This window comes from Rutidosis leptorrhynchoides, chromosome 11, assembly GCF_046630445.1.
Source record: "Rutidosis leptorrhynchoides isolate AG116_Rl617_1_P2 chromosome 11, CSIRO_AGI_Rlap_v1, whole genome shotgun sequence".
NCBI lineage: Eukaryota > Viridiplantae > Streptophyta > Magnoliopsida > Asterales > Asteraceae > Rutidosis > Rutidosis leptorrhynchoides.
Window position 1 is genome coordinate 201,079,063 of NC_092343.1, and position 144,179 is coordinate 201,223,241.

The 144,179-nt window shown below is 33.9% G+C and overlaps 2 protein-coding genes across 2 annotated transcripts; one reads left to right on the forward strand and one right to left on the reverse strand.

Moving 5' to 3' along the window:
* Window positions 1–4,141: 4,141 nt before the first annotated feature.
* On the forward strand, window positions 4,142–9,524 carry LOC139877624 (E3 ubiquitin-protein ligase BIG BROTHER-like). Its single transcript, XM_071865047.1, has 8 exons — window positions 4,142–4,228; window positions 5,203–5,384; window positions 6,032–6,260; window positions 7,314–7,351; window positions 7,487–7,531; window positions 8,407–8,534; window positions 9,086–9,194; window positions 9,276–9,524. The coding sequence occupies exons 2-8, from the start codon at window positions 5,229–5,231 to the stop codon at window positions 9,327–9,329; spliced, it is 759 nt and encodes a 252-aa protein (XP_071721148.1). The 5' UTR covers window positions 4,142–4,228; window positions 5,203–5,228; the 3' UTR covers window positions 9,330–9,524.
* Window positions 9,525–10,466: 942 nt separating this feature from the next.
* On the reverse strand, window positions 10,467–96,020 carry LOC139875354 (chalcone synthase-like). Its single transcript, XM_071862693.1, has 4 exons — window positions 95,871–96,020; window positions 95,514–95,810; window positions 95,284–95,388; window positions 10,467–11,344 (listed from the first exon to the last, which is right to left on the reverse strand). The coding sequence occupies exons 1-4, from the start codon at window positions 96,018–96,020 to the stop codon at window positions 10,685–10,687; spliced, it is 1,212 nt and encodes a 403-aa protein (XP_071718794.1). The 3' UTR covers window positions 10,467–10,684.
* Between the last annotated feature and the right edge of the window lie 48,159 nt (window positions 96,021–144,179).

Genomic DNA, 144,179 nt, shown 5'->3' on the forward strand with positions numbered 1-144,179 from the left:
CACTTGTGTCCATAACGTAAATCATAAAATGCATGTATTCTCATCCCTAAATATTTAGAGTTTAAAAATGGGACTATATACTCACTTCTGTCTTGAAGGTATTTAACTCGACTTGGTCTCCGATAGATATCACGAACCTAACCATATATATAATATATCAACATATTTTCTTTTCAAGTAATCGTTACACACACACACACACACACACACACACACACACACACACACACATATATATATATATATATATATATACTTTTAATACTTTTAATATTTTCTTAGTCCGTAGTTAGCAGTCCGATGTTAGTGGTCCACAATTAGTTGCTTAAATAAAATAAATAAAGACCCCATCGTATTCGTGTTGATCAGAATTAATCTTGACCCATGGTACCATGTTGTCAAATGACGTGTTGCGTACATAAAGTACCGTGTTATCAAATGACGTGTTGCGTACAATCATGAGGTCTTATGATTAATCTTCTCGTGTTGTTTACGGGTGGTCCTGAAATATATAAAATAAAATCATAAGTAAATATATATTAAATATTATGTTAATTAGCCAAGATATGATTAATCCGATTTTGTCATAATATGATATATTACAGGTCTTGAAGTATTTTTTTAAAAATCAAATTAGAAGGATCTATTTAGTTTGCGAACAAGTTTGAAATCACTCAAACTATGTTCTTGTTGTTAAAATTTTATAACACAAAATAAGATAGCTATATAAATATGAATCGAATAAGGTTATGAATAAGGTTACTACCTCAAGTTACTTGGACAAAGCTACTGGAAAAGGTAAGAAAAATCTTGGAATCAAAAGAGTGGTGGAGTGGGATTGAAAGATTAGAAGTAATCTCCTTGAAATCGGATGACTATATTGATACGTTCTTGAGTAGGTAAATGAAGAGAGATTAGGGAGTGAATTAACTTGAAAGAAAATTGGAAATGAAATTGTATGTGTGTGTGTGCAAAATAGCATGATTATAGGATGGATATATAGGAGATTTAGTTTGTTTTCTTGCACAAAAGTCACACATGAGGTTAAATGGCTGGTTCCCATATGTAACATCATGTCTAGTGGCTGATCATTGAAGTTTATTGTTGGTATATACCAATAGTAATACGTATAGAAGCTGGGTATGATACGGTTACATATACCCTAGATATACTTGTAGAAATTTTGAGGAATCGGAACGAGAATTCAAATATGGACGGGTTTATAACTGTAAAAGAGGCTCAAAACTTGGCTTTTATTTTTGGACCCCGCTTATCGGGGGCGCTGCCCCCGAACCCCCGTCATAATCAAGATAAGTTCAAACAAGTGTGCACTCCACACTTCCCCAAACTTGTTCGATATTTATCAAGATTATTTTGGTTACAAATTAATCGCATTACACTTAAATCATATTGGTGACATAGATCACCAACACATTATATATTGTAAGTATATATGTCAAAGAATGTTACATGTAGTTATCGTTTTGATAACTTAAGTTAGTGGTCTCAAAGTATACTTATAACTTATTGTTGTTAGTTCACAATGAAATGTTAAACCATCCTTAAATCATGTTAAATATGTATAGATATGTACATATACCTAATCGTATAATTATCGTGTGTTATATAGTTCGTGATATCATCGGTCAAATTGGACGGTCAAACGTTGTGTGAAACTCTTTTCAAAAACATAAGTCTCAACAGTTTGGATTGCTTATCATGTTGGTAAGGTTTATTTTATGTAAATATTAATCTCATAAGTATAAAATGATCGGAAAAATCCAGGTCGTTACAGTACCTACCCGTTAAATAAATTTCGTCCCGAAATTTTAAAGTTGTACCTATTTTGCGTTGTCCGGAAACAAATGTGGATACTTTTGTTTCATCTGATCCTCTCGTTCCCAAGTAAACTCGGGACCCCTTCGAGCATTCCAACGAACCTTAACGATTGGTATGTTGCTCTGCTTGAGCCGTTTAACTTCACGGTCCATGATTTCGACTTGTTCTTCTATGAATTGTAGTTTCTCATCGACTTGGATTTCTTCAAGAGGAATGGTGAGATCTTCCTTTGCAAGACATTTCTTGAGGTTTGAGACGTGAAATGAATTATGTACCCCGGTGAGTTGTTGTGGTAACTCGATTCGATAAGCTACCGGTCCGATGCGTTCGATGATCTTGAACGGGCCTACATACCTTGGGTTCAGTTTACCCCTTTTTCCAAAACGTATTACACCTTTCCAAGGTGACACCTTTAGCATAACCATGTCACCGATCTGAAACTCTAATGGTTTCCTTCGGACATCGGCGTAGCTCTTTTGGCGACTACGGGCTGTTTTCAATCTCTCCTTGATTTGCACTATCTTCTCAGTAGTTTCATGGATGATCTCGGGACCAGTTAATTGTCGATCTCCTACTTCATTCCAACAGATAGGGGATCTACACTTCCTTCCATACAGTGCTTCGAATGGTGCAGCTTTAATGCTCGCATGATAACTATTATTATACGAGAATTCTGCTAATGGTAGATATTTATCCCATCCATTTCCAAAATCGATCACACATGCCCTGAGCATGTCTTCAAGAGTCTGAATTGTTCTTTCACTCTGCCCATCAGTTTGTGGATGGTATGCGGTGCTCATATCCAAACGGGTTCCCAGGGCCTCCTGTAGTGATTGCCAAAACTTTGATGTAAATCTACTATCACGATCGGATATAATGGAAATAGGTATTCCATGCATTGAAACAATTTCCTTTATGTATAATCGTAATAGTTTCTCCATTCTATCCGTTTCCTTTATAGGCAAGAAATGTGCAGATTTGGTGAGACGATCAACTATTACCCAAATGGTGTCATAACCCTAGGCAGTCTTAGGTGCCGTGGTCAACTTCTTCTTGAGTAATTGAAATGCACTCTCCTGCTCAACGGTCCATTCGTACTTCTTCCCTTTTTGTGTTAACGCTGTCAATGGTTTAGCTATTCGGGAAAAATCTTGAATAAACCTTCTATAATAACCGGCTAAACCCAAAAATTGGCGTATCTGCGTTGGTGTCTTAGGAGTCTCCCATTTTTCAATGGCCTCAATTTTAGCTGGATCAACCTGAATTCCTTTACTACTAACAACGTGGCCAAGAAATTGCACTTCTTTCAACCAAAATGCACACTTAGAAAATTTGGCATATAACTGTTCTTTTCTTAACAATTCTAATACCAACCTTAAATGTTGTTCATGCTCTTGCTCACTCTTGGAATAGATAAGAATATCGTCAATGAAAAAAAATTTCCAAGCTGACCTGGCAGCTCGACCCCAGCCAGGGGCTCTGCCCCTTGGACCCCGCCAGGGGTTGCCACCCCTTGGACCCCGCTTATCGGGGGCGCTGCCCCCGAACCCCCGTCATAATCAAGATAAGTTCAAACAAGTGTGCACTCCATACTTCCCCAAACTTGTTCGATATTTATCAAGATTATTTTGGTTACAAATTAATCGCATTACACTTAAATCATATTGGTGACATAGATCACCAACACATTATATATTGTAAGTATATATGTCAAAGAATGTTACATATAGTTATCGTTTTGATAACTTAAGTTAGTGGTCTCAAAGTATACTTATAACTTATTGTTGTTAGTTCACAATGAAATGTTAAACCATCCTTAAATCATGTTAAATATGTATAGATATGTACATATACCTAATCGTATAATTATCGTGTGTTATATAGTTCGTGATATCATCGGTCAAATTGGACGGTCAAACGTTGTGTGAAACTCTTTTCAAAAACATAAGTCTCAACAGTTTGGATTGCTTATCATGTTGGTAAGGTTTATTTTATGTAAATATTAATCTCATAAGTATAAAACGATCGGAAAAATCCGGGTCGTTACAGTTTTAGAAAATCCCACTAACTTCATTCTCCACCAATCAGAAATCTTCTCTCTCCAGAATAACCTCTTCTCATTGGTTGAAAGTACAATATGGACACTTGTAATGAGACATCCCAAAATAGAAACATAGACACTTGTAGTGTGACATTATTTATTTATTTAAATATTAATTTATTTAGATTAATTTATTAACAAATTTAAAATTAATTAAAATTAAAGTAAATAATAAAACAGACACACACAGTGTGTGGAAGGAAAGAAGGAAGATCAACCAAAGAGTTTTCCCCCTTTTCCATATTTGTCCGTTTCATCTTTTTCCGGCCAAACAACCACCGCTACATTGTCCGTTTCCTCTCTCTCTATATCTATATATCTATATATCTATATATCTATATATATGTATGTATATGTATATGTGTATGTATATGTATAATGTGTAATTGTACACGTATCACCTGATTCGCTTGCAATCTTGTTGATTAATTATGTTATACTTGTAATGATCATTTTGCTTGTGAATATTTTTCATTTAGTTGTCTGATTCTGTTAATTCCTGTAAGAATTTTGTATTTTTTTTTTAATTTTTTTTTTTTTGTTGTTGTAGTAATTGACTTATTGGTGTAAATGTAGCTGTGTCTTGTTGAAATTGATATTAACTGCGTGTACTGTGTAATGCTTATTTCTAGCCCTAGCAACTCGTTGTTTAATTTTCGATTTAATTTCGTTTGGCTGTGCATGAACACAGTTTTAATTGTGGAATGCAGCAACTGCATTACTTATTTTATTTTTATTTTTGTTGAAGAAAATGAAAATTAGGCAAGTTGTTGTGGTTGTGGTTGTGGTTGTGTTAGGTTTAGCAACTTATTGGTTTGACTTTTTTAAGTTTTAGGGCTGCAGCTTAGTTTATTTGACATTTTGCTTTTAATTCCATCATTTAATGTTTAGTATAGGATATAGGCAGTAACCTTGTGCTTGATATCGGTTTATATGTAACAACTAATTAGGTACTATATATCATACGGATTTATTATCGGTTAAAATTGTGGTATGCTGTGCAATGCAATAAGTTCTTAGTTATCTTCTTTGGTTGAAGAAGATGATATAGTCAACTGTTTATGCTTGTGCATTTCTGCTAGTTTTCACTATGTCAAAGTTCAATTTTTATGCTTTTGTATTTGGAAAGTTCACTTATGTGTTAACTGGTTTTATCTCTATTAATTTAACAAACTTTGGCTATGGTGAACATAGTCCATTACTGGTGCATATGCTATTATCTGGTATTCTCAAAATGTTGATCCACGCAACTTCTTTTGCAGTTTGTTTGTTAAAGGTAATTAAAAGTATGGCCCACATGGATGGGAATGGGAGTCGGCAACTGGAAGTCCAATACATAAATACAGGATTCCCATACACAGTCACCGAGACCTTCATGGACTTCTTTGACGGAATTGCACATCAACCCGCACATTATGCTCATTCTGGTCTAATGCATGATCAGGTTTTTACATGATACATTAACTTTACATATAGACTATGCTGCATGACAACGTTCTTCGTTATGTTAAGTAGTATGATGTATTACAAGACAGTTCCTCCTTCCCTTCCAAAGTTTCAATTGGAAAAGATAAATCTTTTTTGTATTTTATTAATTAGTTAATTTAATTTATTTATTATTCTTACTACTGATATCATTTTGAGTTTTTACTATTGTAAGGTCTTCATGTGAAACAGATTGGTTAGTAAAGAATAAGAACATAAGGAAAGAATGTCAATGCATAATTAGCTATATATATTTAGACTTTGAGGTTATAAATTGAGAACTGCTTAAAGGAAGCTGATGGACTTTGGATTGGGTCACATATTAACAACCATCATACATTCATACTTGCTTTGTAGTTACATTTAAAACCAAACATAGAAACCAAACATGCAACTGGACCATTGTTTGATGTTTTTCCTAGCCATTTTCTCTTGTTTAAAAGAAGACTCTGCATCGGTATCTTAACTTGTGCATGAAAATGATAGCATCTCTAAATAGACATTTCTAGTTTTCCAGTGTTCTTAATATGAGATGAATATGTTTTATTGCAATTGTTTTGTATGTGTATGTAATATATTTATTATACTGTTTTCTGATACCTCCAGGCGAATTCATATTGGTCAATGCATATGAATTCATACAAATATGGAGTACCTGCCCATGGAAGTATACCGTATTATAACCCATATGAAGCTCACAATTATGTACCAAGAATGGATTTAAGTCGGAGTGCGTGGGAATATCCTGTAATGATGAACGTAACAGAACCCGCTTATACAGATGTACAGTCTGCTGAGAATTCTGTACCAAGCATGCAATCTATTCCAGAAGATTGTTAGTTCCTATTTTTATACTTCTAGTTGCTAAATTTAAATGTTGAAAATGTACACCCTGATAAATACTTGATGCACGAACATATTATGTTCATGTTAGAAGATGGGTACCCACTAAGTTGATGAAATCTATACGTCGAATGTCTCAGTGGATTTTCTTAATTTATGATGTTCTGATTGTTCTCAACTCTTTCCTTTAATTATTACAGTATAAATACTACTACTACTACTGCTGCTGCTGCTGCTGCTGCTGCTGCTGCTGCTGCTGCTGCTGCTGCTGCTGCTGCTGCTGCTGCTGCTGCTGCTGCTGCTGCTGCTGCTGCTGCTGCTGCTGCTGCTGCTGCTGCTGCTGCTGCTGCTGCTGCTGCTGCTGCTGCTGCTGCTGCTGCTGCTGCTGCTGCTGCTGCTGCTGCTGCTGCTGCTGCTGCTGCTGCTGCTGCTGCTGCTGCTGCTGCTGCTGCTGCTGCTGCTGCTGCTGCTGCTGCTGCTGCTGCTGCTGCTGCTGCTGCTGCTGCTGCTGCTGCTGCTGCTGCTGCTGCTGCTGCTGCTGCTGCTGCTGCTGCTGCTGCTGCTGCTGCTGCTGCTGCTGCTGCTGCTGCTGCTGCTGCTGCTGCTGCTGCTGCTGCTGCTGCTGCTGCTGCTGCTGCTGCTGCTGCTGCTGCTGCTGCTGCTGCTGCTGCTGCTGCTGCTGCTGCTGCTGCTGCTGCTGCTGCTGCTGCTGCTGCTGCTGCTGCTGCTGCTGCTGCTGCTGCTGCTGCTGCTGCTGCTGCTGCTGCTGCTGCTGCTGCTGCTGCTGCTGCTGCTGCTGCTGCTGCTGCTGCTGCTGCTGCTGCTATTATATTTTCCCAGTGTTGTAAAGGGGGTATGTCTCGTTCGGTTACACGTCTAAAGAGTCGGTCAACATGAAAAAGTCCGGTCAAGGTCGGGCTGAGTCGGGTCTGAGTTGGTCAAAGTTATGTTATTAATATTTTTATACTCAGATTTTGTGCCTTATACATATGTTTGAGATATTTATGTTTGATTTATTCTAACAGCATTTTTCAAAATGTTGCAGGCAGTAGTCCAAATGATGATAGTGCTTCGAGTTCTCAGGTATAAAATCTAAAACCAGGATTATTCGCTAATCTGAATTTTAATTCTAATAAATTAAATTACAGACCTTTACAGGCATATTATTTGCACTCATAGCATCAAATCAAATAGTAATATATATGTTGTGCGTTGCAGGTCATTTGGCAGGATGACATCGACCTAGACAATATGACGTATGAGGTGTGCTATTACTTTAAACTGATGGTTGTGCTAAATGTCCAATTCCGTTAAAGCTATATATATATTTCTTCATTACAAGTTCTATGCCTGGCAAACGGGTCGGGTCGGGTTGGTTCGAGACCCAAATGGGTTTGGGTCGAAACGGGTCAGAATTTAAATGGGTCAAACGGGTTGGGTTGGGACCTGGGTTGGGTTAGGTCTGAGTGGGTCGAGACCCAAACGGGTTGAGTTGGGTTGAGAACCATTTTGTTCAATAAAATTTAGTTTTAAATATTTTTTTTTATTAATTTTACTATTTATTTTTTTTAATTTTAATTTGAAAAATTACATCGTGCAACTAAAATTCAAAATTTTATAGCTCGATTTGTTGGACCCATATACAAGACCCGTTGGACCCGTCTCTATTTGTTGGACTTAATGGATTTGAACCCGATCGACCCATTTCTTATATTTCGTCTAAGACCCAATATGTTTTAATAAAAACTCATTGGACCAATTTTTAGGGATGTGAATCTCAAAAACTAGAAACTTTACAACTCGACCCGTTTGATCCATATGCAAGACGCATTGGACCCAAATTGAGTGCTTTGGGTTTGATTTGCCAGGTATAATTACAACCAACAGGTTCATCTGAAATAGTGTAGTGTGGCATTTTAAGTCAACAAGATAGTTAAAAATTTGCTAATTAGTATTTGATTTGGACACTGAATTATTCATAGTGATGTTTAATCAACAAGATAGTTAAAACTTTACCAAGAGATAACCCAAAAGGGTTTATAACTAGTTTTGGATAAATAGTATTATTTGCATGTTTGAGTATTGGATAGTAGTTCATAACGTCGTTGCAATGTTGTTTGACTTATTTAGTGGTGCAGGAATTACTTGATTTGGGGGAGGCAATTGGGACCGAGAGTCGAGGTCTTTCTCAAGACCTTATTGATTCGTTACCAACTACTAGATATAAGTCTGGCAGCTTTTTCTTGAGAAAAAAATCAGGCGAGAGGTAAGGCTCCTGTTAAAATACAACCGTCTTTGTTACATTCCTTTAAATGCTGAAGTTGCCAAGGTTGCAAAAATCGCTACTCCTGGACTACTCGGTCAGGACTTTTTAGGGAGTACCCGGCAACTTGAGGAATACTCGGATATTGACCAAGTTTGACTTTGACTAGTTTTGACTATTTTTTGAGTGACATCGAGTTTTGACTAATTTTCTGAGTAATCCCGAGGTTTTGGTCGACTTTGACCGAGTTTGACCAAGTTTGACTTTGACCAATTTTGACCGAGCTTTGACTGATTTTCCGAGTAATATCGAGTTTTGACTAATTTTCTGAGTAATCCCGAGGTTTTGGTTGAGTTTGACCGAGTATGACTGAGCACGCCCCGAGTTGCAAAAATCGAGTACTCGGCTACTCGCTGAGTAATTCCGAGTTCTGCAACATGGAAGTAGCTAAACACATATGTGAAGCCGACTCTTCATATCCAATTATCTTTTCAAGATATTGTCTTTTGAAGTTTTAAAACGCTTGCGTACTCTAAATATATTTTGAAAAGCAGGTGTGTGATATGCCAAATGAGATATAAGAGAGGGGACAAACAACTCAATTTGCCATGTAAGCATGTTTATCATACAGAGTGTGGCTCAAAATGGCTGAGCATCAACAAGGTATTAATTGCTTTGCTTCTTCATTAATATTGATATGTTTTATGTATGGTTATGTTATATTTTTAAACATTTTGGTGACAGACGTGTCCTATTTGCAATGTTGAAGTGCTCGGACAAGAGTCGGGTCAACAGTAAAACTCTTATCGAAATGGTGAAATATAAACCAAAGGAGTTTGTAGATCACTACTATATTGTATGCCCCAAATTTTCCCATCTTTTTTGAAATTATCTTTTACTTACATAGAGGTAGTTAGTTCACAACTTAAGTGTGTCCTGAATCATTTACATGTTTTATAGGACATGTTATTAGCTTTATAAAAGGTGAATAGGAATGACTCAGATTGATTAAAGCTGTCTTTTTATGTAAATTATCTAAGATCATCCAGTTAGATTACACCTATGTAGTGTGTTTCTCTTTGAGTTGGAATCGATTAACAATGTTTTTTTATACAACTTTAGTTGGGTCATATGCAAAGTCACTAGTGCACGATGGTGACCGGGTCATATACAAAATTAGGAGGATAATGGTGCTGGTTGTTATTATGATTTTGCATCGTGATGAAAACCTTTGTTTACCTAAGCATCCAACTGGTTTATTAGACTATTCAATAATTAGGGATGACGATGGATCGGATACGGATTGGGTGGTGCCGTATCCATATACATTTCAATTAAGTTTTTGTTCAAATATATTCGTATTCATATTCATATACATTTAATTTTAGTTCGTTCATATCTATATCCACTCGATTATTGGATTCTAAAAAAATGTTATAATATTTTATAATGGTATAAGGTTTTCCATGTTCGGGCTACTCGGGTAGACGAGTATTCTGACCATCCGATTCATTGATGAAACTTTCCATCAATGTCCATATTTATATCTTTAAGGTATCTATATTCATTTAGAGTTATCCATATCAATCACGAAGCGGTTAGATCACATGGATATCTCTTCAATATCATCAAGAACTAATACTCCGTAATACTTTATTAAAACATATAGAAACTTTATGAACGTGAATCGGAGTTGTTTTTAAAATGTACCACGAAGTTGTTTATTTAATCAAGGAATCCATTAATTTGTCCAAGACACCTACTATTATCTTCAATAATGCTGCTTTTGCCGAACTTGTGATAATGACTAACATATTTGGCAAAAATTTCACACAACTATCCTAGTTATTGAATCAAGATGATACCAAAACGCTTATGACAAAATTTAATACCAAAGAAACCCTTGATTGGGTATGAACAAACAAAATACGTAGAAAACAGATGAATGAATACTGAAATACAGTAATGAAAAGATTATACGTAGTAATAAAAACCGATTTTATTTAAACACTATTTACACAATAAACCCTAGACTTTCACTCTGCGTACTTTAGCCACACCACATGTATAACAACCACACCAAACTACCAAAGCTCACACTTATTTCCTGAACGAAACAACAACAATAACCACAATTGCTAACACAATCATAATTATACTGCACCATTTAACAAAATTGGTAGCGGCATAGTTGTTGGGAGACTATGAAGGACCATGGTCTCCAATGTGACACCAGGACCGAGCCCAATCAAAACACCCCAATCTAAACCTTCACCCGTGGTTGCATCGTTATCCTCCATAGACTTCTTCCTCATTTGGTCCATCATAAAGATCGGTGACACACCCCACATGTTCCCGTACTCGCTAAGAACATGTCTACTAACTCTCATCTTCTCCTTCTTTAAACCAAGCTCGGTCTGCACCTTGTCAAGTATCCTTGGACCCCCAGGGTGCATCGTCCAAAATATCGAGTTCCAATCCGTTATATTCAATGGCGAAAACGCATCTGTCAACGCCTTTTCTAAGTTAATTGCAATCAAATCCGGTAGCTTCTTATCGATATGAAATACTAAGCCACCCTCCTTCAACTGTCCCACAAGAACACCCTCGGAGTCCGGTAGGATCATCTGATTAGCTGAAGCAATTTGAAACAACGGCCTCTCAGTAGTTATATCGGGGTCTGAACCAACTATAACTGCGCCAGCACCATCCCCAAAAAGAACTTGACCGAGTAGGGAATCTAAGTCGCTATGGCTTGGGCCACGGAAGTAAATTTCCGAAATCTCACAACAAACCACAAGAACACGAGCACCCTAGCATGTAACCATGAATTCAGTTTTATAGTTGTTTTCGGTTTAGCTCATTAGTCGGCTTATAATTAGACACACACCACTACAAAAAAAAAAGAAAAATGTTTTTCATCTTTTTTATGCTCTCACTATTTTTGACACTTTAAAATGTGAATAACTTGATTTGACACATATAAGTGTCACAAAATTTTTGAGTTTTAAAAGCGTCAAAATTTTTGAGTTTTAAAAAACATGAACATATTCATTCCGGACACTTCGACAATCATGCAATTTTGAGATCACGCTAAGTTCATTAATCCTTGATTATTTCATCATTTATGATTGTGCGTTTTTATTAGGTTGTCAATTCATTACTCATAACTTTCTGTTATCTCTATCCATGTACTTCAATCAAATTGAACAGGATGGTTCTCATGGCATTTTGACTAACCCTGTCAGCCTTTGGCTTCTACCAATGTGTTGACAATCTTCTATCTAGTTGGTTCGGCAGATCTTAAAATATATTGGATTATCCGAATAGGGGCATTATTTACCGCGGGGATTGGTCTACAGTTAAAACAGACTTGCCTGATGACCAGTCATCACACAAAATAAATCTCAAGGCCCTTAACTTCTTTATGTTCAAGTTGACATGGAAAACGGAATCGAAAGATAAACTTTCATATATATATATATATATATATATATATATATATATATATATATATATATATATATGTATATATATATATATATATATATGTATATATATATATATATATATATATATATATATGTATATATATATATATATATGTATTTAGAGTATATTTAGGTAAGTATCTTCCTATAACGACCCTCATTTTTCCATTATATATTTTTCCTTATTAAATGCCCAACAATATAATTAAACTTAATGATTTAACTTTAATCGATAATTGTTAAGCGTTAAGAATTATAAAACGTAATAATTAACTTTGTACAATAAACGACAAGTTAATAAAAAGATAAAAATAGTGAGCTTATTAATTTTTGTGAACAAAATAAATAACCTTAAACCTTGTACACTTAAATAATTAAACTTGGGTAATTAAGGAATCATTTAAGCTAATCTAAAGTACAAGGACTAAATTGAAAAAGTTGCACCCTAATTCTCCTAAACCCTAGCCGATTTTTACAAGGAAAAAAGAGGGCAAATGCCCATGATACCCCTCAAATTTTTGGCCAAGTAACCCCCCATCACCTCCTCATTAATCTTGACTTGTTCCCTAAGTAATTCCTAATTAAACCCTAATTCTAGAATTCTCCAATCCCTCCTATAAATAGAGACCTAGGCTAACCCATTTTCTTGTACCAAATCATTCTCTCAATTCACTCTCAAATCTCTCTCTCTCCCTCTCCTAATTTTCGGCCAAAAACCGAAAATCACCACCACCACCATCAAAATCTTCATCATCATCTTCAAGATCTTCAAGTGATCTTCAAGTTTGTTCATCGTGTTCTTCGCGTTCTTGAAAGATCTTCAAGGTTTTCTTCGTTATTCAAGGGTTTTGATCTTCATCTTCAAGTCATCATCAACTTTTCTTGTTAATCTTCATCATTGTTCATCAAGGTAAAAACCCTAGATCCAAAACTTTTAAATCTTACTTTCAATTCATGTTTTCATAATTATATTCATGCATGATCTTAACATCTATATTATTTATGTGAAAAAAAAAATATGCATATACATATACGTACATACGGCTACATATAAAAAAAAAGTTTTGTTAGATCTTAAAAACCTTAAGGATTCACTAAGATTGTGTTAGGGTAGTTATATTTGGAAAGTAGATACACATTACATATATATGTATTTACTAATAAAAAAAATATATATATATATATATATATATATATACATATATATACACGACTATATATATATATATATAAATAAAAATACTATATATATATATATACATATACACGAAATATACACATATACATTGTAACACCCCGTTTTCCCCGTATATGATTTATAGGTGTATTGTGTATGTACGACAGGCGTATGAAGGGTTCGATACATGTTCGGGTGTTAAAGTCTTGTATGCGAGAAAATGAGTCAGGACACGTTGAGTGTCGCGGCGCGACAAAGGAGCCGCGGCGCGGCGTTTCAAATAAATCCAGATCAGAAGTTAGTTATAAAATGATCTCAGACTTAGTCAAATGTCGCGACGCGACATTTAAGGCCGCGGCGCGGCATACTGCACGAACTGGCACCAGATTCTTGTAATTTTAAATGAAGTTCAAGGGCATTTTGGTTTTTTCACGTTTGAGCCAGATTTGAGGCTTTAACCTCATCCACTCATTCATTTTCCTAATTTCATTTTCCTTTTCTTTTCATTTTTCTCTCAAAACTCAAACACCCATTTGATTTCAAGGAGATTTTTGGAAAGGAAGAAGCGGGATTTGATCTTTGGCGTAGTTGTAGAGACCCGTCCTAATCCATCCGGACGAAGTCCATATCGATTACAAATGATTCACAACAGTTGATTACATCGCGAGGTAATTGACCTCTATATGATAAATTTTACAAACATTGCATTCGTTTTTAAAAGACAAACTTTCGTTACATCGACAGTTGACAGGCATGTAAAGCATTTCATAATATATCCAAATATAATTGACTTAATAATAATCTTGATGAACTCAACGACTCGAATGCAACATCTTTTGAAATATGTCATGAATGACTCCAAGTAATATCTCTAATATGAGTAAATGCACAGCGGAAGATTTCTTTCGTACCTGAGAATAAACATGCTTTAAAGTGTCAACCAAAAGGTTGGTGAGTTCATTAGTTTATCATAAAGAATCATTTCATAATTTTAATAGACCACAAGATTTCATACTTCCATTTCTCATAATTATACGTCCCATGCATAGAGACAAAAATATCATTCATATGGATTGAACACCTGGTAACCGACATTAACAAGATGCATATATAAGAATATCCCCATCATTCCGGGATCCTCCATCGGACATGATATAAATTTCGAAGTACTAAAGCATCCGGTACTTTGGATGGGGCTTGTTGGGCCCGATAGATCTATCTTTAGAGTTCGCGTCAATTAGGGTTTCTGTTCCCTAATTCTTAGATTACCAGACTTAATAAAAAGGGCATATTCGATTTCGATCATTCAACCATATAATGTAGTTTCAATTACTTGTGTCTATTTCGTAAAACAGTTATAAAAACATCGCATGTATTCTCAGTCCCAAAAATATATATTGCAAAAGCATTTAAAAAGGGATTAATTAAACTCACACATATAATTATTGTAAAACAGTTAATAAAGCATTTGCATGTATTCTCAGTCCCAAAAATGTAAAGAGTAAAAGGGGAGTAAATGAAACTCACGCATATAAATATTGTAAAACAGTTAATAAAGCATTTGCATGTATTCTCAGCCCAAAAATGTAAATAGTAAAAGGGATTCAAATGAAACTCACCTAATGTATTTTGTAGTAAAAATACATATGACGACATTAAACAACTGAACAATGCAGGGTTGGCCTCGAATTCACGAACCTATATCATTTGTATAATCATTAATACCTATAATTGTAATCGAACCATTTCATATATTATAACTTTTATATTCTAGTTATATGATTTGTATATATATATATATATATATTTAAAAACAGTTAATATTTATATAGTTTTATATATATATTAAAATACGTAATTTGTTATACATGAATATTTATATGAAGATTGTTAATATAAATATTTTATATTTATAGGTAATATTATTTTTAAGTATATTTTTATAAACATGATAATATATAATATTAATATTAGTAAATAAAAGTTATATTTGATTATAATTATAATAATTTTCAATGTTAATAATAATTCCAATATTGGTAATAACCATGATAATAACAAGAATACTTGTAAAAATTAATTTTACTGTAAATGATGGTTATGATAATGATTTTAGTAACTACCTAATAATATTGATAACAATGAAAATTATAGTTTTAGTGATATCAAGATAATAATTTTATTAATTGTAATACTTTTTATCATTTTAAGAACTTAAGGGTGTTATATCTTTATTTACATATGTAAAGCTATTTTGTTTACAATGCGCACGATCATAGTTATATCCTAATCAAGGTCAATCTTATATTTATCTAAATACCTATCCTATTTCTGATCACAAGTATTTCCATATTTTCCAAGTTTAGTTCATAAACGTATAATACTTATTAATAATCCTAATTATAATTATACGATATATAAAAATAACAATCTTAATACTAATGATAATATCAACAATAATATTACTTAATAATAATGCTATTAATGGTAATGATATTAATATTAATAATACACTAACATTAACAATCATAATTGAAAATTTAATTTTTATAATAATAATAAGTAGTAACTAATACTTATATTTGTAATACTAATACTAATTATAATTATAATAATAACAATAATAACACTAATAAAAATAACACTAATAAAAATAACACTAATAATAATAATAATAATAATAATAATAATAATAATAATAATAATAATAATAATAATAATAATAATAATAAAAGAAATGGAGTTGGAATTAAAAGTGTATACCCTCTAAAAAATGCTCCAAGTGGGACTCGAACCCATGACCACCCGCAACCCCGCAACACTCATTAACCATTGAACCATGACTATTTTTCTGTTCTATAATCCTTTTGATAAGTTATAACCCGTATATGTTTTTGTATCTTCTTCCTCTTCACAATTTTTATTCGACCAAAAAACCATTCCAACCAAAAATATAACCGTGAATCTCAGTAGCAATTTAGGATTTGGACGTGAATCGCAATCCATTTGCTTTGAATACTTTTGAAAAAAAAATATATATATAAAAAAAAATCTGGACAGCCCACTGTTCGTCGCTGAAACTATATAAAAAAAAAAAAATTTATTTTTCAAACGGCAACTAATTTGATAAAGGTTATAACACGAATTTGTTTTCAAATCGTTTATAGAAACCAACGGATTCGTCAATTGATCCAAAACCATTAACTAGAATTCGAATTTTTATAAAGAACGATCCAGTTGACTTTTGAAACTCAAACTTTGACTCAAGAATTCAGACTCGATATTGAAAATTGGATAATGGAATTTTGCAGATAGTTCAAGTAGAACATTCCTAACAATTCTACATTTTTGGATTTTGAAATTAATATCGAATTTGGGTTTTTGCCAAAAAGTAGAAATAAGAGAACCGACGGGTTCAATAAAATAAAAAAAAATTCCTTTATCTAATTGTGATTGCTAAAGTCGACTGTTATAGCAATAATGTAGTTGACAGTGCTAATTAGAAGAAAACAAAATTTAAAAAGCAGAAGTTGAAGGATAACAACTTTGTACGAATTATTGAGTTATGAATTCATTTTTTAAAAAAAAAAAAATAATAACTAATAATATTGATAATATTAACAATAATAATAATAATAAATACTAACAATAATAATAACATAAATAATAATAATATTAATATTAATATCAAAGTAATACTAATTATATTATTAATAGATATAATAATAATACTAATAATAATATTAATGATAATGACAATAACTTGTATATTAATAATAATAAAAATAATAAATTTTAATAATAATGATTTTTAATGATAAATGGTAGTAATAATATCTAATAATATTACCAGTAATAATAAAGATGTAACAAACTTACATGTTTTGAATTTTTATATTTATATTTTATATATTATAATAATATTAATAGTACATATATTAATATTATTTTTTAATGATAATAGTGCAAGTAATAATAATATTATTAGTGTAACATTTATATTTTGATATATTAATATTACATGTTATGTATTATTTAATACCTATATAATAACATATATTTAATATGTATACATTTTATCGACATACATATAATAATATTTATGTTTATATATCATATACATATTCAAATAACTATATATAATTATGTTTTACATATCCAATTTTATTATTTAGATGAATGTATTAATTACATACATTAAAACAATTAAACTCAAAGTATAACCTTATTCATTTAATACTTTGTTATTTGTTGACAATTTATATATATATATATATATATATATATATATTCAATCTACGCTCTATAATTGAATAAACAGTTTTAAATAATAAGTTTTAAGCATTCTTTCTAAATTACATAGTAGTTCATTAATATATTTATAATATATAATTTATTTATGTGTATAGTTATTTATATATACATTTCTACTTACGATAAAATGGTTTGTGAATCGTCGGGAAAGGTTAAGGGTTAAATGATTTCATATACTAGTTCAAAAATTTTGAGACTCGTTCTAACAGACTATGCTTATCGTATCGGAAATATATAAAGTGTAAGTTTAAATTTGGTCGGAAATTCCCGGGTCATCACAGTACCTACCCGTTAAAGAAATTTCGTCCCGAAATTTGAGTGAGGTGGTCATGGCTAACAATAAAAATATTTTCATGATGAATATAAGTTGATAATTAGAGGTTTATCATCATTGAATAATAATGATGAAAGAATTCGATTATTCTAAGAATACGAATGAAGCTATCGCAAAATAGTGAATTGAAGAAAATAAGATCTTTCCTTAGCTTTTGACGTAAACAGGGTTGAATTCCGGAATTTATGGGATTTATAGAAAATCTTCGAAATCAAAAAGATTTGATTCTTCGGCGAATAAGGAAATTAAGATTTCTCGAATTAAATGCGGTGATCTGCTTTGATTACTCTGTCTGATATTTTCATTATAAATTAAATTCTTCCGTTCCATTATTCTCACCCTCCCTATACTTTCCTTCTTGTTTCATACATCTAAAAGATTCTGAAAATGTTTAATCCAGTTCTGATCCTTGTCCTCATCCTTATTATCGCAACAATCATTCTCCTTTTCCAACTTCCACCAGAGGAATCTGTTTTCTTCTACTTCGCCCTCGGGATTATAATGTTTTTAATTCTCCCGTGTCTTTATGTTGCGATAAACATTGATATACACGGTTTGTAATTTATGTGTTGTTATCGGCTTTATATTCTCCCTTATATTTTGGAGTTCTTTGCCTTTTTATTATCCTCCCGACCTCTAGTAAAGCGAGTAACGGTCCAGAATTCGTAAGTATGGAATTTCGGATAAACATCATGTTCTAAATAAGAAAGAATGTATTAGCACGATTTGATTTGTCAAATTACCAGAATCACTGAGAATAGAACTATCAAGAATATACTTTCTTGATATGTTCAGAAGTTAAGCAGAATGAAAGAGTTATGTAACATGGCACATGATGACGTTATAATCTGTGAATCATCATGTTCCATTTAGAAACTCGGCATGACTTACTGTAATATAATCACGTTGATCAAGTGTCATTATATTATACTAACTCATTCATCAGTTCCCAACATTACTTCAAAACATTCGTATTTTAAACTCGAAAGTTTACAGAATATAGAAACTAACAGTTTCTATATGATGTAACACTGATAGCACGAAGAGATTAATGATTTCAGATATGATTAGTTATGAAAAATATCTTCAGAAATATGGAGGATATTTATAATGAAAGATACGATGATATCTTGAAATTTCTAATATCGATGGATGATGAAGAAGATTTATCCGTAAGGGTTTAGATTCGGAAGCAAGGTATTCGCTAAAGATTTCATCAGAAATAGAATCATTTGGATTCTTTGAAGTCAAACTTATTCTTTGTGATTTGTCCACGGCTTTCTTCATAGTTTCGCATAATCTGCTTTTCGGTACTAAATTTTCTATTGAATGTTTCCAATATAATGATACACAGGAAGCACGAAGAGGTATATAATTTCGGACGAGAATATTTATGAAAATATCCTCAAAAATATCGAAGATATTGATGATGATATTTTGGAATTTCTAAGTTCGATGGTTGATGGAGAAAGATTTTTCCGCAAGATTTTAACATGACTTCGGAGCAAAATATTCTTTGAAGGTTTCATCAGATCTAGAATTACCTGGATTCTTTGAATGTATGGTATGGTCCTTGTATTTGTCCTCGGTCCCCTTCGTAGTTAGCTCAATCTATTTTCCAGTTCCAACTTTTCTGAGCTTTTCCAACATACCATTCTTTATCATCAAACTTTCGATAATTATGGTCGTTTACGGTTGTCTATGGTTTATGCTGCTTCATTCAGCTTTTTCAACATTCAGAGTATTGATTTTGTGACTGAGTGATTTTCAGAAATCCAGAAGGAGAGATCATAATTCTAAGAGATAAATGTCATACATATAACTGTTGATGTAGATATGCTGTGAGTTTTCAAAGTACTGATTGCTGATTCCCGGTAATTGGTATGGCAGTTCTCGTTACAAGATACAGATGAGTATATGATAGAGTTTCAATGAATAAATATAATGATTTGTCAGAGAGATTTAAGCCAAGAAGTAACGAGGTTGCTGGTAATATGGTGGAATATAAAAGAATTCTCCGGTATCAAAAGGGTAATTGTATATATCATGATTATAGTAAGGCTACTTCGAATGAAAGTCGAAGTTGACTTGCTGGAGCTGTGACAAAATTGGCTACCTTGAAAAGGGATCGCAAAGTTATTTTTGCTAATAAATGCCAAAGGATTTGACACGGCTATGTGTTAAACTTTTACCCAGTTGCCAAGAGTTTCTCAGGTGCATAACTATATGCATAAATCTTTCCTTCCGTAGATGAAGTGCGGTTGGTTCATCCTCTCGATTGAGGTGTTTTCAAGAATCATGAAAGGTTTGAACGTAGAATGTAATCGTGAAGATACAAATGAGATTTAAGACGAAGTCAAGTGGCAAACTTGAAGAATTATTTAGTTTCATATGTTATAGTCAATATTTTACTTCATTTTAATTGTCCAATGTTGATAATCCACAATTACTAGTCCACAGTTAGCATTTTAATAATTCATATATAATATTTGAATTAATTAATACGTGTCGTGACCCGTATACGTCTCAGACTCGATCACAACTCAAATTATATATATAATTGTAGAATCAACCTCAACCCTGTATAGAGAACTCGATCATTACTGCATATAGAGTGTCTATGGTGATTCCAAATAATATATATAGATGCGTCGATATGATATGTCAAAACCTTGTATACGTGTCCCGATATTTAAATTGCGTAAGATAAATAACAGAAATTAAATGACGATAAATAAAGTGCGTAAAGTAAATAACAGAAATTAAATGACGATAAATAAAATTGCGAGAATGTAAATTGCGATAAATAAATTGCGATAAATAAAATGTAATCAGTTAGCTAGGAACAGTTAGCGTGGATTCTTAACAATATTTCAATTAGTTAGTTCGTTTGTTTCTAACAAATTTTATTTTGTCCAATGTTTTCTTCATTTTGCCACTTGTTGGATTCTGATAGGTCAAAATCCAAATATGAAATTGAAGGAAAATGGTTATTCTGTTGTAAACAGATAAGTATATCTGTGGATGTATGTAGGATAGTAAATGATTGTTGAATCAGATTCGAAGAATGTACAGTATAACATGTTAATATGAAAGTTAAATATTTCCTTGGGTATTACCTACCCGTTAAAATATTTTCACCATTAACAGTTTGTACTAAAGAATTTTTAATTACAATCTTTATGAAAACATACTTAAATATATATTTTCTTCAGATGTAATTATAGATTTAATGAGTCGATATGATATTAAACTCATTTGATTTACCGTTTGAACAAGAATATATAATCTCTAAAACATTAGAGTTTACATAATCATTATATCGAACAAAGATAAATGAGATAGAACGATACGTAGAACTAAGATCATACTCAAAGTACAGATGATGATATTGAAGCATGGATTGTTGATGGTACTGGTGCTGTTATTGATGGTACTGTTGGTGCCGGTGATGTTACTGAAGCTGGTACATTTTGCACCATATTCTCCGAATTGATTATTCGACGCGAAGTTCGTTGACTTATTACTCCAGGATGATTGTCGGTCTGAACGAGCGGATGAATAAGGTTCAGAATTGTGGATAGAATATAATCTTGTCGAGTTACCCTGGAAATGAGACTGAAAATGGTGTCTCGAACAGGTTCGCCGGTAAACGCTTCAGGTTCATTGTCAAGAGGTGAATTCGGTTGATGGAAGGGATTGCCTTCTGCGCGTTTCCATTAATTAAGTCAACTACGAACCCATCAGATGAATTGATAATGGCTGATTGATTGATTCATGCCGATGACGCTGTTTTCGGAGCTTAGGTGAACATCTATGTCGGAATAGCTGTCGGAATAACTATTGGAATAGCTATCAGAATCTGAGGGACTCGAACTGGTTGCAGGATTCATCTCGTACGATCAGATGAAGTATTTTCGATAAGAAATAGATTATAGGATGTAGATTAGTACCCTGCAATAGATAATTTACATATGCATATATAATACTAAAATCCCATAAGTTACGGAGGAATCTACGGAAGTTTTCAGGCAAAGTTACAGTAACAGATACGCTAAGATATGAATTTTGTCTATACACTATTCATGCAGTCAATGCAGTAAAATGTGTCTAGACTAAGAATAATGAGTAGGTAATTTCCTAAGGATGATAATTAGATGTTTTCCGATAAAAATGATAAGCAAAACTTTTGACATGCAGACACGGTCGAAGTCCAGACTCACTAATGCATCCTAACGACTATCAGTTAGGCACGCTAATGCAAGACCTGGTTTGCTAAGACCACCGCTCTGATACCAACTGTAAAGACCCGTCCTAATCCATCCGGACGAAGTCCATATCGATTACAAATGATTCACAACAGTTGATTACATCGCGAGGTAATTGACCTCTATATGATAAATTTTACAAACATTGCATTCGTTTTTAAAAGACAAACTTTCGTTACATCGACAGTTGACAGGCATGTAAAGCATTTCATAATATATCCAAATATAATTGACTTAATAATAATCTTGATGAACTCAACGACTCGAATGCAACATCTTTTGAAATATGTCATGAATGACTCCAAGTAATATCTCTAATATGAGTAAATGCACAGCGGAAGATTTCTTTCGTACCTGAGAATAAACATGCTTTAAAGTGTCAACCAAAAGGTTGGTGAGTTCATTAGTTTATCATAAAGAATCATTTCATAATTTTAATAGACCACAAGATTTCATACTTCCATTTCTCATAATTATACGTCCCATGCATAGAGACAAAAATATCATTCATATGGATTGAACACCTGGTAACCGACATTAACAAGATGCATATATAAGAATATCCCCATCATTCCGGGATCCTCCATCGGACATGATATAAATTTCGAAGTACTAAAGCATCCGGTACTTTGGATGGGACTTGTTGGGCCCGATAGATCTATCTTTAGAGTTCGCGTCAATTAGGGTTTCTGTTCCCTAATTCTTAGATTACCAGACTTAATAAAAAGGGCATATTCGATTTCGATCATTCAACCATATAATGTAGTTTCAATTACTTGTGTCTATTTCGTAAAACAGTTATAAAAACATCGCATGTATTCTCAGTCCCAAAAATATATATTGCAAAAGCATTTAAAAAGGGATTAATTAAACTCACACATATAATTATTGTAAAACAGTTAATAAAGCATTTGCATGTATTCTCAGTCCCAAAAATGTAAAGAGTAAAAGGGGAGTAAATGAAACTCATGCATATAAATATTGTAAAACAGTTAATAAAGCATTTGCATGTATTCTCAGCCCTAAAATGTAAATAGTAAAAGGGATTCAAATGAAACTCACCTAATGTATTTTGTAGTAAAAATACATATGACGACATTAAACAACTGAACAATGCAGGGTTGGCCTCGAATTCACTAACCTATATCATTTGTATAATCATTAATACCTATAATTGTAATCGAACCATTTCATATATTATAACTTTTATATTCTAGTTATATGATTTGTATATATATATATATTTAAAAACAGTTAATATTTATATAGTTTTATATATATATTAAAATACGTAATTTGTTATACATGAATATTTATATGAAGATTGTTAATATAAATATTTTATATTTATAGGTAATATTATTTTTAAGTATATTTTTATAAACATGATAATATATAATATTAATATTAGTAAATAAAAGTTATATTTGATTATAATTATAATAATTTTCAATGTTAATAATAATTCCAATATTGGTAATAACCATGATAATAACAAGAAAACTTGTAAAAATTAATTTTACTGTAAATGATGGTTATGATAATGATTTTAGTAACTACCTAATAATATTGATAACAATGAAAATTATAGTTTTAGTGATATCAAGATAATAATTTTATTAATTGTAATACTTTTTATCATTTTAAGAACTTAAGGGTGTTATATCTTTATTTACATATGTAAAGCTATTTTGTTTACAATGCGCACGATCGTAGTTATATCCTAATCAAGGTCAATCTTATATTTATCTAAATACCTATCCTATTTCTGATCACAAGTATTTCCATATTTTCCAAGTTTAGTTCATAAACGTATAATACTTATTAATAATCCTAATTATAATTATACGATATATAAAAATAACAATCTTAATACTAATGATAATATCAACAATAATATTAATTAATAATAATGCTATTAATGGTAATGATATTAATATTAATAATACACTAACATTAACAATCATAATTAAAAATTTAATTTTTATAATAATAATAAGTAGTAACTAATACTTATATTTGTAATACTAATACTAATTATAATTATAATAATAACAATAATAACACTAATAAAAATAACACTAATAATAATAATAATAATAATAATAATAATAATAATAATAATAATAATAATAATAATAAAAGAAATGGAGTTGGAGTTAAAAGTGTATACCCTCTAAAAAATGCTCCAAGTGGGACTCGAACCCATGACCACCCGCAACCCCGCAACACTCATTAACCATTGAACCATGACTATTTTTCTGTTCTATAATCCTTTTGATAAGTTATAACCCGTATACGTTTTTGTATCTTCTTCCTCTTCACAATTTTTATTCGACCAAAAAACCATTCCAACCAAAAATATAACCGTGAATCTCAGTAGCAATTTAGGATTTGGACGTGAATCGCAATCCATTTGCTTTGAATACTTTTGAAAAAAAAAATATAAAAAAAAATCTGGACAGCCCACTGTTCGTCGCTGAAACTATATAAAAAAAAAATTTGATTTTTCAAACGGCAACTAATTTGATAAAGGTTATAACACGAATTTGTTTTCAAATCGTTTATAGAAACCAACGGATTCGTCAATTGATCCAAAACCATTAACTAGAATTCGAATTTTTATAAAGAACGATTCAGTTGACTTTTGAAACTCAAACTTTGACTCAAGAATTCAGACTCGATATTGAAAATTGGAAAATGGAATTTTGCAGATAGTTCAAGTAGAACATTCCTAACAATTCTACATTTTTGGATTTTGAAATTAATATCGAATTTGTGTTTTTGCCAAAAAGTAGAAATAAGAGAACCGACGGGTTCAAAAAAATAAAAAAAAAATTCCTTTCTCTAATTGTGATTGCTAAAGTCGACTGTTATAGCAATAATGTAGTTGACAGTGCTAATTAGAAGAAAACAAAATTTAAAAAGCAGAAGTTGAAGGATAACAACTTTGTACGAATTATTGAGTTATGAATTCTTTTTTTTTTTTTTAAAAATAATAACTAATAATATTGATAATATTAACAATAATAATAATAATAAATACTAACAATAATAATAACATAAATAATAATAATATTAATATTAATATCAAAGTAATACTAATTATATTATTAATAGATATAATAATAATACTAATAATAATATTAATGATAATGACAATAACTTGTATATTAATAATAATAAAAATAATAAATTTTAATAATAATGATTTTTAATGATAAATGGTAGTAATAATATCTAATAATATTACTAGTAATAATAAAGATGTAACAAACTTACATGTTTTAAATTTTTATATTTATATTTTATATATTATAATAATATTAATAGTACATATATTAATATTATTTTTTAATGATAATAGTGCAAGTAATAATAATATTATTAGTGTAACATTTATATTTTGATATATTAATATTACATGTTATGTATTATTTAATACCTATATAATAACATATATTTAATATGTATACATTTTATCGACATACATATAATAATATTTATGTTTATATATCATATACATATTCAAATAACTATATATAATTATGTTTTACATATCCAATTTTATTATTTAGATGAATGTATTAATTACATACATTAAAACAATTAAACTCAAAGTATAACCTTATTCATTTAATACTTTGTTATTTGTTGACAATTTATATATATATATATATATATATATATATATATATATATATATATATATATATATATATATATATATATATATATTCAATCTACGCTCTATAATTGAATAAACAGTTTTAAATAATAAGTTTTAAGCATTCTTTCTAAATTACATAGTAGTTCATTAATATATTTATAATATATAATTTATTTATGTGTATAGTTATTTATATATACATTTCTACTTACGATAAAATGGTTTGTGAATCGTTGGGAAAGGTTAAGGGTTAAATGATTTCATATACTAGTTCAAAAATTTTGAGACTCGTTCTAACAGACTATGCTTATCGTATCGGAAATATATAAAGTGTAAGTTTAAATTTGGTTGGAAATTCCCGGGTCATCACAGTAGTTGACTAGGTTGTTCTCCTCATTCTTGGCTACACGGTGATACTAATGGTAAGCTCTAATTCCGAATTTCATTTCCGTGTTCATCATTCAAATTTGGGGCTTTTGATGGTACGAGTCATAGGTGAAACCCATTTAGTTGTTAATTGGAGATTAACACCAATATTCGGGTTTATTGTTGTTAAAGGTGGGTTTTGGGTTGGTTAATGATTTAACCATGTTTAAGACTTGTAAATGGTGTACAATCACTAGCGTTAGTGATTATTGGTGTTTTGGAGACTTTTAGGGTTTTCGTGGTTGACTAATTTTGACTAGAGTCAAAATTAGGGTTTGTTGAGGATTATTGAAATGTCCCGTTCTTATTGATTAAAAACGTTCCATATTAATTGATTTCATTGCGAGGTTTTGACCTCTATATGAGACGTTTTTTTCAAAGACTGCATTCATTTTTAAAACAAACCATAACCTTTATTTCATAAATAAAGGTATAAAAAGCTTTACGTAGATTATCAAATAATGATAATCTAAAATATCCTGTTTACACACGGCCATTACATAATGGTTTACAATACAAATATGTTACATCGAAATCAGTTTCTTGAATGCAGTTTTTACACAATATCATACAAACATGGACTCCAAATCTTGTCCTTATTTTAGTATGCAACAGCGGAAGCTCTTAGTATTCACCTGAGAATAAACATGCTTTAAACGTCAACAAAAATATTGGTGAATTATAGGTTTAACCTATATATATTAAAATCGTAACAATAGACCACAAGATTTTATATTTCAATACACATCCCATACATAGAGATAAAAATCATTCATATGGTGAACACCTGGTAACCGATATTAACAAGATGCATATATAAGAATATCCCCATCATTCCGGGACACCCTTCGGATATGATATAAATTTCGAAGTACTAAAGCATCCGGTACTTTGGATGGGGTTTGTTAGGCCCAATAGATCTATCTTTAGGATTCGCGTCAATTAGGGTGTCTGTTTCCTAATTCTTAGATTACCAAACTTAATAAAAAGGGGCATATTCGATTTCGATAATTCAACCATAGAATGTAGTTTCACGTACTTGTATCTATTTTGCAAATCATTAATAAAACCTGCATGTATTCTCATCTCAAAAATATTAGATTTTAAAAGTGGGACTATAACTCACTTTCACGGATTTTTACTTCATCGGGAAGTAAGACTTGGCCACTGGATGATTCACGAACCTACGACAATATATACATATATATCAAAGTATGTTCAAAATATATTTACAATACTTTTAATACATTTTGATGTTTTAAGTTTATTAAGTCAGCTGTCCTCATTAGTAACCTACAACTAGTTGTCCACAGTTAGATGTACAGAAATAAATCGATAAATATTATCTTGAATCAATCCACGACCCAGTGTATACGTATCTCAGTATTGATCACAACTCAAACTATATACATATTTTGGAATCAACCTCAACCTGTATAGCTAACTCCAACATTCACATATAGAGTGTCTATGGTTGTTCCGCAATATATATATATACATATATATATATATATATGGGTCGACATGATAGGTCGAAACATTGTATACATGTCTATGGTATCTCAAGATTACATAATATACAATATAAGTTGATTAGGTTATGGTTGGAATAGATTTATTACTAACTTTCACGTAGGTAAAATGAGTAGTTTTTATCAATCTTGTTTTACTCTCCATTTCTTCGTTTCTAATCCGTTTTGAGTGATTCCAGTGGCCACGGTTTCTTATTGAACTTAACTTTATGAATCTAAATAGAAAAAAGTATAAGTTTATAGTCGGAAATACAAGTTACAAGTCATTTTTGAAAGAGGTAGTCATTTCCGTCGAAAGAACGACATCTTGATGACCATTTTGAAAAACATACTTTCACTTTGAGTTTAACCATGATTTTTGGATATAGTTTCATGTTCATAAGAAAAATCATTTTTCCAGAAGTATAGCTTTTAAATCAAATTTCTTCTTAGCTTTTAATTATCTCAACCAAAACAGCCTCCGGTTTTACTACGACGGCGTATATCCAGTTTTATGGTGTTTATCGTGTTTTTGGGTTTTAAATCATTAAGTTAGCATATAATATAGATATAGAACATGTGTTTAGTTGATTTTAAAAGTCTATTTAGAACGATTAACTTTATTTGCGAACAAGTTTAGATTTAACTAAACTATGTTCTAGTGATTACAAGTTTATAACGTTGAATAAGACAGCTTTTTATGTATGAATCGAATGATGTTATGAACATCATTACTACCTCAAGTTCCTTGGATAAACCTACTGGAAATGAGAAAAATGGATCTAGCTTCAAAGGATCCTTGGATGGCTTGAAAGTTCTTGAAGCAGAATCATGACACGAAAACAATTTCAAGTAAGATTTCCACTCGAAATAAGATTGTTATAGTTATAGAAATTGAATTAAAGTTTGAATATGATTATTACCTTGTATTAGAAAGATAACCTACTGTAAGTAACAAAGGTTTCTTAATCTTGGATGATTACTTGGAATGGATTTAGAAAACTTGGAAGTAAACTTGCAATTTTGTCGTTGGTATATGGATTAGATATAAAGGATATGTAATTTTGTTTTCATGTAAATAAGTCATGAATGATTACTCATATTTTTGTAATTTTATGAGATATTTCATGCTAGTTGCCAAATGATGGTTCCCACATGTGTTAGGTGACTCACATGGGCTGCTAAGAGCTGATCATTGGAGTGTATATACCAATAGTACATACATCTAAAAGCTGTGTATTGTACGAGTACGAATACGGGTGCATACGAGTAGATTTGTTGATGAAACTGAACGAGGATGTAATTGTAAGCATTTTTGTTAAGTAGAAGTATTTTGATAAGTGTCTTGAAGTCTTTCAAAAGTGTATGAATACATATTAAAATACTACATGTATATACATTTTAACTGAGTCGTTAAGTCATCGTTAGTCGTTACATGTAAATGTTGTTTTGAAACCTTTAGGTTAACGATCTTGTTAAATGTTGTTAACCCAATGTTTATAATATCAAATGAGATTTTAAATTATTATATTATCATGATATTATGATGTACGAATATCTCTTAATATGATCTATATACATTAAATGTCGTTACAACGATAATCGTTACATATATGTCTCGTTTCAAAATCATTAAGTTAGTAGTCTTATTTTTACATATGTAGTTCATTGTTAATACACTTAATGATATATTTACTTATCATTTAACATAATTAACCAAGTGTATCAATATCTTAATATGATTCATATGTACCTAGTAAGACGTTATAACGATAATCGTTATATATATCGTTTTCGAGTTTCTTAATTTAATAGTCTCATTTTTATGTATATAACTCATTTTTAAAATACCTATTGAGATACATACTTATAATAAAATCATGTTAACTATATATATAACCATATATATGTCATCGTATAGTTTTTACAAGTTTCAACGTTCGTGAATCACCGGTCAACTTGGGTGGTCATTTGTCTATATGAAACCTATTCCAATTAATCAAGTCTTAATGAGTTTGATTACTTAACATGTTGGAAACACCTAATCATGTAAATATCAATTTCATTTAATATATATAAACATGGAAAAGTTCGGGTCACTACAATTATGACCCGAATGTCGATTCGATGAGGTTTGTAAACTTAAAATGGATTAAGTTGAAGTATAAAACCGAGTTAAATATGTTTTGGTGTCAAAACTTGTAAATGATGGAATTTTGACCTTATGGGTCAAAATTAGGGTTTATGGGCGATTTTGAGAACGATAAGTGTTTAAAACTTGTGTTCGGGTTTAATTGGCATATTTGGACCATTTTCACTCGTGTTAGTGATTATTGGTTAGTTTGGGCGCGTTCGGTGTTTGGAAGTGCATTTGGGTCGAAATTGCACTAAGGGTAAATTGGATTGGTTTGTAAGTCAACCCTAATTGTGTATTGTTGTATTTATGATAATAGAATAGGTACTTTCCATTGACGAGTCGCGGATTACTTGGAAGCATTCATCAAGGTGACAAGGTGAGTGTTAATATCCGATATGCATATGTATGTGTAGGATGGGTGCGGGTCGGGTGAAGTGGTTCTCGGTTATAGAGCTCACTTCACATATAGGTGGAATTGATGGACTTGTGTACATGTCCAATTTGCACGGATGTGCATTTTGGTTGACCACCTTTGGCGAGGTGCACACTTCATGTGTACATTATCACATGGGCTTGTGAGTGGAATAATTATATACGTATGTATATGAGTTATTTATTTGTGGGGTATGGGTTGAAGTTCGATGTTGACGATACCATACCCTAGAGTATATTTGTGATGTTGATGAGGGTTTAAAGTTCGTTGTTGACGATACCTCATATGTATGGAATTAAAGTTCGATGTTGACGATGGCATACGATTATTGTAGTGACGTTGATGAGGGTTTAAAGTTCGTTGTTGACGATACCTCATATGTGGGTAAAGTTCGGTGTTGACGATACCACATTAATATAGGCGAATGGGATTTAAGTTCGATGTTGACGATACCATTCGTTGGGCTATCCATGAGATCTTGAGTACTATGGATGTTGTGAACATCGATGTTTGTCGTATTGTTGTATATATATATATATATATATATATATATATATATATATATATATATTAAAGTATTGTTGTGGTGTAGCTAAACCTTCAGGTGTAGCTTATTGGTGTTGTTCATATCGTCGTTGGTGAACTTATATTTTGTTGATGTATCTTTAGCTCGTTGCTTAGCGATCGTACGGTATGCTTAGTATTAGCTTGCCTTTAGGCTTGGATGCTCCGGTATGCGGTATTTGATATTTTGTGGCGTGTCCATTTTATGCATATATATGTATGTAGTATATTTCCACTCACTAAGCGTTAGCTTACCCTCTCGTTGTTGATATTTTTATAGGTTCGCATGCTTCGCGGCTCGGGTGAGCTTGGGGATTAGAGATCTTGGCTAGATTGCTTATAAGATCTTGCTTTTGTATTCGATTAGGATTTGGGTAGCGTAGTCCCAAATCACCATGCTCGGTTTTGTTGGAAACTAAACTAGTCAGGTCGTGTATGTCCGTTTGGACAATTAACTAATGTATTAAATGTTTTAAGGTTATTAAACCTTCTATTGTAATTAAAGATGTTTATGGAAACACAATTGGGACCTAAAGTGTTATTTAAAGCATATTAAAAGGAAAAAATTTTATGGGCCGGTTTTAATACGGGTTGGGTTGTTACATACATACCTAAATCCTAATTAAACCTAAACCCTAATTATTAAGCCCTAATTTGTTAAAACCTAATACATTAAATAAAACCCTAATCAGTACCTAATCATTACTTTACTAAACCCTAACCCTAATACTACTTTAATACTATTAAAACATTTATTACTTAAACCCTAATCATTAATTAATTAATAAACCCTAACTATTAATACTACTTAACTAATAAACCCTAATACTACATATACTATATTACTAATACTATTATATAACACTTATACACTTATATTATTACTAACACATATAATATACTACTACTTATATTATATTATACGATTACGTTAGTCATTCACGATAACGTGCGATTACTCGAATGTCAATGCTACTTAAGGCCTAGGGTGATCCTTGGTACCACTATGGGACGCTTGTGGATTACGAATGCCAAACTTAGATTTTGGTCAAGAAATCCTGGGCCAACCGGTAATATTTGGTCATTCTGGTGACTCGGCGGTGGAATAGATGTTTGGGTATGATGCACAATGTCAAACCCGACTATAGTAATCATACACTTAGTTATCTTCACACTTAATAGGTGGTAGACTTATTAAGGGAAACTCACTAGTGTTCTATACTAACTTACTAAAAGTGGAAACTACTAAAAGTGAAAAATTTCTAAAAATGGAAACTTACTATGAATGGAAACTTAATAAAACGGACTATACTTAAAACACTTGCATACTTAAACTTAAATTTGGGCAAAAACATTTAACTACTCTTAAATGTCATTAGGTTGACTTTCTGCTCACGTTCATCCAAACTTTCTATTCCGAGGAATAACTCTCTCTCCTACTTACTAAGGTGAACTCATAGCCCCACTCTTTATTGCTAGCAACTTATTTAACTTTTTGGGGTGAGACACATGCTACTTTTACTATTTACAATTTAGACACAAGTACCAACTGTTAAACTATGCTATACCCGGCTATGTCCGACTAAGTCCCTACAGTGATATTTTTAGTTGCTCGTTAAATGCATTCTTAATTATTGGGGGTAGGCCTATCGGGAGTAACGTCCCCGATACATTTGACCAAGTCATTGTATTACTTAATAATGAAATTAAACCAACAAGTATAGACACAACTTGTCTTTGGGGCAAACTTTGAACGTTTAGTCTAAATATCAAGAATTGCATAACTTTTTGATCCCTTCGAGATTAACTTTATAAACTAAATCTTGTGGTCTAAAACAACGGTCAAAGATTTTTGTTAAACCTATTAACTTCACTCAACCTTTTTGGTTGACACTTTAGCATGTTTGTATCAGGTGCTGATTGATCAAGCTTATTTACTTACTGCTTATGTGATGCTACTTGGACTTAGGATCAAGAGATTTTGCATTTATAATTCTTGCATTTGAAACAATTACTTTATTGTAATTCCCATTATTGTAACGACATTTCATTTTCCGCTGCGTACTCAATAAAATTTATTCTTATCATTTAGTATTGTTCTCGTATATTATAATATGTTGGTTTATTTGATATTAATGTCACATTCACCCAGCCCCTATTTGGGGGTGCGATAGATTGGTATCAGAGCATAACATGGCTGTTATAGAGAACCAGGATTGCATCTTTATGTGTGCCTTATTTGCTAGCTAGGGTGCCTTAGCAATCTAGGAAACTATAACCTTTCCTGCCTTAGACTTAAAGCACTTAGAATTGCCTTATAATCTTAACACTTATGCCTTATTAAACTTGACTCAAAGATTCTAATCAAAGTCTCTTTCCTAATGTTAGGATGTCAAGCTCAAGCGTTAATCAACCAAATAAAATGACTCTCTTCAAATCTTCTGAAGAAATGGCTCGCTTTAAACCTACCACTGAAGTAGGTGTTGGACACTCTTCAACTTTGAGATGAGTCCAAAGCCCACCTTATGGTCTTGGTGGTCCTCCCTCACCAAACTATAGTCCGAATACTATACCTAAGTCTCACGACTACTACCTAACCCCAAGAATTGAAGACAGGGGGAAGAGCCCTGCTGATTTTAAAGAAGATGGCCCGTCTAAGAAGAGAACCCGATCTCCTTCTTACGATAACCATGATGCCATGTGTGAAATCATGAATCTGCGAACAACTACCGAGAAGAACTTCGATGGTTTGCTTAGCCATGTTACAAGGATCGAGGATCGAATGGATGAAAAGGACCTAGTGATCAAGAAACTTTTGGAGGAGAATGCGGAGTTAAAGAAAGAGATAAAGTTGGTGAAGTATGAGGAAGAACGTAACACCAGTTGGGGAAAGCAATCACTTGCTCATCTCAAGGAGAATGTTGATTTCTGGTTGGATATGGAAAGAAATCGAGTCAACAAGCAGCTTGCTCTAAAGGGGTACGATAACAACGCAGTCAATAGCCGCGTTACTAACCTCTATGATAACCTCGAGTATCTCTATGAGAAGCAAAAGGCGAGAAACAAGAAAGTTGATGAGTTTATGAAGAAGGTTGAGGACGAGAAGAAGAAATATGAAGATTACTTCAATCTTAATATTTCCTAGATTATTTTTTCCAATTCCTTGTCAATGTAAAGGCTATGCCTTAAACTATTTCTATTTCCGAATCGTGTATTAAAAAGGCTTATTTAATGCCTCGTTCTAATAATATAAAGTGTTCTACTAATATCATGCGATATCAATGCTTTATTTTATTCATACTTATAATTGCCCAAACTTATAACTTGTCACCTTACCAAACTTATGTTCACTTCTATGTAGTGACATCATGGTTCGTCCAGCTGCACCTACTGTTAACAACATCGTATTGACCACCAAACAATTCCAACAGTTGCTTGCTGCCGCCCAAGGCAACGCTCAAGCTAATAATGTTAACACCCAACCGAAACCTTGTTCTTACAAGGACTTTACAAACTGCCATCCTCCTGCTTTCAAGGGAAATGAAGAGGCTGTCGAACTAGTTCGATGTTTCGAGAAGTTAGAGTCCATCTTCCGCATTTGCAACTGCGGGAATAACGATCGGGTCAAATATGCCACTAGCTTATTAGCTGGCAATGCTTTGACTTGGTGGACTGCTCATGCTAAGTCCGTGGGAATTGATAATGCTAATGCAATCCCATGGGACGAACTCAAAAGCATGATGGTTAATAAATTCTGTCCGAGAAGTCAAGTTTAAAAACTTGAAGCAGAGTTCTGGGAACTCAAGGTGAAGGGTACTGATATTGAAAGCTACACCAATCGTTTTCTCGAGCTTTCAACTTTGTGTCCCTAGATGTTTCCTACCGAAGCTAGCTCTCAAGAGGTATATTGAAGGTCTCCCTGAAGATGTTCAGGGGAATGTTATTGCTGCTGAGAAGGTTACTCTTGATGCTGTGATTCTCATGGCACAAAATCTGATGTTGGCCAAGAGAAGAAGGGAGTCGGCCAATAAGCAGGTTGACACTAAGAGCAATGAAGGTAAAAGGAAGTTTGAGCCATCTCAAGGTTCAACTCAGAATGTTAGTAAGAAGTCGGCGGATAGTACAAGGACGAATTATAAGGGTACCTATCCTTTTTGTATTCGTTGTGAAAGGCATCACTCAGGGTGGTGTACTGCTACTTGTTAGTTGTGTAAGAAAGTGAGACACGTTGCTAAGACATGTAAGACTCCTCCAAAGGATAAAGCTATTGTTCCTGCCAAAGCTCCTCCTACTTGTTACACTTGTGGAGAAAAGGGACACATTAGTCCAAATTGTCCTAAGAAGAAAGATAATCCCGCTACTAGAGCCGATACTACTGCTGCAAAGGGTCATGCGTTTGTTCTTACTACTGCTGAAGCCCGAGATGAAGATGAGGTCATCACGGGTACGTATCTTGTCAATAATTGTTACGCAACTATTTTATTTGATACGGGTTCCGACAAAAGTTACGTGTCTAGTGAATTTTGTACCCTGTTTACTGAAAAGCCTCAACCCTTAGAATCTAAACGATTAGTAGAAGTAGCCAATGGAAAGATCATGAAAGTCGATAAAATCTATAAAAACTGCAACCTAATCTTAGCCAACAAAGAATTTAAGATAGACCTTTTACCGATCGAGCTCGGAAGTTTTGATGTCGTAGTTGGAATGTATTGGTTACGTCCATTACATGCTGCAATCTTGTGTTTTGATAAAACCGTTAACATTCCGTTGGGAAATGGAGAGACTCTAGTCATTCAAGGTGACAAGAGTGGTTCTAATCTCAACATTATCTCCTGTATTAAAACCCGCAAATACCTTATGAAAGGTTATCCAACTATTCTAGCCCACGTTAAGATGATCGAATCGAAAGAAAAGTGTATTGAAGATGTACCAGTTGTTAAAGACTTTCCCGATGTGTTTTCCGAAGATCTTCCTGGTCTTCCACCTCCTCGACAAGTTGAATTTCAAATTGATTTAGCTCCCAGTGCTGCTCCTATTGCTAAAGCACCATACTGATTAGCACCTTTCGAAATGAAGGAACTTTCTAACAAACTCCAAGAATTATTGGATAAATGTTTCATTCGTCCAAGCTCGTCCCCATGGGGAACTCATATTCTATTCGTTAAGAAGAAGGACGGTACGTTAAGGATGTGCATTGATTATCGTGAACTCAACTAGCTTACTATCAAGAACCGTTATCTGTTGCCACGTATTGATGATCTATTCGACCAACTTCAAGGGTCAAGTATTTATTCAAAGATTGATTTGAGGTCTGGTTATCACCAACTCAAAGTCAAGGAATATGATATTCCTAAGACTGCTTTTCGTACACGTTATGGGCACTATGAATTTTGTGTTATGCCTTTTGGCTTAACTAACGCTCCTGCCATATTCATGGATCTTATGAATCGTGTTTGCAAGCCGTATCTTGAAAAATTTGTCATTGTGTTCATTGACGACATCTTGATCTACTCCAAGAGTGAGAAAGAACATGAGCAGCATTTGCGCTTGATTCTTGAGCTCTTAAGAAAGGAACAACTCTACGCTAAATTTTCTAAGTGCGAGTTTTGGCTCAAAACCATACAATTCCTTGGACATGTTGTTGATAGTAACGGAATACATGTCGATCCAGCTAAGATTACCGCTATTCAGAACTGGGAGATACCAAAGGCTACGAAGCATATTTGTCAATTTTTGGGACTTGGTGGTTATTATCTAAGGTTCATAAAAGATTTTTCTCTTCTTGCTAAACCCATTACAAAGTTAACTCACAAAGGGAAGAAGTTTGAGTGGTCCGAAGAACAGGAATCTGCTTTCAAGATTCTGAAGTAGAAATTGACCACAGCCCCGATTCTCTCTTTACCTGAAGGTACTGACGACTTTGTTGTTTACTGTGATGCCTCCAGGCAAGGCTTTGGTTGTGTTTTAATGCAACGTGAAAAGGTTATTGCCTGTGCATCTAGATAGTTGAAGAAACATGAGGAGAACTATACCACACATGACCTTGAGTTAGGGCCATGGTATTTGCATTAAAGATATGGAGACATTATCTATATGGTACTAAGTTTATGGTGTACACTGACCATAAAAGTCTTCGACACATCTTTGATAAAAAATAGCTGAATATGAGGCAAAGTCGATGGCTCGAGTTATTGAACGATTATCACTGTGAGCTAAAATATCATCCCGAAAGGCAAATGTGGTTGCCGATGCTCTTAGTCGAAAAGACGATGTTAAACGTGTTCGTGCTTTAAACCTGAAAATCAAATCGTATCTTATATCGCGAATCTGTGAAGCTCAATTGGAAGCTATTAAACCAATACTTATCGAAGGTGAAGGACCTATCGGTTTTGAGAACCAACTCCAAGTGAAAGCTAATGGTACACGGTACTTTGGCAACAGAATTTAGGTTCCTCGTTTCGGTAATCTCCGTGAACTAGTCTTGGATGAAGCACATAAGACTAGGTACTCTATTCATCCAGGATCCAGTAAGATGTATCACGATGTGAAGGAATTCTACTGGTGGCCTAACATGAAAGCTGACATTGCTACCTATGTTAGTAAGTGTCTCACTTGTTTGAAAGTCAAGGCTGAACATCAAAAGCCTTCTGGTCTGTTGACACAACCTGACATTCCGTAGTGGAAGTGGGAATGCATCACTATGGACTTCGTTACTAAGTTGCCTAAGACTTCAAACGGTAACGATACTATTTGGGTCATAGTTGATCGTCTTACTAAATCTGCACATTTCATACCGATCAAGGAAACTGATAAGATGGAGAAATTATCACAGATTTACATTAAAGAAATTGTCTCACGTCATGGAGTTCCTATCTCGATTATTTCTGATCGCGACGGTCGATTTGTTTCTAGATTCTGGAAGATATGCTACGTGGAAGATATGCTACGTGCTTGTTTAATCAATTTCGGTAAAGGATGGGATAAACATCTACCTTTAGTTGAATTTTCCTACAATAACAGTTATCACTCTAGCATTAAAGCTGTACCTTTTGAAGCTTTATAAGGCTGGAAATGTAGATCCCCTTTGTGTTGGGACGAACTCGAGGACAGACATTTAACTGGTTCTGAAATTATTCATGAAACTACTGAAAAAATCGTTCAGATTAAGCAATGATTAGAAACTGCCCGTAGCCGACAAAAGAGCTATGCCGATAAGAAGCGAAAGGATATAGAATTCCAAGTTGGAGATAAAGTCATATTGAAAGTATCCCCTTAGAAAGGTATCGTCTGTTTTGGTAAGCGAAGCAAACTCAGTCCACGATATGTTGGACCTTTCACAGTCACTCAAAGAGTCGGTCCCGTGGCGTACCGATTAGAACTACCAAATGAACTTAGCCAAGTACATGATGTGTTTCATGTCTCGAATCTTAAAAGGTGTCTTGCTGATGACACACTTGTTATTCCTTTGGACGATATCCGCATTGATGAACAAATGCACTTCGTTGAAGAACCAATAGAAATCATGGAAGGAGAGGTCAAACAAATGCGTAAAAGAAACATACCTATCGTTAAAGTCCGTTGGAATTCGAGTAGAGGCCCGAATATACCTGAGAATGCAAAGACCACATGATACAAAAATATCCCCATCTCTTCTCAACCGCTGATGCAAAAGAGGAATCTACCTAAAACTTCAGGACGACGTTTCTAATAACGGGGAGGTACTATAACGACCCTCATTTTTCCATTCTATATTTTTCCTTATTAAATGCCCAACAATATAATTAAACTTAATGATTTAACTTTAATCGATAATTGTTAAGCGTTAAGAATTATAAAACATAATAATTAACTTTGTACAATAAACGACAAGTTAATAAAAAGATAAAAATAGTGAGCTTATTAATTTTTGTGAACAAAATAAATAACCTTAAACCTTGTACATTTAAATAATTAAACTTGGGTAATTAAGGAACCATTTAAGCTAATCTAAAGTACAAGGACAAAAGTGAAAAAGTTGCACCCTAATTCTCCTAAACCCTAGCCGATTTTTGCAAGGAAAAAAAGAGGGCAAAATGCCCATAATACCCCTCAAATTTTCGGCCAAGTAACCCCCCATCACCTCCTCATTAATCTTGACTTGTTCCCTAAGTAATTCCTAATTAAACCCTAATTCTAGAATTCTCCAATCCCTCCAATAAATAGAGACCTAGGCTAACCCATTTTCTTGTACCAAATCATTCTCTCAATTCACTCTCAAATCTCTCTCTCCCTCTCCTAATTTTCGGCCAAAAATCGAAAATCACCACCACCACCATCTAAATCTTCATCATCATCTTCAAGATCTTCAAGTGATCTTCAAGTTTGTTCATCGTGTTCTTCGCGTTCTTGAAAGATCTTCAAGGTGTTCTTCGTTATTCAAGGGTTTTGATCTTCATCTTCAAGTCATCATCAACTTTTCTTTTTAATCTTGATCATTGTTCATCAAGGTAAAAACCCTAGATCCAAAACTTTTAAATCTTACTTTCAATTCATGTTTTCATAATTACATTCATGCATGATCTTAACATCTATATTGTTTATGTAAAAAAAAAAAATTATGCATATACATATACGCACATACGGCTACATATATAAAAAAAAAGTTCTGTTAGATCTTAAAAACCTTAAGGATTCACTAAGATTGTGTTAGGGTAGTTATATTTGAAAAGTAGATACACATTACATATATATGTATTTACTAATAAAAAAATATATATATACATATATATACACGACTATATATATATATATAAAAAAATAAAAATACTATATATATATATATACATATACACGAAATATACATATATACATACCTAAACCCTAATTAAACCTAAACCCTAATTATTAAGCCCTAATTTAATAAAACCCTAATACATTAAATAAAACCCTAATCATTACCTAATCATTACTTTACTAAACCCTAACCCTAATACTACTTTAATACTATTAAAACATTTATTACTTAAACCCTAATCATTAATTAATTAATAAACCCTAACTATTAATACTACTTAACTAATAAACCCTAATACTACATATACTATATTACTAATACTATTATGTAACACTTATACACTTATATTATTTCTAACACATATAATATACTACTACTTATATTATATTATACGATTACATTAGTCATTCACGATAACGTGCCATTACTCGAACGTCAATGCTACTTAAGGCCTATGGTGATCCTTGGTACCACTATGGGACGCTTGTGGATTACGAATGCCAAACTTAGATTTTGGTCAAGAAATCCTGGGCCAACCGGTAACATTTGGTCATTCTGGTGACTCGGCGGTGGAATAGATGTTTGGGTATGATGCACAATGTCAAACCCGACTATAGTAATCATACACTTAGTTATCTTCACACTTAATAGGTGGTAGACTTATTAAGGGCAACTCACTAGTGTTCGACACTAACTTACTAAAAGTGGAAACTACTAAAAGTGGAAACTTTCTAAAGACGGAAACTTACTATGAATGGAAACTTAATAAAACGAACTATACTTAAAACACTTGCATACTTAAACTTAAATTTGGGCAAAAACATTTAACTACTCTTAAATGTCATTAGGTTGACTTTCTGCTCACGTTCATCCAAACTTTCTATTCCGAGGAATAACTCTCTCTCCTACTTACTAAGGTGAACTCATAGCCCCACTCTTTATTGCTAGCAACTTATTTAACTTTTTGGGGTGAGATACATGCTACTTTTACTATTTACAATTTAGACACAAGTACCAACTGTTAAACTATGCTATACCCGGCTATGTCCGACTAAGTCCCTACAGTGATATTTTTAGTTGCTCGTTAAATGCATTCTTAATTATTGGGGGTAGACCTATCGGGAGTAACGACCCCGGTACATTTGACCAAGTCATTGTATTACTTGATAATGAAATTAAACCGACAAGTATAGACACAACTTGTCTTTGGGGCAAACTTTGAACGTTTAGTCTAAATATCACGAATTGGCATAACTTTTTGATCCCTGCGAGATCAACTTTATAAACTAAATCTTGTGGACTTTATAAACAACGGTCAAACATTTTTGTTAAACCTATTAACTTCACTCAACCTTTTTGGTTGACACTTTAGCATGTTTGTCTCAGGTGCTGATTGATCAAGCTTATTTACTTACTGCTTATGTGATGCTACTTGGACTTAGGATCAAGAGATATCGCATTTATTATTCTTGCATTTGAAACAATTACTTTATTGTAATTCCCATTATTGTAAGGACATTTCATTTTTCGCTGCGTACTCAATAAAGTTTATTCTTATCATTTAGTATTGTTCCCGTATATTATAATATGTTGGTTTATTTGATTTTAATGTCACATTCATTCAGGCCCTATTTGGGGGTGTGATACTTCCTAACTTACAGTCTTAAAAGGTATAACTCTAAATTGCAGACGACAAGAATCTTGATAGTTCAGTGTGAACGCCGTGATTAAACAATTCAAGCTGTGCGGGGGCGTCACACTAAGAATGATCTGATTTCTTTATGAGCTCTTCATGAATTAGCATTCCTCATTCTTTCAATTTTCAGGACTTTGCCATCTTGATACGCCAATTATCTTTGACTTTGATTTTCTTTTGATATTTCTTTTTCTGCATATCATTGTCTTTTGATATATTGATTTTGAACGCCATCATGAATGGATTTTCCATTTTTATGCATGAACTCATGTTTCTTTGTTGTGTGCTCAGATCACTCGAAGGTGTTCTCCCTTAAATGGTTGAAAAGTCCGCAATAAGGAATTATACTTTTTGACCTTAGGCGAGAAGGGACACTTACTTCGACATAAACTAATTTTCTCTGATATTTTCAGAGTTTAGTTTCGATTATTAAGTCTTAGGCCCGTGACAACGTGGTGTGCACCAGCCAAACAGATAATCCTCAACCTTAAATCCACCCCAACCTTTTCTAGTGATTATCAATTATGATAGGGGACACCCTCAACCGACTGTTGAGTTCCTCAACAATTATCATTAGATACAGTTTTGGAGATAATTAGGTGACTACCTTCAAACGCTACAGATCGTTCATGACTTCTGAATCTTAGATGATCGTTATTCTTAGTATAATTGTCTAATGCCAAGAATTCGTAAGTCACGTCTATCAGTACATCACACAACAGATAAACATAAACGTTCAAATCAGTCCTTACTAATCAAATATATCAATTCTCAGTACAGTTATTTCTTCATCTCCCACAAATTAATCAAAACAAGCTCATTTTCGGAATTTTCAACTTTTTAGGGTTTTCTGATGAGGCATTTTACACTTTTTAGGTATTTTCTGTTGAAACATATCCTCCCCCTAAAATACTAAGACATAATATCTTTTTGTCTTTTAGCATTTTAAACAAAAGAAACAGAAAATAGCTACAGACTAGCATGCAATCATGAAAGAAATCATGCAAGGAAATGCAGACAGAAAGCAAAAATATGCAGTACAGATAATAAGAAACTAAAATCTATATGGCATGCATCCTACATGCAAAGTCTAAAAGTTTGATTAAACCTCACAATAAACATCCGAAATTACTTTGTCTCGATCAATAATGCCATTCATCTCTAAAAGTAGCAAGAACCTAGGTTTATCAAAAGCCTTAGAAACAAGGTCAGCCCTCTGGTCCTTAGTACCTATTCTCTTAACCTCAATTATCTTTTTCTCATGGCAATCCCTAAGAAAATGATACTTAACACCTATGTGTTTAGTCTTAGAGTGTTGCACAGGATTCTTAGTAATTATAATAACAGAAGTATTATCAATATAAAGAGGAGAGAAAGAGATTCTTAATCCGTAATCGCGAAGTTGTTGTTGAATTCAAACAACTTGCGAACAGCAACTTGCAGCAGCAATATATTCAACTTCACACGTGGAAAGCGCAACTGCAGTTTGTTTCATGCATTGCCAGGTCACCAGCCTTTCACCTAGAAATTGACATCCTCCTGATGTAGATTTGTTGTTGATTTTGCAACATGCATAGTCTGAATCACTATATGCTACAAGATCAAACTTGTCTTCGTTCGAATACCAGATGCCGAGATTTGGAGAATGTAACAGATAATGTAGAATTCTTTTAGTAGTTGTAAGATGAACTGTATTCGGATTAACTTGATAACGAGCACACAGACATGTTGTAAACATAATATCCGGCCTAGATGCAGTGAGATACATGAGCGATCTGATGATTGCTCAATAGTATGTAGGATCAACAGGCTCCCCCTCACAGTCTAACGAAATACCATGATTCGCAGCTAGTGGGGTCGACACAGGACGTTCTTGAGTCATGCCGAAACGTTCGAGTATATCATTTACATACTTTGCTTGATGAAGAAAAATTCTATTATCAGTTTGTTCGACTTGCAAACTAAGAAAGTAGTGTAAGAGACCCAATTTGCTCATTTCGAATTCATCCTTCATCACCTGCTCAAACTCATCGACGAGTTCCTGCTTAGTAGCATGTCATCCACATAAATCTAAACTAAGAAAATATCATCATCTTTAACTTTCGTGAACAGAGTACAATCTACCGTGCCCATTTGATAACCTTTTTCAATCAGATAACTTGACAGACGTCCATACCAAGCAGGTGGGGCTTGATGTAAACCATATAGGGCTCTTCGTAAACGGTTAACTTTGTCAGGATGAAGATGATCTTCAAAATCCGGTGGTTGACTGACATATACTCTTTCATTAACTTGCCATAAAGAAATGCACTCTTGACATCCATTTGAAACACTTTAAACTTCATAAATGAAGCAAAAGTCAAGAAAATGCGAATAGCTTCCAATCTGGCAACAAGAGCAAAAACTTTATCATAATCGAATTCAGGATCTTGCTGATAACCTTTAGCGACTAATCTTGCTTTGTTACGGATAACATTGCCATCTTCGTCAAACTTGCACTTCCAAACCCATTTGAGATCAATTACTTTATATAATAACCCAAATTAAATATTAAATATGCATATTAAATTAAATAAATATTAAATATGTAAACAAATGATGTACTACCTAAAATTTAGTCTCTAAGTTAATTAGTACGGAGTATCATTAGTTAATTCAATTCTTATATTATAAGAACATAGTTATTAGTATGCATGTATGAACTACAAATAATAATAATAATTAATCATTATTTATTATCAATTAATATTATATAACAATAAATCCCGTATAAGCTTATCTTTTGCAAGTCAAAATGAAAACAAACATTTAACTAGAAAATTTGTTTGAGAAGTAGACGAAGTCAAGATACACGTTCAAATATTCTAGACTTCAATCCCTTTTTTATCGAAACCGTTGGTGTTTTTCTCGGCCAACTTTCATCTTATACAACTACATATTACAAATCCTAATTCATCACCAAGTCACACCAAAGAAAAGGAATCCAGTTATATAAATAAATAGTCGGGATACATATAGAGGTACGTGATGGAATTTAACAAGTATATAAAACATGTTCTTATAGTTTACATAATTGCAAAACCAATTTGAATAAGAGTTTTAGCAAGCGGAAGCATTATGTTAAGTTCATGTTTATATGTTTTGCCATTTAGTTAAATTCCATATTAATATCAAGTCTTGAATATATGCTTACATATAAGAACAAGTAGAGAAGATAGTAATATACCTCCTCAAGTGTATTTGAGGGTTGTTTTCAAAAGACAAGATGATGATGAATATGATGAATGAAAGCCTCTAACTTGAAGCCTCAAGTGTGTAATACCCACAAGCCTTTTGTGCACCAACACCACCTTTGTTTTTTTAGGATTTTAGGCACTTGAATGGACTAGATAAGCAAGCAAAAAAACCTCTCCTTGTGCTACAAACAGTTCGGCCAGCAGCTACACCAGAAGCAGAATTTTTTACTTGCAATTTTTGTGTATATCTTGTATCACTTGAGTCAAAGCCTTGGTTAACTAGTGAGCATGCACCTTGGCACTTGTGTGGTCATAAAAGTAACAAATTTAGGCATGGGATGGTCTCCTTGGGGCTGCAAAACCGTCCACCACCATACCCATATTATAATCACATTTTTTTTTTAAACTAGTAAAAAAGCCATGTAATTGTTAATGTTACTTGCATATTTTATAAACCCTTTTATAAAATATTACACATTATAATTATTTAAACCTATAAATAATTAAATATAAATTATCCAAATAATTTATCTCAAGTGATAATATTTTAGAAAACCGATTTTCTAAAGTTCAAGTGTCGCGTATTTATTTAACGATCCAATCGTTAAGATTAAGTACATATAAAGTGTCGGTAAGCTTGTTATTGGGTATGACCCGACTTGGATCATAACACATTAGCCACATTAATTTAATATGTCTCTCGGGCATACGAAATACCTTCAATCTCCCACGTGCACGAGAAACATAAGAAATTAATGCAAGTGACGGATACCACTTAACGACCGTCCATCACCTCCAATATGTTATGACTTTGTGTCATTCAATAACATCATCCTTTTGAGTTCCCATCTCAAATATGAATAGGTGAATCTTTCATTTATCCTTTCATCCTAGATGTCATGTGAAATCCAAGAGATACAGAGTGATCACTCTCTTATAGATTTAACTTTATCAGGCCTTAGACATCTGACTCTCAATGAATAAGAGGGACAAATTCCTTCTTGACTACATACGTCCTAAATATATACCTTGCATCATACCTGAGTTCTTTCTTATGAACTACCATATTTCAGAATAGCGAAGAAAAGAATCAAGGCACAATACTTGGTAAATATCCGAACCCAATATGTATCTCAGGTTAGAGGATACAATGATATTCGCCTTTACTCAAGATTACATGTGATCAACCACAAAGGCTTCATTAAGTAAATCTTGAGGGCGGGTCTTCCAATATTTGTATCCCACAAATATCTATGAACCTTGGTTGCAACCTTGCCCCACATTCATCCCGTGAATGTATACCAATCCAAGTTCATAATAGTCAAAACCTCACACTTGTTCCCACAAATGTGATCGACTATGGAATTTAGAATAATTACTTATTCATGGATAAAATATGTAAAATAGGAATATGACTCAAGATTAATAAATTAACACCATAATTTTATTAATGAGTTTGAACCACTTCATTCCGTAACAATACATGAAACAGATCACAACCAATCACTAAAATATCGAAGCCCTAATGCAGTAACATGCCCTTGATGTTTTGCACCATGCAAGAGCTTCGTGAGTGGATCCGTTATATTAAGATCTGTGTAAACTTTACGAATACATATCTTTCCCTTTTCAACTTCATCCCTTATGTAGTTGAATCTCCGCTCAATGTGATGGGTCTTTTGGTGAGCACGAGGTTCTTTGATTTGGGCAATTGCACCCTCGTTGTCACAAAAGATCTCAAGAGGGTCCTGAATGGAAGGGACCACTCCTAAGTCGTCAATGAATTTCTTCATCCATGCAGCTTCCTGAGCTGCCAATGAGGCGGCAATGTACTCTGACTCTGTAGTGGATAATGCAACAACATCCTGTTTTGAACTCTTCCAAGAGACCGCACCTCCATTTAACGTGAAGACATAACCGGATTGTGATCGAGAATCATCTCGATCAGTTTGGAAACTCGCTTCCACGTAACCTTTTACAGCGAGTTCCTCCTCACCAGACCCGTATATAAGAAACATATCCTTAGTCCTCCTAAGGTATTTCAATATACTTTTAACCGCAATCCAATGACTGTTTCCTGGGTTATTCTGGTATCTACTTGTCAAGCTAAGAGCGCATGACACATCCGGTCTAGTGCATATCATTGCATACATGATTGACCCAATAGCTGACGTATATGGGACTTTCTTCATTCTCTCTTGTTCATCTTTCGTGGTAGGGCACTGAGATGAACTGAGAAGCGTTCCTCTTTGAATAGGTACCAAACCTTTCTTAGAGTTGTCAATCTTGAACCTTTCCAAGATATTTTCAATGTATGCACTTTGATTCAAACCTATCAGTTTCTTGGATCTATCCCTGTAGATCCCAATCCCTAAAATGTATTGTGCTTCTCCAAGATCCTTAATGGAGAAGCATTTACTTAGCCAAGTTTTAACACCTTGCGTTGCCGGAATATCATTTCCAAATAACAATATATCATCCACATATAGTACAAGGAACATGATTGTGCTCCCACTAGCTTTCTTGTATACACAAGCTTCATCACCATTTTTAATGAAGCCGAATTTCTTGGCCTCCTCATTAAAACGATGATTCCACATTCTAGATGCTTGTTTCAATCCGTAGATTGACTTCTTTAAATTGCATACCTTTTTAGGATATTTCGGATCAACAAAACCTTCAGGCTGAACCATATAGACGTCTTCCTCAAGATGTCCATTTAGGAAAGCGGTCTTGATATCCATTTGCCATATTTCATAATCATAATGAGCAGCAATGGCAAGTAATATCCTAATAGACTTTAGCATTGCCACAGGCGAAAAGGTTTCATCATAGTCAACCCCTTGAGTTTGAGTGAAACCTCTTGCTACAAGTCTAGCTTTATATGTATCCAAGTTTCCATGTATGTCGGTTTTCATTTTGAAAAGCCATTTACAATCAACTAGCCTTGAGCCAGTAGGTTGTGCAACAAGTTCCCAAACTTGGTTGTCATACATGGATTGTATCTCAGCGTTCATGGCTTCCTGCCATTTATCTTTATCAATCCTTGATAAAGCATCTTGGTAGTTTGTTGGTTCATCCAAATTAACCACATAGCAACCATCCATGAGAAACCCATATCTCTCAGGAGGATTACTAATCCTACTAGATCTGTGAACGTCATGTATACTTTGATCATCCATTTGATCATTCCTAACATTTTCATGTTGAGTGCTAGTGTCAACCAATTGTATATCATCTACTTGATCTTGAACCTCTTCAAGATCTATCTTCCTTTCACTATTACCTTCCATTAGGAACTTAGTTTCAAGGAATTCAGCCTTTCGAGCAACAAATACATTTTGCTCGGTTGGATCATAGAAATAGTATCCCATATTATCCTTGGGATATCCTATGAAGATACACTTCGTGGATCGAGCATTCAACTTATTAGGGACGTAACGCTTAGGATAAGCTTTACATCCCCATACCTTTAAGTATGATAGAGATCGATGTTTTTCAAACCACGTCTCATGAGGAGTTCGTTCCACTTTCTTAGTTGGGGCCATATTTAAAATACGAGCCGTGGAGCATAGACAATAACCCCAAAATGATAGAGTTAACGAGCTTCTTGCCATCATAGATCGAACCATATCCATTAGGGTTCGGTTCCTCCTTTCGAAAACTCCATTTAGCTGGGGTGTTCCAGGAGGAGTGAGTTGCGAGATAATCCCACAACCTTTAAGATGATCTTGGAAAGCATCGCTTAGGTATTCACCTCCTCTATCGGTATGAAGTACCTTGATTGTCTTATTGAGTTGATTTTGTACTTCGTTTTGATACTCTTTGAATGCCTCAAAATTTTCGTCCTTATGTCTTAACAAGTAGACATATCTGAAATGACTGAAGTCATCAATGAAAGTAATGAAGTATCTTTCACCATTCCTAGTCATGGGCTTAAAGGGTCCACATACATCCGAATGTATTAATCCCAATAAGTCTTTAGCCCTTTTATAGGTCCCTTTGAAAGGTGCTTTAGTCATTTTGCCTTGCAAACAAGATTCACATACATCAAACGAGTCTAGTTCATTTGATTTCAAAAGTCCATTCTTTTGAAGTGTATGCATTCGGTTCTTGTTTATGTGACCAAGGCGACAATGCCATAAGTAGGAATCACTCAAATCCCTTTTGAGTTTCTTGGCGTTTGCATGGAACATTGAGCTATTGTATGATGTGTCATCATGAACCAATTCATAAATACCATTCAAAGGCGAAGCCTTAAAATAGAACACATTATCTAAAAAAACATGGATATCATCATTAATGAAATTAAGATTAAAACCACATTGTTTCAAACGGGATACAGAAATAATGTTTCGAGATAAATCGGGTGCATACAAAACATTTTTCAAAATAAACTCCAAACCACTTGGTAGCTTCAAAACAAAGTCTCCTTGAGCTGTCACTTGCACCCTTGATCCATTACCCATGAAGAGACTTGTTGTTCCAGCATCTTGATTACTTCTTTTGAATCCCTGCAAAGAATTGCAAATATGAGTTCCACATCCTATGTCTAATACCCATGTATTAGAAGAAGTAATACTAAGCTCAATGTATACCATATATACATTACCTGAGGTTTGCCATGCATCCCTCTTTTCTTTCAACTCCTTGAGGTAGATCGGGCAGTTGCGTTTCCAGTGACCCATTTCACCGCAACCAAAGCACGGATCTTCCTTGGAGTTAGCTTTACCGGCAACCTTTTGCTTCTTGTTATTGTTTTTTAGGGTAACCATCTTCCCCTTTCCTTTGCCCTTGCCTTGGATGGCGGGTCCTTTCCTCTTAGCCGTCTTTGGCTTAGAAGTGTTATTGTTTTCGGACCGACCTTCATTGATCATAAACATGGGTGAAGCCCTTTTACCCATGCTCGCTTCGGCCGTCTTAAGCATGACATGTAATTCGCCAATGCTCTTATCCCATCCATTCATGTTGTAATTCATTACAAATGTGTCAAACCTCTTTGACAAAGAATTAAGGATAAGGTCCGTTGCTAATTCATTAGACACGTTGCAGTTTAGATGGTTCGCTCGATCAATTAGGCTTTTCATCTTAAGGACATAAGATGAAACGGATTGGGAGTCGTCCATCCGACATGCATGAAGTGCTCGAACCGTTTTGAAGCGCTCGACACGAGCTTGTTGAAGGAACATCTCCTTCAATTGTGTGATCATGTCATATGTACTATGATGCTCGAAATCCTTTTGGAGTTCTGGTATCATAGTCCCAAGCATGAGGCAAGAAACTTGCACCGAATCGGTGCAATATTTCTCCCAATAAGACATGCCTTCCGTATCATCCTCGTCCGGTTGATCAGGAATGGGGTCTTCCAACACATACGCCCTATCCTCTAGTTTGAGGACAATTCTTAGATTGCGAAACCAATCCATGAAATTCTTATGGTTGAGTTTTTCCTTTTTGAGGATTGACCTCAACGATAGGTTGTTAAAGTTGATTGGTGCGTTTGGAATGTTGTTGTTACTGGTGGCCATCTACAAAATTTAACAAAATAGTTTAAGTATCAATTTTAATTTAACAATCAATACCCTTTAAATCCAATTGATATTTATTAAATTTTAGAATCCAATGGTAAACCAAATTTCGGTTAGGTGACCTTTATCCCGTCATTTGATTTAGCTAGGTAGTCATTATATGACAATTGCAATCCTTTTGCAACTTCTAAGTTATGAGATCATGCAATCCTTTTGCATGGCATATTTATCCCATCAGCGCCTATTTATTCCTCATGCTTCGGTGACCCTAAGTTCTTGATTCCCAAATCAAGTCGTCCTACTTGTGTAAACTTGTAAATTTAACATACAAGTGGTTAGGTGACCTTTATCCCACAAGTGTGCGAAATTCACCTTAATTATATTAGTTTGCTTATAACGGTTAGGTGACCTTTATCCCATCATGAGTTCCATAATATGCCTAAGTGTCACACAAAAGGATGGCGTTTAACTTGTTTGCCTTGTAAATAAGGGATTTTAAGTTTTCATTATTTCTAGTTTAAGAAAACTTTTTTACCATACATCAACATGCATTTAGTGTATGGTTTGTTTGAAAATCCATTTTTCATGTTATGTAATAAAGCCAATTACTTGATATAAACCATTTTATATGTGTTTCAATAACCAATTATTATGTGTTCTTAATAACCATTTATTAATGTCCTTTTTCCATAGCAATTTAACCATTTAAATTGTCGTTTTGCATGTTGTTAAAAACGTCTAATTTAACCAATTAAATTTTCATTTTGCTTGTTGTTAACTTGTGATATACTTGTTGCAACCAAACAAACAAACACAATAAACAACCATGCATGCAAAACAAATATGTTCACAATCAAGCCAATTTGGTAGACATTTGTTTAGCCGAAAACAAATGCCACCGGTTAAGGGGTTATAACACAAAGTAGGAGATTTTAAATCTCCCACTTAATCTTGCATTCAAATGCTTCTTCTTGTGTTCTTCAAGTCATCATCATCTTCATCATTTTTTACAAAATATGTCCTAATACATTTTTCTCAAAAAAATGAAATTACAACCTAATATATTTTACATATCAAATATAAAATAAATTACATAACCAAAATTAATATTACATACCAAATTGAATGAATATTACAACCATATTGAAAGATTAACAAATCAACCAAACATACATTCATTCAAATACAAGGTCATGGCTATGATTGTGAACAATAACATACAACATAATATGACCAAATGGCAAGTTCCAAACCCATTTGGAACCTCCCAAAATTCGGCCAAACCCTCATGCCTACCCAAATCCATTAATTTTTGCATTTTACTTTCATGCATGTTAGTAGAATGCAAAGTTGATGGGTTTTAAAGACCATATATAAGAAGCATATTTCATAGACTTCGGCTCTAGATACCATTGATGGATTTTAACAAGTACATAAAACATGTTCTTATAGTTTACATAATTGCAAAACCAATTTGAATAAGAGTTTTAGCAAGCGGAAGCATTATGTTAAGTTCATGTTTATATGTTTATCCATTTAGTTATATTCCATGTTAATATCAAGTCTTGAATATATGCTTACATATAAGAACAAGTAGAGAAGATAGTAATATACCTCCTCAAGTGTATTTGAGGGTTGTTTTCAAAAGACAAGATGTGATGACCTGGATTTTTCCGACTACTTGATTATACTATTTATATGATTTAATAATTTTGACATGATAAGCAATGAATTTTAATAAGTCTTGAACCTCCGGAAAGAATTTTATATAAGCAGTTGACCACCCTTTTATTCCTACGATTCACGAACGTCATAACTTGTATTAATTATATATATGTGTATATATACATATATTTAACTTGAAAATATGATAATTAAATATCTCATTAAGTATATTAACAAAGTATTATATATATATTTTTATACTACTAATTTAAAGAGTTTTTGAACAATATATATGTTACTATTTAAACGACGTAATTAACTTAAATTAAAATGTATTTACATACAATGTATTACGAGTGTAAATACATCCTTACAAGTATTGAATACACTTTATAATATACCAATACATATAAAGGATAGCTATACTCGTATTTCCGTTCAATTTCCTCAAGAATTCTACTCGCATTCATACGGTATTTTTACCCGTATTATACACAGCTTCTAGAAGTATTTACTATAGGTATATACCAATAGAAATCAGAAATTATTTGTGTAATATGTCATCCATGACCTAATCAATTTAATATGTCATCCATGACTTAATACATTTTAACTTATCTTAGATATTTTCAGTAAAAACCAAATTTTCAAGCCTATAAATAAGCACCATTTCTAACTCATTTTTACACACACTTGCAAAAACTCTCTCAAGTTTTGTTCTACTACTTCTTTCCAGCAACTTTACATTCTAAACTTGAGGTAAAAACTCTACTTCAACTCTTGTTCAATTCATATGTTTATAGCTATCTATATAAGAGTTTATAAACTAGAACATAGTTTAGTTGATTCTAAACTTGTTTGAAAAACTAATTTAATCTTTCTAAATTAACTCTAATAACACTTATTTATATGTATTATGATGTTATATTAAGTTAATATAAGAACTTATAACTTGTACAAATGAAGAACACCTTGAAACTTAACGTATATCCTTTAATCTCCATTCGGTAAAAAGCGGGCTGTTTTGGATTGGGAATTAAAAACCTATCTTAGACTTTGAGTTCGAGGCTAAGACATTGGAAATATGTTAATATATGTAAATAAGACTTCCAGTATTTTTTTTATGATTTTAGACAAAGTGGAAGTATTTTATCAAAAATCATATATTGGGTGGATACCGGGATTTTTCCAAATCTGTCCACCAACACAAAAAGAGGGTAAATCTCTAAAAATTACTACTTGCGATGAACTTTTCGAATTGGTTTTGAAAAATTTACTTCTTAAGGAATCCATAGCAATTTGATTCACTTTAAACGGAGTTGTAATGAATATTTGGCGAGCAAAACAAAAACTGCTAAAATTAACGTTGTATGGACGAAATTTATATTATAAAAACTATATTAACCATATCCTTGTTAAATTTTCCTATATCCTATACATATTTGTACATGTTATCATTAGTATAACAAAATATTATAATCTTGGTACGTTCCATGACAATACGTGCACAATACGTTTTGATAAATTCTAAGACAATACGTACACAATACGTCTTAGTTAATTCTAAGACAATAACTATACAATACGTCTCTGGATTGATGCAATACAATATGTTCACAATACGCCGTGGGGTAATTCTAAGATTATATATATATACCGATTAATGGACTTTTCGAACTATTTTGGACTACCAACATAAAATGTTAAAAATTATTATATAAGTATTCTATGAACTTGTTTTTTTTTTCTTTTTCCATATGTCGTATTATTATCTGAATCATTATTATTATTATAGGTTCGTGAATCCAAGGACGACGGCCATATTTTTAATAAGTTAAAAACTTATTATTAATATACTTTTACTACTGTGAGTATATAGTCCCATTTTTAAACTCTACAAATATTTTGGGATGATAATACATGCATTTTATGTTTTACGCCATGGACACAAGTACTTAAAATATATTCTACGTTGAGTTGTACCACCTTGCATATCTTCCCTAATAGCTTGGTAACTATTATTTACATGTTGTAAGAACATGTAAGCGCGAATCCTATTGATAGATCTATCGGGTTTGACAACCCCAACTGGGCTAGTCGCTCTAGTATCATAAACGGTTGCATAGTACTTCATTTTTACTACACTTGGTACAGTGTAGGGAGATCTCATAATAAAGGGAATATGCCACATTAATGGTTAAGTATGGTTACCGAAGCGCTCAACAACTTATAGAATATCTTTATTGAAATGTTTGTAACTATGAAATCTTGTGGTCTATATTTATATCGATGCTAGCTTTAAACCTATATATCTCACCAACCTTTGTGTTGACTGTTTAAGCATGTTTATTCTTAGGTCCTTAAGAAATTCTTCCGCTGTCGCATTATCTGAGCAAGCTTTGCATGGAGTCTCATACTTTTGTTTAAAAGAGGGTTGCATTCAATAAAACTTTGGTCATGTATTATATTCGACTGTTATGTCACCTTTGTAATATTTAAAAATCGATGTATCATGGGGATTATTTTGTAAATAATCGCCCATTTGTTTAAAACTCGTATTATGTATAATAATGGTGTGCTTTTTATGAAACGAATACAATATTTTCTAAAACATATCATATAGAGGTCAATTACCTCGCTATGGGACCAATGAATAACGTAATGCGTTTATAGTAATATGGACGGGTCATTTCAGTTGGTATCAGAGCAGAGGTCTTAGTGAACCAGAAATTGTATTAGTGTGTCTGACCGGTATTTGTTATGATGCATTAGTGAGTCTGGACTTTGACCGAACTTGTTTTTGAAAACCATTGCTTATCATTTTTGGTTGGAAATTAAATACTATAACATGTAAATATTATGTGGTATATTACTAATGTGGTAGTTAATGTGTGATAGATGTCTACTTCTAGCACCAACCTCATTATCACATTCATCGACTCCGAAGAGGAATCTCCAGCAAAAGTTCCAATCATTGACTTATCTGATAACCACGATGACTCGAAGAAAGATGTATCAATCATCTATATAACTGATGACGATGATGACCTAGAGTGGGATGCATTTTGGGAAGATTCACAAATTCCAGAAGAACCATAAGTGAAAGAACCTGAAAATGATCCGGAGGCGGAGGAGGAAGTCAAAGAAATTTCTAAACAAGATTGGAATAACGCAACAAGGGATGTTCAACTTCCTATTGTAGTAGGGCTTGAGAACCGACACCTTTTACCACCAAACCACCCTTACCATATAAATCTCCCTGATAATCCCACCAAGATACCAAGTACCTCCAACCCACGACCAACAACAAAATACACTGTGCGTGTATCCCTCATTCCACCTAAACAAATTGGTTCAGCAACAACTAAAAGACCCCGTCGTTTTTGAATCACCTCCCACTATGATAACATTTCACGCCATGTATAATATTATGTAGTGTGCTTTATTTTATCCTACATATATATTATGTAAAAGAAACCTATGTGAAATACTGGTATTGTATTGTTATATCATGAATAAGCGTGAAATGATTATGTGATTTTACTTTAAATTTTTCATAATAGAATTTTATCTAGATTGTAGTAGTTAATTTTTGTACTAAGCTATTAAGTATGTGTAGTGACCCGAACTTTTCCATGTTTATATATATTAATTGAGATTGATATTTACATGATTAAATGTTTCCAACATGTTAAGCAATCAAACTTGTTAAGACTTGATTAATTGAAATATGTTTCATATAGACAATTGACCACCCAAGTTGACCGGTGATTCACGAACGTTAAAACTTGTAAAAACTATATGATGACATATATATGGATATATATATATATATAGTTAACATGATACTATGATAAGTAAACATATCATTAAGTATATTAACAATGAACTACATATGTAAAAACAAGACTACTAACTTAATGATTTTTAAACGAGACATATATGTAACGATTATCGTTGTAAAGACGTTTAATGTATATATATCATATTAAGAGATATTCATACATGATAATATCATGATAATATAATAATTTAAAATCTCATTTGATATTATAAACATTGGGTTAACAACATTTAACAAGATCGTTAACCTAAAGGTTTCAAAACAACACTTACATGTAACGACTAACGATGACTTAACGAATCAGTTAAAATGTATATACATGTAGTGTTTTAATATGTATTTATACACTTTTGGAAGACTTCAATACACTTATCAAAATACTTCTACTTAACAAAAATGCTTACAATTACATCCTCGTTCAGTTTCATCAACAATTCTACTCGTATGCACCCGTATTCGTACTCGTACAATACACAGCTTTTAGATGTATGTACTATTGGTATATACACTCCAATGATCAGCTCTTAGCAGCCCATGTGAGTCACCTAACACATGTGGGAACCATCATTTGGCAACTAGCATGAAATATCTCATAAAATTACAAAAATATGAGTAATCATTCATGACTTATTTACATGAAAACAAAATTACATATCCTTTATATCTAATCCATACACCAACGACCAAAAACACCTACAAACACTTTCATTCTTCAATTTTCTTCATCTAATTGATCTCTCTCAAGTTCTATCTTCAAGTTCTAAGTGTTCTTCATAAATTCTACAAGTTCTAGTTATATAAAATCAAGAATACTTTCAAGTTCATAACATCATTCGATTCATACATATAAAGCTATCTTATTCGAAGGTTTAAACTTGTAATCACTAGAACATAGTTTAGTTAATTCTAAACTTGTTCGCAAACAAAAGTTAATCCTTCTAACTTGACTTTTAAAATCAACTAAACACATGTTCTATATCTATATGATATGCTAACTTAATGATTTAAAACCTGGAAATACGAAAAACACCGTAAAACCGGATTTACGCCGTCGTAGTAACACCGCGAGCTGTTTTGGGTTAGTTAATTAAAAACTATGATAAACTTTGATTTAAAAGTTGTTATTCTGAGAAAATGATTGTTATTATGAACATGAAACTATATCCAAAAATTATGGTTAAACTCAAAGTGGAAGTATGTTTTCTAAAATGGTCATCTAGACGTCGTTCTTTCGACTGAAATGACTACCTTTACAAAAACGACTTGTAACTTATTTTTATGACTATAAACCTATACTTTTTCTGTTTAGATTCATAAAATAGAGTTCAATATGAAACCATAGCAATTTGATTCACTCAAAACGGATTTAAAATGAAGAAGTTATGGGTAAAACAAGATTGGATAATTTTTCTCATTTTAGCTACGTGAAAATTGGTAACAAATCTATTCCAACCATAACTTAATCAACTTGTATTGTATATTATGTAATCTTGAGATACCATAGACACGTATACAATGTTTCGACCTATCATGTCGACACATCTATATATGTTTCGGAACAACCATAGACACTCTATATGTGAATGTTGGAGTTAGCTATACAGGGTTGAGGTTGATTCCAAAATATATATAGTTTGAGTTGTGATCAATACTGAGATGCGTATACACTGGGTCGTGGATTGATTCAAGATAATATGTATCGATTTATTTCTGTACATCTAACTGTGGACAACTAGTTGTAGGTTACTAACGAGGACAGCTGACTTAATAAACTTAAAACATCAAAATATATTAAAAGTGTTGTAAATATATTTTGAACATACTTTGATATATATGTATATATTGTTATAGGTTCGTGAATCAACCAGTGGCCAAGTCTTACTTCCCGACGAAGTAAAAATCTGTGAAAGTGAGTTATAGTCCCACTTTTAAAATCTAATATTTTTGGGATGAGAATACATGCAGGTTTTATAAACGATTTATAAAATAGACATAAGTACGTGAAACTACATTCTATGGTTGAATTATCGAAATCGAATATGCCCCTTTTTATTAAGTCTGGTAATCTAAGAATTAGGGAACAGACACCCTAATTGACGCGAATCCTAAAGATAGATCTATTGGGCCTAACAAACCCCATCCAAAGTACCGGATGCTTTAGTACTTCGAAATTTATATCATATCCGAAGGGTGTCCCGGAATGATGGGGATATTCTTATATATGCATCTTGTTAATGTCGGTTACCAGGTGTTCACCATATGAATGATTTTTATCTCTATGTATGGGATGTATATTGAAATATGAAATCTTGTGGTCTATTATTATGATTTGATATATATAGGTTAAACCTATAACTCACCAACATTTTTGTTGACGTTTTAAGCATGTTTATTCTCAGGTGATTATTAAGAGCTTCTGCTGTCGCATACTTAAATAAGGACGAGATTTGGAGTCCATGCTTGTATGATATTGTGTAAAAACTGCCTTCAAGAAACTTATTTTGTTGTAACATATTTATATTGTTAACCATTATGTAATGGTCATGTGTAAATAGGTTATTTTAGATTATCATTATTTGATAATCTACGTAAAGCTTTTTAAACCTTTATTGATGAAATAAAGGTTATGGTTTGTTTTAAAAATGAATGCAGTCTTTGAAAAACGTCTCATATAGAGGTCAAAACCTCGCAACGAAATCAATTAATATGGAACGTTTTTAATCAATAAGAACGGGACATTTCAGTTGGTATCAGAGCGTTGGTCTTAGAGAACCAGAATTTTGCATTAGTGTGTCTTATCGAGTTTGTTAGGATGCATTAGTGAGTCTGGACTTCGACCGTGTTTACTTGAAAAATGATTGCTTAACAAATTTTGTTGGAAACTATATATTTTTAACATGTGAATATTATGTGATATATTAATCTCTTAACGCGTTTGATATTATGTGATAGATGTCTACCTCTAGAACAAGTCCCATTGACTCACCTAATAATAATGAAGAGTCAAATGTAAATTGGAATGATTCGTGGACTGATTCACAAGTTCCCGAAGAGGAACCGGAAGAAGAGTCGGAACCGGAAGAAGAATCGGAACCGGAAGAAGAATCGGAACCGGGTGAAGAAATAAAACTGGTGGGGGAAATAATAAAACGGTTAAGTAAAAGAAAATCCTAAACCAACTGACCAAGGTTAATTATGGTCAATGGTGTTTCCTCCAAGGAAGCAAAATATTGGGAGGATTACCAATTCTCCGATGAATCGGATTCCGACGAGAATTCCGATGATGTTATAGAAATTACCCCAACTGAATTTAAAAAGGCAAAAGAAAATAATAAGGGAAAGGGCATAAAAATAGAGAAATCTAATTCCAACCCCGATGAACTTTATATGTATCGTCAACCCCCGAAGTCCTTAAGTTGTAACAATGACCCGGGAACCTCTAAACCACCAGGTTTTTCTAAACCAATGTGGAAAATTACGGCTCGTATTAGGGGAACATCATATATCCCTAGAAACCTGGCAAAACGAACCAAAACCGAAGAAGAAGAAACGAGCGAGTCGGAATAAGATAGTTGTATTCGTGTGGTGTAATATATGTAATATAGTGTGCTTATGCTTTATGATATATGTAAAAATTGCTTGTATTAATAAGTATTTTTTTTATGAATCTAACTCTTGTCTATTTTACAGTTTAAAAACACAAAATGGATAGACAACCCAATATTTAAGAGACCTACCCGGAGACATGATTGATGAAATCTTGTCTAGAGTCGGTCAGAATTCCTCGGCACAACTATTTAAGGCGAGATCAGTTTGTAAGACATTCGAAGAACGTTCCAAGAATGTCTTGGTTTATAAGAGACTTTCTTTTGAAAGATGGGGGATATCACATTGGGAAACCCATAAGTTACGATGTGTTTACTTTGACGCATATATTGCGGGGAACCCAAATGCTATTTTACGCAACGGGTTAAGAAATTATTTTGACTCAATATATCCGAATATTGGACTTCGTGATTTAGAAAAAGCGGCTAACATGCAACATAAAGAAGCATGTTATGCTTACGGATTAGTAATGTTCGCTTCTCACCAATGTGAGAACAAGAACATCGGGCTACAACTATTAAACAAAACGTTTCCACAAGTGACGGAGTCGGTAATTGGGGTAAGAAATGAGGTTTTTAGATTATTACGGGACTGTTGGACATTACGTAACCCTCGTCCCCTTGACGACGTTACAACACGCTGTCTTATCAATGGCCATAACGGTTATGTTCCACAAGACCAAGGATGGGAAGTAGTCCTAGTAAAACCAGAATGCATGACTTGTTTCTGGACGTATGAATTACGTGTCTTTATTGCCTTTGCTGAACGACTTGTGTACTAGCTAGAATTATCTTCACAACTATCTTGTATCAAAGTTATTGTGTGCTATATTTCATGCTTTATGTAAAATAAGCGGTATTGTAAGATTGTAAAATATTGTATAAAAGTTTGAACGCGAAATATTATTATAATCAGTTTTTCATATAGAATTGTAGTAGTTGAATTGTATATTAGCTACTAAGTATGAACTTAACGGGTAGGTACTACCCGAATTTAAACTTATAAAACGCTAATATGAAGAAAAAGCTTTTATAAATGAGTTCATATTATGCTACGAAATACTATTAACTACTATTAATATTCTGTATGATTAACTTGTTCTATTTGACTATTTTGAAGGAAATGGCACCGACTACTCGACACACCGTGAATATGAATGAAGAGGAATTCCATACTTTTCTAGCTTCAAACATAGCCGCAGTACAGGCTGCGCTACATACCAACAATAACCTTGGATCTAGCAGTACAGGAAATCGTGTAGGATGCACCTACAAAGAATTCACTGCCTGCAAACCTTTGGAATTTGATGGAACCGAAGGACCGATCGGATTGAAACGGTGGACCGAGAAGGTCGAATCGGTGTTTGCCATAAGTAAGTGTACTGAAGAGGACAAAGTGAAGTACGCTACGCATACCTTCACAGGTTCTGCGTTAACATGGTGGAATACCTATCTAGAGCAAGTGGGACAAGACGATGCGTACGCACTACCGTGGTCAGCATTCAAGCACTTGATGAACGAGAAGTACCGTCCCAGAACCGAGGTCAATAAGCTCAAGACAGAACTTAGAGGGTTACGAACCCAAGGATTTGATATTACCACGTACGAAAGACGATTCACAGAATTGTGCCTATTGTGTCCTGGAGCATTCGAAGATGAGGAAGAGAAGATCGACGCATTTGTGAAAGGATTACCGGAAAGAATCCAAGAAGATATAAGTTCACACGAGCCCGCCTCCATACAACATGCATGTAGAATGGCTCACAAACTAGTGAACCAGATTGAAGAAAGAATTAAAGAACAGACTGCTGAAGAGGCCAATGGGAAGCAAGTCAAAAGAAAGTGGGAGGAAAACGGTGATAAGAATCACCAATACAACAACAACAGCAATTACAATAATAATCGCAACAATTATCCCAACAATCGCAACATCAATCGCAACTACAACAAACGGGCCAACAACAACAACAACAACAACAACAACAACTACTACAACAATCATCCCAACAACAATAATAACCGCAACAACAACAACAATCAGAAGCAGCTATGCCAAAGGTGTGAAAAGTATCACTCGGGGTTCTGCACCAAATTTTGCAACAAGTGTAAAAGAAATGGTCATAGCGCGGCGAAGTGTGAGGTCTACGGACCAGGGGTTAATAGAACGAAAGGAACAAATGGTGTCGGAACGAGTAATGGCGGAGCAAGTAGTGTCGGAGCAAATTATGCCAATGTAGTTTGTTATAAATGTGGAAAACCGGGCCACATTATTAGAAATTGCCCGAACCAGGAGAACACGAATGGACAAGGCCACGGAAGAGTTTTCAATATTAATGCGGCAGAGGCACAGGAAGACCCGGAGCTTGTTACGGGTACGTTTCTTATTGACAATAAATCTGCTTACGTTTTATTTGATTCGGGTGCGGATAGAAGCTATATGAGTAGAGATTTTTGTGCTAAATTAAGTTGTCCATTGACGCCTTTGGATAGTAAATTTTTACTCGAATTAGCAAATGGTAAATTAATTTCAGCAGATAATATATGTCGGAATCGAGAAATTAAACTGGTTAGCGAAACATTTAAGATTGATTTGATACCAGTAGAGTTAGGGAGTTTTGATGTGATAATCGGTATGGACTGGTTGAAAGAAGTGAAAGCAGAGATCGTTTGTTACAAAAATGCAATTCGCATTATACGAGAAAAAGGAAAACCCTTAATGGTGTACGGAGAAAAGGGCAACACGAAGCTACATCTTATTAGTAATTTGAAGGCACAAAAACTAATAAGAAAAGGTTGCTATGCTGTTCTAGCACACGTTGAGAAAGTACAAACTGAAGAAAAGAGCATCAATGATGTTCCCATTGCAAAAGAATTTCCCGATGTATTTCCGAAAGAATTACCGGGATTACCCCCACATCGATCCGTTGAATTTCAAATAGATCTTGTACCAGGAGCTGCACCAATAGCTCGTGCTCCTTACAGACTCGCACCCAGTGAGATGAAAGAACTGCAAAGCCAATTACAAGAACTTTTAGAGCGTGGTTTCATTCGACCAAGCACATCACCGTGAGGAGCTCCTGTTTTGTTTGTCAAGAAGAAAGATGGTACATTCAGGTTGTGTATCGACTACCGAGAGTTGAACAAACTTACCATCAAGAACCGCTACCCACTACCGAGAATCGACGACTTATTTGATCAACTACAAGGCTCGTCTGTTTATTCAAAGATTGACTTACGTTCCGGGTATCATCAAATGCGGGTGAAAGAAGATGATATTCCAAAGACTGCTTTCAGAACACGTTACGGTCATTACGAGTTTATGGTCATGCCGTTTGGTTTAACTAATGCACCAGCTGTGTTCATGGACCTTATGAACCGAGTGTGTGGACCATACCTTGACAAGTTTGTCATCGTTTTCATTGATGACATACTTATTTACTCAAAGAATGACCAAGAACACGGTGAACATTTGAGAAAGGTGTTAGAAGTATTGAGGAAGGAAGAATTGTACGCTAAGTTTTCAAAGTGTGCATTTTGGTTGGAAGAAGTTCAATTCCTCGGTCACATAGTGAACAAAGAAGGTATTAAGGTGGATCCGGCAAAGATAGAAACTGTTGAAAAGTGGGAAACCCCGAAAACTCCGAAATACATACGCCAGTTTTTAGGACTAGCTGGTTACTATAGAAGGTTCATCCAAGACTTTTCCAGAATAGCAAAACCCTTGACTGCATTAACGCATAAAGGGAAGAAATTTGAATGGAATGATGAACAAGAGAAAGCGTTTCAGTTATTGAAGAAAAAGCTAACTACGGCACCTATATTGTCATTGCCTGAAGGGAATGATGATTTTGTGATTTATTGTGACGCATCAAAGCAAGGTCTCGGTTGTGTATTAATGCAACGAACGAAGGTGATTGCTTATGCGTCTAGACAATTGAAGATTCACGAACAAAATTATACGACGCATGATTTGGAATTAGGCGCGGTTGTTTTTGCATTAAAGACTTTGAGGCACTACTTATATGGGGTCAAAAGTATTATATATACCGACCACAAAAGTCTTCAACACATATTTAATCAGAAACAACTGAATATGAGGCAGCGTAGGTGGATTGAATTATTGAATGATTACGACTTTGAGATTCGTTACCACCCGAGGAAGGCAAATGTGGTAGCCGATGCCTTGAGCAGGAAGGACAGAGAACCCATTCGAGTAAAATCTATGAATATAATGATTCATAATAACCTTACTACTCAAATAAAGGAGGCGCAACAAGGAGTTTTAAAAGAGGGAAATTTAAAGGATGAAATACCCAAAGGATCGGAGAAGCATCTTAATATTCGGGAAGACGGAACCCGGTATAGGGCTGAAAGGATTTGGGTACCAAAATTTGGAGATATGAGAGAAATGGTACTTAGAGAAGCTCATAAAACCAGATACTCAATACATCCTGGAACGGGGAAGATGTACAAGGATCTCAAGAAACATTTTTGGTGGCCGGGTATGAAAGCCGATGTTGCTAAGTACGTAGGAGAATGTTTGACGTGTTCTAAGGTCAAAGCTGAGCATCAGAAACCATCAGGTCTACTTCAACAACCCGAAATCCCAGAATGGAAATGGGAAAACATTACCATGGATTTCATCACTAAATTGCCAAGGACTGCAAGTGGTTTTGATACTATTTGGGTAATAGTTGATCGTCTCACCAAATCAGCACACTTCCTGCCAATAAGAGAAGATGACAAGATGGAGAAGTTAGCACGGCTGTATTTGAAGGAAGTCGTCTCCAGACATTGAATACCAATCTCTATTATCTCTGATAGGGATGGCAGATTTATTTCAAGATTCTGGCAGACATTACAGCAAGCATTAGGAACTCGTCTAGACATGAGTACTGCCTATCATCCACAAACTGATGGGCAGAGCGAAAGGACGATACAAACGCTTGAAGACATGCTACGAGCATGTGTTATTGATTTCGGAAACAGTTGGGATCGACATCTACCGTTAGCAGAATTTTCCTACAACAACAGCTACCATTCAAGCATTGAGATGGCGCCGTTTGAAGCACTTTATGGTAGAAAGTGCAGGTCTCCAATTTGTTGGAGTGAAGTGGGGGATAGACAGATTACGGGTCCGGAGATTATACAAGAAACTACCGAGAAGATCATCCAAATTCAACAACGGTTGAAAACCGCCCAAAGTCGACAAAAGAGCTACGCTGACATTAAAAGAAAAGATATAGAATTTGAAATTGGAGAGATGGTCATGCTTAAAGTTGCACCTTGGAAAGGCGTTGTTCAATTTGGTAAACGAGGGAAATTAAATCCAAGGTATATTTTACCATTCAAGATTATTGATCGTGTCGGACCAGTAGCTTACCGACTTGAGTTACCTCAACAACTCACGGCTGTACATAACACTTTCCACGTCTCGAATTTGAAGAAATGTTTTGCTAAAGAAGATCTCACTATTCCGTTAGATGAAATACAAATCAACGAAAAACTTCAATTCATCGAAGAACCCGTCGAAATAATGGATCGTGAGGTTAAAAGACTTAAGCAAAACAAGATACCAATTGTTAAGGTTCGATGGAATGCTCGTAGAGGACCCGAGTTCACCTGGGAGCGTGAAGATCAGATGAAGAAGAAATACCCGCATCTATTTCCAGAAGATTCGTCAACACCTTCAACAGCTTAAAATTTCGGGACGAAATTTATTTAACGGGTAGGTACTGTAGTGACCCGAACTTTTCCATGTTTATATATATTAATTGAGATTGATATTTACATGATTAAATGTTTCCAACATGTTAAGCAATCAAACTTGTTAAGACTTGATTAATTGAAATATGTTTCATATAGACAATTGACCACCCAAGTTGACCGGTGATTCACGAACGTTAAAACTTGTAAAAACTATATGATGACATATATATGGATATATATATATATATATATAGTTAACATGATACTATGATAAGTAAACATATCATTAAGTATATTAACAATGAACTACATATGTAAAAACAAGACTACTAACTTAATGATTTTTAAACGAGACATATATGTAACGATTATCGTTGTAAAGACGTTTAATGTATATATATCATATTAAGAGATATTCATACATGATAATATCATGATAATATAATAATTTAAAATCTCATTTGATATTATAAACATTGGGTTAACAACATTTAACAAGATCGTTAACCTAAAGGTTTCAAAACAACACTTACATGTAACGACTAACGATGACTTAACGAATCAGTTAAAATGTATATGCATGTAGTGTTTTAATATGTATTTATACACTTTTGGAAGACTTCAATACACTTATCAAAATACTTCTACTTAACAAAAATGCTTACAATTACATCCTCGTTCAGTTTCATCAACAATTCTACTCGTATGCACCCGTATTCGTACTCGTACAATACACAGCTTTTAGATGTATGTACTATTGGTATATACACTCCAATGATCAGCTCTTAGCAGCCCATGTGAGTCACCTAACACATGTGGGAACCATCATTTGGCAACTAACATGAAATATCTCATAAAATTACAAAAATATGAGTAATCATTCATGACTTATTTACATGAAAACAAAATTACATATCCTTTATATCTAATCCATACACCAACGACCAAAAACACCTACAAACACTTTCATTCTTCAATTTTCTTCATCTAATTGATCTCTCTCAAGTTCTATCTTCAAGTTCTAAGTGTTCTTCATAAATTCTACAAGTTCTAGTTACATAAAATCAAGAATACTTTCAAGTTTGCTAGCTCACTTCCAATCTTGTAAGGTGATCATCCAACCTCAAGAAATCTTTGTTTCTTATAGTAGGTTATCATTCTAATACAAGGTAATAATCATATTCAAACTTTGGTTCAATTTCTATAACTATAACAATCTTATTTCAAGTGATGATCTTACTTGAACTTGTTTTCGTGTCATGATTCTGCTTCAAGAACTTCGAGCCATCCAAGGATCCATTGAAGCTAGATCCATTTTTCTCTTTTCCAGTAGGTTTATCCAAGGAACTTAAGGTAGTAATGATGTTCATAACATCATTCGATTCATACATATAAAGCTATCTTATTCGAAGGTTTAAACTTGTAATCACTAGAACATAGTTTAGTTAATTCTAAACTTGTTCGCAAACAAAAGTTAATCCTTCTAACTTGACTTTTAAAATCAACTAAACACATGTTCTATATCTATATGATATGCTAACTTAATGATTTAAAACCTGGAAACACGAAAAACACCGTAAAACCGGATTTACGCCGTCGTAGTAACACCGCGGGCTGTTTTGGGTTAGTTAATTAAAAACTATGATAAACTTTGATTTAAAAGTTGTTATTCTGAGAAAATGATTGTTATTATGAACATGAAACTATATCCAAAAATTATGGTTAAACTCAAAGTGGAAGTATGTTTTCTAAAATGGTCATCTAGACGTCGTTCTTTCGACTGAAATGACTACCTTTACAAAAACGACTTGTAACTTATTTTTCTGACTATAAACCTATACTTTTTCTGTTTAGATTCATAAAATAGAGTTCAATATGAAACCATAGCAATTTGATTCACTCAAAACGGATTTAAAATGAAGAAGTTATGGGTAAAACAAGATTGGATAATTTTTCTCATTTTAGCTACGTGAAAATTGGTAACAAATCTATTCCAACCATAACTTAATCAACTTGTATTGTATATTATGTAATCTTGAGATACCATAGACACGTATACAATGTTTCGACCTATCATGTCGACACATCTATATATGTTTCGGAACAACCATAGACACTCTATATGTGAATGTTGGAGTTAGCTATACAGGGTTGAGGTTGATTCCAAAATATATATAGTTTGAGTTGTGATCAATACTGAGATGCGTATACACTGGGTCGTGGATTGATTCAAGATAATATGTATCGATTTATTTCTGCACATCTAACTGTGGACAACTAGTTGTAGGTTACTAACGAGGACAGCTGACTTAATAAACTTAAAACATCAAAATATATTAAAAGTGTTGTAAATATATTTTGAACATACTTTGATATATATGTATATATTGTTATAGGTTCGTGAATCAACCAGTGGCCAAGTCTTACTTCCCGACGAAGTAAAAATCTGTGAAAGTGAGTTATAGTCCCACTTTTAAAATCTAATATTTTTGGGATGAGAATACATGCAGGTTTTATAAACGATTTACAAAATAGACACAAGTACGTGAAACTACATTCTATGGTTGAATTATCGAAATCGAATATGCCCCTTTTTATTAAGTCTGGTAATCTAAGAATTAGGGAACAGACACCCTAATTGACGCGAATCCTAAAGATAGATCTATTGGGCCTAACAAACCCCATCCAAAGTACCGGATGCTTTAGTACTTCGAAATTTATATCATATCCGAAGGGTGTCCCGGAATGATGGGGATATTCTTATATATGCATCTTGTTAATGTCGGTTACCAGGTGTTCACCATATGAATGATTTTTATCTCTATGTATGGGATGTATATTGAAATATGAAATCTTGTGGTCTATTATTATGATTTGATATATATAGGTTAAACCTATAACTCACCAACATTTTTGTTGACGTTTTAAGCATGTTTATTCTCAGGTGATTATTAAGAGCTTCCGCTGTCGCATACTTAAATAAGGACGAGATTTTGAGTCCATGCTTGTATGATATTGTGTAAAAACTGCCTTCAAGAAACTTATTTTGTTGTAACATATTTGTATTGTAAACCATTATGTAATGGTCATGTGTAAATAGGTTATTTTAGATTATCATTATTTGATAATCTACGTAAAGCTTTTTAAACCTTTATTGATGAAATAAAGGTTATGGTTTGTTTTAAAAATGAATGCAGTCTTTGAAAAACGTCTCATATAGAGGTCAAAACCTCGCAACGAAATCAATTAATATGGAACGTTTTTAATCAATAAGAACGGGACATTTCAGAATGAACTTTAACGGGTAGGTAATACCCTAGAAATAATTATAAAATGCTAATAAGAAGAAAATGCTTTTATAATAATTGGTTCATATTATTAATATGCCATGATGTACCATTAATTACTTACTACATCTATAATATTCTATGTGATTAATTATCTTATATGTTTATTGAAGAAACATGGCTCGATTAAACCGAATGACGGAACAAGAAATTGAGGAGCTTATCAACCAACGCGTAAACGACCGTATGCTTTGGGTCAAAGCGGCAAGGGCATCAGCAAATAACACCAACCCTCATGTTGGATGCACATATAAAGCATTTCAAGGTTGCAAACCTTCATCAGTCAGCGAAACAGAAGGACCAGTCGGTTTAACCCGATGGTTCGAAAAGCTCGAGTCCGTATTTAAAATCAGTGGTTGTGCGGAAGGGGATAGTACAAAGTATGCTTCATGCACATTACCTGATGGTGCACTTACATGGTGGAAAAACTATGTAAAAGCTGTAGGGGCGATGAAGCATATGATACTCCTTGGGAGGAGTTGAAAAATATGCTAATCAATGAATACTGCCCAAGGAACGAGGTTAGAAAAATGGAAGCCGAGTTACGAAATATGAAAGTTGTCAGAACTGAACTTACCAACTATAACAGGCGATTCATGGAATTAGCCTTGTTATGTCCTGAATTGGTACCAATGGAAGAGCGAAAGATTGAATTGTACAAAGATGGTCTGCCAAAGAACATCATTGTAGTGACCCGAACTTTTCCATGTTTATATATATTAATTGAGATTGATATGACTAAATGTTTCCAACATGTTAAGCAATCAAACTTGTTAAGACTTGATTAAATGAAATAAGTTTCATATAGACAATTGATCACCCAAGTTGACTGGCGATTCACGAACGTTACAAATTTGTAAAAACTACATGTTGTGGTATATATAGACATATATATATGGTTGAAATGAGATTATGATGAGTAAGTATCTCACTAAGTATATTAACAATGTGTGATATACATAAGAAATGAGATTACTAAGTTAAGAAACTCGAAATGATATATATAACGATTATCGTTATGATAACGTCTACTAAATACATATGTATCATATTAAGATATTGATACACTTTATTTAACATGATAAAATGATATTTAAATATATCATTAAGTGTGTTAACAATGAACTACATTTGTAAAAACAAGACTACTAACTTAATGATTTCGAAACGAGACATATATGTAACGATTATCGTTGTAACGACATTTAAATGTATATATATCATATTAAGATATATTAATATATCATAATATCATGATAATATAATAATTTAACATCTCATTAGATATAATAAACATTGGGTTAACAACATTTAACAAGATCGTTAACTTAAAGGTTTCAAATCAACATTTACATGTAACGATTAACGATGACTTAACGACTCAGTTAAAATGTATATACATGTAGTGTTTTAATATGTATTCATACACTTTTGAAAGACTTCAAGACACTTATCAAAATACTTTTACTTAACAAAAATGCTTACAATTACATCCTCGTTCAGTTTCATCAACAATTCTACTCGTATGCACCCGTATTCGTACTCGTACAATACACAGCTTTTAGATGTATGTACTATTGGTATATATACTCCAATTATCAGCTCTTAGCAGCCCATGTGAGTCACCTAACACATGTGGGAACTATAATTTGGCAACTAGCATGAAATATCTCATAAAATTACAAAAATATGAGTAATCATTCATGACTTATTTACATGAAAATAAAATTACACATCCTATATATCTAATCCATATACGAACGACCAAAAACACCTACAAACACTTTAATTCTTCAGTTTTATTCATCTAAGTGATCTCTCTCAAGTTCTATCTTCAAGTTCTAAGTGTTCTTCATAAATTCTATAAGTTCTAGTTTCATAAAATCAAGAATACTTCCAAGTTTGCTAGCTTACTTCCAATCTTGTAAAGTGATCATCCAACTTCAAGAAATCTTTCTTATTTATAGTAAGATATCTTTCTAATACAATGTAATACTCATATTCAAACTTTGATTCAATTTCTATAACTATAACAATCTTATTTCGAGTGAAAATCTTACTTGAACTTGTTTTCGTGTCATGATTCTGCTTCAAGAACTTTCAAGCCATCCAAGGATTCTTTGAAGCTAGATCCATTTTTATCATTTCCAGTAGTTTTATCCAGAAAATTTGAGGTAGTAATGATGTTCATAACATCATTCGATTCATACATATAAAGCTATCTTATTCGAAGGTTTAAACTTGAAATCACTAGAACATAGTTTAGTTAATTCTAAACTTGTTCGCAAACAAAAGTTAATCCTTCTAACTTGACTTTTAAAATCAACTAAACACATTTTCTATATCTATATGATATGCTAACTTAATGATTTAAAACTGAAAAACACGAAAAATACCGTAAAACCGGATATACGCCGTTGTAGTAACACCACGAGCTGTTTTGGGTTAGTTAATTAAAAACTATGTTAAATTTTGATTTAAAAGTTTTTCTTCTGGGAAAATGATTTTTCTTATGAACATGAAACTATATCCAAAAATCATGGTTAAACTCAAAGTGGAAATATGTTTTCCAAAATGGTCATCTAGACGTCGTTCTTTCGACTGAAATGACTACCTTTACAAAAAAAACTTTTAACCTGTAATTCCGACAATAAACTTATATTTTTCTGTATAGATTCATAAACTTAAGTTCAATATGAAACCATAGCAATTGGATTCACTCAAAACGGACTTAAAACGAAGAAGTTATGGGTAAAACAAGATTGGATATTTTTGATCTTTTTAGCTACGGGAAATGTTTAACAAATCTATACAAATCATATCCTAGCTAACTTATATTGTATTATACATGTATTCTAATATATTATGTAATCTTGGGATACCATAGACACGTATGCAAATGTTTTGACATATCATATCGACCCATGTATATATATTATTTGGAACAATTATAGACACTCTATATGCAGTAATGTTGGAGTTAGCTATACAGGGTTGAGGTTGATTCCAAAAATATATATATACTTTGAGTTGTGATCTAGCCTGAGACATGTATACACTGGGTTGTGGATTGATTCAAGATAATATATATCGATTTATTTCTGTAAATAATAAAAATGGTAGTAATTATATTTTGATCATACTTTGATATATATGTACATATTTGTATAGGTTCGTGAATCGATCCGTGGCCAAATCTTATTTCCGAGGAAGGAAATATCTGTGAAAATGAGTTATAGTCCCACTTTTAAAATCTAATATTTTTGGGATGAGAATACATGCAGGTTTTATAAATGATTTACAAAATAGACACAAGTACGTGAAAGTACATTCTATGGTTGAATTATCAAAATCGAATATGCCCCTTTTTATTAAGTCTGGTAATCTAAGAATTAGGAAACAGACACCCTAATTGACGCGAATTCTAAAGATAGATCTATTGGGCTTAACAAACCCCATCCAAAGTATCGGATGCTTTAGTACTTCGAAATTTATATCATATACGAAGGGTGTCCCGGAATGATGGGGATATTCTTATATATGCATCTTGTTAATGTCGGTTACCAGGTGTTCACCATATGAATGATTTTTATCTCTATGTATGGGATGTATATTAAAATATGAAATCTTGTGGTCTATTGTTACGATTTGATATATATAGGTTAAACCCATAACTCACCAACATTTTTATTGACGTTTAAAGCATGTTTATTCTCAGGTGAATACTAAGAGCTTCCGCTGTTGCATACTAAAATAAGGACAAGATTTGGAGTCCATGTTTGTATGATATTGTGTAAAAACTGCATTCAAGAAACATATGTCGATGTAATGTATTTCTATTGTAAACCATTATGTAATGGTCGTGTGTAAATAGTATATTTTAGATTATCATTATTTGATAATCTACGTAATGCTTTTGAAACCTTTATTAATAAAATAAAGGTTATGGTTGTTTTAAAAATGAATGCAGTATTTGAAAAACGTCTCATATAGAGGTCAAAACCTCGCAACGAAATCAATTAATATGGAACGTTTATAATCAATATGAACGGGACATTTCAGTTGGTATCAGAGCGTTGGTCTTAGAGAACCAGAAAATTTGCATTATTGTATCTTATCGAGTTTGTTAGGATGCATTAGTGAGTCTGGACTTCGACCGTGTTTTCTTTAAAAATGATTTCTTAACATTTTTGTTGGAAACTATATATTATTAACATGTAAATATTATGTGATATATTAATCTCTTAACATGTTTGATATTGTGTGATAGATGTCTACCTCTAGCACAAATCCCATTGACTCACCTAATAATAACGAAGAGTCGAATATATATTGGCAAGATTCACAAGTTCCCGAAGAACCAGAAGAAGAGGAAACGGAACCAGAAGAAGAGGAAATGGAAGAAGAAGAGGTTTCGGAGGGGGGAATAGTATGAACCACAGAAAACCGGTCAAATAAAAGAAAATCCTCAACCAATGGACCAAAGTTAATAATGGTCAATGGTGTTTCCGCTAAGGAAGCAAAATATTGGGAAAATTACCAATTTTCTGATGAATCGGATCCTGATGAGGATTCTGATAATGTTATAGAAATTAACCCGACCCAATTTAATGAGGAAAAAGAAAATAATAAGGGAAAAGGCATCAAAATAGAGAAATCTGATTCCAACCCCGATGAACTTTATATGTACCGTCAACACCCGTATTTTCAATATCGTGACAATAACCCGGGAACCTCTAAACCACCAGGTTTTTCTAAACCAATGTGGAAAACGACGACTCGTATTAGAGGAACATCATATATCCCTAGAAGATTAGGAAAAAGAACCAAGTCCGAAGAAGAAGAAACTAGTGATTCAGATTAGAGGGGTGTGAGCATGTTGTGTAATAAATGTATTGTAGTGTGCTTGTACTTTTATGTTCTATGTAAAAATTGCTTGTATTGTTTGTTTTTACGAAACTAATCCTTATCTATTTTATAGTATAAAAACAAAATGCACGTTAAGGGTAGACAACCGAATATTTTAGAAGACCTACCAGAGGATATGATTGAGGAAATCTTGTCTAGAGTCGGTCAGAATTCATCAGCACATTTAGTTATGGCGAAATTAACTTGTCAAACATTTGAAAGACTTTCCAGAAATGCCTTAGTTTATAAAAGGCTTTCCTTTGATAGGTGGGGTATATCACATTGGGGAGACTTTAAGTTATGCCGTGTTTTCTTTAAAGCGTTAAATGCGGGGAACCCAAATGCAATTTTACGCTACGGGTTAAGAACCTATTTTGACTCAACATATCCCAACATAGGATTTCGTGAATTAGAAAGAGCTTCTAACATGCAACATAAAGAAGCATGTTATGCTTACGGGTTAGTGATGTTCGCTTCTTACCAAAGTGAGAAAAAGAACATCGGATTGCAGCTTTTAAATAAAACTTTCCCACAAGTGACGGATTCAGTAGTTGGGGTGAGAAACAAGGTTTTTAGATTATTACGGGGCTGTTGGACATTACGAAACCCTCGTCCTTTTGACGACATTACAACATGCTGCCTAGCTAATGGTCATAACGGTTATTTTCTACAAGACCAAGGATGGGAAGTCGTCTTAGTAAAAGCAGAATGCATGACTTGTTTCTGGACTTATGAATTACGTGTCTTTATTTCCTTTGCTGAACAACTTGCGTATTAACTAGATTTATCTTCAAAACTGTCCTGTATCATAGTGTACTATATTTCATGTTATATATAATATAGCGAAGTTGTAAGTTTGAAGAATATTTGTATGTGATATATTATTATAATCAGTTTTTCATATGGAATTGTAGTAGTTGAATTGTATATTAGCTACTAAGTATGAACTTAACGGGTAGGTAGTACCCGAATTTAAACTTATAAAACGCTAATATGATGAAAAAGCTTTTATAAATGAGTTCATATTATGCTACGAGATACTATTGACTACTCTTAATATTCTGTATGATTAAATTGTTTCATTTGACTATTTTGAAGGAAATGGCACCGACTACTCGACACACCTTGAATATGAGCGAAGAGGAATTTCATGCCTTTCTTACTTCAAACAAAGCCGCAGTACAGGCCGCGCTACATACCAACAATAACTCTGAATCGAGCAATACAGCTAACGGCGCAAGAAATCGTGTAGGATGCTCCTACAAAGAATTCACGGCCTGCAAACCTTTAGAATTTGATGGGACCGAAGGACCAATCGGATTGAAACGGTGGACCGAGAAAGTTGAATCGGTGTTTGCCATAAGTAAGTGTGCTGAAGGAGATAAAGTGAAGTACTCTACGCATACCTTCACAGGTATTGCGTTAACATGGTGGAATACCTATCTAGAGCAAGTGGGAAAAGATGCTGCTTACGCGCTACCGTGGTCAGCATTCAAGCACTTGATGAACGAGAAGTACCGTCCTAGAACCGAGGTCAATAAGCTCAAGTCAGAACTTAGAGGGTTACAAACACAGGGATTCGATATTACTTCGTACGAAAGGCAATTCACAGAATTGTGCCTATTGTGTCCGAGAGCGTTCGAAGATGAGGAAGAGAAGATCGACGCGTTTGTGAAAGGGTTACCGGAGAGAATCCAAGAAGATATAAGTTCACACGAGCCTGCCTCCATACAAAAGGCATGTAGAATGGCTCACAAACTAGTGAACCAGATTGAGGGAAAAATTAAAGAACATGCGGCCGAAGAGGCCAACGTGAAGTTAGTCAAAAGAAAGTGGGAGGAAAATGGTTATAAGAGTCACCAAAACAACAACAACTATCCCAACAATCGCAACATCAATCGTAACTACAACAAACGGCACAACAACAACAACTACAACAATCATCCCAACAACAATAACAACCGCAACAACAACAACAATCAGAAGCAGCTATGCTAAAGGTGTGAAAAGTATCACTCGGGGTTCTACACCAAATTTTGCAACAAGTGTAAAAGAAATGGTCATAGCGCGGCGAAGTGTGAGGTCTACGGACCAGGGGTTAACAGAACGAAAGGAACAAATGGTATCGGAACGAGTAATGGCAGAGCAAGTAGTGTCGGAGCAAGTTATGCCAATGTAGTTTGTTATAAATGTGGAAAATCGGGCCAAATTATTAGAAATTTCCCGAACCAGGAGAACACGAATGGACAAGGCCGCGGAAGAGTTTTCAATATTAATGCAGCAGAGGCACAGAAAGACCTGGAGCTTGTTACGGGTACGTTTCTTATTGACTATAAATCTGCTTACGTTTTATTTGATTCGGGTGCGGATAGAAGCTATATGAGTAGAGATTTTTGTGCTAAATTAAGTTGTCCATTGACGCCGTTGGATAGTAAATTTTTACTCGAATTAGAAAACGGTAAATTAATTTCAGCAGATTATATATGCCGAAATTGAGAAATTGAACTGGGTAGCGAAATATTTAAGATTGATTTGATACAAGTAGAGTTAGGGAGTTTTGATGTAATAGTTGGTATGGACTGGCTGAAGGAGATGAAAGCAGAAATCGTATGTTACAAAAATTCAATTCGCATTGTACGAGAAGAAGGAGAACCCTTAATGGTGTACGGAGAAAAGGGCAACACGAAGCTACATCTTATTAGTAATTTGAAGGCACAAAAACTAACAAGAAAAGGCAGCTATGTTGTTCTAGCACACAAACTGAAGAAAAGAGCATCAATGATTTTCCCGTCGCAAAAGAATTTCCCGATGTATTTCCGAAAGAATTACTGGGACTACCTCCACATCGATCTGTTGAATTTCAAATAGATCTTGTACCAGGAGCTGCACCAATAGCTCGTGCTCCTTACAGACTCTCACCCAGCGAGATGAAAGAACTGCAAAGCCAACTGCAAGAACTATTAGAACGCGGTTTCATTCGACCAAGCACATCACTATGGGGAGTTCCTGTTTTGTTTGTCAAGAAGAAGAATGGTACATTTAGGTTGTGTATTGACTACAGAGAGTTGAATAAACTTACCATCAAAAACCGTTATCCACTACCGAGAATTGATGACTTATTTGATCAACTACAAGGCTCGTTGGTTTATTCGAAAATCGATTTACGTTCTGGATATCATCAAATGCGAGTAAAGGAGGATGATATTCCAAAAACTGCTTTTAGGACGGGTTATGGTCATTACGAGTTTATGGTTATGCCGTTTGGATTGACTAACGCACCAGCTGTGTTCATGGACCTTATGAACCATGTGTGTGGGCCATATCTTGACAAGTTTTCATTGTTTTCATCGATGACATACTTATTTACTCAAAGAATGATCAAGAGCACGAAGAACATTTGAGAAAAGCGCTAGAAGTATTGAGGAAAGAAAAACTGTACGCTAAGTTTTCAAAGTGTGCATTTTGGTTGGAAGAAGTTCAATTCCTCGGTCACATAGTGAACAAAGAAGGTATCCAGGTGGACCCGGCAAAGCTCGAAACTGTTGAAAAGTGGGAAACCCCAAAAACTCCGAAGCATATACGTCAATTTTTAGGATTGGCTGGCTACTACAGAAGATTCATCCAAGATTTCTCCAAAATAGCAAAACCCTTGACAGCACGCATAAAGAGAAGAAATTTGAATGGAAGAATGAACAAGAGAAGGTGTTTCAGTTATTGGAGAAAAAGCTAACTACGGCACCTATATTGTCATTGCCTGAAGGGAATGATGATTTTGTGATTTATTGTGACGCATCAAAGCAAGGTCTCGGTTGTGTATTAATGCAACGAACGAAGAGGTGATTGCTTATGCGTCTAGACAATTGAAGATTCACGAGCAAAATTATACAACTCACGATTTGGAATTGGGTGCTGTTGTTTTTGCATTAAAGACTTGGAGGCATTATTTATATGGGGTCAAAAGTATTATATATACCGAACATAAAAGTCTCCAACATATATTTAATCAGAAGCAACTGAATATGAGACAACGCAGGTGGATTGAATTGTTGAATGATTACGACTTTGAGATTCGTTACCCCCCGGGGAAGGCGAATGTTGTAGCTGACGCTTTGAGTAGAAAGGATAGAGAACCTATTCGTGTAAAATCTATGAATATAATGATTCACACTAACCTTACTACTCAAATAAAGGAGGCGCAACAAGGAGTTTTCAAAGAGAGAAATTTAAAGGATGAAATACCCAAAGGATCGGAAAAGCATCTTAATATTCGGGAAGATGGAACCCGGTATAGGGCTGAAAGAATTTGGGTACCAAAATTTAGAGATATGAGAGAAATGGTACTTAGAGAAACTCATAAAACCAGATACTCAATACATCCTGGAACGGGGAAGATGTACAAGGATCTCAAGAAACATTTTTGGTGGCCAGGTATGAAAGCCGATGTTGCTAAATACATAGGGGAATGTTTGACGTGTTCTAAGGTCAAAGCGGAGCATCAGAAACTATCAGGTCTACTTCAACAACCTGAAATCCCGGAATGGAAATGGGAAAACATTACCATGGATTTCATTACTAAATTGCCAAGGACTGCAAGTGGTTATGATACTATTTGGGTAATAGTTGATCGTCTCACCAAGTCAGCACACTTCCTGCCAATGAGAGAAGATGACAAAATGGAGAAGTTGGCGCGATTGTATTTGAAGGAGGTTGTCTCTAGACATGGAATACCCATTTCTATTATCTCTTATAGGGATGGTAGATTTGTTTCAAGGTTCTGGCAGACGTTGCAACAAGCATTGGGGACTCGTCTACACATGAGTACTGCCTATCATCCACAAACTGATGAGCAGAGCGAAAGGACGATACAAACACTTGAAGACATGCTACAAGCATGTGTTATTGATTTCGGAAACAGTTGGGATCGACACCTACCGTTAACAGAATTTTCCTACAACAACAGTTATCATTCTAGTATTGAGATGGCGCCGTTTGAGGCACTTTATGGTAGAAAGTGAAGGTCTCCGATTTGTTGGAATGAAGTGGGGGATAGACAGATTACGGGTCCGGAGATAATACAAGAAACTAACGAGAAAATTATCCAAAATCAACAATGATTGAAAACCACCCAGAGTCGACAAAAGAGCTACGCAGACAGTAAAAAAAAAAGATATAGAGTTTGAAATTGGAGAAATGGTCATGCTTAAGGTTTCACCTTAGAAAGGCGTTGTTCGATTTGGTAAATGGGGGAAACTAAATCCAAGGTACATTGGACCATTCAAGATTATAGATCGTATCGGACCAGTAGCTTACCAACTGGAGCTACCTCAACAACTCGCGGTGGTACATAACACTTTCCACGTCTCGAATTTGAAGAAATGTTTTACTAAAGAAGATCTCACTATTCCGTTGGATGAAATCCAAATCAATGAAAAACTTCAATTCATTGAAGAACCCGTCGAAATAATGGATCGTGAGGTTAAGAGACTTAAGCAAAACAAGATACCGATTGTTAAGGTCTGATAGGATGCTCGTAGAGGACCTGAGTTCACATGGGAGCATGAAGATCAGATGAAGAAGAAATACCCGCATCTATTTCTAGAAGATTCGTCAACACCTTCAACAGCTTAAAATTTCGGGACGAAATTTATTTAACGGGTAGGTACTGTAGTGACCCGAACTTTTCCATGTTTATATATATTAATTGAGATTGATATTTACATGACTAAATGTTTCCAACATGTTAAGAAATCAAACTTGTTAAGACTTGATTAAATGAAATAAGTTTCATATAGACAATTGATCACCCAAGTTTACTGGCGATTCACGAACGTTACAAATTTGTAAAAACTACATGTTGTGGTATATATAGACATATATATATGGTTGACATGAGATTATGATGAGTAAGTATCTCACTAAGTATATTAACAATGTGTGATATACATAAGAAATGAGATTACTGAGTTAAGAAACTCGAAATGATATATATAACGATTATCGTTATGATAACGTCTACTAAATACATATGTATCATATGAAGATATTGATACACTTTATTTAACATGATAAAATGATATTTAAATATATCATTAAGTGTGTTAACAATGAACTACATATGTAAAAACAAGACTACTAACTTAATGATTTCGAAACGAGACATATATGTAACGATTATCGTTGTAACGACATTTAAATGTATATATATCATATTAAGATATATTAATATATAATAATATCATGATAATATAATAATTTAACATCTCATTAGATATAATAAACATTGGGTTAACAACATTTAACAAGATCGTTAACTTAAAGGTTTCGAATCAACATTTACATGTAACGACTAACAATGACTTAACGACTCAGTTAAAATGTATATACATGTAGTGTTTTAATATGTATTCATACACTTTTGAAAGACTTCAAGACACTTATCAAAATACTTCTACTTAAGAAAAATGCTTACAATTACATCCTCGTTCAGTTTCATCAACAATTCTACTCGTATGCACTCGTATTCGTACTCGTACAATACACAGCTTTTAGATGTATGTACTCTTGGTATATACACTCCAATGATTATCTCTTAGCAGCCCATGTGAGTCACCTAACACATGTGGGAACCATCATTTGGCAACTATCATGAAATATCTCATAAAATTACAAAAATATGAGTAATCATTCATGACTTATTTAAATGAAAATAAAATTACACATCCTTTATATCTAATCCATATACCAACGATCAAAAAACACCTACAAATACTTTCATTCTTCAAATTTATTCATCTAAGTGACCTGTCTCAAGTTCTATCTTCAAGTTCTAAGTGTTCTTCATAAATTCAATAAGTTCTAGTTTCATAAAATCAAAAATACTTTCAAGTTTGCTAGCTTACTTTCAATCTTGTAAAGTGATCATCCAACTTCAAGAAATCTTTCTTATTTATAGTAAGATATCTTTCTAATACAAGGTAATACTCATATTCAAACTTTGATTCAATTTCTATAACTATAACAATCTTATTTCGAGTGGAAATCTTACTTGAACTTGTTTTCGTGTCATGATTCTGCTTCAAGAACTTTCAAGCCATCCAAGGATCCTTTGAAGCTAGATCCATTTTTCTCATTTCTAGTAGTTTTATCCAGAAAACTTGAGGTAGTAATGATGTTCATAACATCATTCGATTCATACATATAAAACTATCTTATTCGAAGGTTTAAACTTGAAATCACTAGAACATAGTTTAGTTAATTCTAAACTTGTTCGCAAATAAAAGTTAATCCTTCTAACTTGACTTTTAAAATCAACTAAACACATGTTCTATATCTATATGATATGCTAACTTAATGATTTAAAACCGAAAAACACGAAAAACACCGTAAAACCGGATATACGCCGTTGTAGTAACACCACGGGCTGTTTTGGGTTAGTTAATTAAAAACTATGTTAAATTTTGATTTAAAATTTGTTCTTTTGGGAAAATGATTTTTCTTATGAACATGAAACTATATCCAAAAATCATGATTAAACTCAAAGTGGAAGTATGTTTTCCAAAATGGTCATCTAGACGTCGTTCTTTCGACTGAAATGACTACCTTTACAAAAAAAACTTGTAACCTGTATAATTTTTCTGTATAGATTCATAAACTTAAGTTCAATATGAAACCATAGCAATTGAATTCACTCAAAACGGATTTAAAATGAAGAAGTTATGGGTAAAACAAGATTGGATATTTTTGATCTTTTTAGCTACGGGAAATGTTTAACAAATCTATACAAATCATATCCTAGCTAACTTATATTGTATTATACATGTATTCTAATATATTATGTAATATTGGGATACCATAGACACCTATGCAAATGTTTTGACATATCATATCGACCCATGTATATATATTATTTGGAACAACCATAGACATTCTATATGCAGTAATATTGGAGTTAGCTATACAGGGTTGAGGTTGATTCCAAAAATATATATACTTTGAGTTGTGATCTAGCCTAAGACGTGTATACACTGGGTTGTGGATTGATTCAAGATAATATATATCGATTTATTTCTGTAAATAATAAAAATGGTTATAATTATATTTTGATCATACTTTGATATATATGTACATATTTGTATAGGTTCGTGAATCGATCCGTGGCCAAGTCTTATTTTTGAGGAAGAAAATATCTGTGAAAGTGAGTTATAGTCCCACTTTTAAAATCTAATATTTTTGGGATGAGAATACATGCAGGTTTTATAAATGATTTACAAAATAGACACAAGTACGTAAAACTACATTCTATGGTTGAATTATCGAAATCGAATATGCCCCTTTTTATTAAGTCTAGTAATCTAAGAATTAGGGAACAGACACCCTAATTGACGCGAATCCTAAAGATAGATCTATTGGGCCTAACAAACCCCATCCAAAGTACCGGATGCTTTAGTACTTCGAAATTTATATCATATCCGAAGGGTGTCCCGGAATGATGGGAATATTCTTATATATGCATCTTGTTAATGTCGGTTACCAGGTGTTCACCATATGAATGATTTTTATCTCTATGTATGGGATGTATATTGAAATATGAAATCTTGTGGTCTATTGTTACGATTTGATATATATAGGTTAAACCGATAACTCACCAACATTTTTATTGACGTTTAAAGCATGTTTATTCTCAGGTGAATACTAAGAGCTTCCGCTGTTGCATACTAAAATAAGTACAAGATTTGGAGTCCATGTTGGTATGATATTGTGTAAAAACTGCATTCAAGAAACATATGTCGATGTAATATATTTCTATTGTAAACCATTATGTAATGGTCGTGTGTAAACAGTATATTTTAGATTATCATTATTTGATAATCTATGTAATGCTTTTGAAACCTTTATTGATAAAATAAAGGTTATGGTTGTTTTAAAAATGAATATAATCTTTGAAAAACGTCTCATATAGAGGTCAAAACCTCGCAACGAAATCAATTAATATGGAACGTTTATAATCAATATGAACGGGACATTTCAATCAAGGCCAATGTTGCATCATCCAAACCCAAGACAATTCATGAAGCTATAACCATGGCAAACGAGCTAATGGATCAGATCATCCTGGATAAGAATGCATCAAATACCGATGCCAAGGTATCGGATAACAAAAGAAAGTGGATGGAAACCATGATCGAGGTCACCAACAACAATCTCTCAAGAAACAGGAAACCACGCAAGGTACGGGTAGTGGTTCAAGTTCAGGTTACAAAGGACGAAATCCCTTATGTAACAGATGCCACAAACATCACATTGGTTTTTGTAATGTGGTGTGCAACAAATGTAATCGAAGGGGTCATCTTGCTGAAGATTGTTGGGTTCCCGTTACAAATACAAATGGTACCAAGACTCCTGCCACCAATGCAAATAGAACTGCCATGGCTACTGTTACTTATTACGGGTGTGGGAAATAGGGTCATATTAAGAGCCAGTGCCCGAATCCAGAGAAGAATAACGGACCTGCACGGGGAAGAGCATTTGTTATTAATGCTAGAGAGGCGTGTGAAGACTCGGAGCTTGTTACGGGTACGTTTACCATTAATGACTTATCTGCATCTATTATATTTGATACTGGTACTGATAGAAGTTACATGTGTAGAGACTTTTACGCTAAATTGAATTGTTCTTCATTACCTCTAGATGCTAAGTACATGATTGAGTTAGCTAATGGTAAACTAATTAAAGCCGATAAAAATTGCCGTGATTAAAAAATAAATTTAGCCGGAGAAACATTTAAAATTGATTTGATACCTGTAGAATTAGGAAGTTTTGATGTAATAATCGGCATGGACTGGATGTCCAAAATAGAAGCTGAAGTTGTGTGTGCCAAGAAGGCAATTCGCATTCCCCGTAAGGATAAAACGGAAGTAATGATTTATGGAGAGAAGGGTAACTCAAAGCAAAAATTCATTAGCTGCTTGAAAGTCCAAAAGTGCTTGAAGAAAGGGTGCTATGCTATCCTAGCACATGTTAATAAAGTCGAAACGAAAGAAAAAGAGAAGAGCATCAACGACGTGCCTGTGGTAAGAGATTTTCCTGAAGTCTTTCCGGAAGAGTTGCCGGGATTACCTCCATTTAGATCTGTAGAATTTCAAATAGATCTAGTACCAGGAGCTTCACCAGTGGCTCGTGCTCCATACAGACTTGCACCATCTGAGATGAAAGAGTTACAAAGCCAGTTACAAGAATTACTGGACCGTGGATTCATTCGACCGAGTACTTCACCATGGGGAGCTCCGATTTTATTCTTCAAGAAGAAATATGGACCCTTTCGAATGTGTATAGATTATCGCGAATTAAACAAGTTAACTATCAAGAATCGGTACCCACTACCGAGAATTGATAACTTGTTTGATCAGCTGCAAGGATCACGTGTTTACTCCAAAATTGATCTAAGATCGGGTTATCATCAGTTGCGTGTCAAAGAAGAAGATATTCCGAAAACTGCATTTCGGACACGCTACGGTCATTATGAATTTTTAGTCATGCCGTTCGGGCTGACAAATGCACCAGCTGTATTCATGGACCTCATGAATCGGGTATGCAGTCTGCATTTGGATAAGTTTGTTATTGTCTTTATTGATGACATTCTCATTTATTCTAAGAATGAAGAAGAACATGAACAACATTTAAGGTTGGTGCTGGAACTGTTAAAGAAAGAACAGTTATACGCAAAGTTTTCCAAGTACGCCTTTTGGCTGAAGGAAGTACAGTTCCTTGGTTACATTGTCAGCAGTGAAGGAATTCAGGTTGATCCAGCCAAGATTGAAGCCATTGAAAAGTGGGAGACCCCAAAGACTCCAACACAAATACGCCAATTTTTGGGTCTTGCTAACTATTACAGAAGGTTTATTCAAGATTTTTCCCAGATAGCCAAACCATTAGCAGCATTAACACACAAAGGGAAGAAGTATGAATGGACTTCTGAGCAGGAAGCCGCATTTCAATTATTGAAGAAGAAGTTGACTACATCGCCTATTCTATCGTTACCTGAAGGGAACGATGATTTTGTAATTTATTGTGACGCTTCGCGACAAGGTTTTGGTTGTGTCCTCATGCAACGAAAGAAGGTTATTGCATATGCATCCCAACAACTGAAAATTCATGAACAAAATTATACGACTCATGATCTAGAATTAGGAGCAGTGGTGTTTGCATTAAAGATTTGGAGACACTACTTGTACGGGGTTAAATGTACTGTGTATACCGATCATAAAAGCCTTCAACATATCTTCAACTAAAAACAACTGAACATGAGGCAACGTAGGTGGGTCGAGTTGATAAACGACTATGATTGTGACATTCGATATCATCCCGGGAAAGCAAATGTAGTAGCAGATGCTTTAAGCAGGAAGGAAAGAGAGCCGATTCGAGTACGAGCAATGAATATGAAGATTCGTACGAACCTCACTACCCAAATTAAGGACGCTCAACAAGGAGCTCTTTCTGAAGAAAACTTTGGAAATGAGATACTTAAAGGGTTAGATAAACAGCTTGTTACAAGGGAGGACGGAACCCGATACTTCACTGGACACATTTGGGTACCGAAGTTTAAAGGGTTAATAAAATTGGTTTTGGATGAGGCACATAAGACAAGATACTCGATACATCCCAGAGCTGGAAAGATGTATCAAGATCTTAAAGCACACTTTTGGTGGCCAAATTTGAAAGCTGATATTGCAACATACATCGAAGAATTTTTGACTTGCTCCAAAGTCAAGGCGGAACATCAGAAACCGTTAGGTCTGCTTCAACAACTAGAAATCCCGGAATGGAAATGGGAATGTATTACTATGGATTTCATCATGAAGCTACCAAAGACTGCATGGGGTTACGACACCATTTGGGTAATTGTCAATCGTCTCACCAAATCTGCACATTTCCTACCTATGAAGGAAATGGATAAGATGGAGAAATTGGTACGATTATACATGAAGGAAGTTTTTTCAAGATATGGAGTACCTATCTCCATTATATCCGATCGCGACAGTCGGTTTACGTCAAGTTTTTGGCAATCACTACATGAAGCTCTAGGGACTCGTCTGGATATGAGCACTGCATATCATCCTCAGAACGATGGGCAAAGTGAAAGGACCATTCAGACTCTTGAAGACATGCTTATAACATGTGTGATCGATTTCGAAAACGGATGGGATAAATATTTACCATTGGCAGAATTCTCGTATAACAACCGTTATCATACGAGTATTAATGCTGCACCATTCAAAGCACTTTATGGAAAAAAGTGTAGATCCCCTATCTGTAGGAACGAAGTAGGTGACAGACAACTGACTAGTCCCGAGATCATACAGGAGATTACTGATAAGATTGTGCAAATCAAGGAGAGATTGATGACCGCCCAAAGTCGTCAAAAGAGCTATGCTGATGTTCGAAGGAAGCCGTTAGAATTTTAGGTTGATGACATGGTTATGTTAAAGGTGTCACCTTGAAAAGGTGTGATACGCTTTGGTAAGAGGGGTAAATTGAACCCAAGATACGTAGGACCATTCAAGATCATCGAACGTATTGGACCGGTGGCTTATTGACTTAAGCTACAACAACAACTTGCTGGAGTACACAATACCTTTCACGTCTCGAACCTAAAGAAATGCCTTACAAAAGAAGACCTCACTGTTCCTCTTGAAGAAATCCAAATCGACGAGAAACTGCATTTTATAGAAGAGCCTGTCGAAATCATGGACCGTGAAGTCAAACAGCTCAAGCAAAGCAACATACCTATAGTTAGGGTTCGTTGGAATGCTCGAAGAGGTCCCGAGTTCACTTGGGAAAGAGAGGACCAGATGCAACAGAAGTATCCACATATGTTTACAAACACCGCCCATTAAATAGGTACTACTTCAAATTTCGGGACGAAATTTCTTTAAAGGGTAGGTACTGTGATGACCCGGATTTTTTCGACTACTTGATTATACTATTTATATGATTTAATAATTTCGACATGATAAGCAATGAATTTTAATAAATCTTGAACCTCCGGAAAGAATTTTATATAAGCAGTTGACCACCCTTTTATTCCTACGATTCACGAACGTCATAACTTGTATTAATTATATATATGTGTATATATACATATATTTAAATTGAAAATATGATAATTAAATATCTCATTAAGTATATTAACAAAGTATTATATATATATTTTCATACTACTAATTTAAAGAGTTTTTGAACAATATATATGTTACTATTTAAACGACGTAATTAACTTAAATTAAAATGTATTTACATACAATGTATTACGAGTGTAAATACATCCTTAAAAGTATTGAATACACTTTATAATATACCAATACATATAAAGGATAGCTATACTCGTATTTCCGTTCAATTTCCTCAAGAATTCTACTCGCATTCATACGGTATTTTTACCCGTATTATACACATCTTCTAGAAGTATTTACTATTGGTATATACCAATAGAAATCTGAAATTATCTGTGTAATATGTCATCCATGACCTAATCAATTTAATATGTCATCCATGACTTAATACATTTTAACTTATCTTAGATATTTTCACTAAAAACCAAATTTTCAAGCCTATAAATAAGCACCATTTCTAACTCATTTTTACACACACTTGCAAGAACTCTCTCAAGTTTTGTTCTACTACTTCTTTCCAGCAACTTTACATTCTAAACTTGAGATAAAAACTCTACTTCAACTCTTGTTCAATTCATATGTTTATAGCTATCTATATAAGAGTTTATAAACTAGAACATAGTTTAGTTGATTCTAAACTTGTTTGAAAAACTAATTTAATCTTTCTAACTTAACTCTAATAACACTTATTTATATGTATTATTATGTTATATTAATTTAATATAAGAACTTATAACTTGTACATATGAAGAACACCTTGAAACTTAACATATATCCTTTAATCTCCATTCGGTAAAAAGCGGGCTGTTTTGGGTTGGGAATTAAAAACCTATCTTAGACTTTGAGTTTGAGGCTAAGACTTTGAAAATATGTTAATATATGTAAATAAGACTTTCAGTATTTTTTTCATGATTTTAGACAAAGTGAAAGTATTTTATCAAAAATCATATATTGGGTGGATATCGGGATTTTTCCAAATCTGTCCACCAACACAAAAAGAGGGTAAAGCTCTAAAAATTACTACTTGGGATGAAATTTTCGAATTGGTTTTGAAAAATTTACTTATTAAGGAATCCATAGCAATTTGATTCACTTTAAACGGAGTTGTAATGAATATTGGCGAGCAAAACAAAAACTGCTAAAATTAACGTTGTATGGACGAAATTTATGTTATAAAAACTATATTAACCATATCCTTGTTAACTTTTCCTATATCCTATATATATTTATACATGTTATCATTAGTATAACAAAATATTATAATCTTGGTACGTTCCATGACAATACGTGCACAATACGTTTTGATAAATCCTAAGACAATACGTACATAATACGTCTTAGTTAATTCTAAGACAATAAGTATACAATACGTCTCTGGATTGATGCAAGACAATACATACACAATACGTCGTGGGTTAATTCTAAGATTATATATATATATACCGATTAATGGACTTTTCGAACTATTTTGGACTACCAACATAAAATGTTAAAAATTATTATATAAGTATTCTATGAACTTGTTTTTTTTTTTTTTTTTTTTTTCATATGTCGTATTATTATCTGAATCATCATTATTATTATTATTATTATAGGTTCGTGAATCCAAGGACGACAGCCATATTTTTAATAAGTTGAAAACTTATTATTAATATACTTTTACTACTGTGAGTATATAGTCCCATTTTTAAACTCTACAAATATTTTGGGATGAGAATACATGCATTTTATGTTTTACGCCATGGACACAAGTACTTAAAATATATTCTACGTTGAGTTGTACCACCTTGCATATCTTCCCTAATAGCTTGGTAACTAATATTTACATGTTGTAAGAACATGTAAGCGCGAATTCTATTGATAGATCTATCGGGTTTGACAACCCCAACCGGGCTAGTCACTCTAGTATCGTAAACGGTTGCATAGTACTTCGTTTTTACTATACTTGGTACAGTGTAGGGAGATTTCATAATAAAGGGAATATGCCACATTAATGGTTAAGTATGGTTACCGAAGCACTCAACAACTTATAGAATATCTTTATTGAAATGTTTGTAACTATGAAATCTTGTGGTCTATATTTATATCGATGCTAGCTTTAAACCTATATATCTCACCAACCTTTGTGTTGACTGTTTAAGCATGTTTATTCTCAGGTCCTTAAGAAATTCTTCCGCTGTCGCATTATCTGAGCAAGCTTTGCATGGAGTCTCATACTTTTGTTTAAAAGAGGGTTGCATTCAATAAAACTTTGGTCATGTATTATATTCGACTGTTATGTCACCTTTGTAATATTTGAAAATCGATGTATCATGGGGATTATTTTGTAAATAATCGCCCATATGTTTAAAACTCGTATTATGTATAATAATGGTGTGCTTTTTATGAAACGAATGCAATATTTTCTAAAACGTATCATATAGAGGTCAATTACCTCGCTATGGGACCAATGAATAACGTAATGCGTTTATAGTAATATGGACGGGTCGTTTCACAAGATGATGATGAATATGATGAATGAAAGCCTCTAACTTGAAGCCTCAAGTGTGTAATACCCACAAACCTTTTGTACACCAACACCACCTTTGTTTTGTTAGGATTTTAGACACTTGAATGGACTAGATAAGCAAGCAAAAAAACCTCTCCTTGTGCTACAAACAGTTCGGCCAGCAGCTACACCGGAAGCAGAATTTTTACTTGCAATTTTTTGTGTATATCTTGTATCACTTGAGTCAAAGCCTTGGTTAACTAGTGAGCATGCACCTTGGCACTTGTGTGGTCATAAAAGTAACAAATTTAGGCATGGGATGGTCTCCTTGGGGCTGCAAAACCGTCCACCACCATGCCAATATTATAATCACATTTTTTTTTTTAAATTAGTAAAAAGCCATGTAATTGTTAATGTTACTTGCATATTTTATAAACCCTTTTATAAAATATTACACACTATAATTATTTAAACCTATAAATAATTAAATATAAATTATCCAAATAATTTATCTCAAGTGATAATATTTTAGAAAATCAATTTTCTAAAGTTCAAGTGTCGCGTATTTATTTAACGATCCAATCGTTAAGATTAAATACATATAAAGTGTCGGTAAGCTTGTTATTGGGTATGACCCGACTTGGATCATAACACATTAGCCACATTAATTTAATATGTCTCTCGGGCATACGAAATACCTTCGGTACGTGTAGAGGAAACCGAAACTTCTTCCGATCAGTTGTTCGATGCACATTTGATTTCGTCTTGAAGGTAAATCTATACCAAAATCTAATATTAATATGTTTCATGGAGCTATTAATCAATTGGTGTTCTCATCTTTAATTAAAACTGGTTAAGCTAACCTCTAAATCATACTATCGTTCGATCATGGAGGAATCGATCAATGTCCTTTATTATGAATTTATATGTCGTTAGTGAATCATAATCTAAGAAATTAAAGAGATAGTCTGAATGATAATTGGCCTACATAAAATTAATATTATACATGAAAACTATGACAAAATTGAAGATATTGATAATACCTTCCGATTGCTCTGTTTTACATTTTACATGTTGTGAGAATGCATCACAAAAAGATGATGAGGTTTTATAAAGTTACTTGTTCGGTCCCTAGATTATGAACTCTTTTACAAACTAACTATAAAGAATAACATACTTATAAATACACCCCCTGAACTATATACCCGGTTACATAATAAAATTAATAAAATACTTGTAGATATATAGTTTAACCCATGTACTATTATGTTAACTTTTTAAGCTAATAAAATTATAGTAGTTACATTAGTCGTTAATGGTATTATTATTATTATTATTATTATTATTATTATTATTATTATTATTATTATTATTATTATTATTATTATTATTATTATTATTATTATTATTATTAAACTAAATCATTAACTAAGAAAGGATATAGATTTATAATATGGGATTTAGGAAGTTAGTTAACGAGAATTTATATAATAAATGATGATGTTGAGTTTAGCTAAACTATTTATGTAGACGTTGTTGAGGACATTGAAGGATCTTTCTGACCTTGTGAGATTTAGAGATTTACTCAGGTACGGATGTTATGTACTTTTCATTCAGCGTTATCTTAAATTATTTTTTTAATTATCTCGTGATCTCTACCAATATTTTTTGGTGTTTTTATTATATGTGTTTTAAGAAAACTTAAACGAAATCTTATTTGTTTTGAAAAGCTTTGGGAAAACATCTCGTGAAAACGATTTTGAGAAAATCTTTGCGTGAAAATGATTATTGTGATTATGCTCTTAGAGCATTCTGTTAGTTATGCTCATGGAGCATTCTGTTAGGCATGCTCGTGGGAGAGCTTTATGCTATGCTAGCATTCTGTTATGTTCGTGGAGAGAACAATATGTTAGTTATGTTTTGAGCATTCTGTTAGGTATGCGTTGAACATTGTGTTATGTTCGTGAGAGAACATTCTGTTAGTTATGCTCGAACATTCAGTTAGGTATGCATTGTGCATTCTGCTATGTCATGTTTATGTTTTATTCTATTCAAAGAGATTTCCATTATAAAATTTTATCTGTTACTATGATTTCTAGAAAAAGTAAGTTATTTATTTTAAGGCTCTTAAACTTTTTAAAAGATGTATTTTTAAATATGCCTTCATCCGCGCACTGAGCAATTAGCTCAGCCGCATTTTCTTTTCCTGCGACAGGTAATCAGGGTCATATGAGATGAGTGAGAGAGCTTATGGACTGAAAGACGCCTTAGAGACTACCCTTATTAATAATCATTCAGACTTATGATTTGGAGATATTAAGTTTTATTATAGATTTTAATATTTCAGTTGTTTTAGACCTTGTCGTTTACTATAGTTAGACTATTTTGATTTCAATTATTAATTAATTAATTAACCCTTATATACTAAAAAACATGCACAATTATGTAGTTTTAGTTCATTTGTATTGTAGTTTTTAGTTTGTATTTACACTACAATCGGTCCCTCAAATTCGCCTTACTTTACACAACAACCCCTCAAATTTAACCCTTATATACTAAAAAACATGCACAATTATGTAGTTTTAGTTCATTTGTATTGTAGTTTTTAGTTTGTATTTACACTACAATCGGTCCCTCAAATTCGCCTTACTTTACACAACAACCCCTCAAATTTACACTTTCTCAGGGGTAGAAATTGTAAATATATAATTTTATTAAAATAAAAGAAACTAATTCCACCCAGATTTATAACGGGCCCTATCTTCTCGCTCGGTGCCAGTTAAATTTTTCCGAGACCACCGTTCAAGTCGAAAAAATCTCACGAACCCAACGTGACTAACTATACGCGAAATGGACACTTCTCAAAAAACGCTTAACACAACGACAACCCGTATCTTTCTGTTCGGCGCAAGTTAAATTTTTCCGACAGCACCGTCACACTCGAAAAATTTGTATGAACAAAACGAAAATAACTACGTTCGAAACGGACACTTTTTAAAAAACGCTTAAGACAACGAGATCTAAAACGGCGCTTAAGACATGAGCCGTTTTCCCCTCTGTAAATACACGGCGCTACGTTAAATATGAATACACATGCCGAAAGCCCCCGCCGCATCGCGCGGGCCGGATCCGGACTAGTTTAGTAATAAATGTGACCTTCCATTCCATAGTTGGAATGGGGTGTTACACTTTAGCTCCATGTGGCTTAGTAACTAGCTTCCAAATATCCAAACGATTGAATTGCTGAATTTCTTCTTGCATAGCCATGACCCAATCAACATGCTTCAAGGCTTCTTTTGTTGTCTTTGGCTCTATTCTAGAAATATGACATGAGTACTCGTAGTATGCAGCAGTAGCTGTCATATGAGTATTAACTTGACCATCAAACTAAACTTGCCTTTTTGTTCTAACGCATGCATTTGAATCTCCAATAATATTCTCTTTAGGATGAGCAGCTATAGTTCTGAGAACTAGTTGTGCAGGAACATGTATCTCATGATGTAGATTCGTAGTATCACCAATATCTTCAGGATTGTCAGAAATTTCACTTGAAATATTAGATCCACAGGTATCGTACACTGGATCAACATCTTGATCTGAATCTTGAACTGGCTCATTGACTGTCGGTAATGGAGTTGGAATTGGAGTAGGTGTAGATGCTTGTGGTTCATTTTGTAAATCAAACAACATTTGTAACTCAACTTCATTCTCCGTCTGATCTGGAGCAAGATTGAATGATTCAATTAGCTCATCATAGTTATAAATCCAAGGATGACTCTTAGGAGCACTCTTCGTTTGATTCCTTTGGACGTCAACTTCAGACCATTCTTCAACACATCTTGTTTCATTGTTGAAAACTCGCTTGTTAAGAGAACTATACCCAAGAAATACTCCAGTAACCACTTTAGAATCAAACTTACTTTCTAGTTTTCTTTTCAACATGCTACACGGTGCACCAAATGGATCTAGATGCTTCAAAGATGGTTTTCTCCCATGCAATAACTCATAGCAGGTTTTACCCAGTCGTTTAACAGTCAGAACTCGATTCATAGTGTACCAATCATTAACAACAGCTTCACTCCAAAAATGAACAGGTAACAGTGAATCTGCCAGCATTGTTCTAGCTGTCTCGATCAATACCCTATTCTTTCTTTCAGCAACACCATTCATCTGAGGAGCGTATGCAGAACTGAACTGCATATTGATACCTTTTTCAATACAGAAACCTGCAAGATACTGATTCTTGAATTTTGTACCGTTGTCACAATGAATCTTTCTTACCTTTAGATTAAAACCTGTCTCTAATCGATTGATTAGCACTTTCAAATTCTCAAAAGTATCGGACTTCTCTTTCAAAAACATTACCCAAGAAAATCTTGAATAATCATCTGTTACAACCGGACAATACTTACTTCCATCAATGCTTTCAAAACGAATTGGACCGAAAAGATCCATACGTAACAATTCAAGCGGAGCAGAGATTGGATTATACTTCACCAGCTTATGAGCTTTCTTGCTCTGCTTAATCTTCTTACACGGAACGCATGTTCCTGGAATCTGAAAAGATCGAAGATCAACACCTTCTACAAGATTGTTGTGGACAAGGTGATTCATTTTTCGAAAACTTAAATGACCCATGCGTGTGTGCCATGTAATAGAATCTTGTTCAGTCGCTTTAGAAATAAAAGCGTGATGATGTTCTGCAGTTGAAGTAGCAACATTCATATCTAGCATGTACAAATCAGCTTGTCTAGGAGCCTTCATCAAAATCATTTCTGGAGGAATCACAAACTCTGGCTTCAAAATGTAGCTAAATTCGTCATCAAATGCTACCTTGAAAGATTTTTCACAGATTTGTGAAACCGACAACAAATTGTTTGCAAGCTCTTGACAATAGTTCACTTTGTCGAAACTAACTTTCTCATTCTTCAATAAACCTTGAGCTGAAATGTGACCTCCTTTATCTCCAGCAAATGTAACATAACCTCCCTTAATTGGGTGTACATCCGAAAGAAGAGATAGTTGTCCAGTCATATGTCTCGAAGTGCCGCTATCGACTATCCAGGTGTTGTTTGCAGGTATCCTGGTTCCCTGCATATCAGATTAAGAATATTAATTGATAATGGGAACCCACGCCCGGACGGCAGTACGTTGTCCATTAACACCCATAGCTTGAAATTCCATCCATTTCCCGTTTGAGTACGGTGGAATCTCATCATTTGAAACCATACACTTAGATAGTTTAGAAGTAGCAATATTGCTCTTCTAGTTTTTCACATTTTGCTCATCTTCGGAGCGACTCATTTGTGGTATGTTATGAGAAAAGTATTTTCGACGACTAGCTTTTTGAGAGGGTGATCGTGCCTTTGGTTCAAAAGGTTTTTCTTGATTACGAAACCCTGTCACATTTTTCTCAAAACTTCTCTTTAGAATTTTACCTTTCACAGGTGAAACAGATCTATTTAAATTCTTTCTCTTAGGGTCTCCATAAATAACATTTTTATTAAACCTCTTATCATGACGTTCATTACTTACGGGTGAATTTGTTCTATGAGCATAAAATGATCTAAAATTTTCATGTGACAAGTCAATCTTATGTCTAGTGGAACGAACTCTTCTAGGACAAAAAGCAGCAATGTGTCCAAAGACAGCACAATTAAAACATTGACGAAACTCCCTATGTCCTTTAAATTCATACACATTATTAGAGTTTGAAGATGAAGGATCTTGTTTTCTTACGAACACAGGAGAATCATTTGGTTTATCTTTTGTAACAAGCTTAGGGGTAACAGGAGGAACATGTCTGTTAGCAAATCTAGGATTTCTTAAAATTTTAACAGGACCTTTTGGTGTTCTAACCCTACTTGTCTTAGAGTTATCTCCTAAACTAGTTTTCCTATCTTCCTCATGATCTAGAGCACCTTCAGCAGTATCATCAGAAGTTGTATTCTTAGTTGAGCTACACTTTTTATTCTTTAAAATGTAATCTTCATAACTAGGAGGGATACAGTCTTCTGGTCGATCGTCAACTACGTTTGCATTAACAAATGTGTTCTTAAAAGGAGGAGATGCAGACTTATATCCAATACCCTTGCCCTTGGTGTCATTAATTTCTACCATTAATGCATTCCACTGTGACGCACTTTCCCAACATTTCATTTTAATTGAAATTGCTTCTAAATCAGCTTTAACGCATTCATTTTCTTTCTTTAGTTCATTAATTATGTCAACACGTTTAATTAAAGCTTGATTTATGTCAAAGTTATAACATTTAAGATTGTGAAGCTGTTTTTTGTAAACTTTGATCTGCTCTTTCAACTCATTTTCAACTTTAGTGGTCACATGGTCTGCGTGCCATTTTTCTTTCATCTCCGCATAAGCCTTTGTTAAATTATCTATTGTTATTTTAGATTCAGTGCATTTAACACATTCATTATCAGTAGATGGATCAGAAGATACCTGTTGAGTGTTATTCGATGACGAAGTCTTAGCCATAAATGAAAAGTAAATTGTCTTCTTCCCATCATCAAGCTCATCTCCTGATTCTGATGAATCTGTAAGAAACTCTGATGTATCAACATCTTTTCCCAAATGAATCTGTTCAAGTCTGTCCCAAATATCTTTAGCTTTTGTTAACTCGGTGACCTTCTCGAGATCACTTTTTATAAGCATATCTTTAGTAAATCTACTTCTTTCTTGTTTAGTGCCTCAAAATCAGTTTGATCAAGTTCAGTATGATCAGCTTTAATTTCAACTTCTGAATCTAAAATTTCATCTGAATCATTATCTTCTGAATTTACACTCTCAAGATCTAAACCTTCACGCATGAGAACTAACATTTCCAACTCTTCTGTAATCATTTTACCCCATTTTTCTAGTTCATTGTCAGCATCAAATAAGGTTTCTTCTTGTTGATCCGCTTCTAGACTGTCTTCAAGCACTGAGGTATCACCATATCTATCCTTCCAACTATTATAGTAGTAGTCCTCTGACGAAGTTGGTGAAACACTTCCAGATTCAGGTATACGAGGAACTGAATCACGTGCCTTCTTGAATTTGTCTTTAACCAGTTTCTGAATCTTCTCCTTCCGAATGGTTCGAGACAACTCTTCAGCTCTTTCAGCACGAGCAGTCAGCTTCTCAATTAAATTTCGATTAGTGACACAATCTTCTTCAACTTCAGTGATCTTCGCCATGTTAGCTTTAGGTTGTTGATCATCTACATTCAATTTGATAGACCAATTATCATCATCATCTCCATGAATGACAACCAAAGCTTTGTTAGGAGTCTCAGCTGCATCTGGTTTATTTACTTTATCAGTAATGTAAATCTCACACTTAGTTGTTTGAATCTGAGAATTTTAGTTCTGATTCTTGAAAGGATGACGATTACTCTGCTTCTTCTGTTTTGTGCACTATCTTGAAAAATGACCTAATTCTCCACAGTTGTAACAAGTAACAGTATTCATATCAAATCCCAGTTTTGTATCTTTGGTCAGATTGATCGGTTTTCCAGTTCGCTCTTCTTTATCTCTTGCTCTTCTCATAATATTTGCCATACCCCACATAATATCCATCGTTTCTGCTTCATCTTTATCAAGTTGATGATAATCTTCAGTTGTTAGATGAATGTTACCCACACGACCATCAAGATAACTATCGTAGGAATTAATAAGGCTTGGTAGTAAAGCTATATCTTCGCTAATCTTTTCTTTCCCTGCTTTCCTTATGTTCTCGATCTTAAGTGCAGATAGAACATCTAATGCAGTTGGTTCAGATGACTATGTAGTATTGGAAGTAGGCTGTGATTGAGTATTGAGTGAACATGGTGAAACTTGTGGTGGATATGAAGGTTGTTGAATAGGTGTACTGCTAACATTCAAACCATACATATTCTGATTGTTTGTAGCAAAAGCTGTTTGAAATGGTGCATGATCTGATTTTGGTGGTGTATAACCATTTGGACACTACATTTTGGTGTCTTGAACTTGTTTAGACCTCTTAACTTTGTTTAACAACTCTAACTCCTCTTCTTGAAGACTTGCGATAAACGAGTTCACTGTAGCAGTAGCAAGTTCTCCACTGGTTTTCATAATAAGTATGAAACCATTCCATTCTAATGGTAATGCTCCAGCTAGACATGTCACTTTATCTTTCTCAGCAATGGTTATATCATGCTTGTGTAGTTCAGTTAGCAAATGACGGTATCTTTCAACCAATTCTGTAATAGATTCACCGACTTGCCAGTGAAAACGATCAAACTCAGCTTTCAACTCTAAACCTTTTCTAGTTCTGTAAGATGTATTTCCTTCATTGAAAGTACGAAGTGCTTCCCATATCTTGAATGAAGTATCATGACACAGAAATTGATAGAAAATCGGACCATCAATAGCACTTGTCAAGTTAGAGTACATCTTATTCTCCAAGTTATACTCTCCACGTTCTTTCGAAGGCATATTATGCAACGTAAACAATTCATTTGTAACTGGTGAATGTGGCCATTGAAATTCAGTTTCAATGTACTTCCAAAGCTTCGTGTCCTGACCATCAGACCAAATTTTAAATCTAGACTTCCAAGTAGAATAATTATCCATGTTCATTAATCTTGGACATTTCGTACCACTTCCGGATTCACTCTCAGCAAGGAGTAATCGTTGAGTCATATTCGTAATACTCGGAACTAATGGTGAAGCTAACGCGTAATCGTTCGAATTAAACATCTTGACAATATTACCAAAACAGGTCAACCGTGCGGTTCAGAATATCAAGCGTACGAGTCACAACTCACACGTACGTGTCACTACCTCAAGCATACATGTTACAACTTAATCGTACGTGTGATCTAACCAACCAAAAGAACTAACACTAAACCTCAAACGTGCGAGTAAGGATCAACCGTATGATCACTCGTACGTTTCACAGTCAACCGTATGATCACTCGTGTGATCAGACTGTAGTCACTTAACCTAACCAAGGTTATGCTAAAACGTGCGTGTGAGTTCACGAGTGATGTCAACCGCGCGAGTGAGCAATTTTTCACTGCCCCACTCATGTGGGTTGCTGTTCAACCTAATTCACTATAAAACCCTAGAAACTGATGTTAAACCTCAATTTCTTCATCCACAAGCTGGATTAGCACTAAACTAACATAAACACACTCTCTAATCACAATTACACACGTAAAAATGATTTCTTTTTGATCAAAATCACTCTAAACTCAAAAACCCAAAATAATAAACTCTTTAATCACCAAAAAATTACTAGATGATGTTGAAATCACAACCAATGCTCTGATACCAATGATGAAACATGACTAGGAACTTCGAAATCAACAAGTTTAACTCACATAAAGGCGGAATTAGTGAATCAAACCATTCTAGTGAATATTGTACTTTTTGGGATTAATTAAGTCAAACCACAACAATAGATGTGTGATTAGATTAACACGTAGAGCTATTATTCACCTCTTGAGTGATTTGGGTTGAGAGAGAATCAGACAAGCTACCAGATCTGAGTGATGTGTGTGTAAAATGAGAGGCTTAACCTAAAATGAAGAACATAACACTTATATACCCCTGCTGTTGACTCAACCGTACGAGTCAGCCCTCACTCGCACGAGTGAGCTGTCTCAGCTGTACGGGTGATCACTCACTCGTGTATGTTTACACATATTAGGTTTGTGACTCAGCTCAGCACACTCGTGCGTATGAGCTTGTCAGCCGTACTAGTGAGGCTTCACTCGTACGTCTGACTGAGTCTAATATAGTCAAACTTGTTGGGATTTAACAAATTCTTGTATCTTAAAACCATTTAAGAATTAATTAAAGCGGAAGCATGTAATTACCAATTTTAGACTTGTTATACTTTAACCATTTAAGGTTAAATCCCAAGTAGGATCAAGTTATGAAATATGCTTACAATTAAAAGGGATGTTTAGAGATTATACCTTCTCCAAGTTAGGAGGTTAATAAGTGATAATGAAGATGATGAACAAGTGTGTAAAACCCAAGCTTTTGTGCTCCAACACCACCCTTAATTGAGTTAGGATTTAAGACTCTTTATCACCTCAAAACCAAGATTGAAACCCCTTCCTTTTGCACCCAAGAAATTTGGACAGCAGCTATGTCAAGAGATGATGATGAATGAAGCTTCAAAACTATGAAACCTCAAGTTGTTATACCCCAAAATTATCACCAACACCCTAGCCTTTAGTTAGGATTTAATGACACTTGAAATCAAGCTTGCAAAATAAGAAATGAACCCCTTTTTGCTGCTGAAAACTCACGACAGAAACAACACTCTTGGGAGTGTTTTGTGCAGTTTTTGATGTATTTTTGCAAGTGTATATCCCTCTCACTTGAGTCAATTGCATGGTTATAGAGACTAGCATGTGTATGAGGAGTTGTACACTTAAAAGCAACAAAATACAAGCATGAGATGCTCTCTTGGAGACACAAAATTCTGCCACCCATCATGGGTTATTTTTTTATATAGTTAGATTGTTTATAAAACAATATATATAAATCCATGTATTTATTTTGTTACTTGCATATTTTATAAAACCATTTATAAAATATAACACATTATAATTATTTACACCTATAAATAATTAAATCCTCATTGTGTAAATTATCCAAATAATTTATCTCAAGTGATAATATTTTAGAAAACCGATTTTCTAAAATCCAAGTGTCGCGTATTTATTTAACAAACCAATCGCTAAGATTAAATACATTTAAAGTGTCGGTAAGATTTTTATTGGGTATGACCCGACTTGGATCATAACATATTAGCCACATTAATTAAATATGTCTCTCGGGCATACGAAATACCTTCAATCTCCCACTTGCACGAGAAAAATAAGAAATTAATGCAAGTGACGGATACCACCTAACGACCGTCCATCACCCCCAATATGTTATGACTTTGTGCCATTCAATAACATCATCCTTTTCGAGTTCCCATCTCGAATATGAATAGGTGAATCTTTCATTATATCCTTTCATCCTAGATGTCATGTTAAATCCAAGAGACACAGGGTGATCACTCTCTTCTAGATTTAACTTTATCAGGTCTTAGACATCTGACTCTCAACAAATAAGAGGGACAAATTCCATCTTGACTACATACATCCTAGATATATACTTTGTATTACACCTGAGCTCTTCCTTATGAACTACCATATTTCGGAATAGCGAAAGAAAGAATCAAGGCACAATACTTGGTAAATATCCGAACCTAATATGTATCTCAGGTCAGAGGATACAATGATATTCGCCTTTACTCAAGATTACATGTGATCAACCACAAAGGCTCCATTTAGTAAATCTTGAGGGCGGGTCTTCCAATATTTGTATCCCACAAATATCTATGAACCTTGGTTGCAACCTTGCCCCACATTCATGCTGCGAATGTATACCAATCCAAGTTCATAATAGTCTAAACCTCACACTTGTTCCCACAGATGTGATCGACTACGGAATTTAGAATAATTACTTATTCATGGATAAAATATGCAAAATAGGAACATAACTCAAAATAAATTAATACCATAATTATATTAATGAGTTTGAATAATTTCATTCCGTTACAATACTTAAAACAGATCATAACCAATCACTAGAATATTGAAGCCCTAATGCACAAACATGTCCTGCATGTTTTGATCCATGTAAGAGCTTCGTGAGAGGATCCGCTATATTAAGATCTGTGTGAACTTTGCGAATACATATCTTTCCCTTTTCAACTTCATCCCTTATGTAGTTGAATCTCCGCTCAATGTGATGGGTCTTTTGATGAGCACGAGGTTCCTTGATTTGAGCAATCGCACCCTCGTTGTCACAAAAATCTCAAGAGGGTCCTGAATGGAAGGGACTACTCCTAAGTCGTCGATGAATTTCTTCATCCATGCAGCTTCCTGAGCTGCTAATGAGGCGGCAATGTACTCCGACTCTGTAGTGGATAATGCAACAACATCCTGTTTTGAACTCTTCCAAGAGACCGCACCTCCATTTAACGTGAAGACATAACCAGACTGTGACCGAGAATCATCTCGATCAGTTTGGAAAATCGCGTCCACGTAACCTTTTACAGCGAGTTCCTCCTCACCAGACTCATATATTAGAAACATATCCTTAGTCCTCCTAAGGTATTTCAATATACTTTTAACCTCAATCCAATGATTGTTTCCTGGGTTATTCTGGTATCTACTTGTCAAGCTAAGAGCGCATGACACATCCGGTCTAGTGCATATCATTGCATACATGATTAACCCAATATCAGATGCGTACGGGACTTTATTCATTCTCTCTTGTTCATCTTTCGTGGTAGGACACCGAGATGAACTGAGAAGCGTTCCTCTTTGAATAGGTACCAAACCTTTCTTAGAGTTGTCTATCTTGAACCTTTTCAAGATCTTTTAAATGTATGCACTTTGATTCAAACCTATCAGTTTCTTGGGTTTATCTCTGTAGATCCCAATCCCTAAAACGTATTGTGCTTCTCCAAGATCCTTAATGGAGAAGCATTTACTTAGCCAAGTTTTAACACCTTCCATTGCCGGAATATCATTTCCAAATAACAATATATCATCCACATATAGTACAAGGAACATGATAGTGCTCCCACTAGCTTTCTTGTATACACAAGCTTCATCACCATTTTTAATGAAGCCAAATTTCTTGGCCTCCTCATTAAAACGATGATTCCATATTCTATATGCTTGTTTCAATCCGTAGATTGACTTCTTTAACTTGCATACCTTTTTAGGATATTTCGGATCAACAAAACCTTCAGGCTGAACCATATAGACATCTTCCTCAAGATGTCCATGTAGGAAAGCGGTCTTGACATCCATTTGCCATATTTCATAATCATAATGAGCAGCAATGGCAAGTAATATCCTAATAGACATTAGCATTGCCACAGGCGAAAAAGTTTCATCATAGTCAACCCCTTGAGTTTGAGTGAAACCTTTTGCTACAAGTCTAGCTTTATATGTATCCAAGTTTCCATGTATGTCAGTTTTCATCTTGAAAAGCCATTTACAATCAACTAGCCTTGATAAATCCTTGATAATTTGCATACCTTATTTAACTTCTTTAACTTGCATATCTTTTTAGGTTTCCATGTATGTCATACATGGATTGCATCTCAGCGTTCATGGCTCCTGCCATTTATCTTTATCAATCCTTGATAATGCATCTTGGTAGTTTGTTGGTTCATCCAAATCAACCACATAGCAACCAACCATGAGAAACCCATATCTCTCAGGAGGATTACTAATCCTACCAGATCTGCGAACGTCTTGTGTATTTTGATCATCCATTTGATCACTCTCAACATTTACATGTTGAGTGCTAGTGTCAGCCAATTGTGTATCATCTACTTGATCTTGAACCTCTTCAAGATCTATCTTCCTTTCACTATTTCCTTCCATTAGGAACTTAGTTTCAAGGAATTCAGCCTTTCGAGCAACAAATACATTCTGCTCGGATGGATCATAGAAATAATATCCCATATCATCCTTGAGATATCCTATGAAGATACACTTCGTGGATCGAGCATTCAACTTATTAGGGACGTAACGCTTAGGATAAGCTTCACATCCCCATACCTTTAAGTATGAAAGAGATGGAGATTTTCCAAACCACATCTCATGAGGAGTTCGTTCCACTTTCTTGGTTGGGGCCATATTTAGAATACGAGCCGCGGAGCATAGACAATAACCCCAAAATGATAGAGGTAACGAGATTCTAGCCATCATAGATCGAACCATATCCATTAGGGTTCGGTTCCTCCTTTCGGAAACTCCATTAAGTTGGGGTGTTCCAGGAGGAGTGAGTTGTGAGATAATCCCACAACTTTTAAGATGAACTTGGAAAGCATCGCTTAGGTATTCACCTCCTCTATCGGTATGAAGTACCTTGATCGTCTTATTGAGTTGATTTTGTACTTCGTTTTGATATTCCTTGAATGCTTCAAAAGTTTCGTCCTTGTGTCTTAATAAGTAGACATATCCGAAACGACTGAAGTCATCAATGAAAGTAACGAAGTATCTTTCACCATTCCTAGTTATGGGCTTAAAGGGTCCACAAACATCCGAATGTATTAATCCCAATAAGTCCTTAGCCCTTTCATAGGTCCCTTTGAAAGGTGCTTTAGTCATTTTGCCTTGTAAAAAAGATTCACATACATCAAACGAGTCTAGTTCATTTGATTTCAAAAGTCCATTCTTTTGAAGTGTATGCATTCGGTTCTTGTTTATGTGACCAAGGCGACAATGCCATAAGTAGGAATCACTCAAATCCCTTTTGAGTTTCTTGGTGTTTGCATGGTATATTGAGCTATTGTATGATGTGTCATCATGAACCAATTCATAGATACCATTCAAAGGCGAAGCCTTAAAATAGAACACATTATCTAAAGAAACATGGATATCATCATTAATGAAATTAAGATTAAAACCACATTGTTTCAAACGGGATACAGAAATAATGTTTCGAGATAAATCTGGTGCATACAAAATTTTTTTCAAAATAAGCTCCAAACCACTTGGAAGCTTTAAAATAAAATCTCCTTGAGCTACTACGTGCACCTTAGCTCCATTTCCCATGTAGAGACTTGATGTTCCTGCTTCTTGTTTACTTCTTTTGAACCCCTGCATAGAATTGCAAATGTGAGTTCCACATCCTGTGTCTAATACTCATGTGTTAGAAGAAGTAATACTAAGCTCAATGTATACCATATATACATTACCTGAGGTTTGCCCTGCATCCCTATTTTCTTTCAACTCCTTTAGGTAGACCGGGCAGTTGCGTTTCCAGTGACCCATTTCACCACAACCAAAGCACGGATCTTCCTTGGGGTTAGCTTTACCGGCAACCTTTTGCTTCTTGTTATTGTTGGTTGGGGTAACCATCTTCCCCTTTCCCTTGCCCTTGCCTTGGTAGGCGGGTCCTTTCCTCTTAGCCACCTTTGGCTTAGAAGTGTTATTGTTTTTGGACCCGCCTTCATTGATCATAAACATGGGTGAAGCCCTTTTACCCATGCTCGCTTCGGCCGTTTTAAGCATGGCATGTAATTCGCCAATGCTCTTATCCCATCCATTCATGTTGTAATTCATTACAAATGTGTCAAACCTCTTTGACAAGGAATTAAGGATAAGGTCCGTGGCTAATTCATTAGACACGTTGCAGTTTAGACGGTTCGCTTGATCAATTAGGCTTTTCATCTTAAGGACATAAGATGAAACGGATTGGGAGTCGTCCATCCGACATGCATGAAGCGCTCGAACCGTTTTGAAGCGCTTGACACGAGCTTGTTGAAGGAACATCTCCTTCAACTGTGTGATCATTTCATATGCACTATGATGCTCAAAATCCTTTTGGAGTTCAGGTATCATAGTCCCAAGCATGAGGCAAGAAAATTGCACCGAATCGGTGCAATATTTATCCCAATAAGCCATGCCTTCCATATCATCCTCGTCCGGTTGATCGGGAATGGGGTCTTCTGAAATGTCCCGTTCTTATTGATTAAAAACGTTCCATATTAATTGATTTCGTTGCGAGGTTTTGACCTCTATATGAGACGTTTTTCAAAGACTGCATTCATTTTTAAAACAAACCATAACCTTTATTTCATAAATAAAGGTTTAAAAAGCTTTACGTAGATTATCAAATAATGATAATCTAAAATATCCTGTTTACACACGACCATTACATAATGGTTCACAATACAAATATGTTACATCGAAATCAGTTTCTTGAATGCAGTTTTTACACAATATCATACAAACATGGACTCCAAATCTTGTCCTTATTTTAGTATGCAACAGCGGAAGCTCTTAATATTCACCTGAGAATAAACATGCTTTAAACGTCAACAAAAATGTTGGTGAGTTATAGGTTTAACCTATATATATCAAATCATAATAATAGACCACAAGATTTCATATTTCAATACACATCCCATACATAGAGATAAAAATCATTCATATGGTGAAAACCTGGTAATCGACATTAACAAGATGCATATATATAAGAATATCCCCATCATTCCGGGACACCCTTCGGATATGATATAAATTTCGAAGTACTAAAGCATCCGGTACTTTGGATGGGGTTTGTTAGGCCCAATAGATCTATCTTTAGGATTCGCGTCAATTAGGGTGTCTGTTCCCTAATTCTTAGATTACCAGACTTAATAAGAAGGGGCATATTCGATTTCGATAATTCAACCATAGAATGTAGTTTCACGTACTTGTGTCTATTTTGTAAATCATTTATAAAAACCTGCATGTATTCTCATCCCAAAAATATTAGATTTTAAAAGTGGGACTATAACTCACTTTCACAGATTTTTACTTCGTCGGGAAGTAAGACTTGGCCACTGGTTGATTCACGAACCTATAACAATATATACATATATATCAAAGTATGTTCAAAATATATTTACAACACTTTTAATATATTTTGATGTTTTAAGTTTATTAAGTCAGCTGTCCTCGTTAGTAACCTACAACTAGTTGTCCACAGTTAGATGTACAGAAATAAATCGATAAATACTATCTTGAATCAATCCACGACCCAGTGTATACGTATCTCAGTATTGATCACAACTCAAACTATATATATTTTGGAATCAACCTCAACCCTGTATAGCTAACTCCAACATTCACATATAGAGTGTCTATGGTTGTTCCGAAATATATATAGATGTGTCGACATGATAGGTCGAAACATTGTATACGTGTCTATGGTATCTCAAGATTACATAATATACAATACAAGTTGATTAAGTTATGGTTGGAATAGATTTGTTACCAATTTTCACGTAGCTAAAATGAGAAAAATTATCCAATCTTGTTTTACCCATAACTTCTTCATTTTAAATCCGTTTTGAGTGAATCAAATTGCTATGGTTTCATATTGAACTCTATTTTATGAATCTAAACAGAAAAGTATAGGTTTATAGTCGGAAAAATAAGTTACAAGTCGTTTTTGTAAAGGTAGTCATTTCGGTCGAAAGAACGACGTCTAGATGACCATTTTAGAAAACATACTTCCACTTTGAGTTTAATCATAATTTTTGGATATAGTTTCATGTTCATAATAAAAATCATTTTCTCAGAATAACAACTTTAAAATCAAAGTTTATCATAGTTTTTAATTAACTAACCCAAAACAGCCCGCGGTGTTACTACGACGGCGTAAATCCGGTTTTAAGGTGTTTTTCGTGTTTCCAGGTTTTAAATCATTAAGTTAGCATATCATATAGATATAGAACATGTGTTTAGTTGATTTTAAAAGTCAAGTTAGAAGGATTAATTTTTGTTTGCGAACAAGTTTAGAATTAACTAAACTATGTTCTAGTGATTACAAGTTTAAACCTTCGAATAAAATAGCTTTATATGTATGAATCGAATGATGTTATGAACATCATTACTACCTTAAGTTCCTTGGATAAACCTACTGGAAAAGAGAAAAATGGATCTAGCTTCAATGGATCATTGGATGGCTCGAAGTTTTTGAAGCAGAATCATGACACGAAAACAAGTTCAAGTAAGATCATCACTTGAAATAAGATTGTTATAGTTATAGAAATTGAACCAAAGTTTGAATATGATTATTAACTTGTATTAGAATGATAACCTACTGTAAGAAACAAAGATTTCTTGAGGTTGGATGATCACCTTACAAGATTGGAAGTGAGCTAGCAAACTTGAAAGTATTCTTGATTTTATGAAACTAGAACTTTTGGAATTTATGAAGAACACTTAGAACTTGAAGATAGAACTTGAGAGAGATCAATTAGATGAAGAAAATTGAAGAATGAAAGTGTTTGTAGGTGTTTTTGGTCGTTGGTGTATGGATTAGATATAAAGGAGATGTAATTTTGTTTTCATGTAAATAAGTCATGAATGATTACTCATATTTTTGTAATTTTATGAGATATTTCATGCTAGTTGCCAAATGATGGTTCTCACATGTATTAGGTGACTCACATGGGCTGCTAAGAGCTGATCATTGGAGTGTATATACCAATAGTACATACATCTAAAAGCTGTGTATTGTACGAGTACGAATACGGGTGCATACGAGTAGAATTGTTGATGAAACTGAACGAGGATGTAATTGTAAGCATTTTTGTTAAGTAGAAGTATTTTGATAAGTGTATTGAAGTCTTTCAAAAGTGTATAAATACATATTAAAACACTACATGTATATACATTTTAACTGAGTCGTTAAGTCATCGTTAGTCGTTACATGTAAGTGTTGTTTTGAAACCTTTAGGTTAACGATCTTGTTAAATGTTGTTAACCCAATGTTTATAATATCAAATGAGATTTTAAATTATTATATTATCATGATATTATCATGTATGAATATCTCTTAATATGATATATATACATTAAATGTCTTTACAACGATAATCGTTACATATATGTCTCGTTTAAAAATCATTAAGTTAGTAGTCTTGTTTTTACATATGTAGTTCATTGTTAATATACTTTATGATATGTTTTCTTATCATAGTATCATGTTAACTATATATATATCCATATATATGTCATCATATAGTTTTTACAAGTTTTAACGTTCGTGAATCACCGATCAACTTGGGTGGTCAATTGTCTATATGAAACATATTTCAATTAATCAAGTCTTAACAAGTTTGATTGCTTAACATGTTGGAAACATTTAATCATGTAAATATCAATCTCAATTAATATATATAAACATGGAAAAGTTCGGGTCACTACAGTACCTACCCGTTAAATAAATTTCGTCCCGAAATTTTAAGCTGTTGAAGGTGTTGACGAATCTTCTGGAAATAGATGCGGGTATTTCTTCTTCATCTGATCTTCACGCTCCCAGGTGAACTCGGGTCCTCTACGAGCATTCCATCGAACCTTAACAATTGGTATCTTGTTTTGCTTAAGTCTTTTAACCTCACGATCCATTATTTCGACGGGTTCTTCGATGAATTGAAGTTTTTCGTTGATTTGGATTTCATCTAACGGAATAGTGAGATCTTCTTTAGCAAAACATTTCTTTAAATTCGAGACGTGGAAAGTGTTATGTACAGCCGCGAGTTGTTGAGGTAACTCTAGTCGGTAAGCTACTGGTCCGACACGATCAATAATCTTGAATGGTCCAATATACCTTGGATTTAATTTCCCTCGTTTACCAAATCGAACAACGCCTTTCCAAGGTGCAACTTTAAGCATGACCATCTCTCCAATTTCAAATTCTATATCTTTTCTTTTAATGTCAGCGTAGCTCTTTTGTCGACTTTGGGCGGTTTTCAACCGTTGTTGAATTTGGATGATCTTCTCGGTAGTTTCTTGTATAATCTCCGGACCCGTAATCTGTCTATCCCCCACTTCACTCCAACAAATCGGAGACCTGCACTTTCTACCATAAAGTGCTTCAAACGGCGCCATCTCAATGCTTGAATGGTAGCTGTTGTTGTAGGAAAATTCTGCTAACGGTAGATGTCGATCCCAACTGTTTCCGAAATCAATAACACATGCTCGTAGCATGTCTTCAAGCGTTTGTATCGTCCTTTCGCTCTGCCCATCAGTTTGTGGATGATAGGCAGTACTCATGTCTAGACGAGTTCCTAATGCTTGCTGTAATGTCTGCCAGAATCTTGAAATAAATCTGCCATCCCTATCAGAGATAATAGAGATTGGTATTCCATGTCTGGAGATGACTTCCTTCAAATACAGTCGTGCTAACTTCTCCATCTTGTCATCTTCTCTTATTGGCAATAAGTGTGCTGATTTGGTGAGACGGTCAACTATTACCCAAATAGTATCAAAACCACTTGCAGTCCTTGGCAATTTAGTGATGAAATCCATGGTAATGTTTTCCCATTTCCATTCCGGGATTTCGGGTTGTTGAAGTAGACCTGATGGTTTCTGATGCTCAGCTTTTACCTTAGAACACGTCAAACATTCTCCTACGTATTTAGCAACATCGTCTTTCATACCCGGCCACCAAAAATGTTTCTTGAGATCCTTGTACATCTTCCCCGTTCCAGGATGTATTGAGTATCTGGTTTTATGAGCTTCTCTAAGTACCATTTCTCTCATATCTCCAAATTTTGGTACCCAAATCCTTTCAGCCCTATACCGGGTTCCGTCTTCCCGAATATTAAGATGCTTCTCCGATCCTTTGGGTATTTCATCCTTTAAATTTCCCTCTTTTAAAACTCCTTGTTGCGCCTCCTTTATTTGAGTAGTAATGTTATTATGAATCATTATATTCATAGATTTTACTCGAATGGGTTCTCTGTCCTTCCTGCTCAAGGCATCGGCTACCACATTTGCCTTCCCCGGGTGGTAACGAATCTCAAAGTCGTAATCATTCAATAATTCAATCCACCTACGCTGCCTCATATTCAGTCGTTTCTGATTAAATATGTGTTGAAGACTTTTGTGGTCGGTATATATAATACTTTTGACCCCATATAAGTAGTGCCTCCAAGTCTTTAATGCAAAAACAACCGCGCCTAATTCCAAATCATGCGTCGTATAATTTTGTTCGTGAATCTTCAATTGTCTAGACGCATAAGCAATCACCTTCGTTCGTTGCATTAATACACAACCGAGACCTTGCTTTGATGCATCACAATAAATCACAAAATCATCATTCCCTTCAGGCAATGACAATATAGGTGCCGTAGTTAGCTTTTTCTTCAATAACTGAAACGCTTTCTCTTGTTCATCATTCCATTCAAATTTCTTCCCTTTATGCGTTAATGCAGTCAAGGGTTTTGCTATTTTGGAAAAATCTTGGATGAATCTTCTGTAGTAACCAGCCAATCCTAAAAATTAACGTATATGCTTCGGAGTTTTTGGGGTTTTCCACTTTTCAACGGTTTCGATCTTTGCCGGGTCCACCTGGATGCCTTCTTTATTCACTATGTGACCGAGGAATTGAACTTCTTCCAACCAAAATGCACACTTTGAAAACTTAGCGTACAGTTTTTCTTTCCTCAATACTTCTAGCACTTTTCTCAAATGTTCTTCGTGCTCTTGATCATTCTTTGAGTAAATAAGTATGTCATCGATGAAAACAATGACATACTTGTCAAGATATGGCCCACACACTCGGTTCATAAGGTCCATGAACACAGCTGGTGCGTTAGTCAATCCAAACGGCATGACCATAAACTCGTAATGACCGTAACGTGTTCTGAAAGCAGTCTTTGGAATATCATCTTCTTTCACCCGCATTTGATGATACCCGGAACGTAAGTCAATCTTTGAATAAACAGACGAGCCTTGTAGTTGATCAAATAAGTCATCGATTCTCGGTAGTGGGTAGCGGTTCTTGATGGTAAGTTTGTTCAACTCTCGGTAGTCGATACACAACCTGAATGTACCATCTTTCTTCTTGACAAACAAAACAGGAGCTCCCCACGGTGATGTGCTTGGTCGAATGAAACCACGCTCTAAAAGTTCTTGTAATTGGCTTTGTAGTTCTTTCATCTCGCTGGGTGCGAGTCTGTAAGGAGCACGAGCTATTGGTGCAGCTCCTGGTACAAGATCTATTTGAAATTCAACGGATCGATGTGGGGGTAATCCCGGTAATTCTTTCGGAAATACATCAGGAAATTCTTTTGCGACGGGAACATCATTGATGCTCTTTTCTTCAGTTTGTACTTTCTCGACGTGTGCTAGAACAGCATAGCAGCCTTTTCTTATTAGTTTTTGTGCCTTCAAATTACTAATAAGATGTAGCTTCGTGTTGCCCTTTTCTCCGTACACCATTAAGGGTTTTCCTTTTTCTCGTATAATGCGAATTGCATTTTTGTAACAAACGATCTCCGCTTTCACTTCTTTCAACCAGTCCATACCGATTATCACATCAAAACTCCCTAACTCTACTGGTATCAAATCAATCTTAAATGTTTCGCTAACCAGTTTAATTTCTCGATTCAGACATATATTATCTGCTGAAATTAATTTACCATTTGCTAATTCGAGTAAAAATTTACTATCCAAAGGCGTCAATGGACAACTTAATTTAGCACAAAAATCTCTACTCATATAGCTTCTATCCGCACCCGAATCAAATAAAACGTAAGCAGATTTATTGTCAATAAGAAACGTACCCGTAACAAGCTCCGGGTCTTCCTGTGCCTCTGCCGCATTAATATTGAAAACTCTTCCACGGCCTTGTCCATTCGTGTTCTCCTGGTTCGGGCAATTTCTAATAATGTGGCCTGGTTTTCCACATTTATAACAAACTACATTGGCATAACTTGCTCCGACACTACTTGCTCCGCCATTACTCGTTCCGACACCATTTGTTCCTTTCGTTCTATTAAGCCCTGGTCCATAGACCTCACACTTCGCCGCGCTATGACCATTTCTTTTACACTTGTTGCAAAATTTGGTGCAGAACCCCGAGTGATTCTTTTCACACCTTTGGCATAGCTGCTTCTGATTGTTGTTGTTGTTGCGGTTATTATTGTTGTTGGGATTATTGTTGTAGTTGCTGTTGTTGTTGTTGTTGTTGTTGTTGGGCCGTTTGTTGTAGTTGCGATTGATGTTGCGATTGTTGGGATAATTGTTGCGATTATTGTTGTAATTGTTGTTGTTGTTGTATTGGTGATTCTTATCACCGTTTTCCTCCCACTTTCTTTTGACTTGCTTCACATTGGCCTCTTCAGCAGTCTGTTCTTTAATTCTTTCTTCAATTTGGTTCACGAGTTTGTGAGCCATTCTACATGCCTGTTGTATGGAGGCGGGCTCGTGTGAACTTATATCTTCTTGGATTCTTTCCGGTAATCCTTTCACAAACGCGTCGATCTTCTCTTCCTCATCTTCGAATGCTCCCGGACACAATAGGCACAATTCTGTGAATCGTCTTTCATATGTGGTAATATCAAATCCTTGGGTTCGTAACCCTCTAAGTTCTGTCTTGAGCTTATTGACCTCGGTTCTGGGACGGTACTTCCCGTTCATCAAGTGCTTGAATGCTGACCACGGTAGTGCGTACGCATCGTCTTGTCCCACTTGCTCTAGATAGGTATTCCACCATGTTAACGCAGAACCTGTGAAGGTATGCGTAGCGTACTTTACTTTGTCCTCTTCAGTACACTTACTTATGGCAAACACCGATTCGACCTTCTCGGTCCACCGTTTCAATCCGATCGGTCCTTCGGTTCCATCAAATTCCAAAGGTTTGCAGGCGGTGAATTCTTTGTAGGTGCATCCTACATGATTTCCTGTACTGCTAGATCCAAGGTTATTGTTGGTATGTAGCGCAGCCTGTACTGCGGCTATGTTTGAAGCTAGAAAAGTACGGAATTCCTCTTCATTCATATTCACGGTGTGTCGAGTAGTCGGTGCCATTTCCTTCAAAATAGTTAAATGGAACAAGTTAATCATACAGAATATTAAGAGTAGTTAATAGTATTTTGTAGCATAATATGAACTCATTTATAAAAGCTTTTTCTTCATATTAGCGTTTTATAAGTTTAAATTCGGGTAGTACCTACCCGTTAAGTTCATACTTAGTAGCTAATATACAATTCAACTACTACAATTCTATATGAAAAACTGATTATAATAATATTTCGCGTTCAAACTTTTATACAATATTTTACAAACTTACAATACCGCTTATTTTACATAAAGCATGAAATATAGCACACAATAACTTTGATACAAGATAGTTGTGAAGACAATTCTAGCTAGTACACAAGTCGTTCAGCAAAGGCAATAAAGACACGTAATTCATACGTCCAGAAACAAGTCATGCATTCTGGTTTTACTAGGACTACTTCCCATCCTTGGTCTTGTGCAACATAACCGTTATGGCCGTTGATAAGACAGCGTGTTGTAACGTCATCAAAAGGACGAGAGTTACGTAATGTCCAACAGTCCCGTAACAATCTAAAAACCTCATTTCTTACCCCAATTACCGACTCCGTCACTTGTGGAAACGTTTTGTTTAATAGTTGTAGCCCGATGTTCTTGTTCTCACTTTGGTGAGAAGCGAACATTACTAATCCGTAAGCATAACATGCTTCTTTATGTTGCATGTTAGCCGCTTTTTCTAAATCACGAAGTCCAATATTCGGATATATTGAGTCAAAATAATTTCTTAACCCGTTGCGTAAAATAGCATTTGGGTTCCCCGCAATATATGCGTCAAAGTAAACACATCGTAACTTATGGGTTTCCCAATGTGATATCCCCCATCTTTCAAACGAAAGTCTCTTATAAACCAAGACATTCTTGGAACATTCTTCGAATGTCTTACCAACTGATCTCGCCTTAAATAGTTGTGCCGAAGAATTCTGGCCGACTCTAGACAAGATTTCATCAATCATGTCTCCGGGTAGGTCTCTTAAAATATTGGGTTGTCTATCCATTTTGTGTTTTTAAACTGTAAAATAGACAAGAGTTAGATTCATAAAAAAAATACTTATTAATACAAGCAATTTTTACATATATCATAAAGCATAAGAACACTATATTACATATATTACACCACACGAATACAACTATCTTATTCCGACTCGCTCGTTTCTTCTTCTTCGGTTTTGGTTCGTTTTGCCAAGTTTCTAGGGATATATGATGTTCCCCTAATACGAGCCGTCGTTGTCCACATTGGTTTAGAAAAACCTGGTGGTTTAGAGGTTCCCGGGTCATTGTTACAACTTAAGGACTTCGGGGGTTGACGATACATATAAAGTTCATCGGGGTTGGAATTAGATTTCTCTATTTTTATGCCCTTTCCCTTATTATTTTCTTTTGCCTTTTTAAATTCAGTTGGGGTAATTTCTATAACATCATCGGAATTCTCGTCGGAATTCGATTCATCGGAGAATTGGTAATCCTCCCAATATTTTGCTTCCTTGGCGGAAACACCATTGACCATAATTAACCTTGGTCGGTTGGTTGAGGATTCTCTTTTACTTAACCGTTTTATTATTTCCCCCACCGGTTCTATTTCTTCTTCCGGTTCCGATTCTTCTTCCGGTTCCGATTCTTCTTCCGGTTCCTCTTCGGGAACTTGTGAATCAGTCCACGAATTATTCCAATTTACATTTGACTCTTCATTATTATTAGGTGAGTCAATGGGACTTGTTCTAGAGGTAGACATCTATCACATAATATCAAACACGATAAGAGATTAATATATCACATAATATTCATATGTTAAAAATATATAGTTTCCAACAAAAATGTTAAGCAATCATTTTTAAAGAAAACACGGTCGAAGTCCAGACTGACTAATGCATCCTAACAAACTCGATAAGACACACTAATGCAAATTTTCTGGTTCTCTAAGACCAACGCTCTGATACCAACTGAAATGTCCCGTTCTTATTGATTAAAAACGTTCCATATTAATTGATTTCGTTGCGAGGTTTTGACCTCTATATGAGATGTTTTTCAAAGACTGCATTCATTTTTAAAACAAACCATAACCTTTATTTCATAAATAAAGGTTTAAAAAGCTTTACGTAGATTATCAAATAATGATAATCTAAAATATCCTGTTTACACACGACCATTACATAATGGTTTACAATACAAATATGTTACATCGAAATCAGTTTCTTGAATGCAGTTTTTACACAATATCATACAAACATGGACTCCAAATCTTGTCCTTATTTTAGTATGCAACAGCGGAAGCTCTTAATATTCACCTGAGAATAAACATGCTTTAAACGTCAACAAAAATGTTGGTGAGTTATAGGTTTAACCTATATATATCAAATCATAATAATAGACCACAAGATTTCATATTTCAATACACATCCCATACATAGAGATAAAAATCATTCATATGGTGAAAACCTGGTAATTGACATTAACAAGATGCATATATATAAGAATATCCCCATCATTCCGGGACACCCTTCGGATATGATATAAATTTCGAAGTACTAAAGCATCCGGTACTTTGGATGGGGTTTGTTAGGCCCAATAGATCTATCTTTAGGATTCGCGTCAATTAGGGTGTCTGTTCCCTAATTCTTAGATTACCAGACTTAATAAGAAGGGGCATATTCAATTTCGATAATTCAACCATAGAATGTAGTTTCACGTACTTGTGTCTATTTTGTAAATCATTTATAAAAACCTGCATGTATTCTCATCCCAAAAATATTAGATTTTAAAAGTGGGACTATAACTCACTTTCACAGATTTTTACTTCATCGGGAAGTAAGACTTGGCCACTGGTTGATTCACGAACCTATAACAATATATACATATATATCAAAGTATGTTCAAAATATATTTACAACACTTTTAATATATTTTGATGTTTTAAGTTTATTAAGTCAGCTGTCCTCGTTAGTAACCTACAACTAGTTGTCCACAGTTAGATGTACAGAAATAAATCGATAAATACTATCTTGAATCAATCCACGACCCAGTGTATACGTATCTCAGTATTGATCACAACTCAAACTATATATATTTTGGAATCAACCTCAACCCTGTATAGCTAACTCCAACATTCACATATAGAGTGTCTATGGTTGTTCCGAAACATATATAGATGTGTCGACATGATAGGTCGAAACATTGTATACGTGTCTATGGTATCTCAAGATTACATAATATACAATACAAGTTGATTAAGTTATGGTTGGAATAGATTTGTTACCAATTTTCACGTAGCTAAAATGAGAAAAATTATCCAATCTTGTTTTACCCATAACTTCTTCATTTTAAATCCGTTTTGAGTGAATCAAATTGCTATGGTTTCATATTGAACTCTATTTTATGAATCTAAACAGAAAAGTATAGGTTTATAGTCGGAAAAATAAGTTACAAGTCGTTTTTGTAAAGGTAGTCATTTCAGTCGAAAGAACGACGTCTAGATGACCATTTTAGAAAACATACTTCCACTTTGAGTTTAATCATAATTTTTGGATATAGTTTCATGTTCATAATAAAAATCATTTTCTCAGAATAACAACTTTAAAATCAAAGTTTATCATAGTTTTTAATTAACTAACCCAAAACAGCCCGCGGTGTTACTACGACGGCGTAAATCCGGTTTTAAGGTGTTTTTCGTGTTTCCAGGTTTTAAATCATTAAGTTAGCATATCATATAGATATAGAACATGTGTTTAGTTGATTTTAAAAGTCAAGTTAGAAGGATTAATTTTTGTTTGCGAACAAGTTTAGAATTAACTAAACTATGTTCTAGTGATTACAAGTTTAAACCTTCGAATAAAATAGCTTTATATGTATGAATCGAATGATGTTATGAACATCATTACTACCTTAAGTTCCTTGGATAAACCTACTGGAAAAGAGAAAAATGGATCTAGCTTCAATGGATCATTGGATGGCTCGAAGTTCTTGAAGCAGAATCATGACACGAAAACAAGTTCAAGTAAGATCATCACTTGAAATAAGATTGTTATAGTTATAGAAATTGAACCAAAGTTTGAATATGATTATTACCTTGTATTAGAATGATAACCTACTGTAAGAAACAAAGATTTCTTGAGGTTGGATGATCACCTTACAAGATTGGAAGTGAGCTAGCAAACTTGAAAGTATTCTTGATTTTATGAAACTAGAACTTTTGGAATTTATGAAGAACACTTAGAACTTGAAGATAGAACTTGAGAGAGATCAATTAGATGAAGAAAATTGAAGAATGAAAGTGTTTGTAGGTGTTTTTGGTCGTTGGTGTATGGATTAGATATAAAGGAGATGTAATTTTGTTTTCATGTAAATAAGTCATGAATGATTACTCATATTTTTGTAATTTTATGAGATATTTCATGCTAGTTGCCAAATGATGGTTCCCACATGTGTTAGGTGACTCACATGGGCTGCTAAGAGCTGATCATTGGAGTGTATATACCAATAGTACATACATCTAAAAGCTGTGTATTGTACGAGTACGAATACGGGTGCATACGAGTAGAATTGTTGATGAAACTGAACGAGGATGTAATTGTAAGCATTTTTGTTAAGTAGAAGTATTTTGATAAGTGTATTGAAGTCTTTCAAAAGTGTATAAATACATATTAAAACACTACATGTATATACATTTTAACTGAGTCGTTAAGTCATCGTTAGTCGTTACATGTAAGTGTTGTTTTGAAACCTTTAGGTTAACGATCTTGTTAAATGTTGTTAACCCAATGTTTATAATATCAAATGAGATTTTAAATTATTATATTATCATGATATTATCATGTATGAATATCTCTTAATATGATATATATACATTAAATGTCTTTACAACGATAATCGTTACATATATGTCTCGTTTAAAAATCATTAAGTTAGTAGTCTTGTTTTTACATATGTAGTTCATTGTTAATATACTTTATGATATGTTTTCTTATCATAGTATCATGTTAACTATATATATATCCATATATATGTCATCATATAGTTTTTACAAGTTTTAACGTTCGTGAATCACCGATCAACTTGGGTGGTCAATTGTCTATATGAAACATATTTCAATTAATCAAGTCTTAACAAGTTTGATTGCTTAACATGTTGGAAACATTTAATCATGTAAATATCAATCTCAATTAATATATATAAACATGGAAAAGTTCGGGTCACTACATCTTCCAACACATACGCCCTATCCTCTAGTTTGAGGACAATTCTTAGATTGCGGAACCAATCCATGAAGTTCGTATGGTTAAGTTTTTCCTTTTCGAGGATTGACCTCAACGATAGGTTGTTAAAGTTGATTGGTGCATTTAGAATGTTGTTGCTGTTATTGGCGGCCATCTACAAAATTTAACAAAGTTGTTTAAGTATCAATTTTAATTTAACAATCAATACCCTTAAATCCAATTGATATTTATTAAATTTTTAGAATCCAACGGTAAACCAAATTTTGGTTAGGTGACCTTTATCCTGTCATTTGATTTAGCTAGGTAGTCATTATATGACAATTGCAATCCTTTTACAACTTCTAAGTTATGGGATCTTGCAATCCTTTTGCATGGCATATTTATCCCATCAACGCCTATTTGTTCCTCATGCTTCGGTGACCCTAAGTTCATGATTCCCAAATCAAGTCGTCCTACTTGTGTAAACGTGTAAATTTAACATACAAGTGGTTAGGTGACCTTTATCCCACAAGTGTGCGAAATTTACCTTAATCATATTAGTTTGTTCATAATGGTTAGGTGACCTTTATCTCATTATGAGTTCTCTAATATTTTTAAGTGTCACACAAAAGGATGGCGTTTAACTTGTTTGCGTTGTTAATAAGGGATTTTAAGTTTCCATTAATTCTAGTTTGAGAACACTTTTATGCCATACACCAACATGCATTTAGTGTATGGTACATATGAAAAACCATTTTCATGTCTTGTAATTAAGCCAATTACTTGATATAAACCATTATATATATATGATCCTTATCATGTTCTTAATAACCGTTTATTAATGTCCTTTTGCCATTTCAATTTAACCATTTAAATTGTCGTTTTGCATGTCGTTAATAATGTCTAATTTAACCAATTAAATTGCCATTTTAGTTTGTTGTTAACTTGTCATAATCTTGTAGCAACCAAACATACAAACACAATAAACAACCATGCATGCAAAACAAATATGTTCACAATCAAGCCAATTTGGTAGACATTTGTTTAGCCGAAAACAAATGCCACCGGTTAAGGGGTTATAACACAAAGTAAGAGATTTCAAAATCTCCCACTTAATGTTGCATCCTTCCTTGTGTTCTTCATAGTCACCTTCTTGTATCTTCATTTTTACAAAATATATCCTAATACATTTTTCTCTAAAAAATGAAAATACAACCTAATCTATTTTACATGCCAAATATAAAATAAATTACATGACTAAATGAATAATATTACAAACCAATTGAATAAATATTATTACAAACCAAATTGAATGAATAACAAATTAACCAAACATACAACCAAACACAAGGCCAAGGCTTAGATTGTGAACATTAACATACAACCAAAGTATGACCAAATGGAAGAACCCAAAAACCCATTTTGGGTCTCCTAAAATTCGGCCAAAAAATTAAACCCACCCAAAACCTTTAATTTTTGCATTTTACTTTCATGCATGTACATAAAATGCAAAATATATAGTGAGTCTAATAACCATCTCGAAGCATATTTCAACAACTTCGGCTTTAGATACCATTGTTGGGATTTAACAAGTTCATGTATCTTAAAACCATTTAAGAATTAATTAAAGCGGAAGCATGTAATTACCAATTTTGGACTTGTTATACTTTAACCATTTAAGGTTAAATCCCAAGTAGGATCAAGTTATGAAATATGCTTACAATTAAAAGGGATGTTTAGAGATTATACCTTCTCCAAGTTAGGAGGTTAATAAGTGATGATGAAGATGATGAACAAGTGTGTAAAACTCAAGCTTTTGTTCTCCAACACCACCCATAATTGAGTTAGGATTTAAGACTCTTAATCACCTTAAAACCAAGCTTGAAACCCCTTCCCTTTTCACCCAAGAAATTTGGACAGCAGCTATGTCAAGAGATGATGATGAATGAAGCTTCAAAACTATGAAACCTCAAGTTGTTATACCCCAAACTCTTGGGAGTGTTTTGTGCAGTTTTTGATGTATTTTTGCAAGTGTATATCCCTCTCACTTGAGTCAATTGCATGGTTATAGAGACTAGCATGTGTATGAGGAGTTGTGCACTCAAAAGCAACAAAATACAAGCATGAGATGCTCTCTTGGAGACACAAAATTCTGCCCATCATGGGTTATTTTTTTTATATAATTGGATTGTTTATAAAACAATATATATAAATCCATGTATTTATTTTGTTACTTGCATATTTCATAAAACCATTTATAAAATATAACACATTATAATTATTTACACCTATAAATAATTAAATCCTCATTGTGTAAATTATCCAAATAATTTATCTCAAGTGATAATATTTTAGAAAACCAATTTTCTAAAATCCAAGTGTCGCGTATTTATTTAACGATCCAATCGCTAAGATTAAATACATTTAAAGTGTCGGTAAGCTTGTTATTGGGTATGACCCGACTTGGATCATAACATATTAGCCACATTAAATAAATATGTCTCTCGGGCATACGAAATACCTTCAAAACTTCCATATCGCGTTCCTTCAGTACCTGTAACCACATATAAACACAGATAGGATAATAACGAGTGATCATGGTAGCCCATAAACTAAAGTACTAATCACAAACGTAGGATAGATGTCTAGGGACTTACAAAAAATGCATCGACAAATTCACACCTAGAACTGCAGTAGCACTCGGAACGCGACTAATTCCAAGATCTTACTTTTTGAGCATAATGGACATGAAAACCAAGTAAAACGAGGTAGATATTACGTGAGAAAAATAGCGTGGATGAGCAATATCAAACCCCCTACATTTTAATATTGCTTGTCCTCAATCAAACATAACAATAAACAAGACATGGAGATAAAAGCAATAAGTGATCAAAGCCAAAGTGCAATAGTTGGGCAATAAAAGATACCTCCATGAATGTGCACTTTGAAGGCTAGAATAGTCTCTAAATACTTGCATTTGCTAAGGACCAAGCATAAACCTCTTCTCTTCTTCTCTTTCTTTCACACACTAGCAAAAACTTAAAGCTCAAACAATTCAACAAACTTCAAATATCCTCAAAATCAATCAAATTCAAGCCTAGGCTAACATCTCTACATCTTCATACATCTTCAAAATAATTGATCAAACAACATGCTCTCTAGAAAGGCACAAACTTCCACAAGATTTTGCAATAATGAGTAATTAAATCAAGATTCGAGCTTTTTAGTGCAAACATTTCTAGGAGCCTTCTTCAAACAATAAAATCATTAAGCTTCACTTCCATCATTTAACTCTCATCATCTCAAGCAATCAAGAACTACCCACAAGCTTCACTTCGGTTAAATGGAGCGCCAAGTCACATGAGTCACCCAAGAAAACGTTTTAGCCTTAAGGAAGACAAGGCTTTTTAGAAAACCATTTTTTCATTTTTAGAAAGGGAAAATGAGTCAAGTTGTGAAACTAGACAAGTTTTCCAAAAATTTTGGTTTCAAGCTTTGTGCATTCCAAAGCCATCTCGATTTTGGGACAACCTGATATCGGCTAAAAAGTCACATTTTCACCCCGGTATTGAGGCCTAAAAACAATAAAGTTCCAAGCTTTATTTTCAAAATACCCGCTTTGTTGGTTAAAATTGAAGATCAAGTAATTACGAAGACGACACAAAAAGAATCAAGAGAATCGGAGCTAAAACAAAGATTCTATAGCGAAAACGGTGAAAAACAAGAAACCAAGCTATGATCAAGGAAATCAAATTACGATCCAGTGAATTAAGCAAAGCAGGGCAGGCTAAACGGCTTTCCAAACGGCCTGCCACTATGGAAAACGGCTTGCCACACGACCAAGGCAAACGGGCACAAGAAACGGGCCACCAGGAAAACGGCCTCTGCAAATGGCCTGCCAGCCGTTTGCAGGCCAAATTCACTTCTATTTAAAGGGTCTTTGTCATCCATTTTTACACGCACTTCAATTAACTTCTTTCTATCTTTTTCTACAATATTAGTCATAATTTCAAGGTCTTCGACTCCGTGCGGGAAACCTAGTCCCCGGAGAAGAACGACGAAGATTGTATTAGGAGCGGTCTGGAGTTTGACGTTGTCACTTTTGTATTCAGAACTCATTTAATCTACCAGTTCTTCTATCCTTTGTCTTTATATAATGTTTTCCATTATTATGCTTTGTTATATTGTTGCCATGATTAGCGAGTAGTTATCTTTTGTGTATGCTATGATGTAGTCAGTTATAATGCTGAAATAATGTTATGGGTTGTGTATGTTGTCGAGATGCCTTCCGATTATGCTTTAAACTCAATCGCTATTCCAACTAATAGAACGTAGTTATCGGCTCTGCTATTGGGAAGTCGTGAACCCCAATTCATAGTACACTATCTGTGTCACCCCTTGGTAAGAGAAGTCTATTAGATACAACGTAAGTTTGACTGAGGCACACCGATTGTAGTAAGTCCACCGAGCCTTGGATTCCGACTGAGGACTCTTTCGTAGTGAAACATCTAACTAGACCCCTAGTACATTGTCGGTCCTAGACCATGCTAGTGTAGTCACCAAGCATATAAACTTCGTACATGCACGTTGATGCACAACGGTTGTTGTAAGCTGTACCTCTACTAAGTAATGCCATGGAACCCGGTTAGTTTTGATTAGTACACTACAGAATAACCCGGTCTCAAGCATTGAACCCCACTTGAGGGATTCTTAGTTAATTAAGGAACTTTTTGTTAAACACATAAAGGATTAGACCGTTAGGATAACCGAACGTGTTCATGGAAGTCAAACCTGACTTGGCCATGATATTCCTTAAGGTTGAACTCTTTTAAGGGCCTAACTATCTTTTGAACCCAATCATTAATGAAAGCATCGTAACACATCACGTCTCTCGGATATGGCAAACCCTGTATTCTATTATGCTTAAGAAAGTTTAGACCTTTGTGGAATGTTAAAACGTCACCCAACCGAGTCGCTCAATTGGATGAGCCATCTGAATGTGTATGCCTGTAGTCAGACTGCACAGGCGTCGGGGGTAAGGGACGTTGCTGTCTATTCAGAATCTTCAAGCCTAACGCAGTACCCAGTGACATGTCTTATGACTGGGGTGTTTAGTCTAATGACCCGTCCTAATCCATTTGGACGAAGTCCATATCGATTATAAATGATTCACAACAGTTGATTACATCGCGAGGTACTTGACCCCTATATGATAATTTTACAAATATTGCATTCGTTTTTGAAAAGACAATGTTTCATTACATCGAAAGTTGACGACATGCATACCATTTCATAATATATCTAACTATAATTGACTTAATAATAATCTTGATGAATTCAACGACTCAAATGCAACGTCTTTTGAAATATGTCATGAATGACTCCAAGTAACATCTCTAAAATGAGCAATTGCACAGCGGAAGATTTCTTTCATACCTGAGAATAAACATGCTTTAAAGTGTCAACCAAAAGGTTGGTGAGTTCATTAGTTTAACATAAATAATCATTTCCATCATTTTAATAGACCACAAGATTTTCATTTCTCATAAATATACGTCCCCTACATAGAGACAAAAATATCATTCATATGGATTGAACACCCGGTAACCGACATTCACAATATGCGTATAAGAATATCCCCATCATTCCGGGATCCTCCTTCGGACATGATATAAATTTCGAAGTACTAAAGCATCCGGTACTTTGGATGGGGTTCGTCAGGCCCATAGATCTATCTTTAGGATTCGCGTCAATTAGGGTGTCTGTTCCCTAATTCTTAGATTACCAGACTTAAATAAAAGGGGCATATTCGATTTTGATAATTCAACCATAGAATGTAGTTTCACGTACTTGTGTCTATTTTGTAAAACATTTATAAAAACAGCGCATGTATTCTCAGTCCCAAAAATATATATTGCAAAAGCATTTAAAAGGGGAGTAATGAAACTCACGCTTATAAATATTGTAAAATAGTTATTAAAATATTGCATGTATTCCCAGCCCAAAAATATATATAAAAAGGGAATAATTAAACTCACGCTTATAAATACTGTAAAATAGTTCTTAAAACATTGCATGTATTCTCAGCCCAAAAATATATATAAAAAGGGAGCAAATGAAACTCATGCATATAAGTATTGTAAAACAGTTAATAAAGCATTTGCATGTATTCTCAGCCCAAAAACGTAAAGAGTAAAAAAGGGCAAATGAAACTCACGCATATAAGTATTGTAAAACAGTTAATAAAGCATTTGCATGTATTCTCAGCCCAAAAATGTAAAGAGTAAAAAAGGGCAAATGAAACTCACCTAATGTATTTTGTAGTAAAAATACATATGACTATATTGAACAATGCAGGGTTGACCTCGGATTCATGAACCTATATTATTCATATATTTATTAACACATAGAATTGTAATCGAATAAGTTTACATATTTTTTTTGGTAATATAATTGTTATATTTAATAATTTATAGATTTTATTAATTAATTAGGTATGTTTATTTTATATACACTTTTAAATAAATAGTTAATATTTATTTATAAAAATTTTAATATAGTTATGTTATGTGTATTAAATATATTTTTAAGTAACTAATGTTTATAAAATAATATTGGTAATAATAAATAAAAAGTTATTTCTTTTTATAATAATAATAATAATAGTAATAATAATAATAATAATAATAATAATAATAACTAGAAAAAATCCGACCGCGCGTTGCTGCGGTTGTATTCGACGCGCGGTCCAATTTGGATATACGATGTCCGTTTCGCGTATAGTTAGTCGTGTCGTATATGTATATATATGTATGTAATATAGCCCGAAATATTTATTTTTTTTAACGATGTCCGTTTCGCGTATAGTTAGTCGCGTTGTGTTCGTAAAATTATTTCGAGTTGAACGGTGGTCTCGGAAAAATTTAACTCGCACCGAGCGTGAATATAGGGCCCGTTATTTAGTGGTTTTTTAACGATGTCCGTTTTGCATATAGTTAGTCCCGTTGGGTTCGTGAGATTTTTCCGAGTTGAACGGTGGCCTCGGAAAAATTTAACTCGCACCGAGCGAGAAGATAGGGCCCGTTATAAATTCGGGTGGAGTAAGGTTTTTTTATTTTAATTAACTTATAAATTTACGTTTTTTACCCCTGGAAAAAGTGTAAAGCTGAGGGGTTGTTGTGTAGTTTGTGCGAAAGTTGGAGGACCATTTGTAGTGTGAACGCAAACTCAAAACGACAATTCGTTTAAACTGAAACGACCAAAAATGCGAGGAGGTTTAGTATATAAGTGTAATAATAATAATAATAATAATAATAATAATAATAATAATAATAATAATAATAATAATAATAATAATAATAATAATAATAATAATAATAATAATAATAATAATAATAATAATAATAATAATGGTAATAGCAATACTACCTCATAGAAGTAGTCCTTAAAAATATATGCCCAAGTTCGGGTTTGAACCCGCGACGTCCCGGTAACCCGATAACGCCTTCTAATCATTCCTTTGTCACCTCATTTCATCATCGAATATTGTTTTGTCATAGTGTATGATTAAGATTATTATCTATATCACCATCATCTTAACAATCTAACCATCATCATCATCATATACCATGCCATTTCTAAAATCATCATCTTATCTCATCACCATAAATGTTATATAACATTATCATGATCCGTTTTCATTAACTTCATCATAAACTCATAAAACATGAAATCACAATCCTAATTCGTTAGCCACTCGTCACATCGTGTATTCGTTGTCATCATCGTTATGATTTCATGTACCATATAACATCCTTAAACTTCTAATCACCACATCATAGCATTATCCTCATGATCATTATCATCACACTAATCATCATCATCATTATTATATATTGTCACTATTTGTCATCTTCATTGTATCAACTACTTCAATATCATTGCCATCATTATCATTATCAAGTCTACCATCATCCTCATTCTTTAACCATTTAATCATCATTAAAACAGAAAAGGAAAAACAAAACGAGTAGCATGTATAGTCGAGCAACCCCAGCAGAGGAATAACATGTATTACGGCCTAAACCAAAAAGTTCAGCCCAACTATCCTAATCCCCACGGCCCAGCAGAAAATTAAACATGGCCGAAAAAAATAATCACGGCCCAAAGTATATTCATATGGCTCGTTACAAAATGAATCTGATAGGCCATATAACAACTTGTCAAGTTGTACGTGGAATGAATTGGTTGTCAAACACTTTAGGCTGTCACCATCACTTTACGTTTCCTTTATTATGTATTTGTTTGACCCACATCAAAAGCAAAAGGATTCCAAAAGAATGATAAATAAATTGGGAGTTGGTGTTGATTGATGACAACATGGGCACAAGAAAAGAAAGAAGAAGAAACAAGAGTCGTTGAATGTTTGTTTGATATATTCGACCCACTTAGATAAATTAATTGGCTCATGATTAAAAAAAAAAAAGTTTCGATGTCCAAGTAAACACGAAACAGAAGTGGTCAAACCAACTAACATGTTTTGAATATAGGTTGAACGATGGATCAAAGTTGTGGTGTCGGTTTTTGAGGTGACGAGGGTAGTTATCATCGAAAAGGAAACAGAAACTATTGCAGGTAATTATCGTTTATTATTAAAAACGGAACCAGGAACAGAAGGTAGGGAGTACAGCAAAACAGTCTCGAATTTGTTGTGACAAAATGTAGGGAGAGAGAGAGAAAGAAAGAAAAGGAAAGGAATTTGTTGCAGGTTCAAATAAAACATGATTGTAGTAATGGAAGCTGCTTGTCTACCTGCCGTTTAAGCTGCTAGATTACACAGCAACATAAAATGACGTGTGGTGGTTAGTTTGCAGAGAGGGCCTCAGTTCTTGGTGGTGAAAGGAGATGAGGGTGGTGATTACTGGTGTCGGGTTTATAAAGGTGAAGTAGGTCTTGATGGTAGTGGTGATTGTTGTAATTCAAAAGGTGTTCGGGTTTGTGTTTAATGATCGAAAACAGAAGAATATATAGCAGTAGGAGTAACCGGATAGAATATAGAAGTAATAGTTGTAGTTGCAGGTGTCGACTTAAACAGAAAGGTAGTAAGTAGTAATGGTTTATCAAGGATTTAATGTTGGTGTGTTCACGATGAGAACAAAAGAAAATAAAAATAAAACCTAAGTTGGTTCGGTGGTGAAAGTTCATGGTGGTGGCAACGGGAACATGGTGATGACGGTTAATAATGAAGAAGAGGATGGATTGTATGATGAAGAAAAGTGATCATTTAATATATCTCCTAATTTGTATTTGTATAAATATATAAATGGTAGGAAGGATGGTAATGGGTTAGATGAATGAATCCTATGTATCTTTATATTACTCCTTTCATTTTTAATTTGTGGAGAACAATCTACCACAGCTGTCATTTTAATAATTAATAATGATAATCTAATCATAAAACAAATTTAAACGTGCATGTAACATAAGTAATAAAATACATAGCAGCTGATAATGCTAAAAACGAACATATATTTCATAGCATTATCCCTCAAGAAATACAAGCTTTTATTTGCAACTGTTCTATTTACAAGTGATATTCATTTAAATAATAAAAGGTGAAGACAAAAGACAGATTCGACGAATTGAAGACGCAAACGACCAAAAAGCTCAAAAGTACAAAATACAATCAATGAGGTTCCAATTATTGATAAGAAACGTCTCAAAATTACAAGAGTACAAGATTCAAAACGCAAAGTACAAGATATTAAATTGTACGCAAGGACGTTCGAAAATCCGGAACCGGTACCAGAGTCAACTCTCAACGCTCGACGCAACGGACTAAAAATTACAAGTCAACTATGCATATGAATATAATATAATATATAATTAATTCTTAAAATTAATATATATATTATATTATATTTAAATAAACGTCGGCAGAAGAAAACAACCAAATTTGGCTCTCCCCAGCTGGCCATGCGATCGCATGGCCTTGAAGGGTAAAGCTCATGCGATCGCATGAGCATCTTTTCCAGATCACAGGCCTATAAAAATTGAGCTTTGGTGTAACACAAAACACATCTTTTTCTATCTCTCAATATATCTATACGTAATATTTATATTTATATTTTAATTTTAATTTTAATTTTAATTTTAAATCCTAATAATAAGGGTATGTTAGCGAATGTTGTAAGGGTGTAATTCGAAATTCTGTCCGTGTAACGCTACGCTATTTTTAATCATTGTAAGTTATGTTCAACCTTTTTACATTAATGTCTCGTAGCTAAGTTATTATTATGCTTATTTAATCCGAAGTAATCATGATGTTGGGCTAAAAATATTAAAATTGGGTAATTGGGCTTTGTACCATAATTGGGGTTTGGACAAAAGAACGACACTTGTGGAAATTAGACTATGGGCTATTAATGGGATTTATATTTGTTTAACTAAATGATAGTTTGTTAATTTTATTATAAAGATTCACAATTGGACGTCCCTATAAATAACCATATACACTCGATCGGATACGATGGGCAGGGTATTTATATGTACGAATAATCGTTCATTTAACCGGATACGGGAATGGATTAATAGCCACTAGAATTATTAAAACAGGGGTGAAATTATGTACAACGACACTTGGCATAATTGATAACAAAGTATTAAAACCTTGGGTTACATTCAGTCGACATCCTGGTGTAATTATTAAACAAAGTATTAAAATCTTGTTACAGTTTATGTCCCCAATTAGTTGAAATATTTAACTTCGGGTGTAAGGATAATTTGCCGAGAATACTCGCACTTTATATTTATGACTGATGGACTGTTATGGACAAAAACCAGACGGACATATTAAATAATCCAGGACAAAGGACAATTAACCCATGGGCATAAAACTAAAATCAACACGTCAAACATCATGATTACGGAAGTTTAAATAAGCATAATTCTTTTATTTCATATTTAATTTCTTTTATTTTATATTTAATTGCATTTCTAATTATAGCACTTTTATTTATTGTTATTGTATTTAATCGCACTTTTAATTATCGTACTTTTTAATTATCGCAAGTTTATTTTATCGCACTTTTATTTATGGCAATTTCATTATCGTTATTTACTTTACGCTTTAAATTAAGTCTTTTATTTAATTAATATTTTACATTTTGTTTTAACTGCGACTAAAGTTTTAAAATCGACAAACCGGTCATTAAACGGTAAAAACCCCCCTTTATAATAATAATATTACTTATATATATATTTGTATTTTTATAAATTTAAACTAATATAGCGTTAAGCTTTGTGAAAAAGATTCCCTGTGGAACGAACCAGACTTACTAAAAACTACACTACTGTACGATTAGGTAAACTGCCTATAAGTGTTGTAGCAAGGTTTAAGTATATCCATTCTATAAATAAATAAATATCTTGTGTAAAATTGTATCGTATTTAATAGTATTTCCTGCTAAAATATAATAGTATTTTATACCCCTTAGCTTTAACTTTCAAGTATTTTTGTCACCGCTGCCGGGGACCATCTAGCTAAAAAGCCGGAAGCGCAACGCTAATATATATAAAAAAACAAAAAAAAAAAATTATTTTTAGTTTACTTTTATTAAAATACGCTTTTGTAAAAAATACGTTTTAATATATTCGAAAATATAAAAAGAAAAACAAAAATATAAATATTTTTAAGAGTTTGTTAAATATTTAAGTTCTATAAAAGTTTCTTTATATTTATTTTATAAAAATATAAGTTTTATTTAATTTATAAAAATATATTATATAAATATTTAAAACAAAAAAAATAAACACAGCAAAATAAAAAAAAAACATTCGGCCTGCTACTGTAGCAGCCCGTAGCCTGGCCCAAAATCCTGGCTCATGCGATCGCATGAGCCCGAAGGCATAAACTCATGCGATCGCATGAGAGTGTCTGACACGCCAACAGGAAACCCTAACTACATTAATTACGGGTATTATTATTATTATTATTTAATAAACCCTAATTAGGTTTTATTATTTAATTAGTTATTAGTTTTTAGATTTAATTTATATATTTAGTTTAATTAGTTTAATTAAATTTTAAAATTAATACTTTTATAAAATAAATAATATAAAAATAATATTTTTATAAAAATTGTACTTTTTACAACTTTTAGTATATTTTTATATTTTATTTTTTTAATTGTTTTTAGCGTAATATTTGTATTTTTCGCTCGTATTTAGTTTTAATTCATAGTTTTTGCCATAGTTATTTTTATTTCTAGATTTTTAGGTCTTGCCGTAAAATCCCTTAAGTGCTTTTTCTTTAGACTAAGATTTAGGTGCTTTAGAATTTTGCGACGCCTTTTTTAAGTTTTAGTACCTTTTTAAGATATTGCCATTTGGGATATAGTTTTACTTGTAAGCTTTAATATTTTTAGACGCCTTTTACCTATGTATCAATTATCATTCCAATTAGTAATCTCAATTTGCGATTATAATTTTAAGTTAGTGATAGTAATAAGGTTGGGTTAGTCAAGTATTTTTAAGTTCTATAAGTCATTTTTTTATTATTTCTTATTTTTTGACGCCTTTTATTTTTTCGATCTTTTCTTTTTCGACCTTTTTCGACGCGCTCTTTTTCTTTCTTATTTCTCGCTATTCTAGTTTTAGGACATAGATTTTTTTTCTACTTCTTATCTATACTTCTTAAAATTACGAAAATTTATTTTAAGTGGTTAAATTGATAGACATCAAAATTTTCTGGTTCGTAGTAATAGTTGGATTTGTACGTGGACCGGGTTATTGGAGCCAAATAGTACTCAATTATATTGAGACCAAACGAATCCTGCCCCTCTGCTGCATCTTTTGGCTATTCGAAACGTGGGCAAAATCAGAAAAGTCTATTAATTGGATAACTTATATAATTTTTCTTTCCTTTTAAAAAAACTAATAGGATATTCAGTGAATGCACCGAGCAAGACGTTCACCACCTTTTGTACGTTCACCACCTGTAACTAGATCAAGACATCTAGCTAATATTACCGCTGTTGATTTTTCTTTAGAATCGCCATCCAGTCAACCAAGTACTCCAGTTCAAATTTTCGATAATCCGTTTTTTGAACCCGACCTCACAATTGAGAATCCGGAGAATATTCAGGGACGATTCATAGATCCTGAACCATTAAATTTTCCTCCAGAACCACCAATCATTCAAACAGAGATTGTTGAGGAACGAACCATTAAATCAGAATCCTTTAGTGATTCCGATTCAACAAATTCAATTATGGAGAATCTGGAACCTTTAAGTATGGAAGACCGAATGAGAGCTAAACGCACTGGCCAAGGTCACGCAATTACTCATCCAGACATTAATGCGCCAGATTATGAAATCAAAGGACAAATTCTACACATGGTGACTAATCAATGCCAATTTAGTGGTGCGCCGAAGGAAGATCCAAATGAACATCTTCGTACCTTTAATAGGATCTGCACACTATTTAAAATCCGAGAAGTGGAGGATGAACAGATATATCTCATGTTATTTCCCTGGACTTTAAAGGGAGAAGCCAAAGATTGGTTGGAATCGTTACCTGAAGGGGCAATTGATACATGGGACGTTTTAGTTGAAAAATTTCTTAAACAATTCTTTCCGGCATCTAAAGCCGTAAGACTTCAAGGAGAAATTGTTACGTTCACACAGAAGCCAAATGAAACTCTATATGAGGCGTGGACAAGATTTGGAAAGTTATTAAGAGGATGTCCGCAACATAGTTTAGACACCTGTCAAATAGTACAAATATTCTACCAAGGATGCGACATCACTACAAGGAAAGACATCGATATAGCAGCTGGTGGTTCTATTATGAAGAAAACCGAAACTGATGCTTATAAAATTATTGATAACACTGCTTCCCACTCACATGAGTGGCACCAAGAAAAAGATATCGTTAGATCATCTAAAGCAGCTAGAGCCGATTCTAGCCATGACTTAGATTCCATTTCTGCAAAGATAGATGCTGTCGAAAGACGAATAGAAAAGATGACAAAAGATATACACTCAATACGAATTAGTTGTGAGCAGTGTGGAGGACCACATTTGACAAAAGATTGTCTTAGTATTGAACTAACAATGGAACAAAGAGAGAATATTTCATACATAAACCAAAGGCCTGAAAATAATTATCAGAATAATTATCAACCGCCAAGACCAATTTACAATCAAAACCAGAATTATAACCGAAATATTCCATACAACAACCAACAAGGTCCTAGCAATCAACAAGTATCCAATAATACTTACAATCAGCAAAGACCTAATTTTCAAAACAAACCACCACAAACCGATGATAAAAAGCCGAATTTAGAAGATATGATGACGAAGCTAGTTGAAACTCAAACGCAGTTTTTCACATCTCAAAAACAAACTAATGAACAAAATGCTCAAGCATTTAGAAATCAACAAGCTTCTATTCAAAATTTGGAACAAGAAGTAAGTAACCTAGCAAGGTTAATAGGTGAAAGAAAACCGGGAAGTTTACCTAGTGATACAAATACTAACCCCCGGAATGAAACAGCTAAAGCCATTACCACAAGAAGTGGTACAACACTTAAACTACCTGAAATACCTGTAACTTCTGATGAAGCTATTCCTACTCCACAAGAACCACAACCTGATCAAGATAAGAAAAAAGAATCGGTAGTTGAAAAGGTCAATGAAGATAACATAGCTAAGGCTAAACCTTATGTTAAACCATATCAACCACCACTTCCTTACCCGAGTAAAATGAAAAAAGAAAAACTTGAAGCCGAGCAATCCAAATTCTTGGATATGTTTAAACAGATAAATGTAAATCTTCCTTTCATTGATGTGATTTCAGGAATGCCTAGATATGCTAAATTCTTGAAAGATCTAATCTCAAATAGAAAGAAAATGGAAGAACTCTCGGCCGTTACTATGAATGCTAATTGTTCAGCAGTGCTGTTGAATAAGATACCAGAAAAACTATCTGATCCAGGAAGTTTCACAATTCCATGTTTTCTGGGTAGTCTTAGTTCAATAGAAGCATTGGCAGACTTAGGTGCTAGTATAAATTTAATGCCGTATTCATTATACACTAAACTAGACCTTGGAGAATTGAAACCAACAAGAATAAGTATACAACTAGCCGATAGATCAATAAAATATCCTAGAGGGATAATGGAGAATATGCTAGTTAAAGTTGGTACTTTAGTATTTCCAGTAGATTTTGTTGTTCTGGACATGGAAGAAGATTCTCAAGTTCCTCTCATATTAGGAAGACCATTCTTAAACACGGCTAAAGCAATGATAGACGTGTTTGGTAAGAAACTGACCCTAAGTATAGAGGACGAGAGTGTTACCTTTTCAGTTGATAGAGCAATGCAACAACCGCAATCTGCAGATGATGCATGTTATTATATTCAAACTATAGATTCACATGCAGAATTATTAGAAGAATTTCCAGAATTACAAGGAACATGAGAATGTTCTTTAGGAGAAGGTAATGAACCAATTGATGAAGCTGAAATGTTAGCTACACTAATAGCTAATGGATATGAACCAACAACAGAAGAAATTCAAATGCTAAAAGAATAAGACAGATATCGATATAAATCATCGATAGAAGAACCTCCGAAATTAGAGTTAAAGCCACTTCCAAACCATTTGGAATACGCTTATTTACATGGTGAATCTGAATTACCTGTAATAATATCGTCTTCTCTTACTGAAAATGAGAAATCACAACTCATTTTTGTGTTGAAAGCTCATAAACCAGCCATTACATGGAAGATTCATGATATTAAAGGAATAAGTCCTTCGTATTGCACACATAAAATCCTTATGGAAGAAGGTCATAAAACGTATGTGCAACGCCAACGAAGACTAAATCCGAATATGCAAGATGTAGTTAAAAAAGAAATTATTAAACTGCTAGATGCAGGTTTAATTTATCCAATCTCTGATAGTCCATGGGTAAGCCCAGTTCAATGCGTGCCTAAGAAGGGTGGCATGACTGTCATTACAAATGAGAAAAATGAGCTTATTCCTACTAGGACTGTAACAGGATGGCGTGTATGTATTGATTATAGAAAATTAAATGATGCCACCAGAAAAGATCACTTTCCCTTACCTTTTATTGATCAAATGTTGGAAAGATCAGCCGGAAACAGTTACTATTGTTTTCTTGATGGATTTTCCGGATATTTTCAAATTCCAATAGCACCCGAAGATCAAGAGAAAACCACATTTACGTGCCCTTATGGTACTTTTTCTTACAAACGCATGCCATTTGGACTTTGCAACGCCCCTGCAACCTTTCAAAGGTGCATGATGGCGATTTTTCACGACATGATAGAAGAATGCATGGAAGTTTTCATGGATCACTTTTCAGTCTTCGGTGATACATTTGAATCATGTCTAGTTAATCTTGAACGAATGCTTATTAGATGCGAACAATCAAATCTAGTACTTAATTGGGATAAATGCCATTTCATGGTTAAAGAAAGCATCGTTCTTGGACATAAAATCTCAAAGGAAGGAATTGAAGTGGATAGAGCTAAAGTAGATGTAATTGCTAAACTTCCATATCCCACCAATGTTAGAGGAGTTAGGAGTTTTCTAGGGCATGCCGGTTTTTACCGACGTTTCATAAAAGATTTTTCTAAAATTGCCACTCCTATGAATAAACTCCTAGAAAAGGATGCTCCATTCATCTTTTCAGATGAATGCATCAAATCTTTTAATATTCTTAAAGAGAAACTCACTAATGCGCCGATCATGATAACACCAAATTGGAATCTACCGTTTGAACTAATGTGCGATGCAAGTGATTTTGCAATGGGAGCCGTTTTAGGACAAAGAATTGAAAAACGATTTCAACCTATATATTATGCTAGTAAGACGTTACAAGGAGCACAAACGAATTACACAACTACTGAAAAAGAACTCCTTGCTAGTGTCTTCGCTTTTGAAAAATTTCGTTCATATCTCGTTCTAGCAAAAACGGTGGTCTATACCGACCATTCTGCTCTTAGATACCTATTTTCAAAACAAGATGCCAAACCAAGATTAATCCGTTGGATCTTACTCTTACAAGAGTTCGATATTGAAATCCGAGATAAAAGAGGAGCAGAAAATCTCGCCGCTGATCATCTTTCTCGTCTTGAAAATCCCGAATTAGAAGTTCTAAATGAATCGGCCATACAAGACAACTTTCCTGATGAATATCTATTGAAGATAGATTATAATGAAATACCATGGTTTGCAGACTATGCAAACTACTTAGTATGTGGATTCCTTGAAAAAGGATTATCGTACCAAAAACGAAAGAAATTCTTTAGTGATATAAAACACTATTTCTGGGAAGATCCACATCTGTTTAAAAGTTGTCTAGATGGAATAATACGCCGATGTGTATTCGGAGATGAAGCTAGTAAAATTTTAAACCATTGTCACACAGGACCAACAGGAGGGCATTATGGGCCTCAACTAACAGCAAGAAAAATTTATGATGCTGGATTCTATTGGCCTACAATTTACAAAGACGCACACCTTCTTTGCAAATCCTGTGATGCTTGTCAAAGGGCCGAAAAAATAAGTCAACGTGATGAAATGCCACAAAATGTCATTCAAGTATGTGAAGTATTTGACATTTGGGGTATTGACTTTATGGGTCCATTTCCAAAATCTCATAATAATCTCTATATTCTCATAAAACGTCTTTTTGCAAGGTTTGGAACACCGAAAGCTTTAATAAGTGATCGGGGTACTCATTTCTGTAATAATCAACTTGAGAAAGTTCTCAAAAGATATGGAGTAACTAATAAAATCTCCACCGCATATCATCCACAAACAAGTGGACAAGTTGAAAATACCAACCGAGCTTTAAAACGTATTCTAGAAAAAACCGTAGGATCAAATCCGAAGGAATGGTCCATTAAATTGGAGGATGCACTCTGGGCTTTTAGAACAGCCTACAAAACTCCAATTGGAACCACACCTTTTAAACTCGTCTACGGAAAAGCATGTCATCTTCCAGTAGAAATTGAACACAAAGCATTTTGGGCTTTGAAGACATGTAATCTTGATTTACATGAAGCTGGACGTCTACGGTTAAGTCAATTAAACGAATTAGAAGAATTAAGACATGAAGCATACGAAAATTCGTTAATCTATAAGGAAAGAATGAAGAAATGTCATGATAAAAGAATCAGAAGTTCAAAAGAATTTAAAGAAGGAGACAGAGTTCTTCTTTTCAATTCACGATTCAAGCTATTTCCTGGAAAATTGAAATCAAGATGGTCTGGACCATTCATAGTCAAAAGAGTTTTCCCATATGGAACAGTAGAGTTAATAAATTCAAATGGGATTGAATTTAAAGTTAATGGTCACAGAGTTAAACACTACATAGATAGTCCAATGGAAATCGACAATGAAGTTAATCACAATTTCGATACCACAGCTAACTAAGTGTGGGGAGAATCAAGTCTTTAAAGGATAATATGTATTTTTGTTAGAGTTAGATTTTCTGTTTTCGTGTAGTTCTCGAAAATGGAACCCGAATGGTCTTTCTCTAGCAGACCCAAAAGAACTAGTCTTCTCCCCCCATTCTGAATTTTTATTTTTTTTTAGGAAATGAAGCCTTCCTGTGAACTAAACCATGGTCTAATGCTACACGCTTTGATCACTAAACGTAATAATGACACACTTCCGAGTGATCTAGTATCAGTAATCAGAGAAAGATTGGACGGAGTAAGAAAAGAATCCAGATGCGAAGATAATAAGTTACAATTTGGTAAAGGAAAATCAAAATCCGCAGCGAAAAGAAGAGCACGACACCTTGAAGGATGTCACAAATGCGGAAAATGGTCACATGGAGGTAAATGTTCAAATAATCAAACCTATTCAAACACCGAATTTGTTACTTTATGCAGAGACGGACCGTTCATATGTTTAGAAGAAAAAACACCGAATGCTCTAGGTTACGCCTATGTAGCCATGGAAAATCAATTAAACCGACTATCTTATGAATGGGATAGATCATATAACTAAGAATACTATCTCACAGGTTAGTCTGTACAGTTTTTATTTTTTATTTTTATTTTTAACCTTTTGATAATAAACGCTAAATTGTTCGCTATAAAGTATTAAATTGGTATTGAATAAAATTAGGTTTGGCGACCGAAATTATTGATATCATACAAAAATTTATTACATCACTGCGAAATTTAACGTTTATTCTTAAGGTATATATATCTTTAATCAATCAACCCAAAATATTTCAAAAATTCGTCATGAGTTAAATTAGGTCATGGAACCGAAATTACTTTACCGAAAAGAGGGGCGTATATTTTTGATAATATTTGATTGATTAAAGTGGGATAAAAGCCAAAAAGATTTTTAATTTTATTTTTACCATGTTTTAAAATTAATATATAAATCTTAAATTAATATTGTAAACTTTTTAAATTAATTGTAAATATTTGAACAATTGATATTTTTAAGTTTGTATGTATAAAAACAAAAATATAATATAAGTTTGGTGTGAATTTTTAATTTTTAAAAAATGTAAATTTTTAATTTTATGCATATTTTAAATTTAAGATTGGTGTGAATTTAAAAACAAAAATTTACTTTATTTCGCTAAGTTAAAAATATGTTTTTTAAAATTCGTCGTGAGTTGAAGACTAGGTCGTTGAACCGAAATTGTTTTACCCAAGGGAGGGACGAGAACTTTTATTATCATTATTTTTAATCTTATTGAATTAAAGTATGCCAAAAACATTAAAACAATCCAAAAATCTTTACATTTAAAACCGCGCTTTGATTTGACAAATTTTAAAAATTTTGTCGAGGGACGGACTAGGACATCGATCCGAAACGCCCTCATCCTAAAAAGAAACAAATTTTTAAAATTTTATTAATTTATGTTTTATAAAGTATAACTTAAAAAAAAAAAAAAGCCAAATCACTGTAGCCGGCACCCCATGCGATCGCATGGGGTTTGCACTTAGAACCCATGCGATCGCATGGGGACCAAATGCAGGCCAGACTCAAAACAGACAGCAGGTCTGTCTTCTCCACACAACACACACACAAACACGAAACTCTCTCAAATCTTCACCAAATTCCGCCAATTTTCCACCGTAATTCGTCATTTTTCTTGCTCTAATCATGCCTAGATTCTCATTCTTCAGCAAAATGGTAAAAATTACACCCCTAAACTCTATAAATTCCTAGATTTTGTGATAATTACCAATTTTTTTACCTAATGCAATTTTGTTAATTTCTAGTGTAATTAGTGTTAAATTGTTAGTATTTTATGCATGTATAACCTAGATTGATGCTATTTAACATGATTTGAAGCCAAAAACTTCAAAATTTTTAGAAATCTAGGGTTTGTGTTCTTGAGCAATTTGGAGCTTTTTGATATAAACAGGTTATGGCCGATTTTCGTCATGAATTATTGCTAAATTGAGTAGTATAACATGTTTAGATAGTTAAATGATCCAAACATTGATCCTAAACATGATTTTTAGAGATTAAAGTGGACTTTTTAAGTCCAAAATTCATGAACTTGATTAATTTGATATATTTGCCATTTGAGACTTGTTTAATTATTAGTAATGACTATTTTGACATGTTATTTGAGTTAAATGCTTATGAATTTTGTATACATTTTCATATGTGCTTATTTGAAAAGTGTAGAATTGTGAAAAATTGTGAAAATGTGTATAAGTTTAATTTTGATTTAACATGTTATAGTGATTGTTTTAAGTTGTTATTTTGCTAACACTAATGCATATTTGGATGCACAAATTTTGTGTTTAATGTGTTTTGCAGAAAGCCGATACTGGAGGTTCAGGAGCATCATCATCTAGACGACCAGCACCAGCACCAGAACCAGAACCAGAAATGCAACACGAACAAGAACAACAACAAGAACCACAACAACAGCCTGATCAGCACATACCTTATTATGATCCGGTACAGTTTGTTAATGAATTCATAGTATTCCAGATGAGGCCGCCAGTAGAATTCCCAACGATTCCTGAGCACACTCTGCATCCTAATCTGAGATTTGATAGGAGATGGAGAGATTACGAGACATATCAAAGGAACAAATTCAAATTGGTAACAAAAAATGTAGAGGTGCCAAGGGTAATCGATTGGGCCCCTTTGGAAACTATCCATCTAGCTGACCGTGTTAGACAGCTTTTGGTACAAAGGTATGGCAGTTCTTCTTTTACAGATTGGGAACGTCTTTTCACCATTCGTAGACCTGTATATAAGGAATGGTGTGTTGAGTTGATGAGTACTGTATCACTTGATACAAATATAGGTAGAATAGATGATAAAAGATTTCTTAGGTTTATCCTTGGCGATAGGATGTACAGAATGTCCATGCTGGACATGGCCAGGGCCTTACAGATATATACTCCTGGTGAGTTGCTATTACCCGATTGTACAAATTTGATTCATTAAGGTGAAAGGGTAGATAGTAACTTTGACGCTGACGCCATTTGGAGGCGTATGTCACATTTTGATGTTTTTACACGAGCAGGAGGACACTCCTATACACATATTGAAAGAGCCGAGCTTCGCATTATTCATAGATTTTTGGCTAACTCGATTACACAGAGAGGTACAATAAAGAAAAAATTTCCTTTCATGATTTATTCTACCTAAAGTGTATTCGGGATCCTAGAAGCTTTGTCAATATCTCTTACTGTGTTGCTTTTTATTTATCTAAAATGGTAGAGGGAATGCAGGACGGGAGTATAATAGGAGGAGGTATTTTTGTTACTCTCATTGGAGAGTATTTAGGTGTTGATAGGAACCAAGGGGGTCCATTACAGCTTTGTAGAGAACAGGTTGAACCCTTAGGATTGAAAGTTTATGTGGGTGCTAAGGTATTGAAAAGTAGACGTAACCAGGCAGTACCCTATGAGGGATCTCATCCTCAGGTAGAGAGAGGCTCAGATGAGAAAATGGAGGAGGCGGAAGACATTAGGGATGTCTTTCGAGATGCTATTCTTGACGTCCACATTCGTATAGATGAGGAAGCAATGACGAACGCGGCCAGACATAGTATGTATGAGCAGTGGAACTCCGAGCGAGTATACGAGGATTATAGGCGACGCCAACAGGATAGCTGGGTAGTTCATCAGCACCAAATCATGAGACAACTATCATATCAGGTACCAAATAACTATGTACCTACTCGACCTGCTCATTTTCCGCCACACAGCCCTGATATCCGACCACCCTTTAACCGGTATGACTATAACCAAGCCTATCAGAACACCTATAACCAACAATGGAACCCACCTGATGAGATGAACTAGAACCCCTATCCAGACTGATTTGGTTCCATTTGGTTATTTATATGATTTTTATGTTTTTATCTTTTTACTTATTCATGTTTAAACTTATGTTATTGAATATACTTATGTAATCTTTATCATTTTTATTATTATTGTGTACTAATATTTCACATTTAGGATTTGAAAGTGGGATATTAAGTCCCATTTCAAATTGCCATGCATGTTTATATTTGTATGTATGTATATTGTAAATTGTACAAAATAGGGTAAAACAGCGCATTTTCAAAGACTGGCATTAAGTTCAGCAAAAGCTACTAATTTTGACGACAAGATAAATGTGATGTAACAACAGACGGAATGAACAAATGATATGCACCATTTATCATTCAGCAAACAAACGCCAATACGTTTGGAAACTTTGGTAAAATTTAATAATTTTCACACTAATCACCCTCAATAATTTAAATTGTTACTGATTTCTTGCAAATGAGGGCATTGCAAGATCTTAAGTGTGGGAAGGGGTTAAATTCTTTCGGATTTTAAAATTTTTACTTTATACACTTGGTTACCATTAGAAATACTAGTAAAGTAGTAGTTGTATTAGAATCTAGTGCTCTCTGATAAAGAACAGCCCTAGTCTTATATACTGACTACCCAATTCTAGTAAACTTTTTCAAAATTTTCAATTAAATGAACTCAAAATCATGTTTATACATATTTATGAACGATAAAACTAGGTGTTAACACCGAAATTATTGTTACCTCAGAAAGGACATAAATTGAGAAACAAACCAAAATGTTAAAATTCATTTAAAATGGAATAGAGGACAATAAAAAGGAAAATAAAAGCCAAGTGTGGGAAAAATTACCAAGTTATCTTAAACATGTCACATATTTCTGTAACAAATAATTGAAGATACTTTTGCTTTGGACTAAACTAAACTGTTTTACCCGATGAAAGAAAAGAAGAGATGGATCTACACGATGAATCAATTCTATCGTTAAAAGGAAGTAAAGTCTTTCGAAAAAGAAACGCGCTTCTTAATTTAGGTCATGAAGTTGTCGTCTAGAGCAGCTGTAGGTTGATGAAAAATATAGAAAAGTCATCTCTAAAATCAGCAGGAAATTCACGGACCTCAGCATCAAACAGGGTCGCCAAGTGGTCAGATTTATCCTAACCATGAGAAGGATTTATCTCGTACAATGGGGGGCACCGTGCAAATTAGCTTGATAAGACTAATAAATCAGATCCCCAGAAAGGATAATCTCCTTTAAAGATCAAAAATCAGCTTTTAAGACTGATATTGCTCAATCCTAGAGATTGACCTTAAAGATTGAGAATTACAAACTCATGGAATTCAATGATATCTAAACTCGAGCTTGAACGAGAAAATATTTTCATCAAATTAAAACCGATTTGTTTTCTGAAAACCCTATTTTCAATGCGTTCATTACCTTTGAACGTAAAATCCTAGGAATTCACCTGGAATTCATTAGGTCACCTGAACCAAATCGGGTGTCAACCGTAAGAACGGTGGTTGCATAGCATGGTCAAAGACAGGACCTTGTGCTAGACCGAAAAATCATAAGGGTGAGCTTTACTATTGCTCCTACCAAGGATAGTAATTGCGTCCGACACGTTATAGACCATAATTAAAAGCATGTCAGGGGACATTGCCTTAACAGTTGCTTGTTCAACGCTTTCCTTTACAACCGGACAGTAGTTTATCAAAAGGTAATATACGGAGCAAGTAAACTGGACGTGTTGCTTTCCCAATACAAGGTTAGCAAGTGGGTGACACAAAACCGCAAGTTTTGAGCTAAAATTTTCAAATCTGAAACCCACCAAACCCACAAAAAAATATTTTGCAAACACCGGTGAAGGGTTATTCCGGAAAACTTATCTAGGGTAAAAGCTAGATTTAATTTTCATAAAAAAATCAAATGTTTTCATAAAGATCCAATTTCCAAAAGGATCTAAATTTTCATAAGTCATGTGAGACTGTAAACCACATCGTTACTACCATTGTTTATACCGCCGTAAAGAAATCACTGATGTACAAAGTGTGAAGAATAAAGAAGTGATTCTAGTATTTCAAGACTATATTGCTTGAGGACAAGCAAAGCTCAAGTGTGGGAATATTTGATAATACTAAAAACGAACATATATTTCATAGCATTATCCCTCAAGAAAGACAAGCTTTTAGTTGCAACTGTTCTATTTACAAGTGATATTCATTTAAATAATAAAAGGTGAAGACAAAAGACAGATTCGACGAATTGAAGAAGCAAACGACCAAAAAGCTCAAAAGTACAAAATACAATTAATGAGGTTCCAATTATTGATAAGAAACGTCTCAAAATTACAAGAGTACAAGATTCAAAACGCAAAGTACAAGATATTAAATTGTACGCAAGGATGTTCGAAAATCCGAAAACGGGACCAGAGTCAACTCTCAACGCTCGACGCAACGGACTAAAAATTACAAGTCAACTATGCATATGAATATAATATAATATATAATTAATTCTTAAAATTAATATATATATTATATTATATTTAAATAAACGTCGGCAGAAGAAAACAACCAAATTTGGCTCTCCCCAGCTGGCCATGCGATCGCATGGCCTTGAAGGGTAAAGCTCATGCGATCGCATGAGCATCTTTTCCAGATCACAGGCCTATAAAAATCGAGCTTTGGTGTAACACAAAACACATCTCTTTCTATCTCTCAATATATATATACGTAATATTTATATTTATATTTTAATTTTAATTTTAAATCCTAATAATAAGGGTATGTTATCAAATGTTGTAAGGGTGTAAGTCGAAATTCTGTCCGTGTAACGCTACGCTATTTTTAATCATTGTAAGTTATGTTTAACCTTTTTACATTAATGTCTCGTAGCTAAGTTATTATTATGCTTATTTAATCCGAAGTAATCATGATGTTGGGCTAAAAATATTAAAATTGGGTAATTGGGCTTTGTACCATAATTGGGGTTTGGACAAAAGAACGACACTTGTGGAAATTAGACTATGGGCTATTAATGGGCTTTATATTTGTTTAACTAAATGATAGTTTGTTAATTTTAATATAAAGATTCACAATTGTATGTCCCTATAAATAACCATATACACTCGATCGGATACGATGGGCAGGGTATTTATATGTACGAATAATCGTTCATTTAACCGGACACGGGAATGGATTAATAGCCACTAGAATTATTAAAACAGGGGTGAAATTATGTACAAGGACACTTGGCATAATTGATAACAAAGTATTAAAACCTTGGGTTACATTCAGTCGACATCCTGGTGTAATTATTAAACAAAGTATTAAAATCTTGTTACAGTTTAAGTCCCCAATTAGTTGGAATATTTAACTTCGGGTATAAGGATAATTTGACGAGGATACTCGCACTTTATATTTATGACTGATGGACTGTTATGGACAAAAACCAGACGGACATATTAAATAATCCAGGACAAAGGACAATTAACCTATGGGCATAAAACTAAAATCAACACGTCAAACATCATGATTACGAAAGTTTAAATAAGCATAATTTTTTTATTTCATATTAAATTTCCTTTATTTTATATTTAATTGCACTTCTAATTATAGCACTTTTATTTATTGTTATTGTATTTAATTGCACTTTTAATTATCGTACTTTTTAATTATCGCAAGTTTATTTTATCGCACTTTTATTTATCGCAATTTCATTATCGTTATTTACTTTACGCTTTAAATTAAGTCTTTTATTTATTTAATATTTTACATTTTGTTTTAACTGCGACTAAAGTTTTAAAATTGACAAACCGGTCATTAAACGGTAAAAACCCCCTTTATAATAATAATAATATTACTTATATATATATTTGTATTTTTATAAATTTAAACTAATATAGCGTTAAGCTTTGTAAAAAAGATTCCCTGTGGAACGAACCGGACTTACTAAAACTACACTACTGTACGATTAGGTACACTGCCTATAAGTGTTGTAGCAAGGTTTAAGTATATCCATTCTATAAATAAATAAATATCTTGTGTAAAATTGTATCGTATTTAATAGTATTTCCTGCTAAAATTTAATAGTATTTTATACCCCTTAGCTTTAACTTTCAGCAGCCACAACATTAGATGTTAGTTACCGACGGTTTCATCGGAGTGCTAAAACGCACCCCGTTGTTAATCAGTGGCAGATAAAATGTTCACAGAAAAATTCCAAAATTTTACATTAATTATATTTATTTATTTTAGTTATTATGGTATAAAATTTGGTGATTAACTATTAAATGAAATTTACATTAATTATTCATTCCCAATCCCAAGTAAAATATAAAAAGTTTTAAAATTCAACAAATAGTTCCTAAATACATTTTTGATAAGTCTTTAATTTGTAAAACTCATTTTCGGATCATT

Bases quoted from the DNA above. Each gene is read 5' to 3' on its own strand.
- LOC139877624 (XM_071865047.1), top strand. From the start codon at position 5,229: ATGGCCCACATGGATGGGAATGGGAGTCGGCAACTGGAAGTCCAATAC. The intron at 5,385-6,031 runs GTTTTTACATGA...TGATACCTCCAG, and splicing joins CTGGTCTAATGCATGATCAG to GCGAATTCATATTGGTCAAT. The intron at 9,195-9,275 runs GTATTAATTGCT...TTTTGGTGACAG, and splicing joins AATGGCTGAGCATCAACAAG to ACGTGTCCTATTTGCAATGT.
- LOC139875354 (XM_071862693.1), bottom strand. From the start codon at position 96,020: ATGGCGAAGATCACTGAAGTTGAAGAAGATTGTGTCACTAATCGAAAT. The intron at 95,811-95,870 runs GCACGTGATTCA...ACTTCGTCAGAG, and splicing joins TTAAAGACAAATTCAAGAAG to GACTACTACTATAATAGTTG. The intron at 95,389-95,513 runs GTAGATTTACTA...GATACATCAGAG, and splicing joins AGGCACTAAACAAGAAAGAA to TTTCTTACAGATTCATCAGA.